The 121,896-nt window shown below is 38.4% G+C and overlaps 5 protein-coding genes and 1 non-coding gene across 16 annotated transcripts; 3 read left to right on the top strand and 3 right to left on the bottom strand.

Annotated features, from left to right (window-relative positions):
- Positions 1-3,447: 3,447 nt before the first annotated feature.
- LOC129242257 (serine/threonine-protein phosphatase 4 regulatory subunit 3) lies at positions 3,448-31,565 on the bottom strand. Of its 4 annotated transcripts, none has more exons than XM_054878822.1 (12): positions 31,448-31,565; positions 13,370-13,499; positions 13,177-13,299; positions 12,875-13,118; positions 12,614-12,801; positions 8,998-9,945; positions 8,750-8,927; positions 8,421-8,676; positions 5,591-5,857; positions 5,370-5,497; positions 4,284-5,290; positions 3,448-4,146 (listed from the first exon to the last, which is right to left on the bottom strand). In XM_054878822.1, the coding sequence occupies exons 4-12, from the start codon at positions 13,110-13,112 to the stop codon at positions 4,048-4,050; spliced, it is 3,309 nt and encodes a 1,102-aa protein (XP_054734797.1). In that variant the 5' UTR covers positions 13,113-13,118; positions 13,177-13,299; positions 13,370-13,499; positions 31,448-31,565; the 3' UTR covers positions 3,448-4,047. The 4 variants fall into 4 exon arrangements, with proteins under 4 accessions (XP_054734797.1, XP_054734791.1, XP_054734804.1 ...); XM_054878816.1 differs by lacking the exon at positions 31,448-31,565 and adding an exon at positions 30,340-30,838; XM_054878829.1 differs by lacking the exon at positions 31,448-31,565 and adding an exon at positions 30,340-30,838 and having other exon boundaries at positions 12,875-13,103.
- A 96-nt stretch (positions 31,566-31,661) lies between these two features.
- Positions 31,662-33,059, top strand: LOC129242275 (uncharacterized). Of its 2 annotated transcripts, none has more exons than XM_054878842.1 (4): positions 31,662-32,088; positions 32,147-32,262; positions 32,329-32,406; positions 32,971-33,059. In XM_054878842.1, the coding sequence occupies exons 1-4, from the start codon at positions 31,761-31,763 to the stop codon at positions 33,049-33,051; spliced, it is 603 nt and encodes a 200-aa protein (XP_054734817.1). In that variant the 5' UTR covers positions 31,662-31,760; the 3' UTR covers positions 33,052-33,059. The 2 variants fall into 2 exon arrangements, with proteins under 2 accessions (XP_054734817.1, XP_054734808.1); XM_054878833.1 differs by having other exon boundaries at positions 32,147-32,274.
- On the bottom strand, positions 32,660-40,493 carry LOC129242285 (uncharacterized). Its single transcript, XM_054878856.1, has 5 exons — positions 40,199-40,493; positions 33,528-33,777; positions 33,346-33,470; positions 33,191-33,289; positions 32,660-33,134 (listed from the first exon to the last, which is right to left on the bottom strand). The coding sequence occupies exons 2-5, from the start codon at positions 33,547-33,549 to the stop codon at positions 33,078-33,080; spliced, it is 303 nt and encodes a 100-aa protein (XP_054734831.1). The 5' UTR covers positions 33,550-33,777; positions 40,199-40,493; the 3' UTR covers positions 32,660-33,077.
- LOC129242211 (ankyrin repeat and KH domain-containing protein mask) lies at positions 36,605-69,627 on the top strand. Of its 7 annotated transcripts, XM_054878794.1 has the most exons (18): positions 36,605-36,750; positions 38,364-39,001; positions 39,059-39,846; positions 50,304-50,342; positions 50,965-51,235; positions 51,306-51,405; positions 51,472-51,931; positions 52,195-54,243; positions 54,357-54,468; positions 54,540-55,039; positions 55,249-56,650; positions 56,741-56,883; positions 57,414-57,641; positions 57,838-58,623; positions 59,916-60,225; positions 62,764-68,594; positions 68,659-68,817; positions 69,055-69,627. In XM_054878794.1, the coding sequence occupies exons 2-18, from the start codon at positions 38,524-38,526 to the stop codon at positions 69,076-69,078; spliced, it is 13,680 nt and encodes a 4,559-aa protein (XP_054734769.1). In that variant the 5' UTR covers positions 36,605-36,750; positions 38,364-38,523; the 3' UTR covers positions 69,079-69,627. The 7 variants fall into 7 exon arrangements, with proteins under 7 accessions (XP_054734769.1, XP_054734751.1, XP_054734743.1 ...); XM_054878776.1 differs by having other exon boundaries at positions 38,382-39,846; XM_054878768.1 differs by having other exon boundaries at positions 38,364-39,846.
- Positions 69,628-76,058: 6,431 nt separating this feature from the next.
- LOC129242194 (phenylalanine--tRNA ligase beta subunit) lies at positions 76,059-78,327 on the bottom strand. Its single transcript, XM_054878755.1, has 5 exons — positions 78,179-78,327; positions 78,054-78,109; positions 77,834-77,991; positions 76,420-77,771; positions 76,059-76,359 (listed from the first exon to the last, which is right to left on the bottom strand). The coding sequence occupies exons 1-5, from the start codon at positions 78,234-78,236 to the stop codon at positions 76,208-76,210; spliced, it is 1,776 nt and encodes a 591-aa protein (XP_054734730.1). The 5' UTR covers positions 78,237-78,327; the 3' UTR covers positions 76,059-76,207.
- Positions 78,328-78,995: 668 nt separating this feature from the next.
- On the top strand, positions 78,996-79,190 carry LOC129236492 (U2 spliceosomal RNA). Its single transcript, XR_008581675.1, has one exon. It is a non-coding gene; the product is annotated as a U2 spliceosomal RNA (small nuclear RNA).
- The last annotated feature ends 42,706 nt before the right edge of the window (positions 79,191-121,896 follow it).

Raw genomic sequence — 121,896 nt, 5'->3', positions numbered from 1 at the left:
TATTTAGAGCTTAATTTTTTTTTTTTTTTGGACTCCGCTGACTGTATTTTGTCTTGGCAATCCTCTTACTCACAAAGGTTTGCTGTATGTATGCGTGTAGTTATATCTATGAAGCCGCATTGGTGTGTGTGTGTGTGTTTTTTTTGTTGAATAATGATATATTTTACATACCATCGATTTTCTTATTTTTTGTTCTTATTACTTTGCTCATATAGTACATAATATGTATACGTATGGACCTAAACATATTTTTTATCTGTATATACTAAATTATATTTCTTTATATTACAACAAAACTAATGAAAACATACATACAATTTGATATTTATATTTTTTTTTTTCTTTTTAAATATATGTATACATATTTTTTTTTTTTTGTAAGTTTGAATTTGAGTTTGTTAAAGCGCAAATGTCAAATTTTGGAAATGCTTGAAACACTGCTTTGTTTGAAAATTTTAAAAAACAATTTTATTAAGTTTCGAAGAAAAAAGGCACAAAGGGAAATGAGTTGAAGTACGTATGCGAGTGAAATAAAATCGATAACTGGAAATAAAAAGTAAAATGTTTCGCCGAAATAAATTTTAGCAGTTGTCCTATTTTTAATCGAATAGTAATTGCGCAGATTTTCACTGGCAATTAGGGTACCTAAGTGAGATGCAACCCGCCGCTTTTGAATATAGAAACAACAATCGAGTCAAAATTATCGAGTCACTTGGAGGTTTCGACCTCAGCGGCTTTTGTGCCCTCTGCTCATCACAGTACCTCAAGCAGACCCAGTTTCCTTATCAAACTTAGCAGAGAGCTGGATTGGATTGAGCGTGGCCGAATATTAAACCTGGTTTTCATATACTCAACAAAGGTAAAGCGACACAAATTCACAATGTAGCAAGTTTTTTTTTGTAACTGGAAATCAGTGAGATCGAATAGTAATTTTAATAGAAATATAATTTTTTTATATCAGTTGATAAATCTACTGGTAGCAACATTTATTAAAAAAAACTAAGTTTAATATTAATTTTAGGCAAATCAAGACTGGCAATATTTTAGTTCCGTAAATTAAAATTTAAATAACGTGTTAAATTTAATCAGAAAAGAATTACGATGTACAACCCAATTTTACTGACTAATCAGAAAATCGCTTCAACAAAAACAAATAGAAAACTACTCAGCCACTTGTTTCAAGAGTCGTAAGTGAGTTTTGTATGGTTTTTGTATCTTAAACATAACCAAAAACAAAAGCTTTGACAGACCATGTGGAGATACAGCAGTTGAAGCATTTGATTTTTCACACATTAAAGCCTGTTATGCGTACATAATTTCCACATCTCATGCATTTGGATATTTTCGTGTATTTCTAGTTAAACATACATAACAATATGCGTATGTTGCTACTACAACGACACTCATTTACAAATACTAACATATTTTCATAATTATTACAAAATCTTCCTACTCTCTTCTGGTGTAGCATTTTACAATTTGCTGCCTTTTAAATTTTAGAATTTTTACTAATAGATGCAAGATTTTTGTGTGTCTCAATGCACTGTGTAGGTATTTTCATGTGCACGATCTTGTTGTTGTTGTTGTTAGTTACATATGCTTATCTAAATGAATTACTTTTCAAGGCATTAGCTAAAACTCGGTTCATTGTGAATGAGATCGTGGCTGTTTGAGTGAGGCTGTGTATGAGTGAGCTGGTGCATGTGTATGGGTAGGGTTCGGCAGGCATAGATGCAACGAGCACACTTTAATGAATGAACTGTTAGATCGTGGCCCTTAGTAGAAACGAGGTGGCTGAATGATGAGTGGACTGCTAGAATGCACCAATGCAATGCGTAATATGTGTATACATAAATATATATGGTAAGAATTTCGAAAATTAATTATATAAATGCAAGAACATTTCCTTTGATTTATTTTCCATTTTTTTTTTTTTTTCAATTTTGCCAATGACTTTTTTTTAATCAAATATAACGAAATTATTTTAATTGCACGACTCCAAAACGTTCGACGGTGAGCCTATACTTTTTTTCATATGCATAGGTGAACATGTCACTTAAATACAGTTAAAATGGTGCATGCCACTAAATATATGCTTGTACCATCATTCGAAAAACCGTATTTTTTTTGTTTTGCAACTCATTTCCCTCACCTTCTTTTTATATTCAAATTGTTGCGCGAATTAGAATAGGACTTTTAAATTCGTTTTTGCTAAACATCCAATTCCGAAAATTCCTTTGAATACAGTGTACTCTCTCTTAAGCGAACACCTAAGGGACTCAAATATTTGTCCACTTATAAGAAAAGCGTAAAAAACAGTTAATAATACGTTAAGGGAGGGTTGTACGCTGAAGATAATATTTTCATTAATGTTTAATTCTTAATTCTTAAAGATTTGTGGTAGGTAATGAAAAAAGTGTCCGCTCGAGAGAGGTGCCCGTTTGGAGAGAGTTCACTGTAATTTAGCGCCCAAAGACATGTAGTTACTCGCAACTACCAAGGGCGGTTTTTTTTTTTGATAACGCTTATACAATATCCTGTTTTGATAATGCATTTTTAAGGGAAAGATATGCAGCACGGATTAACAGTACGGATGCTTGCAGCTAAATGCCAGATTTTTCAGTTCAAATTTAACACAGTGTTTCCAGCTAATCTTGCATTGGTGAAAAGATTTTCGCAGGTGTGGACAATGTCAGACCGTTATGCGGCTCTCAGTCAATTTGACAGAATCAGCTGATGCGCTGACGTAACAGTAGATGTGTTTACAAAAAAAAAAACTCAGATTGTGTTGGTGACATACGAAAAAAATCAACATAACCTTCGCTTAAGCTAATTCCTTGCCATCCGAACAACGACTGACGCAGAAATCGTTGCCAAGCCAAAATTGCGCGCACAATTTTACTTTTCTCCATAACCACTGACCAAACCTGGTAATCTATCATCCTTGTAATCTTTCAGTATTAAGTTTAGCTTAAAAATTGACTATGGTTAAACTTGCAATGAAAAACCGGCCCGAACTAGGCTAAAATAATTCACCACAGTTGCACTCGTTTTAAATATTATTTGAATTTGGTAATGATATAGCTTAGCAACAACGATTGCGAAATCTCACTGAACGGTTTGTTAGGTTCTATACAGAGAAGTGGTGTATTTTCCTCTTTTTTTATTTTTTTTTTATTTATTGTGTTGCCACCTGCAAATTAAATTTAACATTGCGACGACAACGACGATGACGTTAATTTCCTTTACTATTACATTTTATTAATTTATAAAGTAAATGTATGAAGTATGTGTTCATTTTTCATTATTCACTTGCTTACTTGCAATTTGTTATTTTTCAAATTTTTTATTTATTTATTTATTTATTTTTTTTTTTTTTGAGATTTGTATGATTTCAATCATTTTCTCAACTCCGCTCTTCCCACTCATACTATATTTATGTATGTATTTATAATTCGGCAAAATTTATTTAATTAGTATTTTGCGAATTTAATTTCATTTTATTTATTCTCTAGTAGATTACGCGTTATATACTTGTATGTAGTATGTATCTATGCATCTATGTTTAATTATGTATGTACGTTTTTGCTTTTTCTTTAATTTTAATTTTGTCTGTCATTCATCCACCTGCAGTGTCAGTTATCAACAATCAACACCAAAAGTTCCCTCCAATTTCTTACGCTCGCATTCTTCTGTGGCTTAGCTTGTTGTTGCTGTTGCTGTTGTTGTTGTTTAGTCACATAGACCGACTGGTTGTTGCTTGCTGCTTTGTTGTTGTTATCGTTAATTATTTGCTCTATGATTATTGTATTTCTGTTACACCTAATGTTGTAATTGTTGTTGCTGCAGCTGCTGGCTTGTACTTTGCTGTACGGCACGGGCTACTACAATTTTTTATGGCTATTGCTTTTACAAATTGTTGCAGTTGTTGTTGTAATGTGTTGAAGACATTGTTGCGAATGTTTTAATAATTGATTCTGCAGCTGCGGCGGCCGCTGCTGCTGCTGCCGCCGCCGCTGCGGCTGCTGCATTAGTAGCGTAATTTTGCTATGCCAAACGTGGCTTCTTCTGGTGCGGCGACTCCTCCTCCTCCTCTTCCTCGTAGTCATCCTCATCGCCGGAGTCACTCTCATAATCAACAAGACCCTGTAAATTAAGCAAATACGCATTTAAATACGCAAAAGCGAACATTATATTATTAATAAAAAAAGTTTTACTGCAATTTTCAATTTAGTCACTCTCTTCGCTTTCCGATATGTTGTCTTATACACATCTCTGCTTACCTTCTTCAAAATACTCTCCCCAGTGACGACCGTCGAAATAGCTCCTCCCTCTTTGCTGTTACCGCTACCCATATTATCGATACTGTCGTTGTGCTTCACAACGGCTGCAGCCAAACTCGCCGCAGTTACTACACCACCACCGCCACTCATATTGGGCGTCACACCTGTCACTGTGGCCGCAACAGCTGCTGCTGCAGCGGCGGCCACCGCAGCGACGGCATCACTCGATGCAATCGAAGTCAGTAGCTGGGAAGCAGCTGCTGCTGCTGCAGCGGCAGCCGCCGTCTCTGATAGTGCAGACGATGTGGATGGTGTTGCTATCGATGCTGATGACGACGATTGCGATTGCAGGGCTGTAACCGCTGACGATGGTGACGCTGTGACGGCAGTTGATGATGATGTTGCGGCGGCGGCCAATGCCGATTCTTGATGTGGTACAATCGAAACCAAATGCTGACGCAGTTCAACAATATCGGGATCTTCGTGTGAATGTTCTGGATGTTGATGTTGATGCTGGTGTTGATTCTGCGCCTCCAAATGGGCAGCACCAGCTGCCGATGTGCTGGCCACACCTGCCGCAGCGGCTGCAGCTGCTGCCACCAATGTGCTATTCAAATTTAGTTGCTGCTGTTGTTGCTGGAAATTGTGCAGTGCCGTTTGCTGCTGATGATGAAGCGCAATATTGGCTGCCACAGCAGCTGCACCTAAATGCGCCTGTGTGGCAACAGCGGCAGACTGTGAATGCTCAATACTACTACTACTATTGGACGCATTCGAAACCACATCGCTGAGACTCACACCGCTGATGGATGAGACACCACCGACACCGCTAACGCCTACAGCCGGTGTTAATGTCGTTGAAGTAGTCGTTGTGGAGCTCAAACTATTCACGCTGCTACTGCTGCCCAGCAGGCCGCCATGTTGTGCACCTTGGGGTGGCGATTTTTGTTGCATCGATGATTGTTGCTGTGACGGAGATTGTGAAGGGCCATTCTTTTCGGTGACGGCTGCAAGAGCGAAAGAAATATGTAAGACGGAAGAAAAGCCGTAATGACTCAAGTGAAAAATGGAGGTGAGAAAACTTACATTTCATAACACTGTTATAGGTGTCATATTCGTCGGCGAAATCCTCCTCCTCATTGAACCACATCTCCTCTTCGTCGTCCATTTGTCGCGGGTCACGGCGGAAACGACTACGTATAATGGGTATACCGCTGTATAATTTTATATATACGACCAGAAAAATATAGCTGTTAGTATTCCTCACTCTATGCCATTTAATGGGTATTTTAAATATGACCACTTACGTATCCAGCGACATCTTGTCGCGATCCTTTATTCGGTCTTGATACTGATCGTAGCGATTTTTGAGATATTTAAATGTTTGTACGTATTCGATTTCATCAAATATTTTACTGAAATTCTCCACGAAATAGACGCAAAGTGTTTTGATGTCTTCAAGTTTTACAAACTCGAACAATTCCAGAATAGCCGATTCGAGTAAATTGTATCTGCCGTTATTTCTAATGAATGCGTCGACAACTGGTGCAAATAAGTTACATTTAACTATATGCCTGGTGTTAAAAAACAAAGATTATATAAATAATTTTATTGTAACCCAACAGAAAATGACAAATAAAATAAAATACAAAGATTGCCTAATAACCCCTTACTTTAGCTTAAACCGAGTCTGACCTACGTTGTGGATTGAGTGAGCAATGAGATAAACCAATTTGCCGTAGAAAGACAGAATCTCTGGAGTAAATAGATGTGTTCACATCCAAGATGTTAATTCTGTGACTTGATTCGATTACCGCAAAAGAATCAAAACATGAGATCAAACAATAAGCGTTCCCATGACAGTCGGGTCTACGTTACCGGAACGATCCGGATTTATATCCGGCCAAGGACTGTCACTTCAGCAGCATTCCCCATATATGTATGGGGAATGTTTATGCTGCTACAACAACAACAAAAACAACAACAACAAACAATAAGAGTTGCGTAAATCAGCTGGGATCGAAAGTTGACGGACAAATACCTTTATAATTTTGCAGAGCAACGGGTTGCTCAATCAAGGGTGTTCGGAGAAGACCAAGTAAATTTATTGGCTAGTTAAAAACGACAGCCTGGAACAACGTTACCGTTGTCCTGCTTCCAAGCCATCAAAAACCACAAAAAATCAAGCAAAATCATCGACAGTATTAAAAACATACAAATTACCCATCGGAGTAGCATTAAAATTATGGGGATACCTGGGCACTCCGGCAACCAGAGTAACACACTGGCAGATATAATTGCCAAAGACATGTCCATTACACCAACAGTCTCATCAGAAGTCATCCTACCTAGCGACATATACCGACTTATTCATGAACAGAGGCAAACTAAGTTACTTCGTGAATGGTCGTTTTATAAACACCATTATTCGAACACTAACCCCAAACGTTCAATACCTGCCTATCCATCATCTGTACCCACCAACCACATTACCCCATACACACGACTCCGTATTGGGCACACCATAATTACTAGCGTACACCTATTAAAGGGTAATACATCCTACACCTGCCCCTTCTGCCAAGCAACAGTCAGTGTACATCATCTACTGGTATCCTGCCCAGAACTTGCTTCGCAAAGGCATCACCACTTCAGCAACACAAATCCTCTGTAGCACACGGACCTACTCCGTCGTATCTGATCCAACACACGTCACCAGCCAGCCGAAAGCCTCTGCTGCTAACGCTGCTAGCGCTGCGTTTGCTTAGTTTACTTATAATTTTATTATCATGTAAGCTTTTAAAAATAAAAAATAAATAAATAGATTTTCTGAAATCGTTCAAGAGTATTGTAAGAGGCAAAATTGAATTCGCGCTACGCATACAAGAAATACCAAAAAAAGATTGTCTTTGCTAGTAAGTTTAACCCTCGCTAAGGCCTATTCCAAAGTGCCTATACAAGGCAAAGCGTCTGATTTATTCAAAGTTGCATCAGGAGTAAGGTCGGGAGATGCGCTGTCTACGCTTGTGTTCAATCGGATCCTTGACTATATAATTATAGAGGTTGATCCATCAAAGACTATATTCAACAGAGCTTCGTGCGAAATATCAATGTTCTCAGAGAAGTATTTCAAGCATTGCGATTAAAAGCAAAATTCTTCGGATTAAAGATCAACGAAAACAGAACGAAGTATCTCGCAAGACCATTCCCATGGCAGCCGGTTCTATGTTACCGGAATGACTCGGGTTTTTCCCAAGGGCTGCCGTCCCAGTAAACTAGCCCTGCCTAGTGTCCCCATCCCATCTCGCAAGACTTAACATGTTGAGAAAGTCGCCAAATCTTAGAACCGGCGATCATGAATTTGAAAGCGTAGATAAAATTAAATACCACGAACTGCTTCTCAGTAGAACAGATGATGAAATGATTGCTATCCACGACCGTATCAAAGCTATTAAAAAGCAAGCTCCCGAGTGGGAAAGCGAAAATCGAAATATATAAAACACTGTTTCGACCAACGTATGGATGCGAAACGTGGACATTGAAAACGGATACAATTAAACATAAGCATATTGGAAAAAAAATACTGAGGAGAACACTGGATCCAGTACTAGAAAAACATGGGCTCTATCACATCAGATATAACAGCGAGCTAGAGGAATTCCTACAAGGGGAAAGCGTTACGCAGTTTGCCAAATCACAGCGCATCCGATGGCTACGACACGTTTGCGACAGTCGGTTCTACGTTACCCGAACGACTCCGGTTTACTACAATATATATTCGGCCAAGGACTGCCACTCCAGCAGCACTCCCCGTACATGTATGGGAAATGTTTTTGCTGCTACAACAACACATTTGCGAATGCTAGATGAAAAAATACCTCGCAAAGTTCTAGATGCGCGCATGCTTGGTGAGAAGCGAAGAGGACGGCCGCGGAAGAGCTGGTTAGACCACTATGAGGACGATCTAAGAAGCATAGGAGTGACCAACTATCGTAGTCTGGCTATGGACAGAGATGCATGGAGAAGAATTGTGGAGGAAGCTAAGGCACACAACAAGCTGTAGTGCATCAACGATTCTTTTCAAATGATTACTTATTATACACACATACACACATCCATACATACATATTTACTTACCTATTGTAAAACTCGTCTTTAAGTGCAATAATTTTCCTTAAAAGTCTAAGCGCGCCAAGTACGAGGAACGTATGTGTGCTTTTCATAAGCACAAGTATTCTCTTTAGGAGATCCTTTTGTATGATAAAGTTCTTAATATGATAAGTATGATGCTCCACACAAAATGACAATATGTCCAAAACAATGCCAAGCAATTGTGCGGTTTGGTAGTCTTCACTATCTGGACGATCACCGATTGTGTTAATAAGTAGTGGTGCTGAAACATTACCAAATTTCAACAATTAATTTATATATCACAATTTTAAATCAGTCAGGTTCACGTCACTTACCAATCAGTGTTTGTATGCTATGCTTATAGAAGAAATTCAAAAAGTCTGCTTTCTCAGTTAGCATACTTTCTGGTTCCAATAAAATCTTAATGATGCCCATTAATTGCACGGCGACCCCCAGCTCCGGCTCTGAGTCGCTCAACATTTGTTCAATGGCAATGTTCAATAACATGCGATCCTGCAAACGTCAGCGAAAAACGCGAATATATTAGTGAATGACACACTTGAAGTGTATAACCAAAATTTACCACACTTACCCCCTCTGTGCGGTTGACCTGCTGCAGTGTGTAATTGCGTACGACCAACGGTGAGAACTCCACAATCGCTGTGAGTATGTCTATTGAGGCGGCCTTGGTCTTTTCGTCGTTCATCACCAATGTGATCTCGAGTGCTTGCAATATGCCCAAACAGGTGAGTGTCTTGTAGAAAGAGTCCTTGCCTTGCGGTTGTAAATTTTGTGCATAATTGCAGAATTCCTTTAGGAATAGCACAATATCGCGACGCTTGGCATCGTTGGTGCTGGGATCTGTTAAAAGTGTGAACATATCGACCAGGAAGCGTTCATCCTCTTGTATGAGTGTGACAATTTCCACTTTATTGAAGAATATAAAACTGGACAGCGTGTTCAACATGTTGTCTTCGACAAATACCGATGGGGTCGGCAAAATAATATCTTGTATGTATTGTACACGGAACGTTTGGTGAATTTTAGCGAGCAGATCCTGATTCTTAATCGGTACTGCTTCGCGGAACTTGGCCCATTGTTTTAAATACTGACGATGCTTCTTTGGTTGGGTGGAACTCGGATCATACTCTAGGCAGCCAACCACATCGAAAATAGTATCTTCGGCGAACATAATTTCGAACAATGCATTCTTGTTTAATAGAAAAATGTTCTTGAAAATTTCGAAGAGGTGATGCAAACCCTCCGTATTGTCGAGATCCTCGCACACATGGAATAGATTTAACAATTTCTTAATATAGTTTTCGGATTCTAAAGCCATGGAAAGCTTTTCCTTTCGCAAAGGTGTGGTTAAACAATTCTGTATGGTCTCGGATATCTCTTCCAGACGTGCAAGCTCACATGGCGGCAACTCAATGGGCGGTGCCGTGTCTGACATATCCTCAAAACGCTCATCTTCGGATTCTTCAACGATATCCTGCGTTATTTCAACTGATGGATCCTTACCTTGAACCTGCAAGAAGAGCACAATAATGAGTTTGCTGAATACTGAAGATAATAATAAAAATAAGAAATATACGCCTAAATAAAACAATAATTATAAAAATCGCATATTCATGTACCAGCGCTGTAAAATGATTCAGTCAATGTGGATTTAATTCAGCCGTAATTCATTTCAAAAATCGAATTGTTTTTAAATGCAAAAGCCTCTTTACGAGTACAAAAGCAATGAAAAACTTCAATTCAAAAATCTTTATTGCGCCACCAAATGGAACAAAAGTATTCCAATATTGAAGGTGCATATACATAACCATACCATTCAATCAGTTATATTACTCGGTACTTTTACTGCTATATAAAAGAGTGCAATTAAGTAATTACAAGCAATAAATCAATGAGACATATTTTTTGCATCGGTTTTTTGAAACACCAGGAACACAAAGTCAACTTTGAATATTTTTGTACAACTTATTAAAGCCATAAATTATTTATACAGTATAATTGGGACTCAATGAATGAATACACACAGCAAAGATTGCATTCATTTCACACTTCACTCAGCGTAGAAAAAAAAATATTCCAGGATAATTTTTTCTTTCTTTTTTCTTTCTTTAAGTACGTACAGATTTAAAAAATATAAACTATGAAAGAAGATTTTTGAAGTGAAACTTTTTAGGCGTCGATGGACGAGCGAGAATGGAGTAAAATTTCAAGGCCATGCAACGTTTTGGGCATTTTCGTTCCGCGAGAGAGAAAAAAGATATAACGCAGAGGAAAAGGAGAGAGAGAGCTATATCTTATATATATCTTAGATACACTTCGTAGATTTTCTCCGAGCCTGGTGAAGGTTATGGGATTTGCAATTATTTCTGTGAAAAGAGGTTTTGTGTGCGATTGGGGTCGTGTTTTTTGTGATGTGGCATATTTTCTTATTTCTTCAGTTAGTGTGGGTACTTTGAGATCACGACGAATTTGGGCATTTCTGATATAATAAAAGGCGTTTGAGATCATTCTGAGGGTTTTCGACTGGAATCTTTGATGTATTTCGATGTTGGCGTTAGACTGTTGACTTAAATCCAAAACTGAATGACATGTGTCCATATCGGTTTCAAGAACGCTGAGTGAAGTGAGAGCTTACTTTCGAGAGGAACATGAGAATTTCGATGTAGGAGCCAATATAGGCTTCTGAGTTTTATTCCCATAGCCGTCCGTTTGGGGAAAATATGGGTTTTCCATGTAAGTTTGCTATCAAGATGCATGCCGAGATATTTTGGGACGTTAGTTTGAGCGATAATTGTATTATTGAGCTTAACGGGTTGGGAAGTTTTTCGATTTAGTGTAAAAATGACTTGGGATGATTTTTTTCTCGTTTGGCTTAATGCGCCACTCTTTCAACCTATGAGTTATTTTATCAACACTTTGCTGTAGTTTTTGGGAGGCCACATGGGGGTGGGAGTCAATTGTGAATACGGCAGTGAACATTCCGACTATTGTTTCTTCAGAAGCTGGTAGATCGTATGTGTATGGGGCCCAATCGCCCATTGCTCTGTGAAAATCATATTCTAGGCATCAAAATAAGAAACTTTGCCGAAGGAACCATACCTCTAAAACGAATTCTGATGTCCCCCAATTTGGGTCGAACTTTTTAGTTTCTTTTCTCATGTAAAAGCCAAAAATGGTGATATTTGAAATGATTGTATGGGGAACCCCCCAGGGGAGTTCCAGGGGGTGTGCCACTGGCATGGGTGGATCAGCCGTTCAAAGTTAGTGGGGGTCGGACATACATTTGGACTCGATTAGAGTGCTCCATGGGTCAAAGTGGGATTTTTCGTTCGACCCAAATTGGGGGACATCAGAATTCGTTTTAGAGGTATGGTTCCTTCGGCAGTTTCTTATTTTGATCCCTAGAATACGATTTTCACAGAGCAATGAGCGATTTTTAAATCGACCCGCCCTAATATATATATATTTACATATTTGGGTTTACCTACGTTTTCTCTGAATTCGAACCTACGTTCTTTCTGAATTCCGAATGGTAGTCACGGCTACGGCGGTCGCATTGAAAATATTAATAAATATTAATTGAAGATAATTGTTTAAGCCGAGTGATAACAAACATTTCAAAGTTATATAGCGAAAAATAGTACTCCACTAGGTTGAATTAATTTGAATTTGAAAATTAACTTTACGACTATTTTGTATGTTTATGCAATTTATGTCGAAAAAAACCACAATGGAGAGGCCAGCTTCAAAATACAAAAAAAAAGTGCAAATGGAAGCATTCCGTTCATAGTTATTAGTTCTTTTTTTTTAAATGTAGAGATGCATAAGGTGGCGCAAAATGAATCACTCTATCGATTGCAATATAATAAGGCACTAGTACACATTTACCTATATACATACATATGTACATACAAGGTGGCGCAAAATTAATCACCCTATTGAAAGATTTATAATTCTTTTTGCAAATGGCGTCGAAAGTCAATCGTATGTGACACTTATGCACTAGCCAGCTGCAGTATACAAACAGACAAACAATAGTGCACGGTCAAAATAAAGATTTTCATCAGTGAAAATCATTTTTTATTTTATTCAAAACTAAATTGGATGATTAATTTTGTGCCATATACCATATACATACATATGTAACTTATACCCTATATCAAAAATATCCAGCTTACCTGACAAATTTTTTCCCATATTTCATCGCAACCAGCTTTCTCCTGAAAGCTTAATGCCAAATCGAAATTATCGCCCTCTGACCATACGATCAGTGTATCCTGTTGTTTTTGGTAGGCGGTGTCGGGCTGAATTTTACTTTCCAAAAGTAAGGAACCATCCGATTCGGCACGCACCAACAATGAAATACCTTTTGTTATAAACAAAAAATAACATATCTTCATTGCACCAGGGTATAATAAGTAGCAACAACACAAACTTACCTTTTAGTCTATCCACATAATTCGAAGATACATGACCAGTTCCACGATCATCCCATTGTCGCTCCGCATTCAGAGCGTACAATTTAACACGTCGGCGGGTATCTGTTGTCATATTTTCCTCCAAATTGACTACTCTTAATCTTTTTAGTTTTACTCTAAGCTTTCTTTTGAATATTTTGTTACCCACAAATTCCAGTGCAAGGTCAGCAACTCTTCCGTACTTTTCAGTCTGCAACATAAAAATCTAGAGTTAACAATACTATTAGGCTGTTTGTTAGTATTTCTGTTGGTGCAGTACGTACACTTTGAAAGCTTTCGATGCTAGTTAGTCCCTTGCGCTACTCAACTGGTTGTGTATTGGCAGACAATAGACAATTAATTAATGCACAATGGCAGCTTTTTCCTTCAGCAAATCGCCGGGAAAACTATACGAATGCGCCAAACCAAATTTAATAAGAAAAATATTCGTTTAAATGTGTATGGTTTTGAGCTTACGGAAGATTATCTAACGGGATTTTGAATTTATAATTCAAATTTCTCAAAACTTTTCGAAGTCATTGTTTTTCAACAATTTTGTGGAGTGTGGTTATACATATGGAAGTAGTATTCGCGCAGCGAAAATAATCTGCAAATGAAAACAAAACATTACCATCAATTTCTTTCTTCAAAATAACTTTATTTTATTAAAAATTAATATTTATTATTAGCATATTTGATATAAAATGCAGATTCAGCTCAAAAAGCGGAGATTGCGGTTATCGAAGTGCAAATGAATGAACTTCTTATAATAAAATAGCGAAATGTTCAATACTGGAAAAAACTGAAAGAGGATGAAGCTAACCTCTATTTGGGAGAACTCAGGATAAAATGCCTACCAGACATTTGCAGCGTCTTTCAGCCAGAGATCTGTACTACCTATATGGAGAAGACAGATAATCTACCACAAGGTTACACGAAAAAGTCCATGTTTTGTGGACTTAATGCAATAGAAACTAAAGTATTGTACTAAAAAGTTCTTAGCAAATGGCCTAAAGGCTTGAAACAACATTTTACCATTTATGATCTACTTTAACGAATCTACCATAAACATAATCAATAACATACACCGGGATGCAGTTACGTCCCTCAGCAAAAGGTGCGACAACTTCATGCCACTAAATCCACGACAACCTTCTTTACCACCTGGTCAAAGGAGGTCAAACTACAGCTGAAGGTTAAAGTCGATGACACACCAATACAAGCAGTAAACAACCCCAACATTTTAGGAGTTACCTTCGATAGTTTTCAACAAATTCCTCGAATCGCTGGCCGGCAGTACTTGGAGCTTCTGAATTATGCTGCGCCCGTCTGCTCGCCTGGCACTAGTGATTTGCAGTGGACTAAGCTTCAGACATACGAAAACCCTGCAATCAGGGCAGCCGTGGGGTGCCTCCTGATGTCTCCCCTACAACACCTACATATAGAGGCAATAATGCTCCCAGTCAAGGAGCACAACAAAATTCTCAGCAAATAGTTTCAACTCGGGTGCTACCGTAGGTTTCACCCCTAGACACCTGTAGACATCGGCTAGAACTTGAGCCGCCTCCCAGGCACTTCAGGAGGCATCTCTTCAACTATTCTGACGAGATCCAGCCGACAACTACTGGACTGGACAGTACTTGGACATGCGCTAAATGACATTCATCGGGAGACACTTACCACCTTCCTAAGCTCCCGCCCAGTGAATGCCGTAATCGGAGTCCAACGACCACCTATTGCAGATGAAGAGCTTCCGCTGCCCCGAGAGATCGTATAACTTTGGCACAATTACGTTCTGGATCTGTAGCAAACTAAACTTCTACCTATCCAGAATGGATCCCAACATACCGAACATATATCCAGCAAATGATGGCACTCCGCACGATGCTAACCACCTTTTCACATGCCCCATCAAACCTGCTCATCTGACACACCTCTCCCTCTGGACCCAACAGCAATATTCCAGGGCCTACCGTTAGATGAACTAGACGAGGACGACCGGTAACTACATTACACTGACAGGGTTTAGTAAGCTGCTACAACAACAACAACTCCATGCAGGATAAAACTGACCATAACCTACTGGACCGGACAGTATTTAGACAGTCAATAAGCAACATTCACCGGGAGACCGTTACCACCTTCTTGAACCCGTGTAACACTGGCACAACTACGTTCTGGATACTGTAGCAGGTTAAACTTCTACATATCCAGAATCGACCCCGACATACCAAACACATGTCCGGCATGTGAAGGTACCCCGCACGACACTAACCACCTCTTCACATGCCCCCTTAAACCGACTCATCTAACCCCCCTCTCCCTCTGGACCCAACCGAAACAGCATGTTTCCTGGGCCTACCCCTAGATGAGCTAGACGAAGACGAACGATGATATGCCTACACTGACTGGGCTATCTATGCTGTTAACAACAACAACAACAACTCCATGCCCAAGGACAGTCACACCAGCAGCATTCCCCGTAATTGTATGGACTCAGGCTTACCGAATCGGAAGATGAAATCGGTAGACGGGTTTACGCTTCCGGAACGACCACTTCCGGATGTATACCACAACCTATTTTCTACATACAGTGCGAAATGTCCTCCTGTTAAATGAATCCACGAGAGTTCGCTACTCTGGTATTGCACTCAGACCAAGGGTATATCGAAGTTAAAAACGTTCACGAGGTCTAAAAAATTTATTTGTTTGTTGCAAAGTCAAACTTATCGTTGGGCGAAGATGAAGCAGTTTTATCGAAAAGGAAAATTAATATATCTAAAGACACGATGCGATGATGTTTACGTAGAGAAGACCTCAAATTCCGGAGCACCTTGAAAAAACCGCTGCTCTCATTCTCACACATTGAAAAAGGACTCGCTTGGGCAAAAGCAAATTCAGAACGTCTAATACAAACGTAATATTCACGGGTAAATCTTTCTTTTGTGAAAATAGTTGCATACGTTGGCTTTGGTGTTCTGCTGATAAACGACAACTTCAACGAACTGCTAAGCATCCAGTTAAGGTTCTTGTTTGGAGCTGCTTCTCCGAATAAGGATTTGTCCGTTTATTCGTGTTTACCGCCAATTTGAGTGCAGTTTTGATGAATAAAATGAAACGTATTTTCCGTAAGCTGCGAAGATATTTGGAAGAACTAACCAACCTTGGATTTTACAAGGAGACAACGATCCCAAGCATCGAAGCCGAAGGTGTGTAGAGTAGAAACAGCAAAATGGGATTGAAAAATTGGTACTAAAAAATGCATTCAAATCGGTCAAACAGGAAGATTTACGCACACACCCATTCCAGAATTTTATATATTATATTAGTTTGGGGAACAAGAAATCCATTATTTTTGCGTAAAATTTTTGCGCAAATGGTTTAAAACTGTTTTATGGTCGATCCTTAGCTTCTGCCGGTCAACTAGGATGATTTCTGTGATTTGATCGACATTTTCTTTAACATCAAAAATGCTTGAATGCGGTCGAAGAAACCAAAATTGGACGTAATTAGTTAGCTGTTACAGGATCGGCACCATAAACACCATTCATAATTTCAGCGGCCTGGCTTGCATTTTCACCTTTATCAAAGCAAAACTGTAAAAAGTACCGAATTTTCTCTTTTTTGACTTCCATACTGAATGGAACAAACAAAAACAGAAAAAGAATTTTTCTAGTGTGAAATGTCACCTTGACAACGAGCATCAAGTGTAAATTGTGTGATCGATACTTTACGAGACATCGATCACTACAGCCACCCAACGAGAAAATAATGGATTTCTTCTTCCCCCAAACTAATATTTGTTGCCTATACAGGGTGGTCCATAGGTTAAGAAAAATCATATACAGGGTGTTCTTTAGGACAAGAAAAAGCACGAGCCAAATCGTTCAAAGCAGTACATACATGTACGTATGCATATGTTGTTCGGTACCAGCCCTTCAATTTAAGTTACTTCTATTTAGGCGCTTGATTTTATATTTACTCAAGTTATTTAATCTGTTGCTATCCATTCATACAGGGTTTACGTAACACGTGCCAAAAACCTGTACAAATTTTACGTTTCACACTGGTGCCTTACTACGCCAGGAGACCAGTTTTTTCACATTTTTGTTTTGGTTTTCATTTTTTTTTTTGTTCTTTTCCCCCTTTCCTCATTAACATCCACATTTTGCTTTTATCGAAATTACTGTGACAAATTTGTAATCTGTTTCGCCATTGCCGATGCTTCCGTCGTGAAAAGGTCAAAACTCTCATAACGTGGCGGCGCTAAACACTGCACAATACTTAGAGCCAACACACACACGGCCAACAAAAATACGTCGGCAGCTGAGTATTATATTATATTGAATGAATGAATGAATGAAATTGTGAAAGCAAACAGACAGCGTCATCACTTACTTCTGAGTATCTTTTTCTTCATCGCTGCGCAAGCGACGGAAATTTTTTAAATTGTAAATATTTGAATTTTTGTTGTTACTATAATCGTTGCAGACATTTCAATTTGTATACCTTTATTTTGGTATTTTAGTTTGTTTTATCAGCAATGGCCATGTAGAGGCTTTTGCCAATAATATATGTACATACATACATATGTATGTATATAAATAGAAAAACGGAATTGAAGACAAACACCTTGGCAGCCCATTAAAATAAATGCAACGGAAAAGTTTGTAGCCAGAAAAATAGTGAATTACAAATACACCACTGATGGAATCGGAAAAAACGAAACTTTCTGTTTACAAACAAACAAAAAAATTGCAACAAATACAAAAATGGTATGAGTAATGCTCGTCAGCATGCAAACACACGTAAGCATGAACATATACATACATACACAGATATGTATAGGTAAATGAGTGCGCCACAACCAATGGCCAACAAACAGTCGCCATCCGCCAAAAGCAAACAACTTTTATTAAGTCCCTTATAAGCATTTTCGCTGCCACGAAATGCAAACCACGGTGTGTACTATACAACGTCGGCGGCGGACGTTTGAACATGCACGAACTTGTATTGCTTGGGACTTTGAAATTCCAGTGCTTTTGCTCTTACAAAGCTACATGTACATATCTTCATGTGTAGGCACATCCATCTACCCTAGTACGTATGTGTGTATGTATGTGAATGTAAGAAAACTTAGATGGTTTTATGAATGCCTGTAAGTTTCACACTGTTGTAACTGGGGTAAGGAGTGGCGAGCAGTTGGATGAGCCATCAAACGAAGTAGTGAACAAGAATGAGAATAGGCTCAACCACATGTTGCGCTTCACGGCTAACCAACATTGCAAACAATGTCAAAAAATGTGTAAAATTGTAATATACATATAATACATACATACTATATTACAAGTGCACATATTTTTCTTTCTATAAAGTGCCAGTTTGAATTTGCTTCAAAATCCCATTGATTTTAAAAAATCTTTTTTTTTTCGACGGTGTTTCGCATTTTCTTCATATGAAAAAAGTTCGTGCATGTACATACAGCTGTTGACAGCTAATTAGAAACGACACTCATTTCAAAATAAATTTTCCATTTTTCTTTTAAACACGTATTTTCATAACTTTTTGCCAATTTTATTTTAACATATGATAAACTTAAAAACTAGTGGAAAACAATTTAATCCCAATTCTTTATTGAATATATATATTTTTTTAAAGCATGTGAAATGCACGATTTGGATAGGGCAAGTAATTTGAAACAGTAATGTATTATCAGATCAACATCAAGATTATGTTAATATTTGGTTCCATAACCCTTTTGCTTCAACACTGCCTCACATCGATTGCGCATTGATGTAATGAGATTCTGACAGCGCGCCACAGGTATTGCTTGGCATGCCGTTTTTACTTCGGCAAAAAGGACATCCATATTTGGGATATTTTTGGCACTCACGGCTTTTTTAACGTCACCCCAGATATGCTCTATTGGGTTTAAGTCCGGACTGGATGATGGCCATTCCAAAACGTTGATGGAATTTTCGTCGAAAAACTGTTTCTTCAACTTTGCCGTATGCTTTGGATCATTATCCTGTTGAAATTTCCATATAACAGGCAAATTTTCCTCAACCCACGGCAACATTACATTTTTTAGTATACCGACGTATTTCTCCTTATTTAAAATTCCATCAATCCTATGGATTGGGCCAACACCATTCCACCAGAAACATCCCCACACCATGATTGATCTTCCACAATGCTTCACTACCCGTGAAACGTAGCGAGGATTGAATTCTTGGTTGATTGGCCGTCGAACATACCTTCTACCATCTGGGCCTATGCGATTTATCTTGGTTTCATCGCTCCAAACGATATATTTCCATTGATTTGGAGTCCATGACCAATGGGATCTCGCAAAGACTACTCGCCGTCTCCTTTGTATCTTGGTTAGAAGGGTCTTCTTGCGTGCTGCTCTGCCATGCAGTCCAGATTCGACCAGACGCCGAGCAATTGTCCTCTTGGATATTTCGAAATTATATTGATCCTGAATTTCCCGTTGGATGTCAGTGAAACTCTTTTTGGGTCTCTTTGGAGATGATTGCTATCTTGCGGTCAATTTCTGCTGAAGTTTTCCGGGGCCTTTTCTTACGTGGAACATTGTCAACAGTCTTAAAAAGTTGGATATGCTTTAAGGCGTTAAAAACCATTTTTTTTGGGCATTTGACTTGTTTAGAAATTTCCCTGTACGACTTTCCAGCTTTACAAAGGTCAAAAATGGAGCTGCGCAGGGCAGGTGTACAGCTGCTGCTTTTTCCCATTACACATCTTGAAGACGAATATTTTAGTTGCTTTTAAACAACCAATTTAAAATATATACATACCAAAAATTGGCGTTGGATAATATTAACGGTACTTCAATTACACAACTACAAAACTAGGCGCATTGGGTAGTAAATAGAGTAACAAAAGCAATGCAAATGATTTTAAGAGAAAAATAACGGTAAATTTAAACAGTTTAATATTATGCTCATCAAGCGTTTATCAAAAGGGAGCGTTTCTAAGTAGCTGGCAACAGCTGTATATGGTTTTAGTTAAACAAGGAATTGTACTTTTATAAGAAAAAATAATGAACACGCGGAAAAAAAAATTTAAAAATTATAAAATTCAAAATTATTCAAAATAGTGATGTGCAAACAAAACAAATAAGATACCAATTTTAGAAATTTCAATATTTTTTAATGTATCCATACACACTATTTTTATTAAGACAGAGAGAAATACATCTTTTTTCTAAAGCAAAATCAAGAAAACTAGGGACTTCATTACTAAGAACCATGTAATTTTTTAGAGTAAATTACATAGATATCCATGTGCATACCAGCAGCAGACCACTGCAAGTTTAAGCAAATTGTTTTCCAAGCCTTACTTTAGCATATTTATATCTTTTTTTCAGATATTGCACCCCTAAGCTTAAGAAAAGTGAAAGGAGTACAGCGGTTCGGACATCCGTGAACGGCTAACCTGTTCTCAGTGAACTTGACAGAATCAGCTGATTTGGTGACATTATAGTAGTGTTCTTTAACACATAAAATTGTAACAGTCAAATATTGAGAGAGCGAAGTAACAGTTCAAGGCAAGAAACACTTGTTTTGTGCTGGAGAAATTTTAGTCAGCAAAAATTATCCATCATGAAAACATATGATCTGCAAGCTATGACCATTGTACAAAAAAAAACAATTAAAACCAATCTTCTTCTTCCTACTTTTTGACAGGCACCCTTCCTGTGAGTTTGACAGACAGTCAAGTGTGTGATGGTGTAAGTGCTTGGTTTTTTTGCTTGAGTGTATTGCCGCGGTTGCTATGCCAAATTAGAATTTTTATGGTAACATTAAAACTAACAGAAAAAAATGCAAAAAATTTCTTCGACTTGAGAAATTTACAATAACAAATATTTTTAATATATTTTTTAGCTGTAACAATGCTTTTTATTCAGAAAAATCTCAATTTTATGTTATTTTGACTTTTTGATACATTTTTCTATGAAATTTAATCATTTTAAGGCAATCATGTTACATAAAAGAGCGTTTTGGAATCAGGTTATCTCAGCTGTGGGCATTTTTAGACAACAACTTACTTATGCATCTGTACAATGGCTATAACTGAACTTTCCGTTAACTCATTTATTTTGTAATTTGAAATCTAGTCTTTTGTGCACTTATAACTTTGCGCTGGTTTGAAATTTGAAGTTTATGGTCAGAAACAATAGAATGGAAAATTTATTAACAAAAAAAATTAGTATATAAAGTATATATGGTAATTTCGTTAACTTTTTTGCTTTTTCTTCTCTTTGGAAGAGAATTTTCGATTACGTTCGGCATTTGGATTGATGGCCAGTGATGGCAAATTTGGTTATCGGACACAACTAATAATATAATATTTATTGCTGTATTCTATTTAATTTTTATTGTTGTGTACGAACGAATTTCCCCAACAACGCCGTATTGTTACGACACAGCCTGAATTACCCTCACCGTTGTCGCAATCTTTCTCAACGCGAATGTATTCTATCACTCTTGAATCTTTCTTGCTAAACTTATATATGACTGTTTGTATGTATGTATTAGGTCAATGGGTTTCAAAGGTATGCGATTAATGTTAGGATTTATACGCGAGCCGACACTAGGCCGACAAGTTGTGTTGGTTACGAGCACAAAAGTAAACACGCGAAGCATGCAATATTAATTATGTAATTACTGAAACCAAGAATTTAATGTCATTTCAAAAACTGGTGTATTAAATTCAAGAATTCCAAATTAGGTAGTTCTACAGTATCCTCAGCGGCCAATTAGGACCATAAGGAAAGGTCTGTAGAGAAATTCCAAAAAAAAAGAATTATATGCGCATACATATGCATACAAAGCATACATGTCATATTTTTAAACAACGTGATACCGCACTCAATCGTACACTCATAACAGCCCACACAATAATACATTCACACATACATATTTACATAAATACACTACATATAATTTAGCAACAACAGAGAAATGCGTGGAAGTCACGAAGTTGCTTTGCCGACGAATACACGAGCAAAATAATAAAACAAAACAAAAACAATCAGATATTTTGCTAAACAAAATATTGTAGTATATACTATTTATTTATGTACCTAGCGAACGTCAGTCACACAACTTTCATAGCAAACATAGCACCGTCGCCTATGATGATGGTGTGTCTTGACTTATCAACTGAATATTGCGTTCGGCGATTTGGTTGTGAAAATCCATAAGGTACATTTGTTCAAGTGTTTACTTTCGATCTCTCAAGGTAGTTCGTTAGTAAAGAAAAATTTCCAAAACTAATAAAGTTGAGTGCTAGTATTTCTGTAGTATAACAAATAAGTGTGTAATAAACACAACACACCGTAAATAAAACCTTAAAAAGAAACCGGTTTGAAAACAATGCCGGTAATCAGCACATATTCCCCCGTATAGGTATTTATAATTGCAACTGTGCAATCTTAAAGCATGCAAACGTGCATATATATGTACATATATATATAATCGTGCTTCATTCATGTGAGTAAAAGCTGCTACCACCAGTATTGCCAACTTCCGATATCAACCTGAATCAGAAAAACATATTTTGGCACAGACGATACTAAAAACTAATTTTAGAATTTAATTCAAATTTGCTATAAAAAAAAGATGCGTGAATAATTTTCAGTGAAGTAAAATTTTTTTATAGAGTTTTGCTTTTATTAAGTAGATTAAAAAAAAAGAAAAACAAATGTGCGAGCTGCAAGTCACTATCTTCCGCGGATTGGCTTGGCCAAAAAGTGAAATGAGCAAAATGTTGGCAACACCGGTAAGCTCGCAAGCGTTCCCACTCTAGGTAGCACACCGATTAGGTACCAAAGCGCATGGAAATCAATTTTTGATAAGAAGAGATTGTGCATATAATCAGTAGGATGGTAATGCGCACCAGCTAGTTGTTAATGAAGTTACGGAGTGAAACTTTAGAAAGCTCATGGTAGTCGTTGCCTCTTTATCTAAATAAATATATGTATGCACTACGTACGTTAAAATTATCATTACATTTACTTTGTTGAAACGAAGATCATTTATTTACCTCTAATAAACAAAATCGGGTACACCTTCAAATGTATAATAACTCCCAGGCACGCTTAGTTGCTAACAAAGCTTACTGAACTATGAATCACACTACTAAAGGTGTACTCAGATATGGCAATGAAAACCACAGACAACACATTTTGTTGTCAAAAGTGTCGGTAATTTCTATGAAAGTATCTAGTAAGTATGTAAAGTATTTCGCAGACATTGATATTTGCTGGAATTATTATTTATTTTTTATTTATTACTTTACGTATTTCTTTGCAAACTCTTTGAATGCACCTTACCTACAACGTGTGAAAACGCATTACCTTTGTTTATTTACTTTAGCAGCTCAACAGCCGACTCTGACAAAGTCACAGAGTGACGATTAGCGATAGAGCGAATGCGCAACATTCTGCATTCTCTCAACAGTGGATATTTGGTTTCATGCAGGAAAATTGCGTAAAATTACAAGATATGCTCAGTACATAAACCCAGTCTTGTGTCCACTGCCTCTGGATATTACAGATATATTATCAAGACATTCGTTACGTAAATTATGCCTTTAATGTCCGATGGTTTACATAAAGCATAAAACACCTGTATTTATATTTTTGCGAAATTTTATATCGAAATAGTCCCCTCAGCGAATGCAGTGGGAATGCTGCTGCATTTACAGTCATTGGCCGAATAAAAAAACCGTCATTATGGTAACGTATACCGAACCGTCGTGAGAACTGACTAATCATGGCTTACTATAGCGATATTTTGCGCAATGCTAGGTACTCAATACTTGTTTCATAGTTTGAGTATTGTGTATTGTATCAAAGCGTTCATAAACAAACCAGTTTTCAACTTGGTTCCATTAACCCTTTCGGTCCGAACGGGACTTATATGTCCCGGCAATGTTTGAAGATACCTACAATTTTGATGGGACAAAAGACTTTTATTTCACCCATTGCAACTATTAAACATATAAAATAATTTGTATTTCCGTTAGCGGCTTTCCGTACCGAAAGGGTTAATACTAACAATCACAATATTAATTATGATCTACACATATTCTTGCCGTATTATTTTGAACCATCATTAAACACCTTCACTTATGAATACAGAAGAAAACAGTGAAAGATATACGGCCTTAGCCTTAAATACCAAGTGGGTGGTAAATGCGTACACATTGGTGGCATACACCTACAGTGTACGACAAAACTAAAGCACGAAGTCCCTCTTGAACTCTTTAAGTTAAAAAAAGATAACAAATGGTTATATCCTTCAATTGTTTTTTCTTAATCTGATAATAACAAATATATATGATACAAAAATACAATATTCCAGTTTCTTAACGGAAAAATAGTACTGTTATGTGCAAAAACAAAGCACGTGCAAAAACTTGCTGCGACAAAACTAAAGCACAACTCCCTCTTTCTATCCATAGCTGGCAGTTAGTTATTAATGAGAACCGTTAGGATTTAAAATATTATACGTCAAGCATAAGCAAAACATTATCAGTGTTATTGCGTGGTTTTAGCGGCATTTATTACATTTTCGAGCTAAAGAAATAAAAAAAACGTTAAAAATGGCCCGAAACAAGTATAATACGGTATTACGTGAAAAAATTATAGATGAATTTAATGGCGGTGAATCGGTTATCAATATTTCTCGAAAATTCAAGATTCATCACAGCGTAGTTTCCCGCACAATAAGTCGTTTTCGGTCATCCGGCTCCTTTGAAACCAAACATTTAGGTGGTAGGCCCCGAAAAACAACTACTCGTGAGGATAAATTAATTATCCGAAAGGTCCAGAAAGACCCCTTTATATCGACGAGATCCCTGAGAAGTGAATTATCATTGCCCGTTAGCCTTAGAACCATTCAGCGAAGAACTGTCGAAGGTGGCTTCAAAACGTATAGAAGTGCTAAAAAACCTTTCATTTCAATAAAGAATCGGAGAGCACGACTCGAATTCGCGAAGGCGCATATTAACTGGACCATCAGCAAGTGGCGAACCGTCCTTTTCTCTGATGAATCCAAGTTCAACATCCAAAATTCTGATGGACTGAAGCTTGTACGCAGACCTAAAGGGCAACGTTTAAACCCATGTTACTGTAAAGGTACTGTAAAGCATGGTGGAGGCAGCGTAATGGTGTGGGGCTGTTTTTCCGGCAATGGAGTGGGTCCAATTCATAGAATTAATGGCATAATGGACAGATTTGTGTACAAAGACATTCTCCAGACCATTATGCTGCCCCACGCTGAGGAGGAAATGCCACTGAGTTGGATATACCAGCAGGACAATGATCCTAAGCATACCGCTAAATGTGTGAAAGAATGGTTTGTTGCCAATAAAATTAAGGTATTGCAGTGGCCTGCACAATCACCCGATCTCAACCCCATAGAGAATCTATGGGAGATTGTAGATCGGAAAATAGAACGCGAAAACTGCAAAAACAAGGACTCCCTGTTTGTTCAGGTAGAACGAGCTTGGGAAAGCATTTCCATAGATGTTTTAAATAATTTGATTGAGTCTATGCCACGAAGATGTGCAGCGGTATTGAAAAACAAGGGCTTCGCTACGAAATATTAGAAGAACCAACTTTTCTTTACAAGTATATACCAATGTGCTTTAGTTTTGTCGCGGCATATTTAATACTACTTTTATGTTTGAATTAATATTTAAGTTTAGAATGAAGTTTATTGTATAATTTTTTTTTTACACAATAACCAATGTGCCCTCTTCTAAATACAATAAAAAGATTTGCCATTACTATTTGTTGGAAAGTTTTTTTTTCTGATTGTGGTGGTATGGGAAGTTTCGTGCTTTAGTTTTGTCGTACACTGTACATGCGAACTAAATTGCCACAACAAACACTCATCCAGCAAACGATACTCGACAGAACAACAGTAGCAGTATTAGAAAGTGTGGCACCACATTAGCGCCAAAGGAGGTGACATTGCGAAAAAAGCGCATTTACCAGTCAAAGTTAAGGAAGCTTGAAAATAACAACAAAATTATCAACTGTTCGTTGCCAGATTCAACAACATGACGAGTTAAAATAGATACACAAAATCGTAAAAACGCGCATTTCACGATGAACTCCACAAAGAAACAACAAAATAATAAACCACACGGCATCTCGTCATCTTCGGCGGCGTCGTGATACTCCGAATCGGTAGAATCGGTTGCACAAAGAGGACGCTAAAACACGACAATGCTCAAGTTGGCTAACTGGACGTCTCTTTGGGTGGATGCAATACAAACAAAAGCGTGCAAAATGCAAAAGACAAGCAATTTGATGACCGCTTCTAAGTTTAAACGAAGCTTATGCGAAATGCCAGTGGTGGCCAAAAGCGATTCTACTGATCAGCGGTATGCGAGTATAAAGCAGTAAATATGTTATTAAGAAGCTTCGAAGTAACTGAGGGGCCAAGTGTCAATTATACTGCTTGGCTTGTTTGCTACTACTTGTAAGATGCATATCCGATATGTATGGCATTGGCCGTGTACCATTTTCATTGGGCTGTTATTATTTTGCTTTCATTTTTTTATTTATTTTTGGTGAATGAAGCTTTGGAGAAATTTTATATTAATGTATGTATGTATTAGTTTGTGGTGCAGGTACTATAAAAAGTATATCATCAACAATATGGCCTGCAAGGCGATTTTCGGCATTCTTGTTGTTCGCATGCTGTGTTCCCCAGCTTCTGACTCCCATTTTTAGAAGAATATAGAAAAAAATTATGTAATTTTTTAATAACTTATGGATTATGTGAGTTGTATTTTGTATGCGAAAATCGAAATTGTTTAGTTTTGACATTTGTTCTTTGTTAATTGTTAGTAAATGTGTGCACTGAATTGCAACAATTTTGACGCGCTTTACGTGCCATTTACAGCCCATTTTACAGCCCAGAGGTTAAAATTTATCAAGAATATTTCAAAAACGGTTAGTAACTTTTTTAAACCGTTTAAAGTTTATTAAAAAAAAAAACAAAGTCAGAAAAGTGGTGGTGGTTGTTGTAGGGAGAGGGGTGTTAGATGAGTGGCGTTGATGGGGCATGTGAAATGCGGTTAGTGTCGTGCGGAGTGCCTTCACATACTGGACATATGAATAGTAGAAGAAGGTGGTAAGAGTCTCCCGATGAATGTCGTTTATTGTCTGTCTGTACACTGTCTGTTCCAGTAATTGTCGGTCTGTTTTGTCCTGAACCTCGTCGGCAGAAAAGTAGTATTTTGTATCACTAATATTTATTCACTAGCGCATCAAACTGCCTTATTACAACAACAACACTTGAACTCTTATCACACTTTATTATTTATTTTTTTTATTTTATTATTATTTATTTATTTTTATTTTATTATTTATTTATTTTTATTTTATTATTATTTATATTCTTTTATTATCTACATTTTTATTATTATATATATTTTGTTTATTATTATTTTTATATATATTGGTCTATGGATAAGTTCGTGCGGTTTTACAACAGATGGCGTAACTTGATTATTATTCCATCGATCCACATTTCCAAACATTCATTGGAGAGCTACTGTCGTAAGGCACAAACGTCAGTATAAGTTTTTTATTTGAAGCGTAAACAACAATATTTTTACCACACTTGAAAATGTCGAATTTCGTGCCAAATAATGTGTTTTTGCGGGGAATTTTTTAATATGAAGAAAAAAGCAGCCGAAAGTCATCGTATCTTGGTGGAAGTTTATGGTGAGCATGCTCTAGCTGAGCGAACGTGCCAGAAGTGGTTTGCACGCTTTAAAAGTGGTGATTTTGGCCGCGCCGCCAAAGTTCATGGATACCGAATTGGAGGAATTGCTCGATCAAGATCCGGCTCAAACGCAAGAAGAGGTTGCAAAAACTTTGGGAGTTGATCAATCAACCATTTCCAAACGTTTAAAAGCCATGGGAATGATCCGAAATTCAAATTTCGAAAAAAACCGCACGAACTTATTCATGGACCTAATATATTTAAAATATTGTTAATTATTTCAATGTCCCAGTAACTAAAATGTAAACACAAAATGGGCCCCGAAAATAAACTTTGGCATATAATGGTTTGTATTGCCACTTTCTGCATTTTTATTTAGCATATTTCTAAAGTGTCTATACAATCGATAGTCCTTTAGTTAGAAACTCCAAAATTTAAAGTTTCCCTTATATGTATATAAATCTGGCGCCCACAAAATCTGACGCTCAATAACGCGGACACTTTATTAATAAAACTGAATCAACATTTTATTTCAATGGTGGCAATATCAGACATTAAAGTTAGCTAAAGTTTATTTTCGTCGCCCATTTTGTGTTTACATTTTTGTTATTGAGTGAGTGAGTAATTAGCGTGATACAAAATACAACGTTTATGAAATTGTTTTTTGTTAACAACTTTTGAACAGATTAAAAGAATAAAGCACAGTTTTTGCAATATTCATATTTGGGACCGAAACGCGTTGACTGGTACGCATAAATATTGGCACCCGGGCAGAACAGTAGATAATTACAGTGCAATCGTGATAGTCCGACACATACGGGACCGACTCGTTGTCGGATTATCAAATATTCCGGACAACCGAAGGTTCCATTTAATCACTGTTAATTCGAAAATTATGATCAAAATGCATAATGCAAAAATAATCTTTTTATTAATATGTCTTTTAGTGGGGGAACAAAAACGTAACTGCTAAACTTAAAGAAAATAATTACACGCTCTGCTACGACTGGTCAAAATAAAATAATGCCAATTGCATCCATAGACGTTATGAGGTTGTCGGATTACCGAACGTGTCGGATTAAGAAATGTCGGACTATCACGATTGTACTGTACCTTTTTTATTTATTATTTAATAAATTATTTTATTGAAAAATACTGTTTATAGGAGAGACGAAGTTGAATGTTAAGATTTTTTTTTTGATTTTTTTTTTTTTTGGTAATTGTCTACTTCGTGGCGCAAAATTTTAACAAAAAAGTCGATACAGGATATATCACTAAATTTATAAACAAAAAACATTCTTAAAATGTTGCTGTTTTCTATTAAACATTTTACGAATCTTAACTCTCCTGGGTCAAACTTGACTTTTTCCTTGCTCACTTACACTTTGCTTCATATTATTAACACTTTGCCAATACGCATCGATTGATACCACATCAACTTTTTTACCAATTTTCCTACTCGCACCCCAATGTAGATCTTTAATAGCGCCATAGGCAAAAAAATATAATTGATAGAATACAAGAGTGCTACAGATATTTAGGTAAAGAGAAGAATAGATCACTGAAGTGTCGTCTGTACCCTTTCTAGGCGGGGTTAGAAGAGGATATGCCACTTGCCAAAGGCATAAAATAAATTATTGCGATATTATCTTCATATAGGTACACATATTTAAATATATTCACTAAAGCCAACCATTTTTCTTAAATTTCTTCAATGAGAAAAATTTATTTCTTTCCATTCATCAATCCATCCCACTCTGATTTCACACACTCTTACAAATTTTCTGTATATTTTTTGTAAACATTCAATAACAACAAATCCGCTAAAAGTGAACCCAAATTTTCTAAAAAAAAAGACTTGGAAACCCAGCGAGAGTAATTAACAAAATAATGGATACACACACGCTATATGCATCAACTCACCACGCAAGTAAGCAAGCGGCAACGATAATTCACCATGGATCATTACACCAGTAGGAATAGCTGCATCAACACAATAGAGACTTTTGGGTGAAGAAGGTGAAAACGATGACGAAAATAGAGGAAAATCACGAGAAACGACCGATAAACTCGTCAACACACACACATCTATGTACACATAATCAAACATAAGCAAAAACATTCACACGTACATGCTTACTACCCAATGAAACCTCAGCTACACAAAGATGTCGAAATGAAATGAATCAAAACAAAATGTATCATCGCCCTACGACTTTTCAACATATTAATGAATTAAGTTCCACAAACATGTATGACTCTTGCCAGCAAGGGGGGTAAAGGACGACGCGTCAATAGTTGGTAGACGACGTCGTAGACGCGCTGCTGTGGCTGCAGTTGTGACGCGTTACCGTGTTGTACACACACGAGCGTATACGAAAGAAGCACCTCAAAACAAAAAAATATATGGTTTGAGGTGGGCGCATAATTCCGAAGTAGCGGGCGGTTCTGTTTCTGCACACAATTCCAAATACCGAGTATTTTGCATCTCATACCGCGACTTCATCTTAACGCATTTGCACTACCCACCACCACCCCACCTCATAACCAGGAACAAATCTCAATCTAAAAGGAATATATGCATATAACTTTAGATTCACAATTCCACTGCAAATTGATAAATATCACCAACACCGCACTCAAAAAAATTAATTAGTTGTATTTTCGTACCCGCCGCTACCGCAACGATGAAATCGGCTAAATCTAAAAATCTCCACCGCTATGTCTTTATGTTCTTTGCTATATATGCAATAGCTATAGCTTCACGTTTTTCGCGCTGGCCACACTATTTCACTTTTTTCATTCCTTTCTGATTCAATTCAGTTTATATATATATATTTTTTTTACTCGTAATTAATGCTCGTCTGACTTCAAATATATTTGCTTTCGTCCGTTCAACACTTTAATTTGCGTCTTCGCATATTTATTGTTGCACACGCGCTTATAATTAGTTAAAATCGTTAGCGACTTATTCTTTATTTTCTACAGCCTCCACAATCTACAAAATTACACAAAAATTCGCAGCTTTTACATTCGAGCCGTCGTCGTCGTCGTCTTCACCACTCGCTAAAATTTTACGATTTTAATTCCTTCGATTCCGATTGTTCCAGTCCGACGAATCTCTCAATCTGTGAATCCGTGTGTGTGTTCACATTCGTCATTCGAAAATGGCGGCGCAGCGCTCAGCGTTGCATTTACAAAATAACCAGCCATCCAGCCATAGAAGCAAATTTACTACGCGATTACAAGAATTATACAATATACGAATTTTATTTCAATATCGTTTATCAAACTGATACGCCATTACAATTTAGATATGTGCACACATCTTGAGATTTACAACATGAAAAATTTCGACCTTTGGTCTTACCAAATCATCTCATATCAAAGCACCAGCCACGAGATGGCGCGCGAGTTTGTAAGATTTGTATCTACTGTCGACAAACTTTATTTCGAATGATGGTTTTAAAAAATATAAATTACTGTAGAATTAATAATCAAGCATATATAACCATTTTCCACTTGTAATCATTTTACAAATTAAATAAATGCGGCATTGCCTAGATATTTACTAAACTGCCGCCAGATGGCTGTGTGTCAGTTTTAGCAGAGAACGTTTTTCATTTCTGTTTCGTCAATATTTACGAATATTCGTGTGAATGGTAGGCATAATGACAAACTGCGAGCAAGCAGAATAAACGTGTTGTAATGGCGGAATTGATGAACAACACACCTAGTAAAATCAAGAAAAAAGTTCGTCTATTTGTAGCATACTTACAAATTTTTCTTAAACTCTCCATTTATTTTATTTATTTATTTTCATTATCTTAAGCGGGTCTTAATTTCATAAGCACATCATCACATTGAATACTTCGATTATGCAACTGTTACAAATTTTATAAAACATAGATACCTTAAACACCGACACTGTCCGATTTGATCGGTATAAACGAATGAAAGGGAATAAAATAAACGTCAATTTATTTTTGACAACAGTAGTAGTGAGTGGTTGAATTAACTAAAAAAACAAAAAACGATTATCACTAGTCATATTTTTTAAAGTATAAATAGAAATAAATCATAATACTCCAATGTCATCGTCCAAAGAGTGCACGACGCAAATCTGCCAATATCAGAGTCTGGGGCAAAGATACACCGGCAGTAAGAGACCAGATCTTGAGCTTACCTTGCGCGAATATGGCAAAGATTCTGTTGAAATCGAACTAACCAATTTACGATATACCACTCAGAAAAGAAAACGAATTAAGCACATATGTATGCTTATAACTATGTATGTGGTGTATAGCATTTTGAAATCTAAAAGTTGCCTATTATTCAAAGGACACATATTGTGCGACTTCAGCTTCCTTTTCTGGTTACTTTACCGACTCTTCGGTTTATTTTCCTTAATTCAAACTGGTACTTTTTAAACTAAACTTACGGGAGCATTTAAATTTAATTTTGTGATTTATTTTAGAAAAAGTTCTATTCTGCCTGGATCTCGCTCTTCAATGCCACACAGTGCGATTTTTGTCGCGTACTTCAAATTTATTTATTCCTGCCAACAGTATTTATGATGTGGTAATAAACGAGGTGATTGAAAATGTGTGTTTCATTAATTCCTTAATTTAGCTGATATTAAACTAGATTTTTCTTTAGATGGATGTGCATTACATACTTATCATTCGAACAAAAGGAGATATTTTTCAAAAGAAACCGATAATTGCCCTTTTCAATGTAAGCAACCCATATATGTACATATCGTAACAAAAGGTAGAAAGACCCTAATCAGCAGTTTTTCGAGTCTTTTTTTTTACACTTACTGGTACTCAATACAAATTGTTTACTAAAGACGAAAAACAAAGTTTTATGTTTTTTCTTCTATAAAATAACCCAAATGTTGGTTAGAGTCTTTGTATTTTTTTGCAAATATACTATGTATACGTATTTTTAAAACTGGGAAGGAAAATGCATATAAACACGTATCATATTGAAGAGTATGGCTGATTTCCTAAACGTCGCTTTGCAATTTAGCACTGCGCTGCTTTGCATATTAAAATGCTGTTTTGAGTAATTTCCGTTTATGATGCATGCATTTTGGAACTTCAAACGATTACGCATCAGACTTTTTTGTTTAAGAGCATCTGATTTTGTACTTACGCAGCGCAACTGACGTTTAGGAAGTCAGACTATATATATTGAATGTTGCTGTGTTCATATATGAAGGTGTTTGGAGGGTTATTTGCTTTTTTAAAGTATCATGAAGTATCCTCAAATTAATTTTGTTGTATTGTATTTCAGAGTTTGCATCCATCATTCGAGTGTTTACATATGGTTTATAAGCGCCTTAACAAAATAAGACAACAATCAAGCCCAATTTAGATTTGTATTCTCTAAAGACGACGATGTTATAGCAGTTTCATTCCTATAGAAGTCATCTTAGTTTCTTCCAGGAGTGATTCTATCTGTAAATATATTGTAATAAATAAAAACATATGAAATGTAAATAAGCACGGCTTGCCTTCGGTGTGCAATCCATACAGTTGGCAGAAAGTGGTGGCACTAATTTGGGATCGGGCATTCTCAATTTTGTGCACGCAATATCCATTTCTACATTTACCTGCAAATCAATTTGAATAAGTTATTATATTTCGTGTACAAAAAAGGTTTAGTCACAAGATTCTGAAGTTCCGCTTTGCAAGTCTGCTTCATCAAAGTTTGGTAAAGTTTTATATTATTGCGATAGGCAATAGTTTCCTCCTGTAAAGGTCGTAAATGGAAAATTTCCTGCAGTCGCTCGTCTAAACAAATTAAGTAAATATTAAATATTATAAATAAACAAATTATGCGATTTTTACCCATTTCAAAGGCCTTAGACATTGTACAATGTTGATAGAAGTTTGTCCTTTCCAGCTCAATTCGCTTTGTCTTCAGCTAATTCAAAAGCGAATTCGCCTTAGTACGTACATTCCCCTTCAAACCCAACAGTATTTTTGACATTTCTTAATTTCTCTGAATATTCGTGACTCGCCTGGGTTGTCAACTCAATACGAAAAAAGTACATTAACGAGTAGGACCCTTAGCTTGGGTTGACACAAGACAATGAGACTGAAGATAATTGAAAATACGTATTAGTTTTCGAAAAAGGGAAAAATTGTTTGTGTAGCCTTGGCATATAGATAATTCCCTTTAAGTGAACTGACTTCGATTCTTCTACGAATTATAACAAAACGTCGCCGAATAGGCCAGTTATATCAAATCATTTTCCAAATTGACTGCCTTCGAAAAACCATAGACAGTAACAGCGACAATGAGAGAATCCCGAACGAATTACAATAGTAGAGTGTGTACGTATTGCTGTTTTCTTTGCCAAACTGTCAAGTGTAAACGCCAAGTTATGAAGAGTTTCTACAAGGTGGCGTAAAATTAATCACCCTATCGAATATTTATAATTTTACAATTGACTTCATACGTCAATCATATTTGACACTTGTGAAGTAGACAGCTATGCTGTTTCTATACAGACAAGCAAAGGAGCGTTTAAAGGCCAAAATAAAGATTTGCAACACACCACATTTTTTTTATAAAAATATGATCCAAATGAGTTTCAAACTTTTCCACAATATCATTAAAACTGTCAACTTTTAACCAGTTAAATAGCAAATCGAATTTTAGTATAACAAAGTGCAAGTTTAAAGTGACTACAAAATACCGTTGAATATTTTGGGAATATTTTTTCGCAATATGTCTTCCATGCAAGGTACGATTTTTTTAAATGGAAGAAAAAGATTAGCACTGTCAACAGAAAAATTGTAGAGAAAACAACATTATGTATTGTAATTACTTGACGCTTGCACTTGCATTAAAAATCAGACTATAAAATTTCATGCTCAGAAAAAGTCAAAAGTAACAAAGTTGAAAGTTTTAATGCAATTTTGAAAAATTTTGTACAAAATTGTATGGTTTTTGCTGTAGTATGAACATGAAGAATATTTGTAAGCAAATTAAAGACCTTTTTATTAATGTTCCCACGACAGTCGGTTGTACGTAACCGGAACGACCCGTATTTATATCCGGCCGCGAGCTGTCACTTCAGCAGCATTCCCCGCATATGTCTGCTGCTACAACAACAACATCCATTTAATTAATGCATGATTAAAATCTTTATCAGAAAATAATCAGTAGATGGCTAAAAAGTAGTTTATAATTGTCTGATAAGCGAAAAATTGTTAGTTCTTTTCAGATAAAGCTTTACTTGTTTACCAGCTACGTGTTAGTTAATAGAAGTGAAAATAATATTACAAGCCGTTCAATACTGCGCCAAAAGTAGGGGTAAGCATATAATTTGCTCCGACAGTTTGTCCTGCTTCCAAGCCATTAAAAACAACAAAAAATCAAGCAAAATAATCGACAGACAGCGACATACACCGACTCATTCATGAACAGAGGCAAACCAAGTTACTTCGTGAATGGTCGTATTACAAACACCATTATTCCAACATCAACCCTAAACGTTCAAAACCTGCCTATCCATCATCGGTACCCACCAACCACATTACCCCATACACACGACTCCGTATTGGACACACCATAATTACTAGCGTACACCTATTAAAGGGTAATACATCCTACACCTGCCCCTTCTGCCAAGCAACAGTCAGTGTACATCATCTACTGGTATCCTGCCCAGAACTTGCTTCGCAAAGGCATCACCACTTCAGCAACACAGATCCTCTTCTACTTCTAAAAGAAGTCACTGAAGAAAACATGAAAAATATTTACAAATTTCTGAAGGACACCGACCTACTCCGTCGTATCTGATTCAACATATAGTACATCACCAAACTGCTAGCGCTGCGTTTGCTTAGTTTACTTTTAATTTTATTATCATGTAAGCTTTAAAAAATAAAAATAAATAAATAAATAATTATTGTAATAATTGTAAATTACGTAAATGTTTACTTAAGGCACTTTTCCTAACTTCTGATTTTTTCCAACAGGGCCAGGCCAACGGTATGTTTCATTATTGATAATCCAGTGGGGGAAGCTATAAAAGTTGGGGGATTTTTAGTATTTGTTCTAAAAATGAAAATTTATAAATTTTTCAATAATTCCAACTTCTGAACGTTGTCTAAGATCTGGAAAACCACTAATTGGAAAAGCAAAATAAAATGTGCATGCAGCCAAGTTTTTTCTCACAATTTTGCTTCAAGCATTTCTGCTGAGTGCGCTGCTCCAGTACTCAAAGTAATTGATTAACAGAATTTGACAATTTAGGGAACAGAATAAATCTAAAAGAAGTCGAATCAGTTGGTCGACTGGTTCTAGTGAAATCCCGATTAGAATACTACCCCGATTAGACACACATTTTCTACAAGTGCATATATATGTGTAGGTATATTGAAATTCCGGAGCAAGCCCTATTCATATTCATGTTTTTGGTTTCCAGTATTTTTCAAGAGACCGTTATTCAGCAACCAATATTTTTGTTTGCAGTAGTTAGAAAGCATTGCAATACCAAAAATTACTTTGCTTTACTGTTATAATTAAGCGGGTATAGCGTTTACTAGTATTTAATATAATCAACTTCTCTTAAGGGTTATAAAAAAAAATTTTTTTTAAATGTTATAAATTGAATGCTGAGTGAATCTAATAAACACTTTTTATAGAAATTATTCCGCAAAGCATATACTTTTTTATTTCGAATATATATCTCGATGCATGTATGCGCGATTTGCAAATAAATAAATCTGAGTAGAAAAGTATATATATATGCCACGCCTTTCTTCCCACTCCCACATGCTTTAAAACTTTAGATATGTTAGATATTTCTTAGTGAAGAGAATATTGACATGTGGCAATATTTTTTTCTCGCTAATTCTATGCTTGTTCTTCTTTGGACAAAACGAACGAATTGTTCCTCGTGCCTGTCGTTCGTTCGTGACGGAACGATACCGAAAACGATATCGCTGCAGCAGAAAATTCCAAAAAATTGCTATAAAATCGCAACGGTAAAACATAGAACTATTGAAAAACTATAATTAAAGTGCAAGAGTGTTATTTGATCATAATTTCTGAGCGGTAAATAAAAGTTGAAGTTGTAAAAATGCGTTTGAAAAGTTTGCCTTTCACGAGAAAAATTTTCATTGCTTACACACTTGGCTTATGTGAAATACGTGCGTGTGTGTGGTTGTATGTGAAGCCATGAGTGAGTCGATGTGAGTGCGGCTCCGCTGCTGTTCGTTTTTTTACTTTGTGGCCATTTTCCTTCGACTTGTGCTTTGTGCTTTGCTTCCGAGAAGTCTCGAAAAATGTGAATCGTTCGTTCGGTAGGTGCCTATGGCTCGTCCGTTCGGCTGATTGATCATTGGTCGGTAGTGGTACAAAATATAAATGAAAGTATTTAAAATCTTAAATGTTTCCAAGTTTGTTAGATAATAATATACTTACAATACAATAAATATTTATGAACAATGTAAGGCCAAAAGGGTGCATCCATTAAAGTTATACGCTCACAGTTTGTCTTATCGAATGAAGGAAGTTAGGTGTTTAATTTTACCTAATCATGCCATGAATGCATATCTTTTAATTATATGTGGTTAATAATTGTTTTTAGTACGCAGTTGTAATTATGGCACGAACAAATATAATGTATGTTTGGTTAACCTGTTAAATGAAAAGACCATAAAAATTTTACATAAAACCAAATGAAAATCAAACGGCGAAAAGTAACAATTAGAGAACTGAGTTACATATCTATAAAAGAGTTAGTTGTGTTTATTAGAGGTTTCACAGGATCACTTGGCTGTATACGCCCCTGTTATGAAGTAGGGGCACGTAAGTCATTTTTTCTTGTTCGAGTTGTTCGAGGAATTTCTTTTTACGAAAACGAATATTCGCCATCTAGAGGATAGTGGAAAAACGGAAAATTTGAAAAATGTAAAATGTAAGAAGAATAGTCATCAAGAAGAACTCGAGAAAGTGTCTAATTGGCGAAGAATATCAGTGTTGCCATCTATTCGAAAATAATAATTAAAATCACGTTAAAAGAAATTGATAAATATGTTTGGAGAATAAATCGCAAATAATGTATTCGAAAGTCGTTTGTCAAGGCGAATTCATAGGAGCAGACTTTGCTAGAGCAGTAGCGACATTTATATGTAGTGTGATTTTGTAATTTGGTAGTTTGATTGTCAAAATTTCAATGTAAACAAGCAAATAAGGCAACAACGAAGAAGCAGGGCACATTGACATTCCAACCAGCAATTTGCAAAAAAAAAAAGAAAAAGTTGCTATAACGAACCATGTGTGGATTCGCCTTGGCTGCTTGTGGATCATTGATCTCGATGTTGACAGAACATTACTTGATCACTTTTCAAATTTAATATTATTATGTCGTGGTACTTCTTTTAATTTTTTTTGTACTACGCCGTATTGTAGTTTTTCTTTTTAGGTCTTTCAAGTTCATGTTTCTTGTGCAGTTTTACCTCTGCTGGTAGCACTGGAAACACGTTTAGGGCAAAGGATAAAGGTGCGAACACAGCGAGTGCATTAAGCCGACCTAAAGTTGCTCTACTCTATTTTTTGTCTTTTCATTATTCTTCTACTAATTACCGCACACAAAGTACGTATTTCACATTGTCGTAGTGCTTATTTTGTACCTAATTGCCTGCCATTTGTTTACGCGATATCAGAAAATCTTCAATAAATAGTACTAAGTGGAACAATCTGGTCTGAAACGAATTATAAATTAAAAAAAGTGACTTAAATCATTACAGAACAAAGTGAAACTAAAAAAAAAATCCCACTCATACGCATAGTGTAGTGAAATAATTTAACATAAAACGGAGGAAAATGATTAATGATGAAAAAAGTAACGACCTAAGTGTGTGTTCAGCTGCTACAACAACAACATCGGCACCAACGTCAGTGTCTAATATTAATAAAACAACAACACCCGCATCAGCAGTTACAGTGGCATCAACAATTAAAGCACAAAAGTCTACTGCAACCAAATTGAAGCAGTCAGCGAACCTGCAATCAATAAAGAAAGCTGTCAATAGCAACAACAGCACCAACAATAAAAGCAATCATAGTAGTCTAAAATTGGCAGCAGTAGCAGCAGCTGCTGTTACATCTGGCACTACTACCAACATCTCAAGTAGTAACAATTACACTGTAAAAAAGTTGTCGAGGAATGCGACAAAGCAAATTGGTGGTAACAATAAAGTCTTGACCGCCAACAGTATCTGCACTGATAGTTGTATCGATAGCACACCTACCATTGGCACTGAATCAAGTTGCAAAAAAACGGCTAACAACAATAATAACAGTAAAGTTACTAAAACAAAATTAATTCAAAACAATATTAATATTTCTGCTTCCGCAGTTCCCGCAGCCGCTGCTGCCACTAATGGCAATAGCATCAGCAACACCAATAACACTAGCAGTAAAATGTCTAAAATTGCAGCCGCCAAAGCAGCCTCGTCTAGTGCCAACCATAACGTAAACGCCATAGCAGCGGATTGCGTTAGTGGTACAGCGACGACTCCAGCAACAACCGTTACAAATACGGGAGTTGGTATTGATGGCTGTCCAGGATCTAACAATAACATTGTCACCTCTACTCCGTCATCTATTCCTGCAATAGTTTCGAACGCACCTGCCAATACAACAACGTCTTTTACCACAGCCGGTGGTAGCGGCAACGGGAAAACATTGGGTTCATCAAATAAGAAATCCACAAACAATGCTTCAACCGTCTCCGCTGCCACAACTGCTTCTGCAAAGGCAAAAATTTACCAAATAAAAACAAATCCTTTGTCATTATTAGTGAGCTCCTCGCAGAATGCCTCAATTCCCGCAAAAACTAACGGCGATGGCGCCGTAAATAATACAAGTAATAATAACACCGGAACGTCGTCACGTGTTGGAGCAGTAGCTGCAATTAAGCAAAAACTGAAAGCTTCGGCGGCAGATGCTGCAGCCGCCGTTGGTATACCCACCGTCATAGCCGGTAATCCTCGTTCCGCCTCGTCGTCCACATCGTCCAATCTATCGTTGGCCTCGTCTGGAACTCGACAGAAGCGGCCTAGTGAAAACTCGGATACAGATACGGAGCTATCCCGTCAACCACCAGACCTGTCCGAATCCGATGAAGAATCGGTTTCAGAATCCGTAAGTTCAAATTGACAATTTTTATCATTACCTTTGATTTAATAGTTATATATTAAAGACATTAAGTTGAACTGTCAACAATTGTGTTCTGTTATTGCTGTTATTAGTTGGGTTCAATAACAAAATTAGCCATCACCAGACATCAAACCAAATCAAGAGCGTAAGTGAAAATTCTCTCCTAAAGAGACAAGAAAGCCAAAAAAGGCAGCGAATGCAAAATTTGCCATTACTTCCAAAAAACAATAGAAGATACGTCTAGTTGAGTTTGTTTACCAATTTTTATGTTGCTCACAAAATTTACCATAAATATACTTCGTATACTCACGTTTTCTTCTTGTATTTGTCATTTTACCTTTTCCGGCTACAAATTATATTTTCAACCAGCGCGAGGCCATAAGTGCACAAAAGACTGGTTTCTAAAATTTCTCCAGCACATATTGAGCGTTTCTCTGGCATCGAATTGTCACTTTGCTCTCTCAATTTTTAGTAATGGATATTTTTTTGGTGTTAACGAACGCCAAATTGCAAAAATTAGAAATAACTATTAAAAATGATTGCGTTATCGAACACAACCATTTTGTAATACTCGTAACAGCATAAAACGATTGGACTTAACGGCATAGACGATGCAAATATACCTACATATGTATCTTTGTAAGTATGTAACTCGAAAAAAAAAATGAAATGGAATTGTGTCAGATGAATTTGGCTTTTGAGCATAAGGTTAATAGATGAGAAGGGAAAAGTGACAACAAGAGACACATTTGATCCACAGTTACCTATCATATTTAAAATTTATGGCGCTATTTTTTTATTATTTCTGATTAATGGTGCTTTTTAATAAATAAAGAAATACAAATAAATTACCCTAATAAGAAAATTAATAAATTCTTTATGTGAAAATTTATAAAATATATTTATTATTGAAAATTGAGAAAGTTTGTTGAAGAAGAACAACAGTTGATCCTAAAAGCAAAATGTCTAAATGTTCAACGACATTCGCATACACACTTATACATACATATGTATGTATGTTTAATAAGTGCCCTCTGTTTTTCACAGAGCATCATCATCATGCCCCTTACTATAGGTTCTGCTATGAATCGATTTTTGCTTCGTTTACTTTTAAAATCATCATCATCGTATTACTCATCTTTGGCTGAGCGTGTATGCTTGATATTGGGTGCATATTGCAATGAAATATGTGTATAAAAGCGTATCTATAGATATTCATGTACACATTGGGCATGCATAGAAGACCGAATGGAATACAACCAATCGAGTGGAATACAAAACATGTTTTTTTTTACCATTTTTACCGCGGTCTTATTCTAATTTACTCAATAGCAATAATGGAAATTTACTTTCTTCGTATTATAAAAAATACCAAATCATAATATTGGCTGTTACTCCTCCGGCCATTTTATAAAACTCTTCGATTTACACTCTCGTATTAAATTACGGGGAATACATATTTTTATATTAACACTAATGACCTGAAACAAGGGGCGTTTTTATTTACTTTACAGGTTCCCATTGTCAATAATTGCAATAATTTTACTAAGCTAACGATACTGGTGTGTGTTCGAAACCCGATTCAAATAATTTACCGAAGGTGTTGTACGTATGTACCTCCTGTTCAAATTTACAGACTTGTGGATTATTTAAAGAGATGTACATTCGATAGGAAAATATAAATTCGTAGATGCCCTCGTTCCTCGCCTGTTAAAAATGTATCTGCGTAGATACGGTTCTTTATTAGGCTTCCCAGGAGTTTTAATGAAACAATCACATTACGATTGGTTGTTGATGTAGCAGTACATTTGCCCTGTCAGTGTAGCGTAATCACCGGTCGTCTTCGTCTAGCTCATCTAACGGTAGACCCAGAGAGGGAGAGGGGTGTTAGATGAGTGGGCTTAATGGGGCATGTGAAAGGTGGTTAGTGTCGTGCGGGGTGCCTTCACATGATGGACATATGTTTAGTATGTCGGGGTCGATTCTGGATAAGTAGGAGTTTAATCTGCTACAGTATCCAGAACGTAATTGTGCCAAGGTTACGCGGGACTCTCGGGGATGTTGGAGCTCTTCGTCTGCGATTGGAGGTGGTTGGACTCCGATAACGCCATTCGGGGGTCGGGAGCTTAAAAAGGTGGTGAGAGTCTCCGAATGAATGTCGTTTATGGCCTGTCTGTACACTGTCCGATCGAGTAGCTGTCTGTCTGTTTTGTCTAGGATCTCGTCCACGTTCCGATTAGTAAAAACTCTTTGGATAGACCAAAAGAATTGCGTTTGTCAAATTTCTCAGTTTAACTTTGAATATGTACATATGTACCTCTTTCTAAACTAGGACGGCACATAGACGTCGCCCTCGTAGTCGTTTTTTTTTCTTTTTTGTTTTTGAAACCGTTCCGTTCTTATTGTTGTTATCGTTTGTTTGTCATTATCATCTTTAATAATCATGATGTTTGTTGCTATCCCTTCTCGTTGACGATGCGAAATTCCCGTAGTGTATTTTATTATTGTTTTGGCTGTCGTCATAATTGTCGGTAGATTGGAATTCAGAATACCCACCATCGTAGTTCCGTCGTTGTCGCAGTTGCTGTTGTCATTGTTGTTGTTATGTCGTAGTCGTTGTCTTAGTCGCCACCACCTCTAGACTAAAGAGAACAAATTCACAAATTAAAAATGCATAAATACATATGTACACTTTTACATACTTAGCATACTTGCTTTGTAGTTAAACAGCAGCACTATCGTTTCCTCTGCTTTGTTATTATTGTTGCAAGCCAAAAAACACGTTGCTCAATTTCAGTTTCCCCTCTTTCTCTCTCCCCTTCGCTTAGTAAATTCCAATTGCACGAACAAAAGAAACGAATACTCGTGTATTGTGTTGATTTGTACTTCTTTTTGTTAATTTGATTTTTTTTTGTTACGCCTTTCGGCTTTGAGTCAGATGGTGGGTCGGTCTACTGAACTTTATTATTTGTTTGGCGTAGTGCTGTAGAAGTTTTGGACTTGGAGGAATGTTTAGAGAATTTGTTGAAGCGGGTGTAGGGTAAGAGACTTGTGGTTCCATCATTCGCTTCAGTACAGAAGGGACAAAAATGTATATATGTATGTAGACCACCCTTTTCACTTACCCTAGACTACGCACCTTAAGTGAATTGGAAAATAATGTAAGATTTTCATTTCCACATGAATAGTACCAATTTGGGTTGGTGTCGAAATTCTGTATGTACAAAATTCTAAAAACAAAATTCTGCTTTTTAAAAGTCTGCTTTTTAAAATTCTGCTTTTTTAAAATTCTGCTTTTTTAAAATTCTGCTTTCTAAAATTCTGTATTACAAAATTCTGTATTAAAATACAATGTTAACAATGTTAAAGAGGTAATGTAATTATTTAATTTATTATTATTATTATTTTTTATTATTATTCGAGATATTAAATAAAAAAAAAAAATAATAATAATAATAATTTTTTCTTCAGTTTCGATAGAATCCACACTATTTTTGCGTAGAACTTCTTTTCGCGTGGGCGGCCTTCGGCCGCGCTTCAAAAAAATAACCCTCATCAGTCCAACTCCGGCTACGCAATCCACAGTATTTTTGCGTAGAACTCCTTTCCGTGTTAAAACCATTGAGGCCTTCCAGCCTTTTTTTTATTCAATATCTCGAAAACTAAGCGAGATATCAAAAAATTTTACTCCTTCATTTCGTTTTCTTTTGTCGAGTTCTATAAGAATCCGCCATAAGATTGCGGCACCACGGAAACAGCAGAATCCCCTCGTACGTATGTACATACCTACATTAATTATAGTTGATAACAGTTATACATTGGTATGTACATATGTTTGCAATCAAATATTACCTGGAGGTGAGAACTTTGACTCTCTTCTTGTATGACGAAAATCACAAAACTTGAATAAAGCAGAATTTTTCGCATTAAACATGCAGAATTTTGAAAAATCAGAATTTTAGAAAGCAGAATTTTAAAGAGAGCAGAATTTTAAAAAGCAGAATTTTTTTGCAATTTACAGAATTTTGTAATACAGAATAATGACACGTTCCCTACCAAGTTTCTACATTTTATTAGTTTTGAATGATTTTTATAACATAATACTCGTATACGTATTTATTTTTATGTTTTTGTTTGTTTCCTTTTTTGCCTTTCTTCGTTTTGGTCGTTTGATACTTCAAACTCAGCATTCCCTTTGTTCGTACATTTTTCAGAAAAATAATACGCAGTTGAGTATTTTTATGCAAAAATTGCGTTTATATTAGACAATATTCTGGGTATATTCATTTAGAAATATTTTTTCGTAGTGAGTATGAAGACCTTTCTATGTGGTAAAGTTATTTAAGGAATATTTGAATTATTGGAATTATTGATTTATTAAATTCAGAGTTAACATTCCCATTAAGGCATTTTTATACTAAAAAGGCATTCGTAGCACTTACTTAAATATTGAGTGGATGGTCTATGTCACGAGGTTCGAAAGGGTAATAAAGAACTCTGCATGTTGTAAAAACATAACTTAATTATAAATTTGTGCATGTGTATGTACACATGTATGTACATATGTAGCTTCATCAAATGCATATATGTACATATGTATATATCATCATAAAATGCCTTCTTGATTTATTTTAACTTTAACGTTTTCATGGTTTCCCATAAAATTTTATAAATGCTCAAATGATCTAGTTTCCATAGAGGCTTCAGACTCTCGTAGGTAATAGCGGGCAAGAATATTTACCAATCGGCCATGTGCTGATGGTAGGGTCCGGTAAATAATTCAGTAAAAAAATTTAAATCAAATAGACTAAATTAGCAAACGATAGCTACTTAGATGCATTTTCATATGCTTAAGTCTTAAAGGTGTCCACGACGTGAAGTGAAACTTCTTTGGAAATTGATTTTTTCTTTCAATTGAAGGTTATACACCAGAGAAACGTGTAAACTGGCGACAATCGCTACACATATTTACTTGTATGCATACACATGAACGGTGTGGTTATGTTTTGTACATAATAAAACATATATCGGCGAGTACGAACAAAATAATATGTACGAACTTTGCTCATAATTACAAATTTGTGTACAAAGAATGAAGTTCTGAATGAAAATTTAAAGTATCAGTGTAACCATTGAGCTTCGCCTTAATTGTTGATGATTCATGCAATCTTTAAATTCTCAAACCATCTGACAATGGCAAACAAACAAGCTGTCAGCCAACAGCCATCAGCCGCCACAGACAGACCAACGAACCCCCAAATAAACGAATATCTGAAATAAAACGAATGAATGTACAATCGAGTTTTTGCATTTGTGGACTTGGTGCAAGGTATCAAAATGTGCAAAACATATTTTAAGAAATATAAAATGAAAGCAGAATGTCAAACACGCGAAGCGAAAGGTAACCGATGAATTAAAGGAATAACAACGAAATGAGCTAAAAGAACCTTAATAGAGAAGCATGCATGAAAAGAGAAATTGGCAAAGAAGCAAGTGCGAGAGGTATAGACCAATAATCGCTGCACAGCTCATTCCGTCCCATTTTCAATCCATTCCGGTCTATGTGTGTCGGCTTTGCAGCTGTAGTCGATGCCATCGTTGCTGCCGTCGACCGTTGACGACCGTGGTAGGCGTAGTTGTTGTGGTCGTCATTATTATCAGCGGCTTTGTAGTATATTTGGGTTTTACAAATTGCTTCTTGAAATCGTTAATTTCTTTCAGTGTATTTTTTATATGTCCATAATTGTTTTTTTCTGCATACGTGAACGGTTATTCGCTTTGATCGCCCAAGGGCATACATAGTTTGCAATACTGTGGACCGGACAAAGAGGTACAGAGAGAGATACAGTTGCGGACATTATCATTCGGGCAGGTAGTAGAATGCAGTTGAGGGATTAAAACCGTTTCCGACCATCGGTACATATGAGTGTGTGCACTTTTATCATCCTTTTCCAAATGCATTGTCTAAACAGAATTTGTGTAGGTAAAATAAAATTTGTGCTGAATGTATTGCTTGGGTCTGAAGAGGATAAAGATTGTGTAAAGTAGCCTGCGCACTGGATTTTATACCTGTTCAATGAACATGTTTTTATTTGTTTTAGAATTAATAATAGGTGCATTTTAGATCAAGAAGTTTTTATTCATTGTTAAAAGTGGTTGCGCAATTGCAATGAAAACTAAGCCAAAAACAACGAAGGGGTGGCTGTTATGGCCAATGTTGATAGTGGCTGTCGCATCCAACAAAACATGCTGTCGCCAGTGAGTGCATTATTTGACACTGCATTCTGGGTGTCAGGCGAATTTTGCATGCAAAAATTAAAAATAAATTGTTTTTACAATGGCTTTGTTGCGACAAGCGGACATTTAGATTTGAGTAGAATTGTGAGCAGAACCTCTCCATTTAACAGAATTTCTTCTAATAACCGCCGATTAAGAAAAACTGCCACTGCGTTGTTGTGTTTTTGGCTTTAAAGTATGACGAGACTTAAAAAAAAAAAGAAAGTGATTAAGCAAAAGTTTGGTATTACGGTATTTGTTATTAAACAATTTTTGGGTTTTGCTCGTTTTTATTCTGAGATTTTCAAACGAACTTTTTGCATGTAATGGATTGCATTTTCATCTGGGAAACGCTGCTGTTGATTCTCCCCAAAAAAAAAATAGAAATTTGTTATGATGTTCTTGAAAAGGTGTTTAGTTGGTTCAAAAGGTGTCGTAAGTGTGGTATTGTCTTATGTCATAAAGTTATTATCGATAAAATGTAATTTTTTTTTATTAATTTACGGAACTAGTATTTACAAAAATTGTAGTATTTTTAGAAAAATTTTAGGATTTTTAGAAATATTTTGGGTATGTAGTTTAATCGCACTGTGTGTTGCTATCTTGTGCCTTTTTTCATTTAACGCCTACTCCACATTTTATATGGAAGCAAGCAGCCAACACCGTTAGCAGAAAAAAATTGCCAAAAATCAACGCAATTTTTGAATATCTTGGAACCTGCACTTTATTATACCAAAACTCAATGCTCTATAAAACTGCATACCTGAAAATTTTCCAAAAATTCCGAGTAAAAAGTTGAAAACTTTTGATGAAAAATTTCGAAACTTCGCTTTATATGGCTTTTGTTGTAGTGTGAACTATATTTTTATAAAAAAATATTTAAATTACAAAATAAATAAAAATATATACACTTTCTTTTGACGCTGACTACATATTTGGTTAAACATTTTTTTTTTTTGTTTTGAATTTTTCCCAAATTTGCTGCGGAACTTTGTTGTCAATCAAATATAATCTAATAGTTTCAAACAACATACCGACCATTTCTTAAAGGGTATAACAGGATATATTGGTAGATGTTTCTTTGTTCCTTAAGACCGATGCTCTTAAACATCTCTCTGATATTCGCCTGTTAACGCAAATCTTTGCTAAAGCGTTATACCTAATTTCGGTCGAGGCGATACAGATGCCAGAAAGTCGTCCTCCACTTGTTTATCTTTAGTTAGACTTTTCCAGATACCTCATAGATCTCTGTCAATGATATATTCAGCAATTATCTGATTGGGATCTCCATGGATAAGAAATGAAATTGACATTGGTGCTGAGGTTGGAGTTAATTGATTTGGTCGTAAATGGCGCGCTAAGGGTAGCCTATTTACCACCTTGATCAAAAAGTTCCTGGAACAAACGCCAGGTGACACGCTCTAAATCGACTGATTGTGTTCTGTGTTTATTTTTGTTAGGTTGGCACATCTATGATTAACATTCCTACCAAGTTTTATCGCCATTGCTTGAGTAAATCTACCCCTGCACGTGTTTTCGATTGCTTACAGTTTTAAAAATGGATTTGAATTAGCAATTTGTATTAAATTTGCGTTAAAAATGGGTTCAAGTCTGCGAAAAACTTAGAAATGTTGGAGGCTGTTTCGGTAATAAAACTCTAAAAAAAAACAGTCGTTTACAAGAGGCATGCAAGCTTCAGAAGAAATTGTGAGTCCATCGAGGATTCGTAATGGCAGGCCGTCGACTTCGAAAACTTATGAAAACATCAATAGAGTGAGAGAAAAGTTGATCAATAACCACAAATTAACCACCAGAGAGCTTATGGATCCAATCAGGACATGTAGTTAATGATTTGGGTTTGCGCTTTGTTGCTGCAAAGCTAGTTCCAAAGAACCTTAATTTTATGCAAAAAATGGGTTGGTATCGTTAAAGGCATGATTTCCACCCAACATTTATCAAACGCGTGATTACTCGAGACAAGACGTCGGTTTATAAGTACGCCACGACGCAATCCACACATCAGGCAACTGAGTGGAGAGCTCCGCATGAGCTAAGACCAAAAAGCCGCGTCGTTTTCAGTCAAAAAAAGGAAGCGATGCTCACGGTTATTATGGATTACAACTGTTTTGTACATCACGAATTTTTGCCAGAAAGTCAGGACTATTACTTGGGATTATGAGAACGTTTAAGTGGAGTGATTCGCTAAAAATGAAAGGATTTGTGAGAAATGGAAAAATTGAAGACGGCTCTTATCGCTATACCGAAGATAGAGTTCCAGAAATGTTTCGAGTGCCGGATCAAACGCTGCCAAAAGTGCTGAATTTGCATGAATTTTCTGAATACGAGTATATTTCGGGAACTCTTTGTTCGAGGGGTTTTTTTTGCTGCTCGAAAACAACAAAAACATCAAGTCTGATTCGATCGAAGGCCGGGCAGACGCATAGAAAGTGGTGCACCATCTCATCCTCTCTCCACATGCTGGGCAAAGTGCACTGTCTGAGATGTCTACATTTTCCATGTGATTCTCCCATAGAAAGTGGCCTGTCATCAGTCCAACCATCTGTCTACAGTCCAACCAACTGCCCACAGTCCAACCAGCTGCCTACCGTCCTTTCTGCTTAATGACAGAAGGATCAACGACAGTCGGTCGGACATGACAGGTAACATTAGTTTTGTCCATCTGCAGCCTCTATCAGCCTGCCAAGCTCGCTTGTGGGTTGAAGTAACCCGTTGGCTAACCGTGGCTTTGTTGGCTGCAGAAGGGAGTGGCAGAACGGGCTTCGGGCCAAAGAAGTTGGCCTCCGAGCTCAGAGTCAGAGGCCTTCTTACCCGCGATACCCACATATCCTGGGACCCATGTTAGCAATCTGCCTCTACACCAGTTTTCCACAACAATATTCATTGCTTTTTGAACAGCATACACCTTTGTTTAAGGGGGGACCCTCATTTAGACGGTCGAAAAATGCATCATTTTTGGGAATTTTTTTCTCAGGTAAAATAACTTCAAACGTTTTGTAATTCATAAAGTACTTTAATAAATGTCTTGACTGTCTACAAAAATTTTCGGAGAAGAAAAAAAACATTTTAAGTATGGAAATATACACCTCGTCCATGGCACCTCATTCTATCTGTGTACATTCTAGCGCTCTGAATTTTTTTCTGAAATAAAAAAAACCAAATTTTTTTTTAAAACTTTAGGATAATACCTTCGATGTGACATTTTGATTTAAAAAAAAAATGTCGAAATTGATATTTTTTACCCAGTTTTATGTTAAAAGTGATTTTTCATGCATAAAAATTGACTTTAAAATTACAAAAAAATATGAAATCTTTTTTTTAAAAAAAACACTTAATGTCACATTGAAAACAATTTAATTATCTTTAAAATGAGCTATTGTAAAGCCTGATTGGTTCAATACAGCGTTCTCAATTGTGTACACAAAATCGAAAAATGATGTTTCGAGAAAAACGCGTTTAAAGTTTTGGATACAGGCGATCAGGCCACCCGTCGCGTCCTGTTAAAAATTTTGTCACTCCTTCAAAAATACAGATATCGACTTGAAATTTTGAAAGTATATTCTTAAATAGTTGTAGAATAGATTAAAATTATTTCCAAAAAATCGATTTTTTTGACCCGATAAATGAGGGTCCCCCCTTAAAGCACGGGTGCGTACATTCCAAGAGCAAAGTGTGGTTTTTCTCAGTGGATTCTACATAGACACCAGAGCCGGAAATTCGAAAACTGTGTTTGATCAAGGTGGAAGTTGCATTGAGATAAATGTCAATGCGACGGTTTCATAAGATTGGCACTATAGAGTTGGAGTTTAACACATAACTGATTATTTAAGCGTATAGGTTAGTTTTTTTTAGTTTTAGTTCGGATTAGTTGAGTTTCATTTTCATATCATCCATCGATTTCACATTTGGTTCTTCAAGCTTTCTATTTTTCTTCTTTTGCTTCCTGGGCGCCTCAAAAATCACGTTCATAACTTATTGACTACATAAATATAACATCTGCACATCCATTGCCCGTTTTCGTTTGCTTATTCTCCTGAAGCGCTATGGGGCAATATTTCCACCATTTCTATAGCAGCAGCAGATTTGTATCATCCATCCATTCGTTTGTTTCTTTTGATTTTATTTTTTCTTTCGTTCTTCTTTTATAGATCCTTTTGGCATGCTTGTGTCTAAGGCCAGATCTTCTGGTAAGTCGCGTTTTTTGATTTTTTAACAAAACAATCTGCCACCAAAAATGGAACAATTTTCTGTTAAGGAAATGGTTTAGCCTCTTCGACCATTTCTTTATAAATAACAAAGCTTTATAACTTATCGCCATGACATATTAATCGGTTTTTATGAGTAACTACAAACTAAGCATCTGATTAACATTTTATGTAAATATTTATTTTGAGAATGGCAACTTGACCGGCTACTTTTCGAGCACTGATCAGAATGGCGCTAGTTTAACTAACATCAATGTGCTATTAAAATTGTATTAATACAGTGGACATCGACTGGAAAGACTCCTAGAAGATTCCTTAGTTGGGGGCCAAAGACACAAGAATGCGCGCGTCTACTATTGTCAACCCTAAACGATTAACCTAAGCGCTAAATGAGAGAATGATTTTTGCTTGCATTGTTTGTTGCATACATGCATACATACATACATATATGCATACATATAAAATTACTGACCAATAATCTGTTTTTTTACCGATGTATGTAAAATCGAACTTAAGTTTTAATTATGCGCTTTCCACTTTTTCTCGATTAACACAAATTGAAGCTGCAATAATTTGTAATTTCTCTTGTCTTTATTCTTTTAAGGATGATATTCCGGAGTCTGATGCTGATAGTTGCGGACATGAAGAGGATAATGAATCTGAGGAGGACAACGAGGATGAAGAAGATGATGAGGAGGAGATCGATGATGAAGACGAAGAAGAAGAGGATCCGCCAAACGAAGTAAGTGGAAATTTCTCAGCCGGCTCTGAAGATGAAGACGAGGATGAAGACGAGGAAATCCAAGATCCAAACGAAGTGGGCGGATCCTTCTTACTCGATACTAACAATGATCGTTGCTCAGCTCTCTTCGAAGGTTAGTTGAATAAGAAAGCTGCAAAAACGATTAAGGGTTTATTAAAACAATTTAATTAAACATTTTTTAGGTGATAAGCCGCCTGTGTTACGTCATGCCACCCACGCAATAGACGAGACTAAACAGGCGCTGACGAAAATGCGCGGCGCCACCACCCCACGGGACAAAACGTAAGTACAAATAAAACACCAAACGCAAAAGGCGATATTAAATAATATGTATTTTTTGGTTTATAGTATTTTTTCTCAAACCCTTATTGCTGCCTGCACTGACAACGATGTTCCGACGGTACGCCGTTTGCTGAGCAAAAGTAATGTGAACATCAACGAATCCACCGATGATGGCGAATCCTTGCTTTCGATGGCTTGCTCAGCTGGCTACTACGAGCTGGCTCAGGTGCTGCTAGCAATGCAGGCAGCGCAAGTGGAAGATAAGGGCCAAAAGGATTGCACACCTTTAATGGAGGCTGCATCTGCCGGTCATTTGGAAATCGTCAAACTATTGTTGAGTCACAATGCCGATGTGAATGCTCATTGTGCCACAGGCAACACGCCGTTGATGTTTGCTTGTGCAGGTGGGCATGTGGAGGTGGTGAAGGAGTTGCTGAAGCATGGCGCCAACGTGGAGGAACAAAACGAAAACGGACATACACCACTAATGGAAGCAGCTTCAGCTGGTCATGTTGAGGTGGCTAAGGTGCGCATAAAAGCAAAGTAAAATTTTTTTTGAATATGCAGTAGCAGGTGATGATAATCCGAGATTTGAGACAAGTTATCAATGCCTTAACGTCATTTGCGTCGCTTTTGAGATTGAGTTAAAGATCGTAATTGTGAAATGTGTTTGGTGTTTCGGTAGTCAATGAACGCTTTTGATCTTATTTGATGCTACCAAAAATGTCTGTTTTTGCTTGGTTATTTTTCATTTCTTCCGACAAAATTAATTTCCAATAAAATTTGCAGGTACTTTTGGATCATGGTGCCGGAATTAATACCCATTCTAATGAATTCAAGGAGAGCGCCCTAACATTGGCTTGTTACAAAGGTCACCTTAGTATGGTACGTTTCCTACTGCAAGCCGGCGCCGACCAAGAGCACAAGACCGACGAAATGCACACCGCTCTAATGGAGGCATCTATGGACGGTCATGTTGAAGTAGCGCGTCTGCTTTTGGACTCGGGCGCCCAAGTGAATATGCCAACCGATTCGTTTGAGTCGCCACTTACATTAGCTGCTTGCGGTGGCCACGTCGAACTGGCCACACTGTTAATTGAACGTGGCGCTAATATTGAGGAAGTAAATGACGAAGGCTATACACCCCTTATGGAGGCTGCACGTGAAGGTCACGAGGAGATGGTTGCACTGCTGTTAAGTAAGGGTGCAGATATTAATGCAACCACTGAGGAGACTCAGGAGACTGCCCTTACACTGGCTTGTTGTGGCGGCTTCAGTGAAGTTGCGGAATTTCTCATAAAAGAGGGTGCAAACCTTGAGTTGGGCGCATCCACACCGCTCATGGAGGCTGCGCAAGAAGGCCATACGGATTTGGTGCGCTTCCTGTTGCAGAATAAGGCTAATGTGCACGCAGTCACACAGACAGGTGATACGGCTCTAACGCATGCCTGCGAAAATGGGCACACAGATGCGGCAGAGGTGCTACTAAGTTACGGCGCAGAGCTGGAGCACGAATCCGAGGGCGGACGTACACCTCTGATGAAGGCGTGTCGCGCCGGTCATTTATGCACTGTGAAATTCCTCATACAAAAAGGCGCCGATGTCAATAAGCCAAGCAGCAGCAATGACCACACACCCCTTTCCTTAGCTTGTGCCGGCGGTCATCAGGCGGTGGTAGAATTGTTGCTAAAAAATTGCGCCGATCCCTTTCACAAATTGAAAGACAATAGTACCATGTTAATTGAAGCGGCTAAGGGCGGCCATACACGCGTTGTCGAATTACTTTTCAAATACCCGCTGTTCGTACAAAACCATCAGAACGAACTGCAATCAGCAGCGGCTGCTGCAGCAGCGGCTAATGTTGCCAGTGCTGCTGGAGCTGTGGGCATCAGCAACGCTACAGCGGCTAACCAACTGCGCTTCATAAATCCGCAACAACAAAAACAATTCCAACAGCAGCTACAACAGCTGAGCGCACCGCCCGGCTTGCAGGTGTCCGAAGCAATGCGCGTTTCGAATCAGCAACAACAATTCCATCAGCAACAATTCAGTGCTAATACAATGACCAACACCAACGTTACGAACAATAACAATGTTGTCGTAAACACCAGCTCTGGCTCATACAGCGAGGAGCACATGCCTTTGACTTCGACAACGGATGCAAATGGCGAGGAGTTCGCAGCCATCGACATTAACTCGCTGAGCGCGCAACAACAGGAGGCATTAATTGCCAAATCGCGGCTTTTCCACTTGCAAACTGGTTTCGAGCAGGGTCTCACACTGGGCCGTGAACAACAATCACTTACACAACCACAGCAACAACAACAGCAGCAGCAGCAACAGCAACAGCCACCCTTGCCGACTCACAACAACAATACACAGCGCAAACATTTCGAATTGGATATGACGCACATTAATGCATTAACACCACCTCAAAAGGCACCACCGGCGCCGCCCGTGGGTACTACTGGCGCACAAAACCATCAACTGCAACAGCAACAATTCCAGTTGCAGCCACAGTTACAACAGCATTCAGTGCAGCCCCCAATGAAGGCAAAGAGTAGTAATGCTTCACGAAAAAATCGACAGCCCCCAGCGCCTTTTGAACTTAACTTACCAACAACCAACTTGGGCAACGTCTCACTTGAGCAGCAGCAGCAGCAGCATCAACAGCAACTAGAACAAATGCAACAGCAAGAGCAACAGCCTGACGAAGTACGCTCCCAGCCACTGGGTGACGACGGCAGTGGCTCACTTGTTGCAGTTGCAGGAGACGCAGATGGACAACAAAATCGTTGCTTTATGCGACGCTGCTTTTTCAAACCCGAATTCCAAAAGGTGAGTGTTGTGAGTGTTGAAACTAAAAGTAAAAAAAAAAATTACACTATTGTAATTATTGTCGGTAAGAGTAGTGATAAAAAATAATCTGAAATCTCTGTCTATTCCTAAAGATTGGTAATGAAAACAAGTCGGGAGCTGCAACGAATGCTTTGTCCCCTGTTAGCTACATGGATTTGAGCGGAGTTGAGGGAGTTGAGACAATGACTGCCAGCGGTGTTTCTGGTAAGTTTATTTGGTGCTCTAAAGTCGAATGCATATTCAGTAAAATATTTGCATCCCAATTGTTTACACAGGTGTGACTACTTTGGGCGACAATGAAATGACTTCGATTTTCCTAACGGGCAACACAGCCAGCGGTGGTCAATCCCAACAAATGCTAAACATGCCAACGGATAATATGATGATTGAGCTCTTAGATGCGAGTGCTATTGCCGATGCAGCGGCAGAACTGCGCCAACACCAACAGCAACAACAGCAAGATGCTACTAAAGCTATGTTGAACACGCAGCAGTACAATAATAGTGGAGTAGCCGCAGCCGCTTTGGAGGCGATGTCAGCAGTGAATAACCTTCAAAACAATCGTAACTTTAGCAATAAAGGCAACAACAACAATTTGAATCAAAAGAGCACTCAAATTACGACACCATCGGAAGTGTCTCAGAGCACAGCCATTAGCGACCGGCCAAAGGTCAAGCCAGTGTCGAAAAAGGACAACAAAAATTTCCGTAAAACTGTTTTCCCACAATCGCCGGTATTGCAACAAAACCAGATGGTATCTATTTACAATAAATTGGTAAGTACGCATGTACGAAACTAGCAAAGATTTTTGCAATTTATGAGATTTATCAGATACTCGATGCTAGGGGTATAGAAGAAATTTATATCTAGAGCACTCTGAGTTTACTTAGAAAGAACATTTGAATAAATTGACTGTCACTTGAACAAGTGTTTGTTCATTTTGCCGTTATAATTCTGTAATTGTGCTATTCCCTGCCATTACAGCCCTTGCTGCTCACAAATGAAATCAAGCCGAGTTTGCAGACGAAACAAGTTATCATGACGCAAATGGCGTTTGCCGCACAACAACAGCAGCAGCAACAACAACTCGCAAGCAGCTTAGATATGAGTGGTGGCGGAGACAATTCGATTGCACTGAACAACTCCCCAGCTTCACCTTTGGCATCCCCATCCAATGCAGCTGCAACTTTTTTGCAACAACAACAACATCACATACCCACTATCGGCGACGATGATCATCAACAGCATCAGCAGCAGCAACAACAACAACATCAAGAGGTGACTTCAACCATATTGCAGGCTTTTCATGCAATGCAGTCGCGCAATGTTGGTGAGGAAGCAGCTGCAGCGGCGCTTGCTACTGTTTGCGGTATGAGCGCCGCAGAGCAACAGGAGTATTTGCGGGAGCGCTACCAGTTGTATGACATGCCACGTTTCTTCGATGACCAACCCAAATCACCAACCGAAACGCCACCACCACCACTGCCAGACAAACAGCAGCTGCAGCAGCAAGAAATCTACAACGAAGATGGCATTGCTGTGCTTGACGAGGAAGTGGAATTAGACGTTGAACCAGAAGCCGAGGGCGTTACAGAAATGAAGAATCTTGCAACGTTGGTCACCGCCGCAGCAGCTGCCGCACCGAATATGCTGCTCGAACATGTTGCAATGGGCAATGAAGCGCCTAATGGCGACGAAAATGCATTGCAGGTGGCTGAATATGGTGAGGGAGAAGAAGATGACGATGCCAACATTGAAGCTGACCACCCGGGTATAACACTCGATATGTTGGAGGGCCACGATTACGACGATTGTGAGGCTGATGGCGAAGACGACGGTATCGGTGAGGGTGATGACATTGAAGAGGTGCTGGAAGATGATGAAGAAGAATGTGAAGATGACGAATTAGAAGGTGATGTGGATGGCAACTGTGAGGAAGATATTGACGTGAGCGCAATGGTACACCATGGGGATGAAATTTCCATTAGGAAGCGAGCTATTGGCGGTGAGGAAGACGAGGAGGATTACGAAGACGAGGATGAAGATGATGAGGATGAAGAGGACGACGATGACATGGCATTGAGCAATGCGAAACGTGCAAAGAGTGCACATCGCCAGCCGCAGGCTCTGGAGAATTTGATTCTCTCGAATGTCGCCTACAAAACCGATGAACTTTCCCAGGCGCTATGTGATTTTCGTCAAGACTTTCCAACCGATTTGGTGCACGTTTTTCCACCAATTGCAAATTTCAAAACAGCCACGGGAAGCGCAGCGTTTAGCACCTTGCAGCAATGTACCGCAGCAGCAGCTGCAGCAGCAGCAGATGTTGCTAACGCTGCAGCCGCAGCGGCAGATATGGCAAACGCCGTCAAAGTGGTCAGCCATGGTGAGTATCGCAATTGAATGAAAATTATTGCATATATCCATATGCGTATATCAATAAGACTAACCCCACGTTCCCATTGTTTTTGTGTAGATGTTGACGGTTCAACTGCAGCTGGAGTTATTACTGCTGCTAGCATGTACCCGGCACTGGAGACTTTCGACCAATTTCCTGGCGACATGCCCGGAGACATGGATGATATATTGCAAATATTCCAGAATGATCCATCATTACAGGTAGGCTGATACGCGCTGATCAGTGCAAGTTATGGCATTTTATACCATCTTCTGCTTATGTTAGGCGGTAGGTTGCACATAGCATACAAGAAAATTCATTCCACAAATGCGCCAAATAAAGTGTGCCTTTGTGGAAAATTTTAATTACGTACCAGGTGTAGATAGGTGTATAAAATAATTGGTTGTTGTCATAAAAGTGGAACTTTCGATGCGATACAGAAAATTTCCTTCGATAATTTTTTTTTATTTTTATTTTTTCATTATAAATCATAAAAATTGTTCGAAAGGTTTGGCCTTAGGTTAGGCGTTGATGTTAGTTGGTGTTGCTTGGCTATTTAGAAATCTCTTTAAGAATTCCAGTTCACTTTGCACTCATTCGTTAGCGAATTACAAAATTGAATAAACATTTTAAATGCATTTATAATGCTTATGGTTTTTTATATTTGATACCAGTTTTGGTTTTTTCGCAACGCCCGTTGTTGTTGCTGTTGTTGTTACGTAGTTTATTGTTTGTCATTGTTGTTATCTAGGAGCTGCATAATTGTGCCGAGCTGGGCGACCTGAATTCAATTTGCAAGAACCGCTTTAGCAGCAACTGGGTGCAGACGCCGAAGTGGACCAGCCAGGATCACTTGATGGCGACGCATCAGCAAGCGCTGCTCTCGGCCGAAGACCAACAGCAGCAGCAACAACGTCAGGCAACTAATCAAATGCTTCTCGAATATCAGCATGAGCTGCAAATGGGGGAGCAAATGCAGGTATGCCCCTTCTACCCACTTCCTAACTCCCACATATCTCTCCCGTCACACTTGTACATACAAACAAACTGTCATACCCAACTTACAACACCTTCAAATTAAAAAAAAAACCAGAACTACAGTTGAGATAATATGAAAATTTATGAATTCTTTATTAACACAATTTTGCTCTTTGCTCTACTTAAATTTGCAGCAGCACCAACACCACCAGACATTTTCGTTTTTGCCACTTCCGTCAGATGATGCAGCAGCAGCCGCAGCTGCTGCGCAACATCAACAAATGCAACAGCCACTGCCACATCAGGGTGATTTCCTGCTACAACAACAGCATCAACAATTGCAACAACACCAACAACTTATACTACAAGAAGATGAGGAGGAGTTGAAACACCGTCAGTTGCATATGATTCAGCAATTGCAGCAGGATCGGCAATCTAGTGAGCGCTTGCGAAAAGCATTGGCAGCCTGTGCTGCCAATCAGCATCAGCAACCGCAACAAAAACACCAGCAGCAACAGCAGCAACAACAACAGCAGCAGCAGCAACAGCAGCATCAGGAGCAAGCCGCAGCCGCCGCTGCTAATTACGTCTTCAATGTTGAGAGTGGTGACAAATCGGCACAGTCGTTACAGTTGTTATTCCAGCTGCCGACATCGGTGCAACACCAACAACAACAAGACGTACACGATGCAGCACAACAGTTGCAACACCTGCAGCTGCAAGATTTGCCAGAGAATCAACAACTAATGCATGAGTTCTCGCAACAGGCTGAAAGTCTCATGCAGCAGCAACAACAACAACAGCAGCAGCAGCAACAATCGACATCCCTCGATCAGGTGGCGCAAAGCAATCTTTTGTTGCAACAGCATGCATTGCATCAGCAGGTCCTCAAGCAAAAACAACATCATCTGCAACAACAGCAATTGCTATTGCAACAACAACAACAGCAGTTGCAACAACAACAGCAGCAGCAACAACAACAGGTAAAGGCTGGCGAAAAAGTAAAACACAGATAGCGTCAGTGCAATTATTTCACCTCCCTTATGCTTAGTCGGCCGCCATAGCCAACCCACTGACTACCATTCGGCCAGCAAAATGAGAGAAAAAGTGGTTTATAATAGCGGTCGCCTCTCGGTAGGCAATGTCAAACTTCCGAGATTGTATTTCTGCTATGAAAAACCTCATCATAAAAACCATTTGCCGTTCGGAGTCGGTTTAAAACTGTAGGTACCTCCATTTAGGGAACAACATCAAGACACATGCCACAAATAGGAGTAAGTGATCGGCCAAGCACCTAACAGAAGTGTGCTCCAAAATTTATTTATTTTTTGCTTTTTTTTATCCAAAAATTATACTCCCAAAAACATTTGCCAATTTGTTGCGGCATAAAGCGGTATGTTCGCAGCACCGAGATGCGCACAACAAATTGGAGGGTAAATTTGGCCAAACTTCTAACAAAAAATGTATACGAGGTGTGGGTACCAAATAACATGACTGACGCTGCTATAGAAGAAGCACGCCAGGGTCAAACGGCAGCGATAGCCAGCTGTTGAGCATGAAACTTTCTGTTTCGAAGGCAGAACCACTCAATTCTGTAAGAAAATGTTTTTAGCCAAAACCTTTTTGTTTTGTTTTTTTTTGCTTCGCCGCAAAAATTGTGCGTGGAACAATAAAGCAATAGAGCAAGATAACGTGCACGCTTATTTCGCATTGTATTTTAAGAGATTCCCAATCAAAAACATCATCTCAGTGTCAGTCCAACCTCCTTATTCACCGGATGTTGCGCCGTGCAGTTTCTGTAAAGCTCTGAAAGATAAAGCGACACGCGTCTCTTCATTTAATAGTCACACTTTATATATATGTAGACGTGGCATTTAAATGTAAATATATAGGTATAATTCCAAACTTATATGTTTTCTGGTAGGGATTCCGATTCGCGTTCAGATTAAGTGGATAGACTTTTGACGTCAGCTTCGCCTTACCTGTAACTTTGACTTAGCTCACTAACTTGTTTGGAATTTGAAGTGAGGTTAGGAGTTGCTAAATCCGTTACGACACCCCGAAGTCGAACAAAAATATTTGTTTTTTTTATTACAAGAAATACTAGTACAAAAACCTTAGTTATGACTCTTTTATACCCAGCCGTACAAAATATATGTAAATTTTTATAAAAAATCTTTTCATCATTCGCCAAAGTACGACCGTACTTACTCATAACAGACTTATTTCCATGCAATGTGAAAAAATTCTATGCCAATATTACCTACTTTTGCAGGTTCAAGTTGCCACTCAAACGCAACCACCAGTTGCTGCTCCCTATAGCAATGCGGCCACAGTTGCTGCTCGTGGATCCACACAATTCCATGCGACTATCTCGCCGGATGTTGGGCTTGGTGTATGTGCAATTTCCACGCAACAACAAATGGCAGCCGCTGCTGCAGCTGCCGCTCAGCAACTACCAGCACCGCCAATGATTACGTCCTCGAAAATATCCGGAGGCATTGCAAAGAAAGCCATCGATAAGCAGTCTCGCAAGGAGCGTAATCGTTATGCAGCGCTGCGTCAAACACCAGCAGGCAGTCAAGGTACGTGCAGATCAATTAAAGTGTAATTGCCAACTCTCTTTCTTTCAGTTGTCATTAGACAAAATTCTAATTCATAAACGGAGCACTGAATTGTGGCTCTGGTTTGAGGTTTTGTGAGCCTCTTCTGTCTGTTTATTTTTGCTTTGTTTCGAGCGGGTGTGATTGATGTGCCTTATACAGTGCTTAACAATCGAATTATGACTGAGAATGATTTTAAAAATTTTTCGGTTTATTGCATTTTTTGTTTAATTAGAGATCTAGGCCGTATGCTTCCAAGCGGAGTGAACAAGGATATAAAAGAATGAAACCGAATTTATCAAGAGCTTTTAAAAAGTTAGTGTAAATAGTGGACTGGTTTCGTAAAAGCTGACAGACAAAAAATGCATTCTTTGCGCAATCGTTTGTGTTTCTAGATTATAAATAAAATTAATACATTTCTAAATTCATAAATTGTTACCCCATTGATACCTTATTTTCGATATAATTGTTTTTGTTTTAGTCATAATTGTTAAATTTTCGTATCGGTCATAATTCGATGAGTGGATAAGCCATTTAGGTAAAATTATGTGAGGCCAACTTTAACAATTTTTTAATAGAATGATTTCTATAGATTGAAAGATAACATAAAAACATAAATGATAAAAAAGTTATTTAAAAAAATAATATATATACAAAAAATATTAAATAAATATCAAATATTATAAAAACATTATATAAAAAAAATTATATAAAAAAATTATAGTATAAAAAAATATAATATAATATAACAAATATAATATAAAAAAATATAAAAAAATATAAAGAAATATAAAAAAAAATATAAAAAAATATAAAAAATATGTAAACATAAATATAAAAAAAATATTAAAAATAAATATTAAAAAAAATATAAAAAATTGATACAAAAAAAAAACTTAAAAAAAATATATATAAAAATAATTTTTTTTTTAATATACGCTTCTTTTCGTAATGCACACACCCCTCATGACCATATATATTATTATATTATATATTATATATTTCTATTCTTCGTGATTATCTACTCACATGTACATATGTACGTATATATGTTAGGTCGGGGCGATTGGCAACCGAAACCGCGTAGTAAAGATGATGATTCTTGTCTTTAAGAACAAAAATCCTGCGACACAGTGGGACAAATTAAAGTATTAGAAAAACATGTTGGTTTTTTTTTTCAGCGATCGACAGACATCATGAAAGAGCGAGAAAAAATTGGAATTGCTTTACGTTAAGCGGTGAATTTGAGCAAAACCGATGAGACTTTATGTATACAATGTATTACCTGTTACTATGTATGTGTACCGTTATAAAAAATGTATACAGTGAGTGAAATTATCGTGTGTACTAAAAGCTAGCTTTTTTTCAGAAAATGCACACTTTCAAGGGAGCAATTTTTAGTTGAATAGTTCATTATCTAAGCGTATGTAAAATTTGCTTATGATTTGTAGGTTAAAGCACAAAAAAGTGGAAAAAACGCTCTCTGTGAAATTTGGTTCTTGGCACATATAATTTCGCGCAAATGGGTCAATGTACATACTAAGTTGCTCAATAAGTTCTGCGGTTCCATAAGAAAAACCCAATTTTATGGTTTGAAATACAATTTATCACTTAGTATAGTCTTTCTGAACTTCAATACATTTGTTTCAATTCATTTGTGTTCCATATTTGAAGTGAGAATGTGGAAGGGCTGCAAAATACGATTCCACAGCTGTTTTGATATCATCATTTGATGGAAAACGCTTTCCACGTATACATTTTTTAGGTCTGGAAACAGACGGAAGTCACTAGAGGCCAAATCTGGTGTACCCGGTGGATGCTCCAGCAATTGGAACTTGAATTCATGGACTTTAGACAATGTCAAAATGCTCTTGTGATACGGTGCATTGTCCATATGAAAATTATTTTTTTTCTTTTGTAAACTGGGTATTTTTTTCACGAATTTTTTCCTTCAGCTGCTCTAAAAGGTCACAATAATATGCAGAATTTTACCAGTTGCAAGTAATCCACAAACAAAATTTCTTTCGCATTCCAAAAATAAAAATTCAATCACTGCATTTGATTTTTTCCATTGTAGAAAACATTGTGACACGTCGATACTAAACGTGTTGTAAACAAAGAATGAGTTGACAGATGAAACTTAACGCACATACCAAATTTAGGATAGTAACAACGTAGTCAATAACCCACGCAGGGTATTCGGTATTTAACCGAGCTCGAAGTGCAAACCTCGACGTAAAGTATAAAGTACACTTTTAGTTAAATTTAGCCGGCTCCTTTAACTTAACCATGATTATTCGCCACAAATCCGACGGCGCGGGTTTAAAAAATTGTATCTCATGCAAATCGCCCCGTCCTAATGTATTTACATATAAAAAAAAAAAAGTTCTAACAAATTTATTCAGTTATCCTTAAATTATATTGTGCCTTATCTTTCTTTAAAGACTTTTGTTTTGATTTAAAAATATTTATTTGAGAATTCCTGGTTCGCCAATTTTTGAATTTTTTTTTACCCGTCAGCTAACACCACGAATCAGCAACAATACCAACAAACCGTTGCCACTACCACACTCGATAAGACCATCGACGTCGACTCGGAAACCGACTCAAATCACGATACCGCGTTGACATTAGCTTGCGCCGGTGGTCATGAGGAACTCGTTCAACTGCTGCTCAACCGTAATGCGAATATTGAGCATAGAGACAAGAAAGGCTTCACACCGTTAATACTAGCTGCCACAGCTGGTCATGAGAAGGTAGTCGAAATACTATTGAAGCATGGTGCCGAGTTGGAGGCACAGTCGGAACGCACCAAGGACACGCCACTTTCGCTGGCCTGTTCTGGCGGTCGTTACGAGGTAGTCGAACTCTTGCTTAAACACAACGCCAATAAGGAGCATCGCAATGTTTCCGATTATACGCCACTCAGTTTGGCAGCCAGTGGTGGATATGTAAATATTATAAAACTGCTACTGAACCATGGCGCAGAAATAAATTCACGTACCGGTAGCAAATTGGGTATTTCACCTTTAATGCTGGCCGCCATGAATGGCCATACAGCCGCGGTTAAACTATTGCTGGATCAGGGTTCTGATATCAACGCGCAAATCGAGACTAACCGTAACACCGCACTAACGCTCGCATGTTTTCAAGGTCGCCACGAAGTGGTGAGCTTATTGCTGGACCGCAAAGCAAATGTCGAGCATCGCGCCAAAACCGGACTTACACCACTTATGGAGGCAGCCTCTGGTGGTTATATTGATGTGGGTCGTGTACTACTGGATAAAGGCGCTGATGTGAATGCAGCCCCAGTACCGACATCACGTGACACTGCACTTACCATTGCAGCTGATAAAGGACACTTGAAGTTCGTGGAGTTGCTGTTGTCGCGAGGAGCGGCCGTGGAAGTAAAGAATAAAAAGGGCAATTCACCACTCTGGCTGGCTGCACATGGTGGTCATTTGAGCGTCGTTGAGATATTATATAGTCATCAAGCAGACATTGATTCGCAGGATAACCGTCGTGTATCGTGTCTAATGGCGGCCTTTCGCAAGGGTCACACCAAAGTGGTGAAATGGATGGTGCAGTATGTGACACAATTTCCCTCCGATCAGGAGATGAGTCGCTTCATTAGCACAATCAGTGATAAGGAATTATCCGAAAAGTGTTTCGATTGCATGAAATTCATACGCGCAGCTAAGGAGGCACAGGCGGTGAAGGCCAACCAAAATGCTTCCATACTACTCAAAGAACTTGATAATGAGCGTACACGCGAAGAGAGTCGTAGAGCTGCTGCAGCGCGTCGTCGTGAGAGAAAGAAGAAGAAGAAGTTGGAAAAGAAAGAAGAGAAACGCCGACAAATGGAAGGCGCTAACGGTGGCAGTCAAATGTCTGGTTCAAATGACCATGACGAAAAAGACTCGGATCAAGACGACGACAGCGATCATGAAGAAAATGGGCTTGAAGATGAGGATGATAATCAAATCGCGCGGAACTACCGCGAGGAAGGTGACTCCGGCATCGACCAAGGCTCGTGCTCGAGCACAGAAATAAAGACTATTATTATTGCCAACAGCATTGCAAATGACAATAACAATATCCAACAGCGTGAGGGAGATAATAATGGGAGGGCTGCTAAAAATAAAAAGAAGCCGAAAAATGTATCACAACAACTACAGCAAAGGAATACCAGCAATGAGAGCAATACCGCACTGCAAGCAAATCTGGCAGCAGCGAGTGCAGTTGCGGAAGATGTCCCAACTCAGTCAAATAGAAGCGCGACCAAACAGTCTGCTTCTACTCGGAAACAGCAAGAGCGCGAGCAGGAGCTGATGCCAGTGAAAGGTAGTAATGGGCCTACGAAAAAGAGTGGCGCACAGACCGCAGAAGCGAATACGCCCGCCGCGGCAAAGTCAACTGGGGCTGCTGTAGCAAGCAAAAAGGCTGAAATGCAACAGATTAGCTTGCGAAAAGAGGAGGCGAACAAGAAACGCGACAGCACCAAGCAACGCGAGAAGGAAAACCTTGCACCTAAAGAAACACAATCCAGCAATACTCGTCAATCACAACGTGAGCGCGAACAAAATCAACAACATCACCATGCAGCCATCGAGAAAACAAAAGGTGACAAAGACAAATTGCATGATTCCAACAGTTATACAGCACATACGTCAGCTGGCGGCGGAGGCTGTGGCGGCAGCAGCAGTACATCCACGCGCAAATCTCTCATTTTCTCTGCTACGCGCAACATTGTCGGTGGCGCTTCCGTAGGGAATGACGAAGTCAAAAGTGGTAAGCACGAAGACTACAATATCACGGGCACAGCTACGCAGCATAAGCCGAGCGCGCCAAAACGCGGCGAGGACGGCTGGAAGGAGGTGGTACGTAAGAGCTCCACACAACAGAGCAGCGCCGCCTCATCAACGACCAGCGCCTCGACAAGTGCTTCATCAGCATCTACCGGCGCCAATAGCACTGCCTCCGCTGGCACTGTTGGAGGTGGCAATGGAGGCACCACAACAACCGTTCCTGCAGCCGCCACCGAAATGACCTGCAAGAAGGTGCAGGTGCCAGTAAATGCAATTTCACGTGTTATTGGTCGCGCCGGCAGCAACATCAACGCAATACGCGCCACCACAGGTGCCCATATTGAGGTAGAGAAACAAGGCAAAAACCAGTCTGAACGAAGCATTACCATAAAAGGACAGACCGATGCCACGAAACAGGCTCACATGCTTATATTGGCACTCATCAAGGACCCCGACGTGGACATACTCCAGATGCTGCCGCGCATCAACACCAGCATAAAGGCATCCTCTCTTCCTCTAAGCGTGGGCACCTGGGACAACAAAACTGCCACCGCAACACAGTCATCTGCCGCATCCACAGCTTCGTCGACGTCATCATCGGTATCAACGACTGCAACACATGCAGGCAATACAGGTAACGGCGGCAGTTCTCAGTCCGCCAATAGTAGTGGTGTTTCCGGTGGGGCTGTTGGCGCATCCAAAGGTGTTGGTGTTGGCAGCGGTAAAAGTGGTAAATCCCAGTCCAGTGGAGGCAGCGGCAAATCTAGTTCCAGTCGCTCGCAGGCTAGCAAATCATCATTTCACTCGCAACAACAACAACCGGGTAGCCGTGGCAGTCAGTCACAGTCCTCAATCGGTAGCACGCAGAAGCTTAAATCCCAAGATATGTCGAACGCGGCAGGTAGCAACAAATCCACAGCTTCTAGCCATGGAAATAGTGGCAGCAGCAGTGTAATTCATGTGCAGAAGATGAGTATCACAACCAAACAGCAGCACACAAGCAGTGGCGAAAGAGGCAGTAACACCGTTGTTAACACGCAGACCTTCGCTGCCAAACTAAGTGGCACCGTCAGCACAAGTGTAGCTACATCCGCGTATTCACCGTCAAAGAAAGTTGGTGACGGTGTCAGTACCGGTCGCATTGGTGCAAGTGCGCCTTATGGTCGTGGCAAACCCGTACCGAGCAGCTCCATTGCCTTGCCGCAGCTTGGTGCTGGCGCTGGCAACAACAGTAACAGCAATAGCTCAAACAATGCGCTGTCCGGTCCCATAGGAGTTTTTAATCCTGCCGAAGTGGCCGCTGTGAACGCTGCAGCTGCAGCAGCAGCAGCTGCGGCCGCCGCCGCAGTTTCCGCAGCAAATACGGTCGTGTCAAGCGCTATTACTACTACCACGACATCAGCGACAACTTTAATCACAGGCACAACCACTACGACTACAACTTCGACGGCAACATTTGCGGCTGCACCTGGAATGCGCGCAGTCACGCCAATCGGACCACCAAACAAACGGAATGTAGGCTCACCTGTTCCAGCAGTAACCGCTACATCGACACTGCAGTCGCATCAGCAGCCCACACAAATACAACAGGCGCAGAAACAACCGCAAGCAACTCAACTTCAGCAGCATTCGGCCGCTGTTACATCAACACAACCACCAGTAGGAACCGCTCCAGATAGCCAGCAGCACCTCGTAATCAATTGTGCTGAGCTCAGCAATTCCGGTGGCACGAGCTCGGATAATGGCAATCAACCAGGACTTAACAACGCAACAGCTGGCGGCTTTGGGGCACAGCTGGCTTCGAAAATTAGCAACGAATACACACTCTTCTTCAACTACCAAACGCAATGGGGCGATAACGTCCAGATGTATAACTCTCCATCGGCGCTGGTTAGTGACCCGCTACCCAAAGCGGATGCCTCCAAGGCGCCTGGTTACAATCGTAATATACTGAATTCACCAGTGTGCGGTAGCTCCAAAGCTTCCTCGAGCCACTCCACTTCACCGCCCAGCAGTGTGATGCCCGCACCGATAGGCAGCCACCAGCCACCAGTTGGTAGCGCAGCCAATGTAGTGCCACCATCGAGCCACAGTATGCTTGCTACAAGTATGTCGGGTGGCACCTCAACAGCTCGCTCTTCTCCCGGCATGAATACCGTATCTTCGGTGGTATCAAGTGGCGATAATGGCTCTATCACTACCGCAAATATTGCAGATCGCGTGGATATGGGCCTAAGTTTAGGTGGAGGAAGTGGCGCTGCCAAAGATTTGCAGCTACCCTCGCAAGGCAACGTAGAGTCACACATTTCACCAGGTGTTATCAAACCTCCTGCCCCGATTGGCCAACCGCCGTCGGCGAACACTTCCATGAGCTCAAACAACGTCACTTCATCGAATATGCCTGCAAGTGGCCTGGCAATACAACGCCCGCCACCAAATACTAACCAGCAGCACAGATCCGGTATAGTGAATGCCTCACATACACCACCTTCAGGCAACGTCGGTGCACTTGATGGCAGTGCCGCCAGCACGCAACAGCCTACTATGAACTTCGGTCCAATCGGCCCCAACCATTCAACGCGCAACAACAACAATGTGCCTCCTGGTGCCATCGGCGAGCCATCGTTGAATCGTTTCTATGAACAATTGAACATCACCAGCAACGCACATCACGTGAAAATGCAGCCCCCTTATGGCATGCAAATGCATACCGGTGTGGTGGGTGGCGGAGTCGTGGGTGGTGCCGGTGGCAATGGCAACCATCCACTGTCGCGCCTCAATATGCGTAACACAGCTTTTGGTGGACCGGGTGGTGGCGGCGCTGGCAATATGGGATCGATGCAACAACCAATCGGACAGCCACCACAGCAGCAGCCTTTGTTGGGCGGTGGTATTTTCCATCAACAACATCAACCACCACAGACAAATCCGAATTTCCCTTCAGGCAAATCTTTGGCGCCGGGTTGTAATTTGGCTCCAGGTGCGCGTGCTCAGTCCCAACCACAAAATGTACCACAAGCGCCAAATGCTCCAAATGCACCGCGTTGGTATGGCAGTTATATGGATGTGCTGAATTTGGAAAATAGTGGAATGGGTGGGGCGGGCAACAACTCACCGGCTGCAATGTCGCCCAATCAGGTCGCAGTTAGCAGTAGTCTGCTGCAACAACATGTGACCGCCCAGCAGCAGCAACAACAACAAGATGATATGCGTAAAATGCCACGACCCATAGGCACCGAGCGCGCCTCATGGAAATGCAACAACTACCCAATGAATTTGGGCGGCGGTGGTGGCATGCCGGGCCCAGGTTTGGACGACGGCATGGGCTCTGGCATGCCTGCAGCTGTAACTGGTCTCATGCACGGTCCTTGGATGATGGATAAGCCCCCACAAGCAGGTCCGCCACAACAACCGCAACAACATTCGAATTGGATGAAACAACAATATCGTTTTTACGGTGGCGCCGCAGCTGGTGGTGGGCTGGGTGGCATGGGCGGACCGACAGGTGGTCCCGCCGACTATCATCATCAAGATCAGTTCATTGTAAGTACACAGTTAGGAGGCAATTCAAGCCGGAAGGTTAAATGTCAATGATGATTTTTTACAGATGCCAATGGACTATCACGGCTCGATGCCACCGCATAATATGCATCAGAATACAGCGATGAACCTAATGCCACCCTATGGCTATCAATATATGGGACAAGGTTCGGAAATGCAGCATGCGATGCCGGACAAGTTGGATACGTGGGACCACGACAAGCAGGTGAGTTGAGGCGGATAACTAAAATTACTTTTACTAAAGGATGCCATTGCAACGAATGCGATTCGGTCTGCCAGAAATTTAACTTTGTAGTTTTCTCAAAATCAGAGCTAGCATAACTTGGAATAAATCAAAATTGCTAAAAAAGAAATAAAATATATCTCTAAACGAGTAAATCGTCAATTCCATGGTTGATGCTCAAGAAATTAATTTATTTTTTGTTCTCTTTGCTTTGTTTAGATGTGGCACAATTGGGCCAACTGATGCTTTAATGTGCTGCAACAACAACCACCCTACCAGCAGCAGTACCAGCCGAAGCAGAAGCAAGAAGGCGTCAAATTGTCATCAAAAGTTTTAAAATGAATATTTAATGAAATATTTGTGGTGTAGTCGGCAGCAGTATAAGCGGCCAGGAGGGGAGTAAGGAAGCGAAGCAAGCGAGAGTTCATAAACAACAAATGCTACTATTACAACATATACACATATACACATATATACACGCACTCAACAAAATACCCATATCTACATACATACTTAGCTACCCTACGCGTATATACGTATATATCTTTGGATTAAGCTGAAAAGAAATGAATGAATATGAATATTAAATGAAAAAATACATAATAATTACTCTAAAATGAAAACAGAAACCAACAACATCAGAGAGAATTCAATTACTTTAACATAAAATCGATAACAAACAAAAACAAAAAACGATTGAAATATTTTCTTTTATCGCTCATTTGTGCTCAAAGACGAGCAAAGAAAGTGAAGCGTACGAAAAAAAAAACAAAAACAAGAAAAAAAACGAAACTTAAACAACAACAAACAAAAGCAAGAAGGAGAGCAAAGGAAAGGGATGAAAACAAAAGAGCAGAAACGAGTTTGCAACGCGCTCAATTTAAACGAACTTTTTCAACATTTATTAATTATTGTATTGGCATATGTTGGGGGAAATGCTTGTGTGTTTGCTCCACCACACTCCACCCACATATAGTATACATACATATTTACATATTATTCGCGTTGCACGTAAATGGGCCAGCGCGACGAGTGCGCGACTATGGCGAATTTACTATCGGTTTGCACTTGTAAAATTTAGATTTTTCTTTTATTAGATTTTAGTTACTTTTGCCTATATCCACATACATTATAAACTATTATCTATTATTTGAACTATATATTTGTATGCATGAAATGATGAAATTCATATAGAAAATAACAAACAAGTAAGCAGAAAAAGTGAAAATTACAAAAAAAAAAAACAAAAAAAAAATAATTTTCTCATCTGGGTTTTTTGGATATTTCGCAAGTAATATTACTTCGCAAGGAATTGAGCTGTTTCATTTTCAGTTGGCATTTTCGGCATTTTCTCTAGGTAATATTGATGCATGAATGGGCGCAACAGCGTGCTTATGCTGCTAGAACGTCATGGGACGCACAAAAGTTTGCTGCTTTATATAATATAATGATCGTATAACTGTTGTGTTGTTGTAGCAGCATAAATATTCCCCGTACATATGTAGGGGGAATGCTGCTGAAGTAAATCCGGGACGTTCCGGTTACGTAGAGCCGACTGTCGTGGGAACGTTGTTGTCTACAGTTCTAGTGCATATTGGAGTTGCAGTTTCGGAATGGGCGCGGTCGGTTCTTTTTTAGCAAGTAATGTTTTTTTTTTTGACTATTTTATATATACCCACTCTTGAGCGATCGCGCGGCGTGCTATGTCTTGTATATCTGGAGGTACGAGTGTAATGTTGCATTGCTTTGCTTCTCAGCAAGTGGTTGACTGATCTCGCATGGATGTGCACGAATAACCTCAAACAAACAAATAAATACAAATTCCGGTTATCTCGCTGTGTAAGTTGTTTAACAACTCTAAGGCACATTTGCTAATTATTAATCGAAAAAAAATTAATTAATAGCGCGTTTGGTGGCATAACGTCGTGTATGTTGTGCATGCATACATACATACGCAGAAAAATTTCAGTTGTCACTCGTAAGCAGATGCTGTGGAAACATTAGCCACTTCTTATCCATTTAAGTACAACTTATTTTAGTCAAAGGCAGTTGGAAATTTTCTTAATTTAGATTGTAGGTGAATTTGTTATTATTTTTGGTTTCCTACAAGTGCATACTGTGTGCGTGCATACGTTCTGAGGTGCCTAGTACGGCTACGGTGGGTTGTATGTACTACGAAAAACAGCAAAAAAAAAAAAACAAAAATAAAAAAATTGTGTACGGTCTGCTTGACGCGGGCTGCCGCTAGCTATTAGTTTTTCTAAGTACCAATAAACAAACATACATACATTTGTATATGCATCATCCTATATGCATATGCTTGCAGACATCCAATACATACAAACATACATACATACATACTATATACCTATCTATTTATTCTGCAAATATGCATAAAGAGTATGCAAGTTTATTAATGGAACTCTCTAGAAGATTAGGCGCGTACACATAAAATACACACATACATACATACAAACATGCATATGTCAGTGCTAGAGCAATGCAAGTTGCTGCTTAACTATGAATTCGTCAAAAAATAAAATAAAAGTAAAATGAAAATGAAAATAGTATCAGAAAAAAAGTATAGCATAACAGCGTGAATACTTGCGAAAATAAATATTTGGCAAAAACAAAACAAAAAAAATAAGAAACAAAAAGTATAAAATTTAGGTCAAAAAATGCGTAAAATTAATATTGAACAGTTCATTCACTTTGCGTCTATGCACATGCGCACATGCATATGTACATACATACATATGCACATACGTGCAGATATATTTTTTTCGTTTTTTGTTTTTTTTAAATGCAGAAGTGCAGTTTTTCCGCTTATATGAAAAAAAAAAATTATAATTGAAACAAGAACCCACGTGCGCTTTTCTTCGCCCTACACTTTATTACACTAATACTAATGTAGGTCATAATAAATAACTGCAATGAATATGAAAAAATAGAGGTTATAGCGAAAACTCACAACAGACCACGTAAACGAACAGAATTCGCGCTGCTTAAATACATACAAACATATGTAGTTGATGGAAAAGCAAAGCAAAAAAAAAAGAAGAAATTTAAACTTGCATAAAATCAATTGTTCGTTACGATAATTAAGTAAATTGCTGAGGGAGAGCAGCTCACGAGCGGCAAAATAATCTGTAATGTTTAAGTTCCACCAAACCGCTAAACCGCTGACGTGAAAAACAGTACTCATACTAAACAAATGCAACAAATAAAATGTAAAAGAATAACAAAAAAAGAAAGGAAAAAAAAAACAAAATTGTTCAACTTAAATTTTAGAACTGCGCGTGCGTAACACACACACACACGGACATGTCACGTATTCCCGCAGCGATTGCAAAGCAAATGCAGAACTGCATGAAACGATGCTGAGGATGCATGCAATGATGTTTGATGATAGCAATGATGGATGTTGATGAGAACAATGATGATGATGTCATGGACATAATTGATGATTACTGTAACTGCTGTTTACGCGCTAAACATTAAAATTATTACTATATACACAAAAACAAAAAGAAAAACAAAACAAAAAACCACATAATAATGATGATTGCCGTTGAATACGATTATTATTATTATTATTATTATCGCTATACTTGTAATGATTACTATGAATTATTATTATAATTACTGAATATTATATAAATATATTATAATTACAATTATTGATTATATTAGCGATGCTACTGATGGTACGAATAGTACATTAAAAAGCAAAATAATATAAAATAAAACAAACAAAACAAAAAACAACAAAATATTAAGAAATGAATCCCTATATATAAATGGTGTAATAACAAAAATATTATTAAACTTAAACAACAGTTTAAAATATGAAATATGCAACAAATGAACAGAAAACCACAACCGGAACAACAGACGCAGCAGCGAAAAACTTAAGCTAAAAAACAACAACAAGAATTATATTACACACAAAAGCAGAAAATAGGAATTACGCTCAGTATAATAACGATAATAAAAATGATTATACTGATGAACATACAAAAACAGAAAGAAATAAATAAAATTAAATTAAACTAAAAATACTTGTTTTGCTTGTAGCCAAAGAAAACCTTGTGCATCAGAGCCGCATCGGTCGTGGCGCGAAAAAATAATGATTTTCAATAATTTTTTTTGCTAGTCAATTGCTTTAGGTGAGTAGGTAGGTGAAATGGTTGAAGTGCCAGTCTGGCACTCCTTAAGTAGCACTGAAGCGCCGTTTTGATACCATTATGAGACCTGCAACAGGCAGATATCTACAGCCAGCCAGAGCTGTTGATATATTGATTGATGGGGTTTAGGTTGGCGCACTTGCTTTATTTTACAAAAATAAAAACATAGCATTAATACATCATGTTTTGACTTCACTTTAACAAAATTTCAAAAAAAAAAAAAAATTAAAAGTTTTAAAAATTATCGCTGTTTGTGTGGAGCTCGTTTCTCTAGAAGTCTCTTGCGGTGATCATCACAAGTCCTTGAGATTCATCTAAAATCAATCGGACAAGAGAAATTAGCCTGATTGAAGCTTTTATTTTCAAAATTAACAATATGGCGGCCTCAGGAAATATTTTTAAGGAAAAAATTTTCGAGAAAAAAACCGACAATTAATTGCTTAAAAAAATCGACATTTTTGAAAAAAATTCTTCGAGCAGGCATGAGTTTTTTATGTTTTTCAGCAGTATAAATTTTATTGAAATCTACCAAGCGGTTTTTAAGTTACAGTGATCACCAGTTTAAAAAACATAGTTTTGAGGAAAACGCATTTAAAGTTTTGCTATCGATTTATGCAGAGTTATACGAATTATTTAATTACTTACATTGTGTCATCTATTCCTGGGCCATATAATAGTTCTTCCGCCGTCATAGCAGCTTCCAAAATATCGATTTGCTGTTGCCTACGTAGCATTCTACCTTCTCGAGTGTTATCGTTAGCCCCCTTATCAGCCACTTTCATACGTGCAGCATCCAGCTACTTGCTCTCGAACGCTACGGAGCACCCGAGCGCCCATTGTTAATTGTTGGCTAACTCGAAAAGTATTTGCCGGATTTACTTAAAATTTTCACACAATATTTTTAAGATATTATACTTTAAGAAAATGCAAAACAAAACAAAATCAATTTTTTGAAAATTCTGACTACCCCTAACCTCTTATGTGAAGTGGAGTTTGAATTTGTACCACTACTTATACATTTTTCCGCCAAACATCACTTAAATGGTGTCTTCCCGATAAAATTTCTTACAGGGATCTTACTAAAAATCAATGCTTCGAGCTTCACTATTTTACTTGTGTGTAATGTTTACTGGGTTGAATTGGGCGGGATGCCAACTCGAAGATCTAATAACACCTCTAAATCCCATTCCACTTTTGTTGTTGCAGCAGCTTAAGCATTTCCCATACATGTACGCGAATGCTGCAGGAGTGACAGTCCTTGATCGCGTATAAATGTGGGACCTTCCGGTCGAAATCACTCGATTCCTGAGCCTACCGTTAAAGGATATCGACAAAGAGGACGACTGATGGTTTTGAGTTATTCTCGTCTCATTCCTGTTGTTAGGCAAAGTCCTTCACAACTTCGAATTGTTGGTTGTCAACACTGATATATTGTCCAAGCCTCCGAAGACTCTTTGTGTGTTGGTGTTGACAGCAGGTACTTTGTTTTGTCCTCATTCACCGCAAGACCCACATTGCTCGGCGCTCTCTTTAAACTGGAGTATGCCGAACATATCGCGCGGTTGGTTTCGCCGATATGGACGATGTCATCGGTACTCTTAAGAAAGGCAGTACTAGTGCCGTTTAGCTCGGCAGTGCGAAAGATTTTTTCCAGCAAGAGGCTGAAAAAGTCACAAGACAGAGAATCTCCTTGCCTGAAACCTCGCTTGGTATCGAACGGCTCCGAGAGGTTACTTCCAATTTTGATGGCGTTCGTGGAAGCGCGCAATGTATCAGCATATAGGCAGGCCATAAGTGGCGAAGAGCCGTCATAGCCCTCTCTAAGGAGCATTCTTACAGGTTACTACAGACTGCATAGTCATGTGCACAAGGTCAAGATATGATTAACTGATTTTTATCGATTTTGCGACTAATCCTCAGAGACCAAAATACATCTTTTCCTTGAATGTGGCGCTATAACGCGGAGAAGGTTGAGACATATCGGCCAATTATAGCCAGAAGAAAGGCATATACGCCCGGGTCTGGATGAGATACTGTGATGAGCAGAGGGCACAAAACACCCTGAAGTCGAAGTGCAACCCTCAAATCTATCTAACTAAACTCCTATCTATCCAGATTCGAATCCGGCATGCTCCACATATGTATGTCCGGCTTGTGAAGGTACTCTAACAGCTCTACACTAATGACCTATTCACGTGTCTCCTTAAGCCCACTCATGTAATACCCCTCCCCCTTTGAACATCCGGCGCCGAAACAGCATATTTCAACCGCTGACTTCACCGTATCCGGTAAGGCTTGATAAACTGCTGTAACCACAACCGTCAATAAAAATATCTACGACAGTCGACGGTACGTTACCGGGGCGACCCAGATTTATATCCGGCAAGAATTGTCACATTTATGGAAAATATTTATTTATAACAACCACAACATTAAAAGTATTGTTTATTATAAAACATCTAAAACAGAAACATAACTGGATTAAACTTCCTCTGGCTACTCATTTTCTAAACCATATTCAATAAAACTATCGAAATGACAATATAACAAATAATCCAGACACCCACAGACGACACAGAGCTGATGGCCTCTGCAGCCAATGCTCAAACATAATTTTAGTACTGGTATTCATACCAGTCACTAAATAATAATAATAATAAACCATTTTGAACTTTTAACAAATGCAGTTGTTCATATTACAACAAAAATTATATATCATAACATGAAACTTCGTATACAAAATTAACAAAAAATTAAGAAATTTTCATAAAAATTACACACTTTTTGTCAGAATTAAAAAAAAAATCAGTTTTCTGTTTTGTAGCCCATCTAATTTGGGCGCAAAGTTAAAAATGGTTGATATTCGCCTTGATTTTGGGCAGTTTTTTTTTTGTTGACGGTTTTGCGCATATACATAGAAACATTTCGAGCAATTGTTTTGTGGAATCAAAAAATAAAAATGTCGTCCTATTATAGTGCGAAAGATGCTACTAATGTCGAACTAATATTGCCCCCACATAAGAAAGAAAAATCATCTTAAATAAACCTGCTTCAAGCTTTATTAAATATTTTCCATTGAGGTATATTTTTTTTTTATTTATTTTTTTCCAGTGTTTTTGCTTTAAGCAAATCCATTCTTCATTTTACTTCTTTAGCAAATGATTCATCACTTCCTGGTATCTCTGTCAGACGAAAGGTTCAATGTTGAATTCTACTGCAGAGCAGGGAGTGGTTAGTTCGAAAGCTTGCAGTACTGTGGGATGAAGTACACCAATTCGGCCGATAGCCACATTGTTAAGCATAATGCTAGCGCAACGACCGGGGAAATAGGCGGGATCTAAAAAACAACACAAATTTGTTTATGCCATGGAAAAAAAAAATTATTGACTTCTCTTACCATCAGCCGCTTGCAAGTGATATCCGTGCTTTTGACTGCCCGATTTCCATGGCACTTCCAGCAATTGCATGACGCGGTCCAACAGTCCATGCACGACTTCAAAGCCAGCAGATTTATTACAGTTAACCGCACAAAGACGGCGTTCATTACGCGCACCAACTTCGGTCTCATCATCTGCCACCACAATATCGCCAATTTCGAACAATTTCAGTGGGAGCGGCATTTTGCGATTGGCTACCAGCGTTTTAAGCAATCCCGGCAATAAAGTGGTGCGCACCACTTGGAATTCCAGTGTTTTGGGATTCGCAATATGTGCTGCAGCTATACTGTCAATCGATCTGTTCAGTTTGCGCGCGATGTCGTCGCGTGAGCATAGCGTAAAAGTGAGCGCTTCTGTGAAACCTGCCTGGGCCACCTGTTCGCGCAATTGCTCAGTTAGTTTATTCAACGGAAATTGCTTGGCTATATGCATGAAAGCGGGCAATGACTTTTTTATATTATTATAGCCATAAGCAATCGCCACATCCTCGTAAATATCGCAAGCATGCAAGACATCGTGGCGTGTTGGCGGTATTCGCACTAGTATGTTGTCGCCCCCTTCTGCCACTTCAGACTCGAGGTACATGCGCGTGAGCATGTCAGCAATACTTGTGGGCTTTTCCTGTATGCCAATGTAGGCGTTTGCCTTTTTCGCCGATATCACTTTTTGGCGCACTTCTAGTTCCGGATATTTAACCACAGTACCATCTGGTTGCACCACATCGCAAGGCTCGACGGTGAATTTCTCGCCGCAATGCACTGAGAACATGCACACTAAAGTGTCCAGCACAATTTTTGCTTTAGTAAGATCCGTAGCCGTACATTCGATGAAGACATTGCGGGTTTGTAAAGTGATCTTTGAATGATTGCCATTGATGATGGGTGGCATTGATAATACTACTCCCTTAGCATCGTAGATAACTGGATACACTGGAGAGTCGCGAATAATTGGTAAGTATTGTTTCAGTTGCGCATGGGTGGAATACAGCTCCATTATGCCATGCCCGTTCAGTTTTTTCGTTTGGTTGAGCGGTACAAATTCTATGTTGTCTGGCGCACGGGCTTCATATGTAAATGGGCCTTGTAACGTGTCTAAATCGTGAGTACCTATTGCGACTAGAGAGCGTTTGCGACAGAGGTTTTGATGTAACTTATCTTGCAGTTCGATGAAACTGTCGTACGCATCCTTGTTAAATGTGAGGTTCCGTAAAACGGCGGCCACAGCGAAAGGACGAATTTGTGTAGTTTCGGGTAGAATTTTAAGAACTTGCCGTTGCGCTGGTTCCACAAAATTGAATTTCGGTGGCTTTATTCTTTAAATAAAACCAAAAATAATTAAAGCAAATAACTTTCATAATGAGACACAGAAACTTACTTGCCCTGGAAAACTAGCAATGATGTTACCAATCCTTCCATACACAGCAAGTCATACCGATTAGCGGGAATATCAATTCTGTAAATAATCTCCTCCGAGGCATTGACCAATGCAGCTACATCACCCTGTTCTTTGGTTAGCATTTGCTTCTCTGTCGTCTGTCAAAAAAACGTTCCATAAAATTATTTCAAGATCGCTAATAAATTCTTCAATTACTTACGACTTCATCCAGCTCGAGACCGAAAGCAAAGCACAACTGCTGGAACTCATCGTCAGCTGCGGGAAAGTAGATTAAAAGTTTCTGTTGTCTTTCAAACTATTCGAATATGTAACATTGTCACTCACTATATTTTTGGCCCAGCTCTTCGAAGAGTAAATCTCGCTTTACACCGATGGTTGGCATTTTTCAATAACTTCACAATGTATAATTGGATTTCTACACAAATGTCCACGCATGCGGCGGCTACGGTACAAACGAATTTTTGACAAATTATTCCAACTAGATTTGCTGGCTTTGACTGAACACACACTCTGCGCACAGAGTTGCACGCAGGTGTTAGAAATACTTGGCCGTAGCTTGCATATTAAAATGTATTCCCAGATAAAAGCGCAGATTAACCTTAAATTAAATAAATGTCCAAAGCAGGAAAAAATTGAGAGTTTATTTATTTAAAATATGTGCGAATTGCTTAGTAATTTAAAAAAAGGTTGCCATTTTGGATCGAATGCTCATTGTAGCGAGGCGAAAATTGTAATGCTCAATTTTATCAATCTCAGGCATAAACTTATTCGCAGGTATGAGTACAAAATTAAATTATAGTTCTGTAAGTGAAAAGATGTTCAAATTTTCGGTGTTTGTAAGAATTTTAGTTTTTTCTTTTAGTTTTTCTAGTGCTTATAAGCGGAAATACTATAAAATCATTTCGACGGCAAGTACGCGGAATTGTTAAAGTTTCGAAAATATGGTATGGTAGGAAAATATATGGTTGTGGTGGCGGGTTGTACTTAAATTTTTGAAGTGAAAACTTCTTTAGAATCGTTGGGAGTGATTTGAGGAAAAATGAAACGAAAAAAGCGACCAACTTGGCTACGAAGCGTTATATTATATGTTGATATAAATAATTTTTGTGAGCGTGTAATTCTCAAAAGTTTTATTAGGTTTATTATTTAAAATGTATTGACTAGGTAGTGTGGTATCTGTTTTTATCAGCTTAACATCTGATAGATCCTCCATCGGAGGACAACAAATGTTAAACTAATTTTTGGAAATGCGCGGAGTGTTTTAGGGGCTTGCTCTCCACCTCTGCCACGGGTTGGCCCGGTATTGCAATACCGTCGGGATTTCAGCCTTGAATAAATGCAAGAAGAAATATACTAAATACATTTAGCTTTGGTGGGAAGAGACAAATTTTTATATGAATACAAGTAGACGAAAATGGAAGAAATTTGTAAGTCTGTTTCTTCGGTCCGTTTGGGTATTTTTTTTTGACAACATCGAAACCAAAGCATTTGTATCATATTTTATCTATCATAAGCCACTCGTATCATTTGTTGAAATTGAAAACATTGAGGATGAATAATGATAAAATGAAGAAAATAAAATATGAACTTTATAGCAATATTATAATGAACCTATAATTATCCCGCTCCTAATGCTGCTTTCGTCTTATTCTCTCTCAGTTTGTTTTACGGAAGGTTTCACTTCTATCAAGTCTAACCGTTAGACTGGTATTTTTTTTTAAAATGTATGTAATTCATAAATTACTACGTGGTTGCGAAGCTTCGAAGCTTCAGCACAACCTAGATCCTTTGTGCTTGGCTGGGCTATGTTTCAGTTCATTTCGTTTTCATTTCGTCATTTCCTTGACAATTTGCTTCAGTTAGCTGCTCTCAACTTCCGTTTCACACTACAATAATTTTAGTTTAACATTTTTCAAAACCAAAGTAATGTAAAATGTATAAAACAGTTTTCATTGAGTGCCGTGCATATAAAATTAGAGTCTATGTATAAGTGTGTGCTGTTTAATAGTTTCTACTCGACGTATTTCCTGAGAAAAGGTGGAGTGGCAAAAGAGAAGCCTACGCACATACAGTTCATCACGAAGTTAGTCGCAAATTTGGTTAAAGTATTTTGCCCAAGGTAATTTCAATATCTTCGGTAAGTGAAGTGAAAAATTCTCCTTCTTCGCCATTATTTTGATCTTAGCCATGCGATTGTCAGGCCATATTTCTAATGATGCCCTTTAATTTGTGTCCGTTTCTCGCTGCCTCTGTTAGTTAGAAAATTAATTTCAGACCTGTCCACTCTTTGATTTTGTCAAGTCAAGTAATTTTTTTCCTGTCAATTCCGCTTCGCCCTGCGATTTTTCCTTGTATCAACAGTTGTAAAACGTGGTATTTGTTGCGTTTGTAACGTTTTAATATTACTAGTGGTTTACTAATTGACTTTAATCTAGCAAAATCTCGTATAATTGGCGCTTTCACTCTTTGTTGCCTGTTTGGCCATTCGCCTCCAATTTGTGGTGTGCGTATTGCTGCTTTCCCGCAAATGGATAGATCTACAATTTTTTGTTGTCTCCGGATGGCCGATAATTTTTTATGAGGAGGTTTTTCATGACAGAAATACAGTTGGATGCTTGCCTTTGCCTGGTGATGCGCTACCGCTATTAGAAAAACCCGTTTCTGTCATTTGGTGTTTCATGCCCGAGGTTTCAAAGCAAATAAATATTCTATAATATATTGACAGATATTTTCAAAAGATTATACAAGGTGGCACAAAATTAATAGCCCCGGAAGATTCATACTTTTTGAAAATGGCGTCGTATGCCAATCATATTTGACACTTGTGAATTAAACAGCTGCAGTATACAGACAGACAACGGTTCACTAGACAGAGCTAAAGGGTTTTCCAATAGCAGGTGTTATTTTGAATAACAGGTGCTATTTCGAGAGATGATTAACGATTTTTTACGGCCTGAATTGGATGGTATTGATCTGGACAACGTTTATTTTCAACAAGATGGAGCTACGTCCCACACAAGCAACGAAACCATTGATCTTTTACGGGAAAAGTTTCCGGCCGTGTTATCTCTCAAAGAGGTGAGCACAATTGGCCACCGAGATCTTGTGATTTAAAACTTTGTGACTTTTTTCTTTGGGGCCACGTGAAAGAGAAGGGCTAAGCCAACAGCCCAGGGTCAATTCAAGACCTCAAAGATGGAATTCGTGAGGCTATCGAGGACATAGGGCAGCCACTTTGCAATTCGGTTATGGAAAATTTCATGAGAAGGATATTGTCCCGTAAGCGTGGTCGTGGTGGTCATTTGCCCGATGTTATTTTCCTCTTTTAACGGCATACCTTTCTCTTTATAATGAAATAAACATCCGATCATTTATATGAATATTAAAATAATAGGAGGTCTATTGGAGAACGCTTTAGTACTGACTTCCTCTAAGTTCTGTAGTAAAGTAAATTCTTTATTCGGAACGACCTGAGTGCTTTGAATCCACACTGAGTGCAATTACCAAATTAAGGTTTAGATTCAGTACTCAATATCTATAATTTCAGCTATCGATTCTGTCAAACACTATAAATAATATTACTTTGTATGTGTATAAAAAACGTATGTCCTGGTTACATTTCTCCCTAATTATCTGCCAAACATTTTACACCAAATTTTTCACACGTTCTGATTTGAGACCAAATAGGACTCGCCTCTTCACACTTGTTTGTGCGTATGACAGATATTTGTATGTATGTGCGTGCATACTCCTGTGTAATTAGCAGCTTCGATGTAACACCTTCAACGGAAGTGGTCGGATGTGTTCAAACAAAATTTAGTGCAAAAATCCAAAACAAAAATTCCCTTTTCACAAAACGACGGTAGATACATACATATAGTACATACGTATGTAATTAATCAAATGTCTCAATGAGGTGCATACTAAGAAAATGTTGCATTCATCTTCGCATAGAAGTGCTGCATTTGTAATACCTGTACATATGTATATACTCGTATGTGTGCATGTGTAGGTGCATGCCCACACCTTATAAGTGTATTTGTACCAAATAGCTGGTATAAACAGTTTCAAATTATGTAGTTTAACATTCGAGTACTCAAAAACTTGCAAAGAAGACGAAATTAAGAGAGCAAAGTGCCATTTTACTTTGAGGAAAGTTGCACATTCCTGCTTGAAACAGCAGACTTCAATTTAATTAAATAATTCAAGTAAGAAATATGAAATTCGAGGATTTCGAGATTAAAAATAACACAGGCCTGCGAAATCTCGCGTTTTTACTGTTTCTACAACCGCTATGGGTGTTTCTTGAAGGTTTTTTATGCTGAAAACGAATATGACCTTGAAAATGCTCCAGCACGTCAGGATTTTTGGCAATTTGAGGTTAAATAGTCAAAAAATGCAGATTTTGGCCATTTTTATAATTTTTTTTTGAGCAAGGTAAAGTTTTTTTTAATTTTTTACAACGGCATCGCAAAGTAGTACTTTAGCTTTAAGGTCCTTTTTTAAAAATATTTTTAGGATTAATATAAAAAAAGTTCTTCCATTTTGAATTGGAGACTTTTAGATATGCAAATTTAACCTTTCTAACCCTCTAACGCCCCTGTAAAGGGCGAATAATAGAATAACAATAGAAACAGAGACAAATGTAGTTAGTCCTGTGAGAATTTTCCAGATTCTTTGGCAAATCTGTAAATATCCGACAGTTTTAGAGAACGAATATTACTCATTCTCACGACATCGGATCCCGAAACTCGTAGCCTTACTCACAGAGAAAGTACTCAGTGCTATCTGCTTCCTCCAAGCAAGACAGACAAATCGTGTCCCCAATGATTACAATGGTGGTCATGTGCGGGTTGCGCCTGTAATAATACCGACCATCAACCGATCCTTTTCCCTATCAAGTTTTAGTAGAAAGTTTGACAGTTTTCTGTTCGGACTTGTCACACAACACTTTGCTGTTCTTCAGCGTTCTAGACCGTACCATCGATCTTTATGTAAATTGCATACGCAATCGCTTATCCAATTCATGATTTCTGCGAAACTGATTCCAATTATTGGCTCGGACCCCTTTGGGGGAACCGCTGGTCCACGGTTGGCCAATTCAACGGCAATTTCGTTTCCTTGAACACCGGAGTGTCCTGGAACCCATACAAGTACAAACCTGTTCTGTCTTGCGGCAGAATTAAGCTTCTTCTTACATTCTTGAACAATCTTTGAGGTTTGCTTCGCGTTCTCCAGGGTCTTCAGTTTCCTGCTCCATTCCTCAATTATCCATTCGGCTACTTTCAGGTTGGCAGGAATTTCCGTTTGGAAAACAGTTGCCCTAAGAATAGCTATTTCAATTTTTTTGTTATCGAATTCGACTTTGGCATATAACAAGGCGAATCTCGTTAAGCTGATATCAGTAGAACAACTGATTTGTTTTATTTGGCTTGGTTGGGGGTTGTCATATGAATTGATAAAGAATTCAGAAGAAAAAAGAAATTGTCTTATTTATGTACAACTAAACTAAAACACAAGCCCATATCTACGTTCCTACGACAGTCGGTTCTATGTTACCGGAACGACCCGGATTTATATCCGGCCAAGGACTGTCACTTCAGCAGCATTCCTCATATACTTATGTACGGGGAATGTTTATGATGCTACAACAACAACAACAAGCCCACGTATACAAATGCACATATATACATAAATATGTATATAGTACATATACTTGTATACTTAGTTTAACAGAATCTCTATTATGCCTTTGCTTCCTTCACCATGCTTCGTCCAAATCCAAAACTCTTCCTTTGATCATCCTGAGGTAAGTGTATTGATTTTTCTGGCACATGTAAACTATAAACTTGATTATTATTCCATCGATCCACATTTCCAAACATTCATTGGAGAGCTACTGTCGTAAGGCACAAACGTCAGTATAAGTTTTTTATTTGAAGCGTAAACAACAATATTTTTACCACACTTGAAAATGTCGAATTTCGTGCCAAATAATGTGTTTTTGCGGGGAATTCTTTAATATGAAGAAAAAAGCAGCCGAAAGTCATCGTATCTTGGTGGAAGTTTATGGTGAGCATGCTCTAGCTGAGCGAACGTGCCAGAAGTGGTTTGCACGCTTTAAAAGTGGTGATTTTGGCTTGGAAGACGAAGAACGCGAGGGTGCGCCGCCAAAGTTCATGGATACCGAATTGGAGGAATTGCTCGATCAAGATCCGGCTCAAACGCAAGAAGAGGTTGCAAAAACTTTGGGAGTTGATCAATCAACCATTTCCAAACGTTTAAAAGCCATGGGAATGATCCGAAATTCAAATTTCGAAAAAAAACCGCACGAACTTATTCATAGACCTATTACTTATCCTTGAAGAAATCGTAAGGAAAGCAAACGAAAGATGGCGTAATGAAGTCACCTGCAAAATCGCCCGTCAACTGTGGCCGACTCTCAATGCTAAACGCACAGAATCCTTGCTAAGCCAAAATAAGCACAGCCTTAGCAGTCATAACGGGACACTGTTTAATAGGTAGGCACGCCTAAAGGATAGGTGTGCAAGCACATGACTATTATAGAAGTTGTCTTGATGAGGAAGAGGAAGAGACAATCTTGCACCTTCTGTGCCATTGTCCTGCTCTATTCAGACGGAGATTTGCTATTCTAGGCAGACAATTTTTTAACGAATTGGAAGATCTCAGTTCTGCAGAAATAGAAGGTATTCTAAAATTTTTTAAAAGCAGACACTGGTTTCAGGAGAAATGGGGAAAGCACCGCACGCGGCATCAAAATGGGATATGAGCCTAAGTGTGTCCCACAGGACAACCGCTTTAACCTAACCTAACCTAACCGAGCTCCTGTAATGATTTTTCTTGGGATAGTTTTATTGTATGCTGTCACTACAGTTCAGTCCCTTCTCTTCTTTTCTCTAAGTTATTCTTGAATCTTTAAATATTAAATAACAATATTTAAGCGCTATTTGCTCTATTTTACATTTTACTATTTATCTTGAAGTAAAAAAAAAACATGTTGTTAAGTATTTTGTAATATATTCATGCAATGATTTCTTACAAGGCGCATTCATTAAAGGTGGTGGCAGTAGACCAACAACAATGTTTTGTACGTTTGATTGTCAAACCAAAGTATTAGCAAAGTAGAAAACAAAGAATGAATTTGCCTTGCTTCATTTTGGGCTGACAGCCACATGGGCACGGCGAAAAAAAACAAATCAGCTGATTTACTGATATCCCTGTAATAGATTCGCCTTGGATTTATTATCTAAAGTTTGTTACATTTCCGTACTTGTAATAACTGCAAGATACTCATAATTTGAAAAGTCAATAAAAAATATAGAAGCTGGTCAAGGAACACTCAATATTTCACACGAATACTCGTATATCCTACTGATGTAAGAGTCACCTAAGTCCCGTTGTAAAGTAGAATTTGATATTCAAGCTTTATTTCTGAATTTATTTTTATTAGCCTATTATTACCATTTCTAAGGCTCCAGGTAGGAGCAAAGGGCCACTAGCTTTACATACATGAATCGGTTTTGAAGATATTAAGGGCATTTGGGAATGTCATATGCGCTCATAGCACTTTTATATGAACTACAAGGTGGCGCAAAATTAATCATTAATTTTGTTATTGAGTAACTTGATTACTAATAAAAATATTATTGTGAGTGATAGAAATCTTTATTTTGCTCCATTCGTTGTCTGTCTGTTGTTGTTGTTGTAGCAGTAATACAAGCCCTGTCAGTGTGGTGTAAATAACGGGTCGTCTTCGTCTAGCTCATCTAAAGGTAGGTATGATTGGTGTTAGATGAGTGGGTTTTAAGGGGCATGTGAAAAGATGGATAGTGTCGTGCGGGTTGCCTTCACATGCAGGACATACGAGGTGTGTTACGTATATTCGAATTTCGATTTTGTTGGTACTCATGTCTTTAACTCATGCCGATGGGTTAGGCTATTTTGAATATTCAGTTAATTGTTGACAGCTGCTTTGCTTGCACGTGTTTCGGCCCGTCTTCGATTTTTACCTATTCAAAAAGATGGATCAAAGAACCTGTATCAAATTCAAATTTTGTGTGAAAAACGAAATTAAGTGCGCGGATGCATTCGGAATGTTGACTGTGTCATACGGAGAAGCTACTTTGGACCAAAGCAACGTTTATCGGTGGTACAAAATGTTCTCAGGAGGCCGAGAAGATGTGAACGACGAAAAGCGTCGCCGAAAGCCGGACACCCAAGCACTTCAACAACAGACGAAAAATTGATGAAGTGAAGAAAATGGTATTGGCCAATCGTCGAATCACCGTTAGAGAAGTTGCTGAGGACCTTGACATATCGATTGGCTCGTGCAATTCGATTTTTTTCAATGTTTTGGGCATGAGACGGGTCGCCACAAAATTCGTACCACAACTGCTCAATTTCGACCAAAAACAGCATCGCATAACTGGTTACAAATCGTGGGTTTCTGGTTATGATGTGGAAACCAAAGCCCAATCATCTCAATGGAAGCTGCCGCTCGAACCAAGACCGAAAAAAGCGCGCCAAGTTCGGTCGAATGTAAAAGTTTTGCTTACCGTTTTCTTCGACTGCAGGGGCGTTGTGCTTCATGAGTTCTTGCCACAGGGTAAAACGGTCAATAACAGAACAAAAATTGGCTCTTGCTTCACGATAACGCCCCTGCTCATACATCGTTGCTTGTGCGCGACTTTTTGGCCAAAAACAACACACTAATGATGCCACAGCTACCGAATTCCCCAGATCTGGCCCCCTTGTGACTTTTTCTTTTTCCCCAAACTGAAGAGACCCATGAAAGGACGACGCTACGCTACGATTGAAGACATAAAGACGGCGTCCAAGGAGGAGCTGAACAAGATAAAAAAAAAAATGATTTTTTGAAGTGCTTCGCAGATTGGAAAAAACATTGGCACAATTGCATAATATCTCATAGGGATTACTTTGAAGGGGACAAAATATACAATGTATTAATGAATAAATAAATAATTTTTGAAAAAACACAAAATTCGCGATACTTTTTGAACACACCTCGTATATGTATGTATAAGTACGTGTGAGATATTAAGCCATCCCTTTATGAAGGAGATTGTGGCAAGCCATTCATTGAACGCCAGGATGTGGCGATGAAGTCTACTCAAACTTTCAACTTTACAACACTCGTGTTGCTTTGTAAAAATAAAAATTATTTCAATTTAGTCCACACCCATTCCAGTAGTTGTGCGCATACCTCATGATTTAGTAGCTTATTTATTAACATTATGAAAATTAAAATTAGATGTTTATAAAAATTATGGTAATTCCTGTTTTGTTACATACTTACATATGTATGAGCTTAGGAACACTATTTTGTATATTACTATCGGCAAAGGCAAACCCAAATAAATCCTTGTTCGATTTACCTTTAGAAAACTACAGGAGCAGTTTGGGGGTTGCATGTTACTAGGCGGAACAAGATCATTCCATCAATTAATAAAAAATACGAGCGCGTTCAATACATACATACATATGCACACAGAAACTTAAATGACGACTCAATTTGTGTTCGAATTCCTGGAAACACGTGGGCATTACAATTATTTATGCGTTTAGAACTCGTGTCTGACTTCACGCCCTTAGTTGCGTTCCCAGTTTACCCCTTTCCATCAAACGCTGTATGTATATGCAAGTATGTACACACACATACACACCATACTTTCTACCTGGTGCATCCTCAAAGGGTAAATTGCCGCAATGAGCGATGAGCTCAATAAAAAGTAAAAAACAAACATGAAATAAATCATAAAATTGAACTCGAAATGACTGCAAGCTATAATACCGAAGCAAGAAAAGAAAACTGAATGGTTTTTATAGAGTTGTCGAATATCCCTATTTAATTGCTCTCCGCTCGGCGATCCTGCGCCGTCGCAAGCTACACTCGCTGCTTGACCACTCCCCTCAGCAATAATTCGGAGCATAGTGCACCATAATCAATCTTTGAGGCAGGCGACAAAGGGTTCCACATGAGTTATGAAGTAGACTGTTTTTAAGGATATGCAAGGATACCAATGCATCCATGAGTATTCACAAGTACTTGCGCTTGATTAAATGAGTGGGCGTTATCGATTGATTATTCCTTTGGGAATATCTGCGTGGCACCAAAAATTAATTCTGAGATAATCATTACTCTGCATGGAAATGTGAAAAATGATTTGTATTGACTCTCCGCATTGTATGCAATCGTATATAGAGCAGTTTGGAGTTTTCGATAGATTTTTAAATTGTTTACTTTGAAAGTATAAATTAAAAATTTTTGATTTTTAATGTGGCTGATGGTGGAGAAATATTTAAAAATATAATTAAAAATAATATTTACACATACGCAAACACGCATTCTGTCAAAAAAGTACCAGGAATTGTTTAATAAAATACAAAATAATTGTTTAATCATCAAAAAGTATTTCATCGCCTTCAAAGTAGGCTCCATTCGAAGCAATACACATATGCCAACAATTAGTCCAGTCATCAAAGCACCTTTTAAACGCGTTTGAAGAGATCTTCTTCAGCTCCTTTATCGCATTCTCCTTAATGGCCTCTATCGACTCAAAACGGGGTCCGCGGAGTGGCAATTTAAGTTTTGGGAAAAGGAAAAAGTCACAGGGGGCCAAATCCGGTGAATACGGTGGTTGCTCGATGATATTTGTCGAGGTTTTGGTCAAAAAAGTGTTCACAATATGAGCCTTGTGAGATGGTGCGTTATCTTGGCGCGAGATCCATGAGTTTTCTTTCTACAAATTGGGCCGTTTTCAGCGCACATTTTCTCTTAAACGTCGCATAACTTCCAAATACTATTCCTTATTTATCGTAAAACCATTTGGAACGAATTCCCAGTGCACAACACCAAGAAAACGAGTAGTATGACTTTCCTTGACCGACTTTGACGTGGTTTTTTTGGTTTCGGCTCAAGTGGATAGCGACTTTCAGCCGCCTGTTGATTAGTTTGCATGTCAAACTCATATACCTACGTCTCATCACCTGCTATGATGCGCTTGGGACTAAATTCACTTGCTCAAGCATGTCTTCAGCCACTTTCTTCCGATGAATTTTTTGAAAGAAATTCAACTCTCTTGGAACGAGTCGAGCGGCCACGCGTCTCATGCTCAATTGATGGTGTAAAATGTTGCGAATTGATTCGTGAGGTCCGCTTAGGTCACCAGATATCTCCCTCAAACTTAAATGATGGTTTTCCAGCACCATATCTTTGACTTCATCCGTTGAAGATGTTGATGGGCGTCCAGATCGGGGCAAATCTTCCACTACTTCTCGGCCCTCTGCAAAAGCCTTATACCACTCGTAGACCCGTGATTTTGGTAAAGGATAAAGCACACTCGCCATAGGCTTGCTGTAACATTTTCAACGATTCGGTACACGAAATCCCGTTCAAAACACAAAATTTAAGACATATTCTTTGTTGATTAACAGATCACGCTCGAATTCTGCGATACTATAGAGGACAGTTGTACCAACATTGCAGCAAAAAAAATTTAGACATAAGTATGTGTAACGCGCGCTGTTGAAATGAACATTTCCCATATTTTTTTGACAGAATGTACATATCCTTATATGTATATAATATATATATATATTCGTACATATATATATTCCTACATAGACCCTGCGCAAGTTCAATATTTTTCATACTAACCAACAAATTACTTCATTACTTAACGCTTCAACAAGCATGTGGCCACACGCGTGCGCACCTGAACAACAACTAAAATTAGTTAGCATTTTTTTCGATTTGAAAAAATGCACACTTATGTGACACCTTCAAAAAAGTAGCAATCTTCTACTTTCCTACAGTACCTGCAGGAAAATTGTGTCAATCCATTTAATATTTCACTTTATTGATGCAGAAAAATTACCTCTAAATCCTGCTGAATGACGACAAAAACGTAAAGTGTGAAGAAGATATAGATATGCCCGTTCACACGACAGTCGATTCTTCGTTACCGGAGCGACCCGGATTTATATCCAGCCTAAGACTGTCACCTTAGCAGCATTCACTAAATACTGAGCACAACATATAGATATCAAGTCCTTGGTCTTGGATTAAAGGCACATTGCCTGGTTATATGCAAGTCTGAATAATGATGATGCGGCTCAGAAACAACAAATGCAGAATATTTCCACTGTACCACAAATATATGCTGGGAAATTTGGGCTAGACAACACAGGATAAGCCTTTCCATATTGCAATAAAGTTCTGTCGTATTGTCGATTCGCCTATAACGAAGAAGACTTACCCCGCAAAAAAAATTTGAAGGTGACCCTTAATGGACAATAACAATAGAAATTAATCGATCTGATATTTTTATTATAGGACAACGTCGAAGTTAGGTTCGTACAGATCCCTTTCTAAAAATCACTTTAAAGGAGGATAGGGCGGCGTGAACCCATTTACAAATGGCTTATGTTGGTAGATGAAAGGTTCTTTAGAGGAGTCTTCTGCAATAAACTATCCATTACATTCAAATTTAGGTTTTGATACGGAATTAATTGAATGCTCACTATTGTTACATCTTTTAATGAGGTCAGTTTTTAATTCATTACCCTGCGCCAAGTGCCAATCAAGACTCAGGTTCGCTGATAGCGCGCTTGAAAACAGTAGACAACGCTTGTGCTCCTAGGTGCTCCTTGTGCTATAGGTTCCAGGTAAAAGTCCAAAGGAGGCGGTAATTCCAGAAAATATCAAAAAAATCCACAAAATCGTTTAGAATCATCGAAAAATGAAATTGCGTGAGTTAGCTGATATCGTAACGATATCAAAAGAACGTCTTGGCTTTATATTGCTTAAGCATTTTACACTTACATTAGCACTGTGTCACAAGTCAATCAAAATAAAGGCAAAACTACATGAATTGAACTTTGAATTACTCCCACATCGACCGTATTCGCCAGATTTGGCTTCCAGCGACGACTGTTCGCAGACCAAAAAAGATGCTTGCCGGTAAGAAATTTCGCTCGAATGAAGTGGTTATCGGTGAAACTGAGGTCTATTTTAAGGCAAAAGATAAATCTTTCTACAAAAGTGGCAATGACTTCAATGATTGCGCTGTTTTTGATGGAAATTACGTTGATGAATAAAGCTAATTTTGAACAAAAAACAAAAAAACAACTTGTTTTCTTTGTTAGCTCCGAGATTTCCCAACCCACGTGTTATTAGCACATCAGTTAACGTTAGGTGATCTTTTATAATACATGTTTGATAGGTTCTGCTGGTCACGAGCAGTTCGGAGATGGTCGAGTAAGGCTAGCCAAATTACAACTCTTGATAAAGGTAGGGGAGTTTTATCGGATACTGCGCTATAAGAATACAGGCGAAGGTGACACCGTCCCAGCTTCTATAGTTTAAGATACCAGTTTTCATGAGGCTAAGATTCAGTTATCTTGGGTCTCATTTTAATACATAAATAAACTTAAAACATTTTAAACTAACTAGAACTTTATTACGTAAATGCTCACTTGAAGAGCCATCAAGAATGGATGGCCGCTTGCAGAGCTTTGCAATTCCTATACCTAAGTCTTAATTAATTTTTTTAATTTTCTTCTTCTCCTCTATTTATTTTCTACTGTATAGCCTAGTCGATAGTAACATCCAATATGCGGCCTTCGTAGTTTTCCAGAGAAAAATAATCTGTGTATGATTTATAGTTCTTCGCACTTTTGCGATGGCGAGAGACACAGATAGTGGCAGGACAAGCTGTATGAGTTTTACAGGATCATAGATATAGGCTAGCTTATGTCGCACGAATGGACACAAACACTCCAGCCCTTAAAATATTTGATGGTGGGGGAAGAGGAAGAAGAATAAATCATTTTCTGCGCTGGAAGAGCTCACAGGTTACACTTGGCGTATCTTATCGTTAGTTTCAGTAGCTCAGTAAATTAATAACGCCCAGGCTATAAAAAATTACATAGGAACGATTTCAATATGCGTGAAGTTACCCATAGAAAGCACCAAACTTGGCTTCTATTAAGGTTTTTCCCAACTGAACTGAAGTAAATTAAATGAAAAACTCAGATATTTCGTACGTTTATTTCTTTAAATATTTTCCTACTGGGCCATTTTTGTCATTCTATCTACTGCTGCTGGTGAATAAGCTATCTGCTATAAATGTCAAGGAGAGGCCATGCGACAGCCACTGCTGCATAAAAAACAAAAGAAGTAAGCAAAGATAGCAAAAATATAAGGTCTAAAATAATAAAGGAATCTGCTTTGCGGCAGTTAGGTGTTTTAGCTTTTACTTCCGATTTTTTGTGTACTTTCATTTGTGGCACTTTCTGCCACTTCTATTTCTTGCTATTTTTTTGTGCCTATAATTTAATATTTTTTATTGGATTTTGGCCGCAAATAACACAACTGCAGCTGCTGTTGCAACACCTGCCATCAGCTTTTCCAAGTTTGGCACACGAAACCGTATAAAAGCGCATTGGCATAATGTGTGGCAGTTTTTTGTTGGTGTTGTGTATTTTTTATAACGCTGCTTTTTAAAAAATATTTATTTTTTGTGTGAATTTTTAATTGCAAGTAGTAGTTTGGTAAAATTTGGTAATTATTGACAGCTGCGGTAAACAAAATCTGAGCAAATTTGTGTGAAGATGGGCATTTTTTATTGCTATTTTATTTTTTCAGTTAAATTTTCTGAAAAAGAGATTTTTATAGACCACACATTTGATGACTTATTACAATACTTTTAAGCTTTTTGTTTTTTTAAGAAGTAAGAAACTTTACCCTCAAAGGGATTTGATTAACAACCCATAAAAATCGATAAAATGTATAGTGAACTTTTGGTGAATATTTCAGAAAATGTTATTGCTGAGGTTGTTGCGGACCAGATACTATATATATACGGTATAAGTCTGCGTTGTTCTGATAGCGAGAATCAGATACCCTCGGGAGCTTGGCGCCCATTGTGAATCGTATAACACATTTCTTGTCTATTCCTTGGTATGGCTAGAAGTTCTTGATGAATGCCAATCCTATATTCTTACTTACTTACTGCTGTCCTGATCTTCTCGTGGTGCATAGGGTATGGCTTTGTTCGGACCTGTCAACATGAACCTCTACATGCACCTCTATATCCGTTGTGCTGGCTGCATTTTGTGCAGAGGGATTTTCGACAATTAATCGATTACCATTTGGAGATATATTTCCATTAGGATTTGGATCCATACCATAACATTAGGATTGGGTAAACATCAATGCTTGATGAGTTTAAGAACCGTTGAGTACATTTATATAGCGAGCCACTTGATTCGAGGCCGACAGCTGCTCCAGCCGCACTTCACATGGTGAACAGACGCTGTGGATTAGAATGTTTTTTAACGAAGATTTCCTTAATCGGGCTTGTTTGGTCCGCGGGAGATATTTCGTTTCACTTCTATTACCTATATCTGAAAAGCATTCGCTATCCGCCACCTGCGACAAAGTACCGAGAATGTTTAATTTAACCGCGCACGTGGGAACCGGTCCATAATGTTTTCTTATGTTAGTAGGACTGTAAGACACACATCTGTCACTTTTTAGCTCCATCGGATCATTAGTGTCTGCCTGTACGTCGCAAACGGCCGGAAATGTGGGCAAACAACTCTTGGATTTTGCATGATGATAATGCGCCATCGCACCGAGGCCAAATTGTGCTGGATTATTTAACCAAACACCAAGTAAATACCATCGGTATTCCTGGTACTTTCTGATCATAGGGTAATCACGAGACGAGTTCTTGTAAGAAAACAACCTGGCTACCGATGTCAAGAGCATATTTAATTTAATGTAGGAACTATTTCCCTCATTGCTGAATGGTGATGATAAAGGACACCACAGTGAAATATAGAACTCCACTCACCCATTTGTTGAGAATGCATCACTCTCCGCGATCTAACTATAACGATATACGCACGGAATAGCATGGATAAAGAAAAAAGCAAAGCCGTAGCAGTGAATCAAATGGTTCGGAGATGAGTGATGGTAAGATGAAGTCTCTCCTCTTATCAAACGAATAGCCAAGGCACTCACGTCTCAATGCCATTTTGCTGTTGGCGCAGTTTAGATATGGTATATGACTTGAGAGCCTTAATGTTGGCAACTTAGTGTCAGTTTTGGGATCCAACAGATGATTCCTCTCTCCAACAAGTACTTCTCTGGATTAGTAGAAACTTTATAATACTCTCATCAAGCCTGTCCTATTGCATGACGCAAAAGGATGACGATGGCAGGGACAGATAAGGCAGTCCTCGAAGTGCTCAAAATAAAAATTCTGTGAAAAATTTATAGACTTCTGCTCGATGGTAACTGCGAACGATGAGTTGTATGCATTTTAGAGGCGACATAGTAATGTCGTACGATGACGTATGGGTACTTGATGGTGGTTGCGGAGAAAGAGGAAGAAAACTCAGGCAATTTTGTTGAACGATGAGCTCTATGAGCTTTCGTAGATATAGACATAGTGCAGCAAACAAAGACCAGTTGGTGAGGTGATAGGATTCGAGTAATGTCATATGAACGGCATATTTAGAGATAGCGGAGGAAAGTAAAGTTGTCTTCTAACTTCATTACGTGTTTCTAAATGACGTCGGCTAGCTGGGAGAAAAACCCAACCAAAAAACACTGTTGGACTCAAAAAATGATAGCTTAGCCGATTACTCGGGAAAGACCAATCAAGAAGAAGAAGAAGAAGAAAAGTTATAGGTTAAGTTAGGTTGCACTGGTTGACTTGTAGTCACGCATAGACCGCTTCGGTGTATAGTAATAACAGATGGAGTTCATTGTGTTCACACAGTTATGTGTTTTGTGTTTCGAAGTAGTCCACCCGCATAGTGTTTGTTTCTATTGCTAACACTGCATTACAAAAACGAACTTTTTTTCTGTCCCATGAACCAACTATACTTTTTCGGAAAGGGGAGAAAAAATAAAAATACACATGTATCGGCGATTTTCATGTCAGAATTTTTTTTTTATGTATAAAATATAGAGCTCGTAGTCCGCCTGTGTGAAAAACTTTGGATCAATTTTTAACCCTTTTTCCGTGATCCAATCGCTCTGAATTTCTGCAGGCAGACTTGTGGAAACGTTTTTATTATGTAAAATTAAAAAAATTTTTTTTTATCAATTCTCAGATTTTCTTGAATTTTTTTTTCTAAAAAAAAATTTTTTTTCTAAATTTTCGGCATAACAAATTTTTAAACAACTTATTAACCTTTCATTTATTGTTTCATACAACACACTCTGTGCCGTTTGTGTGTTTGTTACAGTTCCGGAAGTTCCGATCATCTGACAGTTGTGCTACTAGGAGACGTATACTTTGACAATTGTTTTAAGTTCTGTTGCGCGATCTTTCTGTATATTTCATCCTAAGTTTCTTTAAAAGCATTACAATTTTTAATGTAACAATTTTTAATTTTAATATAATAAAATTAATAAAAAAATTCGGGGTTTTATATCTCTATTGTAATGCGGAGTGAAATACCTTTCTTTTGATACCCACATCGGCATATCTCATGCAATTTTTTTTTTAATTTCGAACAGGTGGCAACCCTGTGAAACATTGTCAGTGGCAACACCTAGGTGAAAAGTCTACAAATGTGATACACTATCTGGGTGCCCAATTTCATTCAAATCAGTTAAGCTAATCCTGAGATCGTGTGGCTATACAGATATGCATACAAAAATTGCTCGTTTAAAGTTATAAAATACAAAAAAAAAAAATTGTGACGTGTACATGAAAATCGCCGATACACGTGTATTTTTATATTTTATACCCTTTCCGAAAAAGTATGTTTGGTTCATAGGACAGAATGTGTGTAACGCGGTGTAATTTAAGGAGATGTTTCCAACTCACTGCTGAGATATCTTCCAATTCATCATGGGGCCCTCAGCTATTCAAAATTCCTAATAACGCAGGACATCCAAAAAGAGATGGTCTACAGTTTCTCTCGAGCCCTGCTCTTTATATTTTCTGCATTCCTAGCTGTTCTAGATTCCTATCTTATAAGCACACACTATTCCTAGGCTACGTCCCGTCAGCACGCCTATCACAGTTCTACAGTCCCTTCGTGTTAGTGATAGCATAAATCGAGTACGACTGTGATAGTTATGCTTACACAGGATCTTAGCATTCCTGCAAATGGACAAGCTCCCCCATCTTGACTTGAATTATCTGATCATGTTTGTATCTAGTTTGCTGTATAATATTCGTAATGACTTTGGTATTTCCTTGATAAAGTCCAAGATAGAAAACAAAAACGGGGTTTTTCGCTATATCGGCTACTATCTCGTTCCATTCAATGTCCTGATGGCATGAAACCCAATAGAGATGTCGCTTTCAATTCGCTGCCAACCTTTCTACTGTTTCTCAATTTTGAAGAACAATCTTGGACGTTGTACTTAACGATGTAATTGCTTTAATGGCTGCCTGACTAACTATGTAACAGTTAAATTTGGTGTTGGTGTCAGTAGTATCACAATCTAGGTCTGCTGCCTTTCCAATTGCGAAAACCTCAGCCTGGAATACACTGTAGTGATTTGGAAGCTAATACAACTTCCTTAAGTCTAACTTTGGACAGCATATCCCACTAGTCAATTTAGAACCGTCCGTAATAAAGTAAAGTGCATTGCGTTTACAGCCTTTACGCCATCCTTCTTTTTCGATAGTAAAGAAGAAGAGTTATAACTCACCACTAGTTTTAACAACGATGAGAATTCTATTGGGGCAATTGTTTGAACTGAATCCATGTGGACAAACTCACCGTTACCAGTAACTGTTTTATGGAAGATGCTGGCAGACAAAGAGGTAGAATTTGGTTTTAACAGGATGGCACGACGTCTAACACGGCCAATCTTACATTCGATCATTCTGCGTAAAACGAAAAGTCAGCCGAGTGTTGATGATGTCAAAAGACTACAAAAAGTCTCCGTTTCGATTCAAGTCGACTATTTTGGTGGGCCGCCGAAAGGATGAATGCTGCACCAACCATTTAACAATTGAAACCTGAAATCGAAATTGTCATTGCTGAGATAAATGCCGAAATGAGCGAAATTGCACTAAAAAATCGGGTTGACAGAATGGGATAGTGTAAAGCCAAAGGAGGAGATTTTTTCAATGAAATTGTGCGCCTTGCTCAATGCCAGGGTTTAGGTTAGGTATGCTTGGAATCGAAATATTATTTTAAGTAATTCGTGATGCACGTCTTGGCGATTTTTTACCATGCCATTCACACTTTTGTCAGCAATATCCTTCAAGAATGAAAAATATGCTGATCATAAGCACATTTGTCGGGTCCTACAAGGAGCAGGACAATGGCAAAGTAGGTGTTTCAAAGTACCCCTAGCATTCGCTTCAATGCATGTGTTACATGCATCACTATGGACTAATCTCATTTTGGCTGCGTGATGTGGTGTGAGACAGTGTCCCGTCAGTCCTCCAACGAATGTTTTGCAGTCTTTTCTCGAGGGTGATAAAATAAAGTTTGTAGTTTTTGTATTCCAAGTCATTTGCATAATTTTGGCATTTTTGTACGAGATTATGCGTTCCCATATCGACTGCGTTTCCAGAGTTAGTTTTTCATTTCGTTCTGTTTTCAGAAAGGAGAGTGATGGGTATGTTTCTGCCGTGCTCAATCTTGACAAGCAAATACTTGGCTTATCGAGCTCATCGTCTCTCTCATTTCCTCCTATTCCTTTGTATCTTGCTATCCAGTAAATAGTGACCTACCCGTTTCCGCAGAGTTCATCGTTGAACACATTTCGAGTTAGTCCAATGTTAAGGTTTACTCTTTCCAATAAATAAAAAAAAAATTATTAAAAAATTGTATGCTCTTTTATTTGAGTTGAATTAAATTTCAAACGCTGCATGGACCTCATTTTATCTGAGAAATTCTGTCTACTCGTATTCGGACAGCCACCATAAAACGAGTAATGTTGCAGCAGCCTATTCAAACTCAAGTGTTGACTTGAAAAATGTTGACTGTGAGGTCTTTATAAATTTAATTTAATTTTATAAATGACAACCTCATCGACAGGATTTAATTTCCTTATCGGATTACCCATGTTTTCAGAGGCTGCTACTGGCAACAATAAAGACGCCAATGAGCACTTGACACAAGAGGACGACAGTTCCATTTGTCACCAAAAGTGCTGATGACAAATTATTCAAAAAAAGGGCAAGAGAAAATCAACAACTTGATAGAATTTACCTTTCGTTAAATTTCCTTTCAATTTCCAAGGATTTTTGTTTTCGTAGGATTTCTGCGCCGCCAACTTACAACGAATGTAATGCAAAGTAAACATATCAATTACGCTGGTGCACATATTCGACGCAAACAGGTACACGAATACTTGCATATGTGTGCATATTGAAGTTGTCTATTGGAAATTGACTTTCGAGTTTGCTACCTAAGGATTAATTCCATCGCAGATATGATCCTTGTGCGAGTGAGTCTGCAAGTGAAAGTGTGGAGGTGAGAGAAATGCGCCTTCTGGGAAGATGGTTTCGTTGTCAAGTGTTTAGGACAATAGACAAGTGGGTATGTAGGCATGTATGTGTGCGTGTACGCAAAGAATCTGTATGCATTTGGAGTGCATCAGCGTCTTTTGGCACTTTTGATTAAGTAGCCTTTGGTTTGGTTGTTTGGATATAATTTCACTACCGTAAAGTCAGACGCACACACACACACAAGGCATGCCTGCAGGCTCTTAGCAGATTTCGCCACCCTGTTGAGCTGCTCTGTACAACCTGTTGACACATTCGGGGATTTATGAGAATTTTATGCATCCACTCATATCAAAGATCAAATGTCCGTTTGTGTGTATTCGATTTTAAGCATTTTTAAAATCTCCTACAAGAGCACATTTCGAATTGTTCCCAAGCATTTTATTTATTTCTTCTGACTGAGGTTCACAAGTATTGTTCGATTTTACGTTCTTTTTTTGTTTCTGAATATCTGATTGTACCTGTCACCATTTGACTACTCCAATTGCCCTCAATCTCCACACTGCCCTTTTCCCTCGTTTGCTTTGCGTGCGCAAATTATTTTGGCACTTTGCCGCCGCCGCTGCAAATTTGAATGCTTCACCACAGCACTCGTACGTCGTTCAGATTGTGGCGCTTTTGGGAATTTCATCGCTAGTAGTAGACATGAACAGACTCTTGTACCGATTGCCGTTGATCCTTATGGCAAATTCGTGCGATGTGCACGCGCACCTTTCTGGTCTGTTGTGGTTGTTTTTCTCGCATTGCAATTTTACTTTTTGGTAATTCACCAAACAACACAGCCGAGCACACGAAGCGTGTCATCCATCCATCCAATATACAGCTGGCTGCATTTTGTGTCCGTCCATTGCTTATTCCATTCATTCAAACTTTTCACCGACTTTGGTCTGATGCGAGTATCTATATATGTATGTGTATGTGTGTGTATGTATTTGTCTGTCCGGCATTTCGCCGCAATCAAAGTGATATGAAAATTGCCCTCCGGTTAAGTTGTGAATCTGTTTGTGGCTGTGTGTGTGCGTTTATTGTTCGTAGTTTAATTTGCTTTATTGTTGTTTTATTTGCGCAAAGCAAAGGTTAAATGCGCGCATTACAGCAATTGGCGCGACGCGTAGCGGCGTTTGCCCCCATTGGTACGTGCAACTTGGGGTAATGCTGTTGATCGGTCGTCCGTCAGTTCGCTTTGGACGCTTTGTCTGTTGTCCCTAATAAGGCCTTTAATTCGATTTACCCTCTATTTTTTGGGTTTTCACTATTATTACTATTGGTTTTTTGAATGCACTTCGTATTGTTGTTTTTGTTTTTGCTGCTGTTGGCCAAATCAAGCAATTCATTATTGTTGGTATGTACGAGTACGTACGACCTCGCGCTTATTTTAACCTAATTAAATGTAATTTGGTACTTCCTTTTCAGCCAAAAACTTTGCTGAGAGGAGTATCTCACCGACTGTGCGGCTAAAATGGAATTGATTAAAATGCAACTGAATGCGAGATGAGTACGAAAAAATCTCAAATGAAATGCATTTTTAAAATATTTCGCTTTTAAAATTATTTTATATACCGAAAAAAAAATCCAAAAGAAATATTGAGATCGCACTTTTTACCGAAGTCACATCTTAGGTCTTATGTCTAGGTTTTGGGTTTAATTTAGTCATAGAGAACTACACTATACACAAATACATATATATTGAAAACTCCTTACTAACATTAGCAGCTTTTTGTGGAAATGCTTTAAAATCTTGTAATTTCACGCCGCGGCGATGTGAATCGACCTACCAGTTTATACTATCAGGTATTGTTACTTGAGGTTATGAGAGGTTTATGCTAATAACCTAATAACAAATCCTTAACTGAAAACCGAGGTTTGAAGCGCCATAAACTCAACCGGTAGGCTTTACTCATCAAAAAAATCGTCAAAAGGACCAAAGCTACCAGATGTCATTAACCGAATATTATATTGGACGAAGATTACCTTTTACAGAATGAGCTCTTCAAAGTCCTCAACAACTTCTGCAGGCATTGAAAAACGTTGACCTCGTATTTTATTTTTCGTGTTCGGAAACAAAAATAAATCATTAGGTGCCAAATCAGGGCTGTAAGACTGTTGACCCATTAATTTGAAGTTTTGAGTGCTCAAAAACTCGTGGGTCAGTACGTGAGAACCTCCATTGCATTGGTGAAAAATGACTCATCTTCGGCTGTTGGCTTCTTTAATTCTCCGATAACTTCTGGTTGTGTAACCAGAAGTGTGTAAACAAACGGTTGCGTACCACTTGTAATTGGCTGTTTTAAATTCCTCTAGCGACACAGTTGCGAAATTACCAGGTGACCATTTGTCACCAGGTGAGTTGCTTCTTCCGCGAACAACTTTTATTGGATTAAGCTCGGCTTGAAACACCAGTACCGTCCATTGCTATTTTGTTTGCGGCTCGTATGCATAGATTCATGATTCACCATCTGTTAAGACGTCACGGAAATACTTTGAACCACCACGGACTAATTTCTTCAACATTTCTTTACACCAATCGAGACAAGCATAATTTTGGGCAATTTTCAAATTATGCGGGAGTAGAACAAATCTTCTTGACGACCAAATGTTCATGGAATATTGAATGCAAGCTGATACCGCTAATGCCGAAGGATGCCTCTATTTCGCGATATGAGGACCTTGCTTTGTCAATTGACGTTTCTGGCCCAACAACCGTTTTTAGAGTGCTTTCACGAAATTAATCCTGCAAGGATCGAGTCCTTCTCCACCTTTTCTTTTCAATATTTCCAACAAGCAGGGGGCCCTCCTTTTCTTCTGCTACCACCAGCTGATATCACATTGAATACATTCGGAGCCGGAGGGCTGCGTTGTGCCTATGTCGCCGTAAAGCTCATATAGCTCATTGTTCCACCGGTTGCTATACTCGCCGTCGCCAATATGCACAGGTCCAAAAATCTTCTGCAGAATTTTTCTCTCAAGCACTCCAAGGGTCGCCTCATGATGAGAGACTTATAAAGGTTAGTTTTGTTCGTCGAGAGATGACATTAATACCCAATAACCTACTTAGTCCAAAACAGCACTTGTTGGCAAGCAAGATTCTCTTTTGGATATCAAAGTTGATGACAGCAGGTGCTTCGTTTTATTCTCGTTCAACACCAGACCCATTTGCTTTGGTTCTTTGTCCAGTTTGCAAAAGGCAGAACTGTTTGTTGTTGTTAAGGCGTTGTTGTTGTGCGGTTATTAAGGCCAATGATATCAAAATCAGCAATTGTACGCTCTTATAAAAAATTGTGCCTGAGCGATTAATATCTGCGGCTCGCACCATCTTTTCCAACATTAGGTTAAAGAAGTCACGCTACAGCGAGTCACCCTGTCTGAAACCTCACTTGGTTCCGTATAAGTTTTGCCGGATACCAAATTCAGACATAACTGCATATAGGCAACTCATTTTCATGCTGTGGAATGTGGAAGTCTTTTCCAAGAATTGGCGTGTTGTGAACATCTGATCGATCGTTGATTTTCCAGGTCTAAAGTCACTCTGATAAGATCCAATTAGATGGTTGATGCATTATCGCTATTTTCACCTCGTCATAGTCAGGTAGCGGAACGACCGTCCCGTCAGAATTGGGGTATCGGGATCTTCACATTCTCTGTGACATGCACAGTTGTCACTATTTAGCTCGCATGAAAATTTTCAGTGAACATATACTGATGCTACTATGCGATAAACGTCACGTAAAACCTAACGAATGCAGTAGCTTTCGCTTCTGTGAACAAATTGTATAGCTATAGCTTTCGTTCATATTGGAATTGTTAATTTGCTTTACCGGAAAACGACATGTTGCAAAAGTTCACATGAAACTTGGAAAACCGCTTCTGAAACTAATGTCACTGAGCAACAACATGGTTTGGCAACGGTTTATGGTAAAGGGGGCAATACAGATATCGATGTTGAAGGTTGTTTAGCGGCACTTTGCGCTACAGCAGCAATATTCTCAACAGAACGTCCAGTTTTTTGCCAGTTTCTATCCTCGGCAGAACCGGTTTCTTGAAGCTTTGAATTGTCGACTCATACGGACGATTATTTCCACCGAAAAATCACGAATTTTGCGATAGGTTGTTCTTAAACATCGACCATTTTCATAATAAGTTTCAATAATTTTAACGGGTCGTTGTATCGTGTAAAGTTGTGCATCTGTCCACTTGACAAATGTCAAAGATGACATAAAAAAAGTTAACATTAACATTATTTACTACTGGCATCTGAGCATCACTTTTGAAAGACCATATGCAGATATGTATGCGTAAATATTACATTAGTATACACATATGTATTGTTTGTAAATACGAATGTTTTTCGCTTTTAATTTAAAATACATTTTTAGGTACCTGCACTCGTACAAATTTGAATTCTACGCACATAAATTATTTATACAATACCTACATTAATCCAATATGGCATTTTACGAGACTTCTTGCCGCAACGAATCGCTCGTAGTGGAATCGGAAGTAAATCTCATATACATGTCAGACAAATTATTATTACTATTTTGATAGGCACTTAAAATGAAAATAAAAAATAATAGCTTTTAATTGTAACCATTTCTTTTCTATGCAAGATCGAGCATCTAACCACATCCTTCTTGTCTAAGCCCATTCGCTTCGGAAACAATAGCCAAGACTTGGAAGCCGTGTAATAATGACAGTGGATGAGTTGGCTAAAATGTATGGCTGGGAAGAAAGCGAAAGGAGGAAAAAAGATCAATAAGAAGATGGAGATGCAATAATCGCTTGAGAAAAATCAGAGGATCCTTGTGACTGTAAAGGTACAAGTTAAACAAGCAACAGCCACTGAAGTAGGCAGTGTCGTTAGGACATAGGCGGTTCTGCGAGATATCTGTATACTCAACACATACACACACATACACACACAAACACATTCATACGTACTCACACGCAATCGGTAACAGGTGGCGCGGAAGCTGATCAATCGAAGGCAGAAATGCACCAACGAAACGCGCAGTTTACGCACAGTTGTAGGCAGAGGCTGGGCGTAAAAACTGCATAAAAAAATTTTAAATAAAAAATATATAAAAAATTAAGAATACAATGCCATAACAAGTGAACAATTTTAATATGATTTTTCATCTCCACTTTTACACAAACTCGTATGAATCGGATAGTCTGCCTGTGTATGAATATGTTGGTGCTCGCAATCGCTGCTGGTGATCGGCCAACGTAGAAGGATCACTTCCGATTGCACAGCAGGAAAAGTGTGAGAACATTTTGCTATTCGCGCGGCAGAAATAACAAAATAAAGAAAAAATATTATGAAAAAATATAAACAGGCAACCTCTAAAACTAATTACTCACAATGCGCCAGCCTAAATGTGAACAAAGGAAATGAAAGGATACAAAACAGTTAGATGGCGGATTGAAAAATGAGCGCTGCGACGCATTCGCAGCCGCAAGGGTTGAGTTTGGTGGAAAAAGGGGTTATCTTCAAGACGAAGGGATACAAAACGACCGTAGTAAATGAATTAATGCTGAAGGAGCTGGTTTCCGTTTGGTTTTGATGAATGAAAAAAAAATGAAAGAAAAACCAAAAGCAACAACATTTACCTATGCTTAGTTGAAAGGAAGTAAGCACACGTGGTCAAAATTCACTTTTCCGTTTAAGTTGAATTGAATTAGAAGTTCAACAAAAAATTTGATTGAAAATGAAATTGAGCGTTTAATTTTTTTATAGCACACAGCTTACAATAATTCATTGAAATCACATTAAGCCGCGCGGAATGTGCCGAGCAAACAGTCGTGGTTTGAGTGCAATAAGAAGGTGTTGCAAATATTTGAAGTGCACTGGCATTGTTTACGCCACACAAACACACACACACATACACACTCATGTACTAACACAATGGAAGCCAGCGGTTTGCTCCTCAATCGCATTTACACTGCTGCGCATGCGCGCCTTTAACGTTGTTCCTTCAAACGATTCATTCACGTGGCTGCCGCATTTTTAAAGTTCCTTCTTTCGTCTGAGTAACCACTTTTTTCAAAACGTATTTTCATTGTGCTGTGTTCTTTTGATTTAAAAAGAAAAAAATTGTTTACAATGTAAAAATTTCGCTGAATGGAAAGTGTTTCTTTGAAATTGTGAGGATCGTGCCACTTGAGAAACATAAATCGCCACAATAAAGCAAGCGATACAATTAACAAATTTCTCTTACAATTTAGCACCAATTCAATTTTTATTAAATACTCGTAAATTGTTTTTCCTTCAATGCTATGTGTGTTTTATGGTTCTTGTCGCTTATGTGTTAGCTTGATGAACTGTGAAACTATAAATGAATTGAGTTTGCTTTACAGGTTGAATTGGAGCAAGGAAGTGAACCTTTGTATATAGCTTTCCAACTGAAGTGAATCAGCCCTTTCACTGAATCGATCCATTCATGTTTTCTATGATTTTCGTAGAATCCACGAAGATGGTATCACTGAACAGCTATGAACGTAAATTCGAAATACGTTCGAATACGTTCATTGAATCAAGTCGCAGTTTTCGGTACATATTTTTTACCACAACTATTTGCTGGAGGAGAAACGACAAAAAAGCGCGTAATTCAAGTGAAATATACATAAAAATTGCACAGTGGTAAGTAAAATATTTTTAATACAATATTATAATATATTTATTAATTTAAGTTTGGGGGAAATGAAATTCATTATTTTCTTGATAGATGGCTGTAGTGTTCGATATCTCATAAGTATCGATCAAACGATTTAAAGTCTATGCTCGTTGTCAAGGTTACATTTCACACTAGAAAAATTCGTTTGCTGTTTTTTGTTTGTTCCATTCAGTTGTGAGTTAAGAAGTCAACAAAGAGAAAGTTCAGTACATTTAACCTTTTTTCTTTGGTAAAGGCGAAAATACAAACCAGGCCGCTGAAATTGTCAATTAAGATGTCGATACTTTGACAGCTAATTACGTGCAATTTGGGTTTTAAAGAAAATGTCGATAAAATCACAGAAATAATCGAAGTTGACCGGCAAAAATAATTAATTTATTTTTCCCAAACCTAATATACAAGGTGAAGTCCAAAATACACAAGACTGAGCTAAAATAGAAACGACAGGAGCTTTGTTCTGATATCTTTGAGTTTATTTATTCAAAATAGTCCCCTCTGGCCTCGATACATTGATTTGCGCGATCTAAAAGTTTTTCGAAAGAGTGTTTCAGGTCATTGTCTGGAATGCCCTACAGGATGTCAGTACAAGCCTTTTGGATGGCCTCTACGCACCAAAAACGTTTTTCTTTCATGGCCAAATGCAATTTTCCGGTAGAAGTCACAGGGATTCATATCAGGCGAATATGGTGAGTGATTGATAGTTCAAATGCGATTTCTAGTAAAAAAATCAGTCCCAAGAGTGGATCGATGAGATGGTGCATTATCATGCAATAAGCGTCAGCTTCCTCCTTCGGGTATTCAGGGCGAATTCGACGAACGCGATGCAACAAACGCTTCCAAACACCAAGTTAGAAAATTGCATTGAAGGCTTGGCCAGTTGGCGCGAACACCTTGTGAACAATTGCCTTGGAATCGTAAAAACAAATGAGCATCGACTTGATTTTTGACTTCACCAAACGCGATTTTTTGCGTGGTGGCTCGTCTGGAGCCTTCCATTCGGCACTTGGACGCTTAATTTCAGGTTCATGTTGGAAACACCACGTTTCATCTCAATGTTGTAAAGATAGTTCTCGTCTTTTCTCGCGTTTTTAATGAGGTCTTTCGAATGTTGAATTCTGAGCAATTTTTGGTCCTCAGTTGACTTGCGCGGAATGAAACGAGCACAGACCTTTTGTAAGCCCAAATGATCAGTTAAAATGCGATAAATCGATGTTTTGGAGATATTCCACTCCGATTCTATGAATTTCAACGATGATTTCGGTTCATTTTTGATTTTGGGCGGCTCGTATGTTCATTGTCATTTATGTCCTCACAACCGTCTCTGAAACGTGTAAATTAGTCATGAACTCTGGCACGAGATAGACAATCATCAGCATGAACTTTTTTATCATCAATTCAAATGTTTCGGTATACGTTTTACCGATTTTAAAATAAAATATGATATACTGGCACTGTAGACGCAATAACTTCGCTTCCATTGCACTGAATGTCACCAAGCTTTCACTGGAAGTCAGCTAGGGACATAATTTCCAACGCACTAACTCGTTTTAAAATAAAATAAAAATTATGACGCCAATCTTGTTTATTTTGGACTTCACTTTGTATATTTATTCTGTCAACCCCATTTTTCTTTACGTTTTAGCGTGCATCGGCCTTATCTGACCAATGAAAAATTGTATTTCATTTCATAACTCTTGCATCTATTGTCCTGTGTCTGGATGGCTGTCGGCACATTTATCCTTGACGACGCCTCACAAAAATTAGTCTAATGAAGTGAAATTGCTGCTTCCAATGTTTTTAAGATTTCCCGTCTACAAAACGAAAAGCTTCTAATAAATAAACTTCTAATAATAAACTAAATTTGTGACATATCACCTATGCTATTTTAGCTATTTAGTCAAAGTATGATAAAACAAAATCGATAGCTTATATTCCACACGCTAGCTGAACCACCCAGTTTTATAAGAGAACGTTGTTGTAGAAAATCGACATTCTATCGAGTAAGTCTAGAGTAATTGAATATTTGGCAAATGGGCAGCGCGGCAACTTAATTTAGAAACTTGAAGAGCTATAGATTTTTGATTTGCAGGTTAAGTTTCTAAGTGCTTCTTAAGTGATAAATAGAAATAATGAGACTCAAAACAAAAAATGAAAGTAGAAAGTATTCAATGACACACCGTGTAGCTGGCTCTAAGTTTCTCTGTAAATCAAGCCCTTACACTTGACTTGATAACCGGACTTAAGATTCGAATTCACGCTCGCATTCAGTCTTGGTTTTCCACTTGCTCTTGCTTCGTCTTTCTATTCTTTGCGTTTGCTTATTTTCTGATGTTAGTAATCATGGCCTTTGAGAAGGCGTACTCTTGTATTCCATCACTCTTGTGCATAACTTATTTTTATATTTTTACTTTTGTAAAATATCAGGGGCCTCCAATTCTCTCACTGCACTCAATTGACATAAGGCCACAACTTAACTTTGGTATTGTAATATAAAATCTACAGTTTCTTAAGTTTCTTGCGGTACGCTGAGTTTCAACTAATGGCTCAAATTGAACGAAGTCCCACGTAATTGTGGTAAAAATTTACAATCGCACTAACCAACCGTGAAATATCCGCACATAAATACGAAATTCAATGCAAAAACTCAAAAGTCTACGTAATCCTATTAGACTTGCGTAGCCAACGATAATCGCGTAGACAAAACAAAGCGCAAACAAGATCATCATCAGCAAACGCCCATTGACGAACTCAGAAACTAGCAGAAAACCACCGCAGAATGTCGATTGTCAATGTAGCGCCTACTGTGTCATTGTGTTTGCCTCCTAAGGGTGCACTCGCCAGCCTCTGTCTATTGTGCGGCAGCCTTTGAAATGCTCACATTACGAGCGTAAGCTGGTGACCTTAGACAATATCTCTCTTCCTCGCCTGCTCATTTACGATCGCATCGCAAGATTTGCTAATATTAAAGGCACAACTCCTTGATGCTTATCGCTGTTGCGATCGGTGTTGTCAAAGATGTTCCGAAGCGACAGGTAATCCAGTTGGCGCCTGTTGTTGTGCAAACAAATTTATGTGACTTGAGATTTTACACACTTGTACACATACATACATACATACAAACATACTTGTAAGTGGTGTTGTTAACAAGTGTAACGATTATGCGTAAGGATTTCATTATAACAAAGCGAACTGCGAGATGCTCTTCGATCTTAACTGATTGATTTTAAATGGCTTGATGGAGCGCTGGAACTGGGTTGTTGGTGAAAAATTATATGCAATTAGTAATGCACAATTTTTTGTTTAAAGTATTTTAAATTTAGTGTTATTTATTTTGATCGCTCTGGTTTGATAAATTAGTGAAAATCAGTGAGAGTTCAATACAGCCATTGGATAGTTGATAGAACAAATATCACAGAAGGAAGAACAATTTTTCATTTGATTAAGGGTTTATTCATGTTTGCATGCCTGATCGAAGATCTTAATTTGAAGATAGCATAGATTGTTGCAGAATATTTTGAAATTACAAAAAAAAGAGGATAGCTGCGATATATTGAAAATAACTAGACTACCAGCAAGAGACTATTTATAACACTCTAGAACACTTTCGATTTTTCTGGGGAATTTAATTTTTAATTTTTATCCTAGTAGGTGGTCCAATGACCGACACTGCGACCTAAAAGATCTTTTGTGTCAAGCTACCTAATTTAATATGGATGATCCTTCTGATCATCCGCGAAAGTTGCCCGACCACTACATCAGGTTCTAGTTTGCCTAGTTGTTCTCTGCCTTTGGAAAGGAGTTGGTTGAAAGCCGTGTTCTTCCAACAATTTTTCTGCTATACGTATAAACCTTAGTATATCTGTAATAGGAGCTATCTTTATTTCTTCCGGATCCAGTTGATCACGGTGGAAGATTTGCATTCTGGTTCTAGCCAGTGCAACGCACTCGCACAATAAGTGCTCCGTTGTTTCATCATCTTCAAAGCAGAGTCTACACTCAGTGTCCCTGGGGAGTTGAATTCTGTTAAGATGATAGTTTAGATAGTAGTGGCCCGTAAGAAAGCCTACTATTTTCCTGATATCTACTTTTCGTAAGTTAATCAGTTCCTTTTTGTAGGTAAAGGGTCTAACCAACCTCTTGGCTTGACGAAGTTTCAGATTACTTTCCCAGTAAGCTATTCTGAGAGTATGTTCCCACTGGTCTACCCTGGATTTAGCTTCCGCCCAGTTGATACCACAATATGGTTCTGGTCCTATTAGGTCTGATGTCGATCCAGCCCTTGCCAGTTCATCAGCAATTTCGTTACCCTCGATTCCAGAGTGACCTGGAACCCAGCAAAGTACAACCGTATTATTTGTACTTAATTTTTGAAGATTGTTTACACATTCTTCCACTAGTCTCGACTCCAAAGAATGAGACATTAGTGCTTTCAGTGCCGCTTGGCTGTCTGAATATATAGCTATGTGGGCCCCTTTGATACCCCTTTTTAGATTTGTCAGTGCACAGATCGAAATCGCTTGGATTTCGGCCTGGAAGACACTGGGCCATTTGCCCATGGGTTCTGAAATTTTTGTGTTGGGTCCAAAGATCCCGGCACCAACTCCAGTATTTGTTTTTGAACCATCAGTGAACCATATTAGACTTTTTGGGTTAACCCAAGGTCCTCCAATTTCCCATTCATCACGGTCTGAGATAATTATCTCATAATTTCTATTGAAGACCCGTTTCGGAATCATGTAGTCTGTTACTGAACAGCTAATATCCTTATCCGGTATTTTTCTTAGAATACTCATATGACCAAAGTCACTGTATTCCTTATTTGACAAGATTTGCATTTTTAGTGCATTTCTGGCTGCACATTTCCATATGAATATATGCAGTGGGGATAGTCCTACTATCGCTTCAATTGCGGTTGTGGGACAGTTTCGCATGGCACCTGTTATAGACAAACAGGCCTGCCTTTGAAGACTTGCCAGTAATTTCTTGGCTGTTTCTTGTGTGGTTTTGGGCCACCAAACAAGGGACGCATAGGTGATGATTGGTCGAATCATCATTGTATACATCCAATGAATCATTTTGGAGTCAATACCCCATGTTCTCCCCAGGAGACTACGACATGCCCACATGGCTCTGGTGGCTTTGTCTATCACCGATTTAAGGTGAGAGTTCCAATTTAGTCTTTTATCCAGAACAACTCCTAGATATTTGACCTCATTGGAATAGTTTATATTTGTTCCTTCGACAGTAATTGAACCAAGGTCCAACTTATATCTGTTTGTGAAGGGTACAATAATAGTCTTGCTGGGATTTATAGAAAGTCCTTCTGCACGACACCAGTTTAGAATGAAATTTAATGTTTGATTCATAATGCTGGATATTGTTCTGTCGAATTTGCCGTGAATAATCACTGCAATATCGTCGGCATAGCCAATTACCTCCACGCCTAACTCACTTAGTTTGACTAGGAGGTCGTCAATAACCAGGGACCATAATAAAGGTGACAAAACACCACCTTGGGGGCATCCCTTTAATGCCTTTAATGCTTTTCTGGGGAATAGATGAAACAAAAAATGTTCTGCAAGTTTGGGTTGTATATATAAAGAAAATTTTTCAGTTTTCCCAGGTTGACGATTTTGAGTCTTTTTTCGTTTTGATTTTGGTGATCATGAACGAGTATTTGAAACAATTTAAACTAATTTGAATGCAAATATTTTTACCACAAAAAAATTTTTTTGGGTGCTTAAGGGCACGGTTGTGTCTGAGTCTGCAATTTATTTTTACTACCAATGACCGCTAAAAGGCACTGCGGTGTAAAAACCATAGAAAATCCGGATATCTAATGCACGAGAAGTTCACTTTTTGAAGTTAAACAAAATTAGTTCTGCAGTATACCTAAGTACTTGAAAATAGTTCGCATGATTTGCCAGTGGTTGAATGCAATTATTATATACTTACGAGGATTGCCTTTTATATTTTACACCTTTGCAACACACGTCTTTGATATTTTTTTCGGAAAGTTTTGAATTTTTAGCATAAATTTATACATATATTATATCGTTTTCTCTTCTAAGCTTTATTTGTACTTTTTTCTCTGAGTTGTAAAATTCATGCCGCCAAAGACATAGAATTAACTCGTGAAAATTTTCGTGCGAAATTTATTACGATTATCGAATCATAAGTGCATTGACCAACCTACTTCGACTTTTAGCGTTAAGCACCACACTTAACCACTGTGAAACGCTCATATAATGATTTGATAAATTTCAAAAAAAGGATTAAACATTCGTGACAAGTGGTATACCGAAAGGTTGAAGAAATTCAATGCACGTTTATGGCATCGCAACAGGTGACGAATCTTTAATCTATGCATATGAGATGGAAATAAAACCGCAATGGGCAGTATGGGTGTTCGTGTTTCGACTCATGGAAGAGAGTTTTTGAGCACTCAAAGGATTGAATTAATGGGTTATCCACCTTACAGACCTGATTTGGCATCTAATGATTTCTTTTTGTTCCCGAACATCAAAAATAAAAAGCGACGTCAACCGTTTGTAACGCATGAAGAAGCCTCTAAAGCCTTTAAGCGGCTTACTTTGGAGCTCGTTTCACGTAGAGAATATACGCTCGAGCACTTGCTACGAATAAGAAGAAATGTTTACCTCTGAGTCCATGTGAATTCGAAAATGTTGTTGCCAGATAGAAATTTCAAATTGTGATGATTTGAAAGCAGCTGCTTTCTTTCCCTGGATAACAATCGATATGATGGCGGATGAAGAATGAGTGACATTTTATAGAAAACTTGCTTTAACCCGCGGCCCCGCTCGCGTAGGAGTAGTTTTGAGGGATTTAGGATATGTATATAAAAGAATTACAAACTTATTAATTTTTTATTAATATAATAACCATAATATTACAATACCCGGCATCCGTTGATATGCCTCGTTGAATAAAATCAAAACAACCAATCAGAAAAATATCAAGCAAACTTATTTTTATTAATTTTCTATCTCAAACCGTTTTTGAACTTTGCATTTGGGTCATATTTGAACAGCTTATGCGGATTATGAAGTCTAGAGTGTGCTATAAATAGTGGGAAATAGGAAAAACTAAGATTTTTTAGATTAAATTTAAGCAAATATTCGATTATTAGTGACGAATGAGAATGGTGGCGCCGCCTGGGGGCTGTGGGGAGGCAGTTCCATCATAAAAATATGCCTATAACCTTCATTGGGTGAAAATATGAATGTATAAAAATGTTTACGTCGTTTTTTTGTCATTTCGTAGTGATGCGCGGACAACGTGCAGACATTCACCTTTATAGTATAGATATATAGGACTATTGGTTTAATTTTAGAATATAATAAAATAGAACTAAGCTCAGGTTTGCGCTTTGACTTAAGGGTCTCGTGTACCATCTACTTATCAGATAGCTCAACCAAACCCAGATCTCGCTATCAACCAAAGATGGAGCTGAGTGAAGTTGAGCGTATATACCTTTTTGCTGGACGTATCAACTAAATACTAGTTTGGAGAAAACGAATCCATTATTTCCAGAATTTTCGCCCAAATGGTTTAAAACTGTTTTATGGTCGATCTTTAGCTCCTGGGCGATGCTACGACTACTAACATGCCGGTCAAATTCCATTATTTCAGTGATTTGATCGACATTTTCTTTAATATCAAAAATGCCTGAACGGAATCAGCGAAAATAAAATTGCACGTAATTAGCTGTTTAAGTATCGGCACCATAAACACCATTCACGATTTCAGTCTGGCTTGCATTTTCGCTTTTATCAAAGAAAAACTGTTACATGTACCGAATTTTCTCTTTGTAACTTTTCTCCCTGTAACTCACAACTGAATGGAACAATCAAAAAACAGCAAAAGAATTTTTCTAGTGTGAAATGTAACCTTGACAACGAGCATAAACTTTAAATTGTTTAATCGATACTTTACGAGACATCGATTTCTACAGCCATCTACCGTGAAAATAATGAATTTCTTTTTCCCCAAACTAATATATGTATGTATATAAGTAATTCCGACTGGAGCGTAGGGCCAAAAGTTACATCGTATAGGGCTTATACGTTCCAATATCCAATTCGGGTAATCTGTTTCATGCTCAATATGGTCATCAACGTGACTTTCGTATTCTGTTTCTGTGTCTGCTTTATTTTGTTTTTGGCTTATGAGTACTCAGTTTTCTTTGAGAATATGGTGGATTAGCTCAGGATTTCTAGTCCAATGCTAGTGCTGCTACCTTTAATTGTACGCTGTAATTGCCAGGAATATGGACATACCCTATTAGCACGTTTATATCATGGGCCGCATAGTGCAAGACGCCCGCTGTTGTATATCGCCCGCTGGTCAGACGCTACTAAGGATTGCTTTTAGCATCGGTGTTCACCATCGACTTTATTGGCTTGAGGGGCCCTGCCAGTGGCTACACTAGCGTAACAATCCCCCGAGGACGGATTAACAGAGCAGAGAGGTTGACAGATTGGGCTACTAAACAGGCAAAGGTTGAAGTCACTTGAATGAAATTTCATTCCATGTTTAATTTCAAATCTTGCTCTTTTCAATGGAAAAAATGTTTGGATAATATTCAGGTGCGTTTAATAGCTGAATTAAATTTAATTCCAAACGCTAGATGGACTTCTCTGCCAGTTTGTTATTAACATTTTACTTCATGAGTTAATAAAACTTAAAAAAAGAAATTTGCTTCACGGTGGAAAAAGGTTTATTTAATTAGCCGTATTGAAAGGAAAATATTAAAAAAGTTGTATATTTTTTTACGGAACCATATATATTAGAGAACTATACAAGGCGCTCCAAAGTACTGGATGCAGCACACTTTCTACTGGAGCACCAACGTATTGGCCAACAGATCCACAGAAGATTCCTGATCTTATAGACTTCTTCATAACCAGAAATTTTTCTTCAGAAAATATGCGCATAGAAAGTGGACTAGATTTAAACTCGGACCATTCTCCAATATACTTAACAATACATAAAAGTGTAATTACCAAGGAACCACAATTTACACTAACGAATAAATACACTGACTGGGATTACTTTAGAAAGATACTGTCGGATGATAAAGACAATCCAGAAATAAATAGAATGAGGCTCTTGACGATGAAGTACTGAACTTGTCAAACAGCATACAACGCAAGCGTGGCGCAGTACCCCAGCTACAAGAACTATCTTAGCGGGACATAAGTACACTAGAGAAATAAAAGAAATGGTTAGAGAAAAACGCAAAGCACGCCGACGATGGCAGCAATCCAGATCCCCACCTGATAAAATAACTTTAAATAAAATAACAAAAGAACTCTCTAAAAAGATAAAGGCTTTTAAAAACCGCTCTCATAGTGACTACCTAAAAAGGCTAACAAATGAACACAGCACCGATTACTCACTTTGGAAATGCGTGAAAAGATTTTCACAACCAGCTATACAATATCCACCAATAAGAAAAACAGATACCACATGGGCAAAAACCAATTTAGAGAAAGCTAATACCTTCTCTGAATACCTTGAAAATATCTTCAAGCCATACGACGTATCAAGATCGGCTGAAATGGAATCACGTTACCTCAAAGATCACGACGAAATTCCTCCAGTAATGGATTCTGAATTATGTGATGAAGGCACCTGGCTTTGACCTCATCACCGGGGAAATCTTAAAACAACTCCCATCAATTACTCTAATTAAATTAACCAAAATTATGAATGCTATCTTCAGATTGAAACACATTCCTATATACTGGAAAACTGCCGAGGTGATCATGGTCAACAAGCCGGGAAAGCCAGAACACGACGTCTCATCATATCGGCCTATATCCCTCCTACCCATTTTGTCAAAACTATTGGAAAAACTACTTGTCAAACGCCTTAACAATATTATTGAGCAGAGGAATCTGATACCAACGCATCAATTTGGCTTTCGCCCAAAACATTCGACAATCGATCAAGTTCACAGGCTAACTCAAGTTATAGAAAATGCCTTCGAAAAGAAAAAAGTGTGCTCAGCTGTCTTCCTAGATGTATCTAAGGCTTACGATAAGGTATGTCACGATGGCCTTCTCAACAAAATAAGAGAGCTATTACCAATTCAATATTATAACATTTTAAAATCCTATCTATCCGATCGTTTCTTTCGAATTAAATACGACGACAGGTATTCTGACCTGAAAGAAATTAAAGCTGGTGTCCCACAGGGTAGCGTTCTGGGGCCCATCCTTTATCTAGTTTTCACATCCGATTTGCCTACCAATCAGAACTGCGTCATAGCAACGTTTGCAGACGACACCGCTATCTTGTCAGTTGGAAATACACAAATTGAGTCAACTGCAAATCTTCAAAAACATTTAAACAGAATATATGAGTGGACAGTTACTTGGCGAATAAAACTAAATGAAACCAAATCCGTTCATATTGATTTTACGTACAATAAAATCAGATATCTCCCACTATATATAAATGGAGTGCAAATCCCATATCATAACACGGCTAAATACCTGGGTATGACTCTTGACACTAAACTGAGATGGAGTTCTCACGTAAAGAAGAAAAGAGAAGAACTCGATATTAAATTCAGAAACATGTATTGGCTTATGGGTAAAACATCTGCTTTATCCATGTACAATAAAGTACTTCTCTACAAGCAAATACTAAAACCAATTTGGACGTATGGGATACAACTATGGGGTTGCTCAAGCTCCAGCAACATACTTCAAATTCAAAGGTTCCAAAATAAAATTTTGCGACCATCATATTAATTGTATTATACAAAAACCGAAGAAAATTGTTCGTTAGTTTATTTTTGTTAACTAGTTACAATAAAAATGAATATTAAAAAAAAAAATATATATATATATTAAAACTAGAAAATAGTTGAAAAGCGGAAAAATTGTTGTTTTTGCCAAAAAGTACTTATATTTTACTCTGTTATCGATTTTTGAAAATGAATTACTCGCACTTCATTTCTGCTTTTTCCCCCACTTGCACAAAAGTGAGGTTATTTCGAATGATGAGGGGCCCATATAAGGGCTCATAGGCGGCAAAGAGTTAAATTTGTAGCTCTCATTTAAGAACAATAATTTCTATATGATAGCTAATCAATGCTTTCTGCACCCTCAAATTTCTAAGTAGCTGAATTCGTTTTAATTTCTCGTACAAAAAATATTTGCTTGCTTCCGCACAAATAGTTACATATGTACATCATACGCATGTGTGTATGTGCTACGCGTATATGTTAGTTTCCTCCATTTTTCCTGTGATTTTTCTATTTTACTCCACTGCCGCTAAACGTTTGCGCTATTTGTGTGCAAATGAATTGAAATAAAATTGCAAAATCAATATGCACAAAAAATGTCAATATTGACATTTTTAAAATGCATAGAACACTCAGCAGTCAACATCCAACATCCAGCATGCAGCATGCAACATTCAACTTCAGCACTCATCACTCAACGCTCAACTTTTCCTCAGTCAGACAAACAAAGTCCAATTGAACAATTGAATCTGAATCTACAGAGAGCCAATCATTTGTTTTGGGGGCCAGGACATGATACCCGCTTAGCATGCAGAAGTCTAAAGTGCCTGCCCACCCACGCAGCTTTGCAATATAAACGACCCCCTTGTCGACTGCCTGACGTTTGCTCATTGGGGCCACATTGTTGCATTTTTAATTTGACTTTAATGAAATTTAAACTTGTCGATTATGGCGTTATTGAGTGCAGAGAAAATATTGCACATTCACACACACATACATATAAAAATATAAAAAATAAAAATCAAAAGTCGTAGTAAACTTTCCAATATTAAATTGAGAAGCACGCACGCAGCTCCACTCCTTTCGTTTTCAGTGGCAGGTCGAGCAAAAACAAAAACAAAGAGAGTAATAAACAGTGTACATACTTGTCTGTAAAAAATCAAAAGTGTTAAGTGGTTTTAAAATAAATAATATTAACAAAATTTTTATAACATCCATAGTGAACCAGAAAAGTTTGGCAGGACCGCCCGCCCAGTGGTTAAACACTTTGGACATCACTTTCACAGCCCAGAGCGACTTACTAATGGCTGATCATCGTTGGGTGTCGCTTCGTCAGCCAGTCGTTTGCTTCTTTCCCTTAACATCCAGTTAAATAAATTGAAGTTGTGCTCCTTCGGCTTCGCTCATTGAACACTTTAACGCTGCTTACCGAGCTCTCGTAATTATTACATATATTTGCCAAATTGGCTTTACTGTCGTGGCAGTCTTTCGTATTGCACAGAAGGTTGTTCGCAAATTGGCAAGTGGCATTTTTTAGTAACTGACAGTCACGCAAACGCTATGAGATGACGTACCGAAATATGTACAGTTTGTGTAGAGGAATGCGTATGGTAGGAAGTGTAGTGCGATCAGGAATGCATAAATTGTTGTATTTGTAGACGTACGTACAATATTGGATACTATGCTTCTAAGCATATGTTTTTCTTCTACTAAAGCAGAGTGCCAGTTTCATATAAGTCACTTGACAAGCCTTATTTTGGATCTTCTACCGTTGGATCCCATCGAGCTGAGCCAAGTTTGAGCAAAGAGCGTGAGTAAACATTTCTTCATTCGCCCTTCCATCTGGAATAAGTCTCAAATAAACAGCTAAAGTCCTTCGATAGAAAACTTTATTTTTTAATTAACAGCAGTCAACCTTCGCCAGGCAATGGTAAGCCTTAGGAAAACATTAAAATTCACGTCACAAAATATCAGTTTGACTCGCCCAACATCTAATAACGGATTCACTTCCCGGAATATATTCAACAAATTCGAAATGTAAGTTTATTCCACAAAAGTGATATTATTGCTTTCAAAGTACTCCCCATCAACTGCAGCGTACTTATGCCAGCGTATGATCCAGCTCTAGAAACATTTCTGGAACTCTATTTGCGGTATAGTCGTCAGAGACGTCTTCGATTTGTCTATTACTTCATTTTGGCTGTTAAAACGCGTTGCCGATAGTGGTTTTTTGACTCCATCAAACAGAAAAAATCTAAGGCAACCATATCAGGTGAATTCGATGGCTGGTGGTTGGTGCTCGTTTCGTTCTTAGTCAAAAATTCAAAGAAAAATTATCATGGTACAAAATCCACGAGTTGTTCTGCCACAAATTCTTTCTTTCTTAGCGAATTGCTTCACGTAAACGTCCCATAACACCAAATTAATAGTCCTTATTAACTGTCTGACCTTCTGGCAAAAATTCGTGATGTAGATACCCTTGTAATCCATAAACTCCGCGAGCATCGCTCCTTTTTGACTGAAAATGACGTGTTTTTTTGGTCGTGGTTCATTCGGAGCTTTCCACTCACTCGCCTGATGTCTGGATTGCGTGTCCTACTCATAAACCCACGTCTCATCTCCAGTAATGATGCATTTGATGAATGTTGGGATTAGATGGGATTTGGGGATTAGATTGAGCCTTGGAAATCATGTCTTTGGCCATATCAACGCAGCCCCTTTTCTGCATGAAATTCGGATTCTTTGGGACCATCTTAGCAACACGGCGCAAACTCAAATCCTTACCTATAATGTCCTGAATGGATCCATAAGCAGAGGACTCAAAAGTTTCTACCATAATTGGAAGTACCCTTGTCAATCCTTCGAAATTATTTCTGTACGCCGCCATGATGAAAAATAAACTCAATCCAATTTCTCTTGGATATTGGGGTAAATCGGGGGTGTATATCGGGGATATAGAGTGGGTGTGGCAAACAAATACTTGCAGAGTGATTTTCGCTAACTTTTGCGACTCTTCATTACCCTTTGGCTGAAGAAAGGAAGATTAATGAACGACGCAGGGTTAATTGCTCTTATTCTTCTTCTTGAATGACGCGATAACGGCTTAAGCGAGTTTGGCCGGGTTTAATAAAGCGCGCCAGTTGGACACACCATTTGGCTTTATAGTTATTCTCCCCTGAACTTACAGGAATAGAGGAGGTCTCTTGAGAGCACAATTTAAATACTCCTCTGTTTGTGTCCCAGGCCATAGTGCGATACCTGGAAAGTGCGCCGTGAACGCGCAAGCGAGGAAAGTTACAGACACCTTCGCGATAAACTCTGTTCGGAGCGCATGTGTTCAACTATCAATTTGTTAGAGCAAGATCGATTTTCATCGCAAAGACAAATAGGACTATGCTACACCTTTTGAACGTTTCCCCATCAGATTCGTAGTCGGCGCACCAACAGAGACTGTCTGTATATGCGGTAAGAGTTTTAATTTCCCATCCAGCGATTTATTTCACAGCTGCAGTGAGGGGGAGTTTGGGGGTCTTCTCTATCTACCTTTGCTACGTTCAAGGCGCGACACTGGTACTTTCATAAACAGTTGTTCGAATGCATGGCAGACCGAGTTTCGAGATGGAAATATTCATAACTTTTCATAAAGCATACGCAATGGCTAAATTTTAAAGGTGGGTCAAAAAACCAAAAGTTCAGCCTTCAGTGGCGATCTTCTTTTTTATTTGCAAATTTTTATTGCAGAATGTAAGCGTTCTCAGTAATGAATTGCTCTTTAATTTTAATAGAATTATGATAAATAATTGTTTCTTCTTTTTTGCTTTTAGTAAAACTTCAAAATATTATATAATATTGTCTCTGCTTCGTGCTGCCTGAACCAACTACCCAATAGTCCTTAATCCTGCCCACTCTGTTATGTTACGTAGCCAAGACATTTCTTCTTCTTCTTCTTAATTGGCGCTATAACCGCTTACGCGATTTTGGCCGAGTTTAACAAAGCGCGCCAGTCGTTTCTTTCTCGTGCTAACCGGCGCCAGTTGGACACACCAAGTGAAGCCAAGTCCTTCTCCACCTGATCTTTCCAACGCAGTGGAGGCCGCCCTCTTCCTCTGCTACCACCAGCTGGTACCGCATCGAATACTTTCAAAGCCGGAGCGTTTGTATCCATTCGGACGACATGACCCAGCCAACGTAGCCGCTGGATCTTTATTCGCTGCGCTATGTCTATGTCGTCGTAAAGCTCATACAGCTCATCGTTCCATCGTCTGCGATATTCGCCGTTGCCAACGTGCAAAGGTCCAAAAATCTTACGCAGAATATTTCTCTCGAACACTCCAAGCGTCGCTTCATCGGATGTTGTCATCGTCCAAGCTTCTGCGCCATACGTTAGGACGGGCATGATGAGAGTCTTGTAGAGTGTTAGTTTTGTTCGTCGAGAGAGGACTTTACTACTCAATTGCCTACTTAGTCCAAAGTAGCACTTGTTGGCAAGAGAGATTCTACGTTGGATTTCAAGGCTGACATTGTTATCGGTGTTAATGCTGGTTCCTAAATAGACGAAGTCTTTTACAACCTCGAAATTATAACTGTCTACAGTGACGTGGGTGCCGATACGCGAGTGCGCCGACTGTTTGTTTGAAGACAGGAGGTACTTCGTTTTGTCCTCGTTCACCACCAGACCCATTCGCTTTGCCTCTTTATCCAGTTTGGAGAAGGCAGAACTAACAGCGCGGTTGTTAAGGCCGATGATGTCAATATCATCGGCATACGCCAGCAATTGTACGCTCTTATAAAAAATTGTGCCCGAGCGATTAAGTTCTGCGGCTCGTACGATGCTCTCCAACATCAGGTTAAAGAAGTCACACGACAGCGAGTCACCCTGTCTGAAACCTCGTTTGGTATCAAACGGCTCGGAGAGGTCCTTCCCAATTCTGACGGCGCTGCTGGTGTTGAGCAACGTCATCTTACATAGCCGTATTAGTTTTGCGGGGATACCAAATTCAGACATCGCGGCATACAGGTGACTCCTTTCCGTACTGTCGAATGCAGCTTTGAAGTCGACGAAAAGATGGTGTGTGTCGATTCTCCTTTCATGGGTCTTTTCCAAGATTTGGCGTATTGAGAATATTTGGTCGATGGTAGACTTTCCAGGTCTGAAGCCACACTGATAAGGTCCAATCAGTTGGTTGACGGTGGGCTTCAGCCTTTCACACAATACGCTCGCTAGAACCTTATAGGCGATATTTAGAAGACTAATCCCGCGGTAATTGGCACAAATTGCAGGATCGCCCTTCTTATGGATTGGGCAGAGCACACTTAAATTCCAATCGGCAGGCATGCTTTCATCCGACCATATTTTGCATAGGAGCTGATGCATGCACCTTACCAGCTCCTCGCCGCCATGTTTGAATAGCTCCGCCGGCAGTCCGTCGGCGCCCGCGGCTTTGTTGTTCTTTAGCCGCGTTATCGCTATTCTCACCTCGTCATGATCGGGTAGCGGAACGACAATTCCGTCGTCAACGATTGGGGTATCGGGATCTTCACTTTCTCGGTGACATTTGCTTCATCCAATTCCTCCACAATTAGCTGCATCAACTGCTATTTAGGACCACGCATAATATGACCAAAATTTGGCGTTTTATAGTAAAAACTCTTTATCCTTTCTAAGATCCGTCAAGACTTCTTTGTCTATCCATGATATTTTCATCATACGCCGATATCACCACATCTCAAACTTCTTTGTCATTAGTCCATGTTTCACTAAGTCAACATCTTAAGTAAAGGGTGATCAATTTAGAGGTATGGGATTTTGAATTGAAATAAAACAACGCAAATTCAAATTTATTGGGAAATCTTTATTATTTTTGTGTAGAACCATTTATGACATTTATTTTTTAAATATAATCTCTTTTAAATGCTGGCCGCAATTGTGCCGTAATTCGGCCATCCGTAAATACTAATTTTTAATGACTCGCTGGAGGACTTCGGTCGGTATCTCGTGAATAACTTTAGTAATGTTGCATTCCAAAGCTGGTTTAACTACACAGC

Source organism: Anastrepha obliqua, chromosome 1 (genome assembly GCF_027943255.1).
Source record: "Anastrepha obliqua isolate idAnaObli1 chromosome 1, idAnaObli1_1.0, whole genome shotgun sequence".
Classification (NCBI taxonomy): Eukaryota; Metazoa; Arthropoda; class Insecta; order Diptera; family Tephritidae; genus Anastrepha; species Anastrepha obliqua.
The sequence above is the reverse complement of the archived record's forward strand: the minus strand, read 5'-3'. Positions and strand labels throughout refer to the sequence as shown.

Bases quoted from the DNA above. Each gene is read 5' to 3' on its own strand.
- LOC129242257 (XM_054878822.1), bottom strand. From the start codon at position 13,112: ATGTTGCAGACTGAAAAGTACGGAAGAGTTGCTGACCTTGCACTGGAA. The intron at 5,858-8,420 runs GTAAGTAAATAT...TTTTAACACCAG, and splicing joins AAAGACGAGTTTTACAATAG to GCATATAGTTAAATGTAACT. The intron at 5,291-5,369 runs GTAAGTTTTCTC...TCGCTCTTGCAG, and splicing joins CTATAACAGTGTTATGAAAT to CCGTCACCGAAAAGAATGGC.
- LOC129242275 (XM_054878833.1), top strand. From the start codon at position 31,761: ATGTCATCGTCCAAAGAGTGCACGACGCAAATCTGCCAATATCAGAGT. The intron at 32,275-32,328 runs GTGTGTTTCATT...ATTTTTCTTTAG, and splicing joins TAAACGAGGTGATTGAAAAT to ATGGATGTGCATTACATACT. The intron at 32,407-32,970 runs GTAAGCAACCCA...ATTGTATTTCAG, and splicing joins CGATAATTGCCCTTTTCAAT to AGTTTGCATCCATCATTCGA.
- LOC129242285 (XM_054878856.1), bottom strand. From the start codon at position 33,549: ATGTCTAAGGCCTTTGAAATGG. The intron at 33,471-33,527 runs GTAAAAATCGCA...TAATTTGTTTAG, and splicing joins GTCTAAGGCCTTTGAAATGG to ACGAGCGACTGCAGGAAATT. The intron at 33,135-33,190 runs GCAAGCCGTGCT...ATATATTTACAG, and splicing joins GTATGGATTGCACACCGAAG to ATAGAATCACTCCTGGAAGA.
- LOC129242211 (XM_054878776.1), top strand. From the start codon at position 38,524: ATGATTAATGATGAAAAAAGTAACGACCTAAGTGTGTGTTCAGCTGCT. The intron at 54,469-54,539 runs GTAAGTTTATTT...TTGTTTACACAG, and splicing joins GACTGCCAGCGGTGTTTCTG to GTGTGACTACTTTGGGCGAC. The intron at 60,226-62,763 runs GTACGTGCAGAT...TTTACCCGTCAG, and splicing joins AACACCAGCAGGCAGTCAAG to CTAACACCACGAATCAGCAA.
- LOC129242194 (XM_054878755.1), bottom strand. From the start codon at position 78,236: ATGCCAACCATCGGTGTAAAGCGAGATTTACTCTTCGAAGAGCTGGGC. The intron at 77,992-78,053 runs GTAAGTAATTGA...TTTTTTTGACAG, and splicing joins GTCTCGAGCTGGATGAAGTC to ACGACAGAGAAGCAAATGCT. The intron at 77,772-77,833 runs GTAAGTTTCTGT...TTTTATTTAAAG, and splicing joins TTGCTAGTTTTCCAGGGCAA to AATAAAGCCACCGAAATTCA.